The following is a 115,257-nucleotide window of genomic DNA, read 5'->3' on the forward strand; positions in this document are numbered from 1 at the left end:
GGATCTTTGCATATAAAGTACACGTCTCGATTCTCTCTTTGTTAATTAATGTGATTACATATATGTTTCGATTTTTTTCGTTACGCTTATTCGTGATCTTGTATGTTTATGTGTTCATATTCTAACAATTACATAACATGTACAATGCAAAATTAAGAACTAATGGGAATGTTAAATCTGCTATAAGTAAGCTACAAAAGGTGTAAAATGGTGCAAGAAGTACACTACAAGAATTGTAAAAAAAAAAACATGATGGAAATCCAATACAAACCGATATACGAAACCGATATATGAAACCGAAATTACTGGTACCGAAATATATAAATTTGGAACGGTATTGGTTTTGGGTTTGGGTTAGGTTTTGGTTTCGGTACCACTCAATTCGCTATTGGTTTGGTATAGCACAGAATACCATCCCTTAATATATACTCATAAATGATTAGTTTGAGTCAAAAATTTAAAAAGTGATTGGGTGAAATATGTGTAATTACATTACATGTACAATGCAAAATTAAGAACTCTAAACTAATCGTATCCTAATACCTTAACGAGCAATAATGTCATCACTACAATTTTATCTTTCAATCAATGCTTTTGGAGATTGACTAGGCAATCTCCTGTGACCCCTCGAACCCAATCATCAAATGCTTTGATCTCTTTATCTTCACCAATCATCTCAATAAAACAATCGTTACACGTGTCCACGTCGGTCGAGACCGCGCTGACATCGATATTCGCCTTAGGAATGTTCTTTTTGTCGATACTTTCAATGCTTGATTTGACACCATCAATGGCATCCTCAAAATTCTCTTGGCATTGACTAAGGCACTCCCGTATCGGTTCAGATGTTTTTGGGTCTGCTAATCGTTTCTTGAGGACGGCTTTGAACTCACTAATTTTATGTTCAACTGCTTGTAGTTGTTTGCTAGCAACTTTAGACCCTTCAGTCGCGGATGCGTCAACTTTCCTTTGTACACCGATTTCTGGCAATGCAAGTTCAAAAAGTTCCGAAAAAGACATAGGGAGATCACTATCACTATCGTCCGTTGTTGGCCCACCGGCAGGGGTCGGTGTCGATGTAGGAGTAGGGGTCGGTGCGGGCCGTGGGCGTGGGCGTGGGGGCGGGGGCCGGGGTGGGAGAAGGGGAAAGGAAAGGAGATTTGGAAGGAGACCGAGATGCTTCACTACATAATACAAAAAAGAAAAGGGAAATAAGAGTCAATGTTTGCCTTGTTAAGGCCATTGTCTCTAATGTTTATATTTAATTTGCGATTATAATAGAACCAATGTGGGTGAATGTGGAAGATTAATAAAGGTTTATATGAATCGGGTAGCTAGGTAGGAGGTTCTTTTAAAAGTGTTAAGGATTGGTAAATCTTATTTATAGAGAAAGTATCTATAAATGGAAATTTAATGGTTAATGATATGAGGTTGATGTTCTCCAAATTACATGCCAGTAAAAACAAAAACAAACTTATATTATGTTGTGCTCAATTTATTGAGTTTATGGTCAACATTAATGCAGCAATATTAACCTCTCATAGGTATCTCTTTGTGTATATGTGGTTTTAGACGGGTGTTATTGAGTTCAATGAGTGAGAATGCCAAGTTTTCTATTAGCAACAAAGCTACAAAACCAATATGTGTAACACATATTATATTTTTGAACAGATGTGTAACACATTATTATATATCTTCGTTTTCCATTTCATATTTTAAAGGATATATGCTACATTTCTAGTTTATAAACACAATAGTATTTTGACTTAAATTGGATGTTGATATGAATAATATTCAATCACAATGAAGAACTTGGAAATCACATTTTGGTGAAATGTGTTTCAATAGCAATCTAGCCGTCTCCTCTTGCCTCACCAACACTCCTTCCCCTTCCTTCTCCACCAACACCGCCGCTACTATCCTCTCATAACCACCACCACCTCCGGCCACCATATACCCCACCAACGCCGCCTGTAACGGCATCATACTCGGGTTATGCGCCGCAGACTCCATATACGAACCTTTATACACTCTCCCTTCACTATCCATCAATGCCACACCTGACGGACAACCACTGTACGGCGCGTGTGACTCACGCGCCGCCGCAAATGCCTCTTTTTTCAAAGACTCCTGGTTTTTAATAATCAACTCATAAACCCCATTTGATAAATCCGGTGTTTTTTCATTTTGGACGATAAAGTTTTGATCTTTAAGAAAAATTTGATTATCATGTTTTTCAAGAATTAATGGCGTTTCTTTATCTAACAAATCATAAGGACCAAATGGGTCAGGCAAAATGGATAAAATGGGCTTATAAACATGGTCTTCTTGATCTTTATCAGTGATTACAATCTGGGTTTCGGAGATTCCCCGGAGTTCTTGAAAAAATTGGCGGCAATGTCCACAAGGGGCGGCGGAGACAGCGACGTAAAGCAGCTTAGGGCCGCCGCCGTGTGCGGCGAGGTTGGTAATAAGAAACTGTTCGGCATGGATGGTATGGTGAAGTGGGAGACCATGGAATTCCATATTGGCGCCAAGAAAGATACGGCCGTCTGAGTCTAAGCCGACGGCGCCGACGGGGAATTTGGAAATGGATGGGACGGCGAGATTTTGGGCTGATTTGACAAGTGATGGTAGGAGCTGAGGGATGGTGAGGTTTTGTGATTCAGCCATTGATGTAGCTTCTATGGCGGAGATTATGTATTTTGATTGTGGCGGTGGTGGTTGAGTCATGGTGGTCCGGTGGTGGCAATGAAAGATTCAGAGAGTGTTCCTTGAGGAGTTGAGGTGGAGATGGACAACTAGGAAGGAGATTAGATTTATATATAGGGTGTAATTTGGCATTATTTTAGATCCTAAAAATCATGATTAACTATGATACTCTTTTTTTTCTTAAAAATAATTTTAACATCAAGGATTAGTTAATGATAACAAGTCCAAAATAATTTTTCTTTCGAAAGCTTAAGGTTAAGATCTCGTTTTAATACGATTTTACCATTACACAGTGAGGTTTCCCTCATGTCGGATCACAACTTATGGTTCGTAAAAAAGGTTAACAATATTTGAAGGATTTCAATCTTTGGATGGTAATTGAAGATCATGATTTAAGAATGATTTTAAAAAATTTTCAACTTATCCAGTGAAATTAGAGGAATTTAACGGAATTTTTATCCGTAGTATAAGATAACAAAATGTATTACGTACATGTAAAATGTAAACAAGGATTAAGATTTGTTTACATATAATACAGTTTGTATCATATACGAATCTTTGATTTTGTGGTAATGAAACTTTTAAATTTTTATTGATCACACTTTTATATCAATTATTGTAGTCTTTTTGTCATATGGATTTTATTTTATGATTTTGTAAAGAGCCTTTGAAAATCATATCACTAGTCGTTAGCTTATGGCAAGGATTTCAATCACTGTATGGTAATTAAAGATCATGATTTAAGGATGATTTTGGATAAGTTGAAGATGATTTTGAAAAGTTTTCAACTTATCCAGTGAAATTAGAAGAATTTAACAGAATTTTTATCCGTAATATAAGATAACAAAATGTATTAGGGTATATGTAAAGTGTAAACAAGGATTAAGATTTGTTTACATATAATACATTTTGTATCATATACAATTCTTTGATTTTGTGGTAATGAAACTTTTATATTTTTATTGATCACACTTTTATATCAATTATTATAGTCTTTTTGTCATATGGATTTTATATTATGATTTTGTAAAGAGCTTTTGAAAATCATATCACTAGCTAGTCGTTAGCTTATGGCATTACTCATATTTGTAAATTGTAATCAACTTATTAGTCCTAATCCACCGGATGTCAAAATCACATTTAGTTGTTACACATGATTTCGATGTTTGTCTATTTATATGCTAAGATTTATTATTTCAATCACGTATTGTTTAATCAATAACCAAAAGGATCCAAATTTGTTGCGTGTCGAGTTGACTTGGGACAACCTGGATCACACATAAGAACCAATTTCATCACGTACAAACTTTCATCGGGACAGTTTTGATAGCAACCTTAGCTACTATATCTTAGTTAAATATATTTCATTTCACTAATCTACTTGTCTTTACAGATGAGAAAAATAATATATTCAACTTGTATTGATTAATTCGATTAACGTTGTGTTAGAAATTAGAACGGACCCAAACAGCGGAATCGTATAAAATCCACACGGTCAGACGTTCACAATCACTAAAATATGATTGTGAACACTCGCAACAATAAACTAGAAAACTATAGTAAATAAACATAGTAGGGCCATCCGGAGCAAGACGTTATTATTATTTATTTTTTTTTGTCAAGAAGCCTTATAAAGCCATGTACATTGCCCCAAGGGGCTTTATTGATTAAAAAAAAATACTCTAGGCGCGTTGTACAAGACGCTTAAAAAAAAGGAACGTTGTGCAAGATTCCAAACGGCTACATGCAAGATTCCAAAGTTTTGTTAAACAAAACATAAAACAAAAAAAATAATAAAAAATACATGTTTGGCCCACAAAAAGGGCATTATGAAGAAGTCTTGCTCCATGTGAATATGGGAGAAAGCCCCTTGATGACTGAATTGACACTTGTCAAAAGATGCGTCTAGGAGGGGCTTTATGAGGAAGTCTTGCTCCGCTTAGTCTAAAAGAGCAATACAACAAGAGAATTTAGAATAGAGTGGCTATTTTCAATCAATAAAAGTATAAAACCCAATGATAAAACCCAATTTCAGCTTAAGGTACGTTATAGGGAAGGATTATTTAATTTTTGTGTTTTTTTTATTATTATTTTGCTTTAGTAGTCATCTAGTTTATTGTTGATCGATTTGTTGATTTTGAATCAGTAGATGTATACCCATATTGTTTTATCCATGATTTTCTTATTTGGATTTTGCTTAATGAGTTGAGAATATTTCTAACAATTGGTCGTAGAGCTTCAAAAGTTTTGAAGTTGTGAACACAAACTGAAGAGTTAATGTTTTTTACGTTCTTTAAAAAATATATCAAATATAAATTAAACCAATAGCATCCATATGTGTGATCACCTAGCCATTCCCCGTCATAAGTATCAACCATATAGAAGGAATCATTTTCCACTACTAATCACCAATGTTTGAAATTAAAATAAATAAAGAAAATCACATAGTTGTGTTTGGTTACCTGTTTAAAAGATCAAAGTTCTTTCAACTATTGTATAGAGTATATAAAACTTTTATATATATATATATATATATATATATATAACGCATTCAGTCAAAAATAGACATATCTATATTGATGGTTTGTAAATTTGTTGAGTATTATTTATTACGAGTAATAATAGGTAGAGTCCTCTTAAAAAAAATACAAATTTCTTACAATACTACTGTGATTTACTTAAATTATTGTAAAACAAGTGGTTTACTTTAATTTTTGTAAAGAGCAACGCCTATTATCTCAAAGACAAGTGATTTACTTAAATTATTTTTTTAGCCTTTAATTTAAACATTTATCTTATATCTATAATATTTAATAAAATATTTTACAAATTACAACATAACTAACTTTAAAAATAACTACATTATCTTTTTTAACATAAATTATTTTCACATTTACCACCACATTATGGACTTATGACTTATAAAGACTATTAACTCACACTCTTTTGTATTAGTAGAATGAATCATTGTCAATGTTCATTTTAATGTTATTTTATTTTATATACTTACAAGTTTTAAAACTTTTTTCTTTATTGTAAATATAGTTATTTAATAATATATTACTCGTAATTTTTAAATAGTTATATGAATTAGGATGGGATTCCATCAAGTTTTTAATAACTTAAGAAATAAGATTGACAAAAACTTGGTCATTGCATTATAATTAATGGTCAAAATCAATTCAAGTTATAAGCGGGTAAGCAATTGCTTTAGGACCCCAAAACTTCAAGGTCTCAATCTTTTGAAAATAATAAGCTTATTACTTTGTATTTGCATTACAATAATATTCTTGTTGGGTTTTGCATCAACCTCAACATAATTTTTTTACTATTAATTAAATAGCATGAACATGGTATCCGGGCAATGCAGCGGTCTAGTGGTGTTGGTAATGGTACTATTCGCGGTGGTGGCGGTGTCAAGTGGTGTAGGTTGATGTAATTGTGATAGTGGATTTTTTGAAAGATAGGGACTTAAAGTGTTAATTATTAAAATAAAGCTTTATAATGTAAATTAATTCATTTAAGGCTAGATATAAAAAGTCAATGATAATTTTGATAATTTAAAAGTAGAATTACCTAAAATAAATAGATATTTTTTTTATTAGGTTGTATAGATAGTATAGATAAATTTAGCTATTAGTTTTTTCTTTCTATCTTTCTTTACTTTAAATGAAATAACCCTTCAAATTTGATATCGTTTGAGCCCATCAAAAACCGTTGTAACTCTTCTTTCGTCGAACTACAATAATATGATCAAAATAATCAACCTTGTTCAACTGCCAAGCAAACAGTTACTCGGCAACCTCAAAAAAAAAAAAAAAACTGTTTTTAAAGTGAAACGAATTACAGCGTGCTATTATTTCCGACCGACCACCCTCTTTAAAGTTCATTCATACACTGGTGGAATGGAATCATGGATTCCATTAGTGAACATTTTCATGAACTCACCTTCCCCTGAAACAACACCAGCAGCATTACGCTTCCTTCTTCAATCTCCAAACATTTCCACTTCCTCTTTCCTCTCTCTCCTCATCAAACCCACCAATTCTTCCAGGTATCATTTAAATTAATTATGCAAGCATTATATATATATATATATATATATTGTTTTTTTTAAAAGAAAAGTTTATATATTTTTTAATTGTCAGGTTTATATGGCTGCAAACATTACCCAATGTAGTTCAAGCTAGAATTCTATCATTTCTTGTTTACCATCATGACAAATTCAATAAACAAGATTTATCTAAACTTGCAACACATTTGTTGTCTGACGATAATAATAACAAAGTAAAGATTGATTTTTGGGTCAAGAAAGCCGCCCGCCAACTGTTTGATCTTGTGTCTGACTCAAATTACAAATGGGTTTCTTGTTTTAATCTTGATTCTCAAGAAGATAATGTTGATAATGGTAAGTTTGATGAGGATATTATTGGTGGGGTTTTACCTGACTGGCTTAAGAATGCTGCTGCTAGTAATGAAAATGATTCCGTTTTTCCTTGGACTCCGGTTTCTGTTGATGACGTGTTGAATACGAGAATGCCGGATGTTTTGTTTGAAGAAGATGATGATGGTGGTGATGATGATGATGAATTGATGGTGGAAGTTGAAGACGGTGAAGAAGACGGGAACCGTGAATTGGCTGGCGTTGATGTTGAAATGGTTCATTTAGACCGTGAAACAGAGGAAAAGGCCGAGTTTTTGAAGATGAAGATACTGAACTTGGGGTCGAATTTAAAAGCTGCAGAGTTAGTGGATGATATTCGGAAACTATGTGTTGAAGAAAAGGGAAATTCTTTGAAAGTATTGGGATTGATTGAAATATGGAATGCAGATGATGAAATCGTTCCAATTATGCTGTCTGGTCTTTCGGATGGAAACGAAGAAGACTTTGTGTTGGCAAGTGATGTCGTATGCTCGGTTGTGCTTCCAAAGTTTTTGAATCTTGAAAAATCAGCTTCTCGTGTGCTAGTATCTGCAACGATCGACTACTGTAGGGTGCATCATAAGGCTGCTGTGTATGCACTTTTATTTCCGCTAATCCTTCACAAAGATGGCATCAACAGCTCCATATGTGATGTGATCACAAGGATTGTTAAAGAATGTTTGCACCCTGCTCACGTTTCTGCCTTCTGTCAAAAGCTACTTTGTGAAGAAAAAGTATATGGAAAAGGATATATATGCCTGCCGTGCCATCAGCATTTGGTTTCAAAAGAACTGGTATGGACTGAATCGTTGTTTAATATGTTCCAGAATATCTTGAATCATAATGTTCATTTGACTCAAGATTCTGTTGATCGGCTTGTTTTCCATATACAAGAATCTGCTACGATGTTTTCAAAGTCTTTGAAGTTTGCAAATTTCTTGTTATGTTTCATTACCAAGTGTGCTCCTTTGTTAAAGATTCATAAGGTGGAACTGTCTGAAGCTGTGGGGAACACAACCAGTTTTTTGACAAAATCGATATTATCAAAACTGGCTAGTATTTAAAGCTTATTTCAGTTATGAATATGTTTGGTGATCCTTCTCTGTTATCTACTGACTTGGTATGACCTATTGAGGCTAGAAGTTCAACAAATGTAATGGGTATGATTTCTGTGAATTTCAACAAAGAATTCTTTAAATGCCCTGTGAGGTTCTGCATATTAAAATTGATAACATTTTTGTGATAAATCTGTTAGTGGGAAAAAGACATGCCACCTTTTGTGATATAAGTCTCAGTCCCAGCTATGAGTTACTGATTATATCCACCTTGGTTTGAAGTTAATATGCCATTTATTTGGTAAGCTGTGTTACTTTGATAAATAAAGACTTGGTCGATGTTCTGAGAGGCGTGTTATGAGAGGCTCAGACCAATGACCTGTTGTCCTCCTTTTGTGTAAATTTGGGTTGTAGTTTATAGCTAACGGGTCAAGTTATAAATTTAGCTAAGGGGAACGGGTCAAACAGGTTTAAAGCCACCCAAATTGTATTTTTATGCCGCTAGTTCATTAAATTTGGGTCGTGTTCTTGTCCAATGTAGACGCATTGTAATTGTGTGTGTATGTTTGTGACTAAAAAAGATGGTAGATTCTTTTAAAAAGATACTTAGCATTACTTTACTATTAGTACAAAAATAGAGAAAAGTTTTCTTTATTAAACGAATAAAACAGAAAAACTTCTCACTTGCAACCTGACCCATTCTGAATGGTGCCAGAAATGACCAGTCTTGATCCGTTACCTTTGCCAACTCTACTTTTCAAGTTGATTGTTACAGGGCTAATTTGTTATGTTAGGGTTGGGGGATATAAACGGACTTGATTATGATTTGCTGTATACTTGCACCAGAAGTAAATAGGGCTGGGAGGAGAAGATAACATCATAACATACATAAACAAAGTTACTTTCCACAGTCAACTTCGCTGATTATGACAAAATGTGACAGTATATATATATAAGAAAACATGTGATGCTTAATAGAAACAGAACTGGAAAAACAAAAGAAGCAAGTAGCACACACTGGTTGAGACCATTGGCTCTTATGTAGAAAGATTTCACATATCTAGTGACCATTAACCATCTTCTTCATCGATTCGAATCTTGGGCCTTTATCTTCAAACTTTGTAGACGAATAAAGTTTTAGATAGTCTTGAAAAGAATACCGATTCGGGTATGACAATTTAGGAGCTGGAGAAATGACAGCGTCTCCTGCAGGATTATAAAAGGTAGCAATTGACAGCCGACTTCCGTCTTTGTCAGTCATAACTCGGTGAACTGTACTCTTATAGTTACCGTTACTCAAGACTTCCACTTGATCACCCGTGTTAACGAAAATAGTATTATTCTTAGACGGCGGTATGTTTACCCATTTGCCATCTTTGAAGAATTCAAGACCCGGCACCTGGTCATCTTGGAGCAAAAGAATGATCCCACCTGCATCTGTGTGCTCACGAAGGCCTCTAACAAGTTCAGGATGAGGGCATTTCGGGTATTTTGCCACTTTTGTCCCTACAGAAGGGCCTTTGCTTCCTAAAAAAGCCTGCTTGATATATTCCTTTTCTAGACCAAGATTTTCACACATGAGCTCCGAGAGCTTTTCAGCTACCTTTATAAGTTGATTGATATACTCATCCACTGTTTTGCTGCAAGTTTTTGTAAATTAGTAGGATTCTTATTTGAAATTCTGTTACTTTTTCTTGATCTTGGAGCCTACTTAAACCGACCCATACCAATATTACCCGTTTCGACTCGTTACCCAATCCAGCCGTCCTGCTGATTCTACCTCATTCAGTTATATGTAGTTATATAACTATTATTTTTACTCTAGTTAGTGTACTCATAAACTTACCGTAGCTCCTCAGAAAGGTTAGTGTACTCATTGATCTTATTATTTGGACGATGCCATAGGAAGAAAGTGCTTTCCCAGTTGACATCAGTGGTCTTATTATTATCTTCGACACTCTTAACTATTTCTGAGCTGTAGAAACTCTTCTTCATGTTGTCCTCATAATGCTGATTCACTAGTTTCTTAACCTTGTCCATCAGCTGCTTATCAACTCCATGGTTTTCAATCTGCATTTCATAACAATATAAAGTTTAATAACTAGATATGATATCCCAAAGGTGTTAAAAAAATATAATTCTTAGCGCGTTATGATTTCTTTACCTGAAAGAAGCCCCATTGCTCACAAGCATGGTGAAGAAGTGCCATTGTTTCGCTTCTATCTTCACCCTCTAACTTGCTAAAATCTATCATAGGGATCTCCATCTTTTTTGTTTCTGTTGTGTTCAAGTATCTTGGTTTGTTTTTGATGATGATTTTATGTTTGATCTGGTAAGGTATATATAGGCATCCACAAGAACAAGTAAACTTTGGATAAGTGGTCACATCTTGCCTCCAGAGACCGAAGTCATGGGTCTGATCCTTGGTCCTTGCAAAATCAGAGGTCTTCGGAACATGAAAGCAGACTTTCTACCTTACATGATGATAAGGTTGTCTACATCACAACTTCCTTCCTATATCGTTTGGACCCATAACCCATAGATTGGGTGTTGTTTACTCTTTTTTATATTATTTATTTATTTATATAAGTGCCCACAAGAGGGAATGGTGTTACTTTCACCAATAGAAGTGAAATCTGCAAGGAAAGGTAGTTGCAATGTACCATGGCCTAAATTTCAGCTAAGAATTCCATGTGTAGTCAGTTCATAATCTTCATTACTCCAATTCGTATACATTTGACTTTTCTAGTCAAACACATAGTGTTACGATCCAGATATGATACTACCATGGACTTAGTATCTATCTATACTACTTTATAAAAATTATCACATCCTTCATTTTTAGAAATAGTTACACGATAATTACATACTAAATTACTAAACACCCACTATGGAAAAAGTTTTTATAAAATACCAAATTTGTCTTTAATGAATTAATCTACACTCTAAACCTTTATTTTAATAATTAACACTTTAAGCACTTATCTTATAAAAAGTTTATAATATCACAATTACATCAACATACACCACCTGACATCATTACCACCACCAATAGTACCATCACTGACATCACTAGACCGTCTTTCCCACCACCACCGCCGCATTACGCGGGTACCATGCTCGTACTCCTTTATAAAAATTATCACACCCCTATTTTTAGAATTATTTACACTATAGTTACATACGGAATTACTAAATTACCTTTAATAAACACCCACTATGAAAATTTTTTTTATAAAATATCAAATTGTCCTTAATGAATTAATTTACACTCTAAATCTTTATTTTAATAATTAACACTTTAAGCCCATATCTTCTAAAAATTTCCACTATCACAATTATATCAACATACACCACTTGACACCGTCACCACTACCAATAGTACCATCATCAACACCACTAAACCACTTTACTCATTATTGTTGCCGTATTGTGCGGATATCATGCTCGTTTTAAGTAAACGAAAACATGGTTTTTGTTTCCCATATGGGTTGGTTCAATTGTGCTTCGGAAATATAAAAAAAATCTGTCAATGATTTCATATACCTATTTATGGTATCTATCTATCAATATAATATAAGTGTACGTCAATTCACAGAATACAAGATGTTCAATATTTTGTCTATATGGGTCTTTAAGTATCAAGATCTCCCTTGCATCTTCAATATTTTGTCTATAATATAAAAGAGAGAGGGGGATGGTTATAAACCCTAAATTTTTCCAAATTTTCACATCAATCACTCTTTAATAAAATCTTACAACTCAACTTTTCTCACGCTTTATCAAATTTTTGGTGCCACTTTTACAAAACTTCATCAAACCTTTTCAAATCTCCACCTCCTTAATTTTTTTTCCTTTATTTTTAATACTATATAATTTCAAAAACTGAAATATGGTAGATTATATCCTTAGTTTTGTTAAATTGTATTATAAGTTTAGAATGCACCACCGGTTTGTGTTAATGCCTCAACGAACCATGAATGTTATTTGAGCTTTGATTTCGTATCAACTTTGCGAAAAAAGAAATTAAGATTTTTGATATATATAAAACTGATATAAATATATAAGTTAGTCAAAATCAACTGTCACGTCAGCAAAACTGATGACGTGGCACTAATGGGGTTGTTTGTCAAAAACTAACGACATATCCTTTATTGAGAAATTTTTAGAAATTGGTCTTTTAAATAGACGAAAACTAAATAGGTTCTCTTTAACAAGAAATTTGTGTAAAAATGTTACTTTTTATGAATTTTTCCCTTAATTCAAATATATATATATATATATATATTGAAATGTGTAGATAATTTGTTCGCAACAGGAGATTTAGCTTATGTTGTCTAACCCTCAATACCTAGTCAGAAGAGAAATCCCCAAACCGTCCGAAGGCACAAATTTAATTAGGATAAAACATTGCCCCTATTGCATGACTCAAACATGTTTTACTAGAAGACTTTGTTTGTGAAATTTCTTGAATTATTATTCTCATGTCTCGAACTCGAGACCTCTGTTCAACCACTTACGTATAATATAAAGTACTTATAATTCGAATATCTATATGATCATATCTAAACCATTTTCTTAGTCACGCAAAAATGTTTACTTAAAAAGGTTAAACCTATAACCACTTGTTAGAATACATTTATTATTATTATTATTATTATTATTATTATTATTATTATTATTATTATTATTATTATGGAAAAGTGAGTATGAGGCTGTAATGCATTCAATTTGGGTGAAAAACTCTCACATACTAATTTTTTAATATTTTGAATAAATGTTTGGGCTCCCATATCTTTTATGGTTTTAAAAAAGGTATGTGAGGGTTTTTTCAACCAACTTAAGTGCCTAACAGCCTTATATTCTTTCTCCCCTTATTATTATTATTATTATTATTATTTTCTTCCTTTTTATAAAAATTACTTTCACTATAAATTCGTAGGGTTTACAAGAAATTTATTATTATTATTATTATTATTATTATTATTATTATGATTATGATGATGATGATAAAATAATATCAAAGTATTGGTGGTTAAAATAAAGGTACCATGCATATGTGTAAAGTTACATTTACAAGATTAGATTTAAAGATTAAAGATCATATAAGATATTATTATAGATGGAGTAACTCTTATCCTTTGTCCTTTCATTATATATATCTTGTAAATTTAATTTATATGTCTAAAAATTAATCTAAAATTTTAAAAATTTGATATATAGATTCCACTAATTCTTTTTCCTAATTGTGCCCCTGATTTCTTCATATGTCATCATCTTACTATTAGACATATTTTTAGGGCACACAAATTAAATTGATTTATCATTCTCCATCTAATCTAATAAATAACTAAACATTGCGGACGATACTTTGAATCTTCGATTTTATTATCATTTTTCCTATTGCTGACGTCTCTTGCATGTGACTAATTTATTATTATATAACTTGGTCTTCCAAATATTATTTTTGAAAAGAAATGATATGTTTATCACAGTTTTAATCCATATGATATACCACAGTTGTACACTATTACCTTATATAATCTGTTTTCAATATTATAAGTTATAGTATTAAATTAATTAAAAATCGTAAGTAGAATACTTCCCTTATATTATACGCCCACCATGCATGGTTTTGAATTATATATATTTCATACTATTTGTTTATGTGGGAGATGTACTCATCATTGATTGATTGTTTTCTTGAATTCCAATTCATCAGTTTTGCAGCAAAACTGTGTGCGGTTTTGACCATAAATCTATCTACTATTCTATTATAGTTCTCAAACCACAAATTGGATATAGATTTCCAATGGGCTGTTTAGATTTGTAGTGTCACATATTAAAGTTATAGTATCACTTTCACTCATTTGTGTTTTTGTGCAATCTAGAATAGATATTGCATTTGCATAGGTTTTACACTTGATTAATCTGTCTCTAACAGATTAATAAAGGGAAAATTACATATATATATAGTTTAAATTTGAGGTATATTTTAAAGGGATAATGACATACGAATGTAACCACCTATGACAAAATGGTTATGTAATGTAGTGATCTACTCGGGTGACTATGTAAGGTATCCACCTATGTTTTTTTTTGCTATACTATGTAAAATATGTACAGACCTTACATAGTATAGCCAAAAAAATACATAGGCTTTACATTGATTGACCCAAATAAAAAGGTCCTTACATAGTATAGCCAAAAAACATAGATGTATACATTACATAGCCACCTAAATAAGTTACTACATTACATAATCATTTTATCATAGGTAGCTACATTCGTATGTCATTATCCCTATTTTAAAATATGAACATCTACAAAATTATTTTCCCATTTATTCATACATTTTTTTTACCTACCGCAATTAGTAAGGAATACAAGTAACCAATAAAATCAAGACATTTAACATATGAAGATAGGATATACAAATAATTATTCTCATATCTATATCTATACTATATTATAAAACAAATAGTTCATTTCTAAATTTTTAAGTTTCTAATATTTACTTATTCAAAATGTCTTTTTTATCTATTCAATATTTACTTAAAATAACTATAATATTATTTCTCTCTCATCAAATCTCAACCAATCATTTTTTCTCTCTTCTTCATAAACCATTTTATTTTTCTAATTCATTTAAAATTTGTTATCTCAAAAACCATACATCGATAAATTATAAAATTTATACGGGCGTTCTTAAAATTTCATGCTCTTTCATTAGAGAGGTCATTTGATATACTTTCGACGAATTTTTAAATCTGAGGATGAGGCCCGTTTGGCTAAGGTCAGAGCCCGTTAGGTAGATCACCCCATCACCGCCACTGCCATTAATTTAGACTAAAAAGTCAATATGATCAAATTAAACCTTAATTCTTAATTTTTCAACAAAATTAAAGTTTTAGCTGGATATATAAGTACGTGGTAATAGATCCAGCTGGTTGAGGTGGATATATATTTTCCGGCAAGTGAGTGTGAGACTGTGAGAGTGGCATCCGGATGGGCATAATAAAAATCCTAGTCATTTAAGCCCATTAAGGTCAAGAGCACTGGCGACTTATAGGCCCAAAAAGAGACAATAGGCATGTCATACATGATATTCACAATTTCACATATTGTATGACTTGAATGAATTTGCATTTTGTAGTTTTCCTTCCTGCTTTGCAATATCAATATGATCTTGCATTTACATTTTTTCCTTAAGATTTATGGTCATATATACTCACACTTTGTTTTATGACATTCACTATGTATATACCGCATAGATTGCATTACATGATCTTATCTTATTAAAGTGAAACTTTTTCAAAATTATTGTTATGAACTCATCGTATATTACAACATTATTTATATAACTTGCAAAAAATGTTATGGTCAAGGAAGGGGCCAAAGCATTCCAACAATCCAACACATATATCTACCATTACTTTTGTCGAATCTGTTTAAATATAACCTAATAATATATACATAGACTTGTAACATAGAAATAGCATGAAAAACAAAAAATATTATTCAAAAGGAAAGTTGTAATCAGCAATTCGGCATGGATGTATCGGCATTGGACATTGGAAAATATTGACTTGCGGCATTATTGCCCCACACATTTCAGCAAGAATCGACACGCAACATGGAGGAGTCAAATCGGCATTGTGATACCGATGCAAGTGAGGTTTGGGCATCTATGGCCACTCTTTTTTCTTTCTTTATCTTTATATGTATATGTCGATGTCGACCACCACTTACAATTTGGCACGGATTGGCAAAGCCATATGGCAAGTAATCATTGTTTATGACCGTGATAATATTTAACAAATCGATAAAAACACTTTTCACCTTAAAAGTAACTGTGTATCACACATGCACCTATGGTAAAAAAAATTATAAGTACTATGTTACCCATTAATTTTATCATTTTTATATTCGTACTTTATATGTGAATTGATTTACACAAAAATTATTAAGTTTTCTAAATATATCTACCTTCACGCATTATACGCTTATAGTGTCATTTAATTAGCATGATGAAATATTAATTTGTATTAAACTTTCAAATGATTTACTATTGCATAAATTAAAGGGATTGGTACCTTACAATCTAATTGTCATAATGTGTATGAAACTTTAATCATGTGCATTATATATAACTAGAAGGGTACTTACGCGTTGTAGCGACATCTCTTAAAAGCAGCAGTTAAATGACGGTGTTTTTTGAGTGAGCGTGTGATGTTTGTATTTTTTGTTGTGTGTGAGATGATGTTAGGTTAGGGGATAAGGGAGGTAAGGGTATTTTGGGACATTCAATGGATTAATAAATAGTAATGGTTATTAAAGTAAGGGCATATTTGGTAATTCAAATGCTAAAAAGTTTAATGCAAAAAAATAGGTATTCGAGTAGATAGAGATAAACTTTCATATCTTGTGCATTGCATGTATCAAAGTATATGTGACAACCATAATAAACTGTCACATATAAGTTTTTGATTGGTCGATACATATAATGCACAAGATTCGAAGATTGAATTACAATATAAACCATGACAATTCTTATAAAAGTGTTTACATTATGAATTACTAATGGGAAGTGATAATCATACCACATATATTGATATATATTTACCAGTTTTATAACATACTGTATAAGTATATAATACACAATAATGGTAAATTTATTAAATTGTGTGGTACGAATATCACTTCCCCTAAATCAAATTAAACTAAATATACACAATAAATTGAAACTAAGAGGAATTTTTGGATTTGAGAGATCAAAATAAAAGTTGAAGTAGAGAGTAAAATCCCAAAAAACCTTTAAACCTAGAATAAGGGCCAAGCCAATCTGAGCCCCTTTGCGTTAATTTCAGAACACACACTGTATTCTTTTCGTTTTTATATTTCTTTTTTTTTTTCTTTTTTTTTTCTGTTGCCATAAAATACACTCCACCACCGCCACCACCACCACCACCCGATCTTTCCCACGGCAGCAGCTGCACAAACTAACCACTCATCTCCGCCGCTGCCGTCCACTATTTCCGACGACTAACACAATGTCTCGAAAATCAACACTTAGTTTCATCGTTATTATCGATCTTCTTCTTCTTTGCTTACTTTCAGTAGCAGCAGCAGCAGCAGCAGCAAGAGCTGATGAAGATACAATTAGTGCCTTTAATTTTAACAATGAAGACAAAGACGACGTCGTTTCAACCCTCAATCTAACTACTACTAGTACTACATCTTCAAATAGATCCAAAGAAGATAGCTTCGCTGGAATGCTTGATCGTGCTCTCGAAAAAGAATTCCCCGAAAATGACGAACAATCCGACGGTTATTTACTTACTCTCTCACACACACTCATATATATATATATATATACACATTGACTGTTATACTATTTGTATCGCCTTTACTTCATTCTACTATATGATTTAGTTTGATATTGTAGACTCTAAACACCCACACACCCACACACATATTAAATATAGAATTAATTATGCTATGTGTGCTAGGTTTAGTATTACCGATTTAGTTCGATGTTATAAATTAGAGATTTAGATAAATACTTATAGTTTTGGAGCTAATTAGGGCACGAAATTTGCTACATTTTGATACTATGTGTTGTTATATTTATTCACAACATGATAAACGTGTGTGTGTTAGGGTTTACTTGATCGTGGCGACTGATTTAGCTTGATACTTTATATAAAAGAATGAGACAAATTTTCGGTTATTTTGAGATAATTAGGGTAGTAAATTAGGTAAATTTCGAAATCATGTATTTTAGTATACTCAAACTAGAGATTACGTTTGTGAAAACATTTGAAGTCAAAAGTTTTGTTATGATTGAAAATTTGTTTTATGCATTAATGAAAACGTAAGTTATTTTATCTCTTTATATTTTAGGTGCTGATGATCCTGGGAGCTTCAATAATAGTGTTGCAGGACAACAGGTATGTAGTTTACCCAACATTTGGTGCTTTGATATGGAAGTTTTAACTTTGTTATATAAAAAACTAAATACATTGCGTGAGATCCCATTGGTTGTTCTCTTTGAACATCAATATATCATCTCTTGGTTAGTTAGGCCTATGATAGTTTTACCTTGGTGTTTTTTTTTTAACAATCTTGGTGTCAGGGACATGGTTTAAAAAGTGATCACTGTTACTATTTACGAATACTAAACTGCCTGTTACCTTAAGCTTTTGCCTGTTTTTGGGACCCCTAGAGTTTTCAATTATCATTGAATGTTCCATATGCTAATGCATTAACATCCAATTGTGATCTCATTGTTAAGTTCGGCTTAAACAATTCAAAAAAAGTATAACCTTAGTTGAGCTTTCTAATGGGAGTTTCCCCGATCTTTTCTTGCTCTTCCATGATCTTGTATTTTCTTAGTTTGTTTAGTGTGTCTGTGATTTACCTAACTAGCTGAGCTGTTGTTTATTCATTCTACAAAAGGGGTACTTGTGAAATCCAAAGTTGTAGTCATCTACCCAATTCATTTCTTCCATACATCAATTAAACTATATGAAAAGCTGATGTAACTGCAATTAGGGGATTGGTGTCGAGAAAGTATTAACATATTACATGTGTGTCTTCTGCTTGGAATACACTTGGTTTTGCACTATCACTTAAGATACAGAGTCAGTAGTGGTTTTGACATTATTTGCTGATCGTTTTACTTGTCAGGCAGTTCTGGAAACTGTTGCTAGAGTCAAGTCGAAGAGAAATGAAACCAAAGAGGAGAAGTATGTATTGCTTTTTGTATTAGCTTTTCTTTTTGCATACAACTATACAAGTTGCCACTAGTGTGATACGCGTAGCTATTGATGAGAACAATTTTGAGATGTTGCTTATGTCTCTCGCTTCTTAGTTTTACAAAACTCAACGTTCCAATATACCTGATGTTTATGTTACTTGTATTTTAGGTCATTTCAACTTCATGATGTTTTTAACCTGGATAATGAGAACCGTCCTGAAGATACGCCAAGGCTCATAGATAGCAAGGTAATATTTATCCTTCCAAGTTCACTTGGTGTTAAATGTTCTTGTTCAGTTATTTCTTTGTTTGTGCATATGTGGGTGTTAGCTTCAAATTTAATATCAAGAAGCTTATTTTTATTGGCAAATCTTTGCTCAGGATAATGTCTTTATCATGTCCAATCCCAAGTCTAAGTATCCGGTGCTACAGTTAGACCTAAGGTATGTCTTTCACCACCACACCCCACAAAACACCTACCTCATCTCTATTCTTGCCTTCATACCTCGAGTTTATATTTTTCTTCTTTTCCTTCTAATGTTTGGTTGCTAATGCTTATTGCTGTTACTTTTTGACAGATTGATATCTGATTTGGTGGTTGTCATTGTTTCTGCAACTTGCGGTGGCATAGCATTTGCTTGTGCTGGGCAGCCGGTCTGGTCATTATTAATGCCTTATTTTTCTACTCAGCATTTTTATCCTTCTCGAAATAAAAATCTGAAATTTCGAGGATTTATAATGGGGTTATTCTATTTTAGAAGACAAAAGAAACGTCTTCTTCATCATTTTAACATATGTACGTGCATAAAAACCATGCAGGTTATTACAGGATATTTGCTAGCAGGATCTTTGATTGGACCTGGTGGACTTAGCTTTGTTAGTGAACTGGTTCAGGTACTCCAGGATTGTTATAAATTATTATGAGAATTCCATCGTTATCTCATGGGAATTTCAATGTTAGTTTACTCTTTTCTTTATGATCCTAATTTCTTGTAGAATACTCATGCAGGTTGAAACTTTTGCTCAGTTTGGCGTCATTTTTCTTCTTTTTGCGTTGGGGTTGGAGTTCTCAGCAGCAAAGGTTTAACAACTCGCTTTTAATCCCAACCCTCCATTTGTACACATGCATGGAGAAGAGAGTTCCTACTGTTTGTTATAATGAAGTTCTTTTCTTATTGCAGCTTCGTGTTGTCAGAGCTGTTGCTATCTTAGGAGGTCTCCTCCAGATATTTCTTTTTATGTGCTTGTCTGGAGTAATTGCCGTGGTATGTATCACTTTTATCAGATTTCTCTCTGTTCTTAGTTCTTAATTTGTTATTACAAGTTTTTAGAGTTTTTTTTTTCTTCTGATGCATAATTGGTAAGTTTGTCAGTACAGTTAGTCCTATTTCTGTAAAATTCTCAAAACCTTGTAAAGTTTTTTGCTGATGGGCATGCAAAGTTATCATTTTTCTTCTTTCGTCACGCATCATGAATGGAACTTTAGTTACAAAGCATAAATGAAAAATCCTTGATATCACCTTCATCTTATTTGATCCGTGGACTTGATCTCTCTTGCAGTTATGTGGTGGTGAAGCTTCTGAAGGTGTATTTGTTGGTGCCTTCCTTTCCATGTCATCAACTGCAGTGGTAGTTTAGCATAAGTGAACTATTCAAGTCATTTATTGATTTCATCTGGCAGCATCATTTATATTAGTAACAACTTGTGAGATCCTTTTTATGGAGTTATATCAGGGGCACAATACTTGAAACTTGTTCCTTGTATTCTAATTACGTCTCCTGCAAGTGAATTTTTGAGTTTATAGAACCCTAACTATCAGCTGAAGTATTTATACAATCCTAACTACCAGCTGAAGTATAATTCTTGCTCAATTTGGTACAAGTAAAAACTTAAACTGGTTAGTTGATTAAATTGGCTGACTATATATTAGATCTTATATTATTGCACTATGATACTAGTTGCTAGTCTCCAAGTGTGTCCTATCCAATTTATGATGCCGAGCTTCGAGTTAGTTTTAAGACACTTCCGTTTTACCAAGATTATCTCTCATCAGTCTTTATTAAGTGAGGCAAACCGTAGGATTAGTAATTACAAATTGCCTGTGTTACTTGATTTCTGTTTCTTAATAGGTGAATTTTTTAGATCATTTGAAAGAAATCAGGGACTTTAAAAAAGTTAATGAGCATCCTTTTGCATGATGCTGAGACGCTGTCATCTTGATATGCCACAGGTTCTGAAGTTTTTGATGGAGAAAAATACTCTTAGCACTCTTTATGGGCAAGTAACTGTTGGTACCCTTATATTACAGGTAATTTTTTTTCCCTTTTAGTAGTAAAAGACAACTGAAAATTACATCTTTCATAAGGTAATTAGAAAAAATCTAGTACACATTGTTGCTCTGCTGATTTCATTTCCACCGAGGCTATTTGACACTTGGTGTTAATGCATTTTTGTGTCCCAGGATTGTGCGGTGGGTTTATTATTTGCATTGCTTCCAATCCTGGGTGGTACATCTGGGATTTTTGAAGGAATGTTATCTATGACTAAGACGTAAGTAAAAGAATGCAAACCTTAAGGACCATGTGTGCTGTGTTGAATTTCTTTGGTGCAAAACATGTGCACTTTATCTGGTACTTCTCTGTGAGTGTACATCTCTTAACGATTTGTGTTCTCAGGTTGGTGACTTTAGTTACGTTCTTGGCTGTTTTGTCTGTATTCTCCCGCACTTGTATACCATGGTTTTTTAATCTTATGATAAGCCTATCATCCCAGGTATTTAATGACCCTTTCTGATTGACTAAATTTCTTGTTCTGATCTCTAAAATGGTCTAATTTGGCCTTATTTTGATTCATATGGTTGATATCTTTATTTTTATTGACAATTTGCAGACCAATGAACTTTATCAATTGGCATCCGTGGCTTTTTGCTTGATAGTTGCATCGGTTAGCTTCATTACTCTACAATAGCTATTTTGCATCTTATCTAGCATAATATGCATACCTAGACCTAGCAATTTCAAGTCATTTATCTATAAGTTTGTCTCGGTTGAGTTCTATCTCAAATAAGTCAACTGAACTTTTTAGCCGAAAAGGGAATAGGCCAAAAGGGTTGAACAATTTGAAAGTCTCCCAAAGTATACAGTATACTTTTGATGCATAACCCCCGAAATTATTTTATTCAAAGGCTGCAATTATTGTTGTTATAATATTGTCTTGTAAACATTATTCAGTGTTGCGCATTAGGTATTTAGAATTTTAGTAAAATGCTCGTGAGTCAACCCAACCCAACCTGACCTATTTTGACCCGTTACCAACTTGTATGACAAGTGATTTCCCACTACTTATTATGGTATAATAGTTGTTTGAAATTTGCAACTATCTAAAGATTCACTATGGAAAATAATTATAAAAATGCCCTATGCTTATCTTGGTAGATAATTCTATATTGCAGTGTAGTGACAAGTTGGGTCTAAGTCTTGAACTGGGTAGCTTTGCTGCTGGAGTGATGATTTCAACTACTGATCTTGCTCAGCATACTCTTGAACAAGTAAGATTAACTTATAGATGGGCCTAACAGTTATTATATTCATTTTCCTTTTCACAATTGTTTATGATATCCTTATTAAATTCTTCAAGAACAAACCTCGGTTAGAATAATAATGTCATGAATAGCTGACAATTAAGTTGACCATGTAGTACATTGTTGTGTCTGGATATACGTAAGGGAGTTTCTCCAAAAACTTAGCATACACTTTTTGTTTTTTGCTTACCGTGGAGCTGATTTTGTTTCAGGTTGAACCCATTCGCAATTTCTTTGCTGCTCTTTTCCTTGCCAGCATTGGGATGCTAATTCATGTTCAGTTTCTGTGGAACCACATTGACATCTTACTAGCAGCTGTTATACTGGTGGTTGTAATAAAGACATTTATTGTTGCCACTGTAGTCAAAGGATTTAGATACAATAACAAGACCGCTCTTCTTGTAAGGGTTTATCCTACTCTGTTTATACTTTCTATTGGAGGTGAAATAATGGTCAGATTGCGTAACGTGTCAAAACTGATACTTTCTGCAAGGGTTGAAAGTGGTTGGGTAGGGCTGGGTTGACCTAAAACACCGTCCAATAAGTTTGGTATTTCAATAAACAATAAGTGTGTCAAATATGATCTACCAAAGTTGTATTTCTCATAGTAACCTAATAAACGGTTATGAGGTTGCATGCATTAAAGTTACACTTCGATCGAATTTTAACACATTTACTTTTTAATTAAGTTATATTCCCATTTGACCCGTTAAGAGATTAAATATATCTAATCTGATCCATTCATAAATATATAGGTAGAAATTGCCACCTCTGCTTATGTTAACCCATGTTTGTAATATATAGGTGAATTTAAGTGTTCTCATTTGTTCTCATTTTAAGTTGGTTCTCATTTGATTGTCACCCTATATATATATATATATGTTGACCTTTGTTGACAAATGAGCCTTGGTTAAAAAATTGATGTAGGTCGGAATGTCCCTTGCTCAGATCGGCGAGTTTGCTTTTGTCCTTCTTAGCCGTGCCTCTAATCTTCATCTAATAGAGGTAGTATTCGAATTCAACTGCCAAAAATGAGGATTGTTTTTTGGTTAACATATTATTGGAAAGAAATGCATATTAGCATGCATCCTTGATTCTTTTCATTGCAATTCCAATGAGACTATTACATGCTGTTCTGCAGGGAAAGTTGTATTTGCTGCTTCTTGGCACAACGGCTCTAAGTCTGGTACGTAAATTTTTATTAGATCCTCAGGGACCTCCTCCTTTCTATAGATACATAAGATGAAGGGAGAAGTGCGGCTTGACTCATAGAGTCAATTAATAATTTCATATAGTTGGAGTATATTGGAATATTATAATTTATACAGTTCAGATTGTCTAGGGACTAGGGTGTCTGGGTTTGCGTTCTAAAATTTGTTCCCTAATAACTTGATGATTCTGACATCAGTTCAAATGTTTGGATAAACAAATTTTACTTCTGCTTATTAAAGTTTCGGTTTAATTCGACTTGCTACAAAACTGATTATTAAAGGAAAAATAATAAATTCACCTGTTAAGTCTCCCTTATTCCTAATTTAGAGACTTTGTTATCCATTCCACAATAAGTCTCATTTTCTCACCGAAGTGACATTGTCAATCATTTCATCTTTTGTTTATTTTAATAAATTTGCCCCAATTAATAGTTTGCTTATTACAATTCAATATATTAGAAGTGCCTCCATATAGCATCTCTAACATTTTATAACTGCTAATTTATTAGATGATTACTTTCAAAATGCATAACTGAAACCCCCATGGGGAGGCTTGGTGATGACATTTGGGGAACCAATAGAGCAAATTAAAAACACCGCTGAATAAGAGCTTTTTGTTATGCAGGTGACGACACCATTTCTTTTTAAACTGATCCCTGCTGTTGTACATCTTGGAGTATTATTGCGTTGGTTCACTCCAGATATCCCCACGGAGGTGATAATCTTTTCCCAAAGCAGTTTTACCAGGAAAATTCGATAGGTTGTACACCATACCTTCATAATATGCATTGCACACCATAACCATCAATGCTTTGTTATAGATTGATAGTGTGGTTGTGGAACTCTGTCTGATGGAATCAGAGAAGGGATGGAATGGTCTGTTCTGCCGGAATGAAAAAATCTGTTTGTTTTGTCTGATGGAATGGACTATTCCTGAAATGAGATACCTTCATTTTTTCTGATTTTCATTACATGCCACCATTCTGTCTTGGAATGAAATGAAGAGTAGCATTTCTGAAGGAATGCAATCTCTCCTTTCTCTGATTATCATCCGTAGCCTGGGGTGGTTTTTTCCGTTCCACTTTGAAATGAAATGGGAACTTACAAATTACTCACTTGTATTAATGGAACCTTTAATAGCATATATCTTTCAATTTTATAGCTCACAACATAGCTTAGTTACATACTTGCTTATTCCACTACCATATCCATTTCCAATCCGGCCAACTAAACTCACCTAATGATATATACATATTTTGTGGTACCATAACATTTGGAAATTGCATGCATATATTTATCACTTGTATATCTTTGACGAATTATGACTCGATTTATTTAATTATTATTATCTCAGATGCTATTTAAAGGAGAGCTGATGCGTTCAGACACTGCCAGACGGATTAGTTTAATGGTAGATGTCTCTCATGATTTATAGTGTAGCTATAAATATGCATTATGAAAAAGTCATCACTCAAAACCTCAGGCTGTACCCGATCAACATCTGATACTTCTTGGGAAAGGTGCAGAAAGAGTTGACTTGAGCTTAAAGTCAATCCCGAAGGAACGAGTTTGATACCCCATGCCCTACCGAGTAAGAAAGGTAGCCTTATACGTCTCACACACTAATTGAGACTGCATCACTATGTACATATATAGATATACCCCTCAGTTTTTTCTGATTTGAGTTTGTTACTTGGTAGAAATTATTGGTTTTGTAAGTAGTTTGAATGGTTTCTTCTTATGTTGTGCAACACTGAGGACTCTAACGAGTCTAACTACGATACGTAGATTTTGAATTTGGTCCATTTCAGTTGTGGTTAATGATGATGGTTTAGAAATGTCATATAGTGTAACATGTAATGATTCATATGTAACTTGATCGATTTCTGAGGTGACAATAATGACTTAGTATGAAACTTTAAGGAAATCATCCACTAGCGGTAGGAATTAAGCTGCTGCAAGGAACCCACATAAGTGGTTATTGGGGGCAAACCGCAAAAGTGAACCTTTTCTTTTTCTTTTCATTTCCACTATGCGGTAGATAAGTTCCTGGTGGCTGGCGGCAACTTGAAGCCATGCATTTTGACTAGTACTCGTATATTACAAATATGATAATTGAATAAATGCTCAAGGATAGAGATATCATATGTACATAAACTAAACTTTTATTAATTATCTTTTCCTCAAATTTTGTGTTTCCGTGTATTGAACAATAATTTTTGAAGGCGGAGTATTATTAATTAATACAATTGTTATTTAAGATATCGAAACTTTGGATGTATCTACTTTTTTTGTTTATTTATTTATTTATTTTATTTATTATGATCATTAAATCTCGGATATTGCATTTTTTCTTGGTCACGCTCTTGTTGCTTAGAAAGCCGAAGCAAATTGATGAGCGTTACTCAACATGAACCTTTTTTCTCTATTGTCATATTAGTGTCACATCATCTTTTTACGTGTTACTTTAAAAAAATATCACTACCAACCACATATCTTTTTCACTTATTTCTTAAATATTTTATTATTTTTTAGGGGAAAAAAACATAAATATGTTTTCCTTTTAATTTACAGTATTTATTAAGATACAAGGTCCAAGAGATGTATAACGTAATGGTATTTGAACCGCGATTTACCACTATCTATAGCATCAAAAACTACTCATTAGATACAACGCACTTAGCTTCGTGTATCCACTACTATGGATACAATTTCCAAAATAGAATGTGCATAACATTTTGTTTGAAGTTGTTTTAAACTTCACCAACTGGCCAACTTCTGACTTATTTTGCGATATAATTGCAAAATCAGGGGTCTTATGCTTTTCTAGGAACCAATGATCACTCACACTACTATTGAGCATCATTGTGACGTACGTTCATGCATATAATGCATTAACTTATAAGGAGTATAAAAAACCGATAAACACATCTCAACTTTAGTTCCAAAAATGAGATCAAGGCAACCAATTTGCTTTGCTTTTCTCTTTTCTAGTCTTCTATTCTTTCCTAGTGTTGCCACCGTCTCTTCTACTTATGGTGGAAATGAGAGCGATCATCTGGCGTTGGTTTCATTCAAGTCGATGATTACCCTCGATCCATACGGATCATTAAGCTCTTGGAACACTTCCCTTCAATTTTGTGAGTGGAGTGGTGTATTATGTGGAAAGCGGCATAGAAGAGTGATTGGTGTACAACTGAACTCAAAAGGCCTAAAAGGCGTTTTATCTCCTCAACTAGGGAACCTTAGTTTCCTTCGTGAGTTTTCGATTAGGGACAACAACTTTCAAGGAACCATCCCTTCTGAACTAGGCCGTCTTTCCAGGCTACGTTTCCTTGGTCTTGACCGAAATAAATTTGATGGGGTCATTCCAACTAACCTATCCAGTTGTTCTAATCTTGAAATTCTTTGGCTTGGTTTCAATAAGATAGTTGGAAGCATACCTAAGGAGATTACTTCCCTCCCAAAACTTACGTTTGTAGTAGCTGATATGAATAACTTAACCGGCGGAATCCCATCTTTCTTAGGAAATATGACATCCATGGAAGTATTCTCTGTTTCCGGAAATCCATTGGGTGGAAGCATTCCTGACACCTTAGGCCAATTGAAAAGCTTAAGAGAGATCTTTTTGTCAGCCGCTGTATGTTATATGGAACTATTCCTCATTCCTTTTATAACCTCTCACTGCTTGCAAATCTATCTTTGGCTGAAAATCGTCTTAGTGGGAGTCTTCCTACAGACATAGGTGCACTGCTCCCTCATCTTGTCGTCCTCCAGTTAAGGGATAACCAACTGACAGGACCTCTTCCATCCTCCATATCTAATTGTTCGAAATTAAAATTTCTTGAAATGAGTGACAACTACTTTAATGGCAAGTTGACAATAGACTTTGCAAAGCTAAGAGATATCAATGAAGTGTTTATAGGTAACAACCTCTATGGACGAGGAGAAGATGACGATATGAAGTTCATTGATTCCTTGATGAACTGCAGCAAATTGGAGATGTTGTATCTTTATAAGTGCAATTTTCAAGGAACGCTACCCGCATCAATCGGTAATCTTTCTCATAACCTCGAGACTCTAGAACTTGGAGGAAATAAGTTATATGGAAACCTCCCTTCAAGTATAGGTAATCTAGTTGGCTTGACCACTCTAAACGTAGGAGATAACCGATTTACAGGGAAAATCCCTTCAACCATAGGAATGCTTCAAAAGCTACAGGTTGCCAGTCTATCTGAAAACCAATTTGCAGGGCTGATTCCAGATGCTATTGGGAATTTATCATTGTTGATTAAACTTTTTTTAAACTCCAATAGATTAGAGGGCAATATTCCATTAAGGTTAGGGAATTGTCATAATCTATCAGAGTTGTACCTTGATGACAATAAACTTGACGGCAAAATACCTAAACAAATTCTTCAACTTTCATCTCTGTCCATAACCTTAAATCTTTCTCAAAACAACCTAATTGGTTCACTTCCACCGGAGATTGGAGACCTCAAGATGTTGAGTTATCTTGATTTGTCTCATAACAATTTATCAGGAAACATTCCTAGTAGCATTAGTGGTTGCTCTAGCCTTTCGGAGTTATACCTCAAAGGAAACTTGTTTCAAGGCATAATACCACCATCATTCAGTTCCTTAAGAGGATTGGTGGAACTCGATCTTTCTCATAATAATCTATCGGGCCAAATTCCTAGGTTCTTAGAAAAGTTCCCGTTAGTACATATAGACCTATCCTTTAATGATTTAGAGGGTGAAGTGCCGATGAAAGGAGTGTTCGCCAATGCAAGTGCATTTTCAGTGTTGGCAAATAGTAGGCTTTGTGGTGGCCTGGTTGACCTTGGGTTACCCAAATGCAAGGATATTCAGAAACATAAGAGAAGGTTTCCTATGTTTGTACTGATCATCTTGATTGCATCTACATTTTCCACCATTGTATGTTATATATATTTTTGGCGTAAGAAGAAAAATAAAGATCAACCTGATCGATCATCAATGAATAAAGGCTTCTTGAAAGTTTCTTATGGTCAACTTCTCAAGGCAACTGATGGGTTCTCCGAAGCCAATTTGATTGGCAAGGGTGGGTTCAGCTCTGTTTACAAAGGAATCCTTGACCATGAAGATAGATCTGTAGTTGCAGTTAAAGTTTTGCATCTTCATAATCGAGGAGCTCACAAAAGCTTTATAACCGAATGTAATGCATGGAGAAACATTAGACACCGAAATTTGTTGAAGATAATAACCATATGTTCAAGTGTCAACTTCCAAGGCAATGATTTCAAAGCTTTGGTTTATGAGTTCATGCCCAATGGGAGCTTAGACGAGTGGTTACATCCAAGTGCAAGTATATATAGACCGAACCTTCATCAAAGAATAAACATTCTCATTGATGTCGCATCTGCACTCAACTATCTTCACAATCAGTGCCTGAAAACAATTGTTCATGGAGACCTGAAGCCTAGCAACATTCTACTTGATGATGATATGGTGGCCCATGTTGGAGACTTTGGTTTAGTTCGATTCCTTGGACCAGATTCACACACAAATAGTTCAACCGGGATTAGAGGAACAATTGGGTATGTACCTCCAGGTATAATTCTTATCCATCTATTTCTAAACAAATACCTACATATACTAAAAAAATTACACTTTCTTATAGTAATTGCCAATAAGTTGCAGAGTATGGTCTTGGAGGAGAGATGGCAAGTAGTGGAGATGTCTATAGTTTTGGAATTTTGTTACTGGAAGTGATGACAGGGAAAAGACCAACGGATAACATTTTTAACGGAGGGCTCAGCCTACATAACTTTGCTTCCATGGCCTTCCCGGACCATGTATCTGATGTTATTGACTGTGAGCTTCTAGACTATCATCAAGAGGCTGATGCAACTTATACGCAAAGGGTGGAAGCAAATGCAAAGACTATAGAGGAATGTTTGGCTTCAATAGTGGCGATTGGAGTATCATGCTCAGTGGATTCTCCATCGCAACGAATGAATATTGAAACTGCTGCCCATGAGTTGAAACATATTCTGGATATGCTTCAGGCTAAGTCATAGTCAGACTCTTTCTTATTTGCAAAAAGCAGTATCGTGTGGTTGATTTTCTTGGTGACTAAAGTGTATGTATGTTGTGCTATAATAACTCATGGAAATTTAGTATTCTTGGACATACATTACTCTACACTCTGCAGTAACAGTTTCGAGAATTCGAGTATTCTGTCTTTGGTAGACAAACAATAAACATATGGAAATATAAAAACCACTTCAAGCGGTGAAAATGATTCTACGATTTGAAAGAGAAACACTGAAATATGTGACTTGAACTCCAAATCTCTAGATTAACTTATCAAATGAAATACTTGACCATCTGAATTTCTTTCTCTTTAAATCCACATTTCTCATAAAAAGCCTTATTATCAGAACTGCAGTCAAGAATTACCTTATAACAACCCATTGACTGAGCATGATCTGCAAGAAACCCGACTACTTTCTTCCCTAATTGCATTCCTCTGGTACTTGTATCAACCACAACATCTTCAATATGTCCAACTTTCCCACAATTCCTTATAAATTTCTTCTCGATAAACACACTTCCAGTTGCAACGATCTTAGATGAACTGATGTCTTCAATAACACATATTAAATGTTCATCACCATACAATCTGAGCTCTTCGAATCGTTTTTGAAATTCATCGTCTGATACAGAATCGCATACTGTAAGTTGCTGCAGCAGTTCCGTGAAACCCTTGTTCTTGTCTGCTATCTCCAAGTTTCTAACTCGATAGTTTTCTTCGCCAGTCGTATTTCTGTTGCTTTGCATCTTTCTCAGTTGCAGTTACTATAATAAGATATAAGAAACAAATTAATTATCTCTCTTTCATCAATATTTCAACAAGCTCGTAAATTCTTGACCTAACAGACCTATCTAAATACTTGATGAATGGCATGAGTAATTACTACTACGTTAGATTTGTGATACGGATCAAGAGGCCAATTGGGTTGGGCCAGGAAGGGCGCATATTATTATTATTATTATAATTAATTAAGTATCTTGTGCACCAAGTTAGGGTAATTCCTGAGCATGGTTAAATAAGGCCATTAGGCCACCGTTTTGTGGTGTGGAGAATTATATCATCATTGTTCTTAGGAACTAGGGCCGCTGGGGCATTAATCCAGAATCGGGTTACTGGAGCCTATCCAGACTATCTATCAATCATAACAGCTGTCTTCTGTTGGCTGTGTTCGTGTTTAGTGCTCGTATCTGTCGTGTGTTTGCTGTTTGTCTATCTGATACACATCAATTTGATCACAAAAACCATCACTGAAATAACGATCCAAACGTTTTGATCAAATAAAGGTGTAACGATTCGAGAATGCATAGGCTGGCTATCAAAGAGTTAGAGGCGTATCAATTTTAGTTACATATAAACTTTTTAACTCAGCCCGACAAGTTATCAGTAATATCCCCGTCACATGTGTCAGGTATACACCGGAAATGTCTTTCATATGTCAAGCAAGCATGATAACAACAACCGACTGACTTATCACATAATAATACAGACCAGAACAGAAACACGATGCTACTTTCAGATTGGCACGAGGCTAACGACGAACCTAGAATCCTATCACACGGACCAGAATGACATCTGCAAAAGCTAGTACGATTTTGAGGCCGGATAAATATGCCATATCTAAAGTAAGACTTAATCTAAAAAACCCGACCGACATTATGTGTTTGCAGAAAATTATAATTGGTTTCGGTGTTCGAATTGGCATTTCGTAATTGCATTTTGAGGATCAAATTATGAGTAAACTATTTCAGTATTTATGCAGGGTCATTTTACATGAAAAATTCAATCAAGATCATAACCTAAATGGAAATGAATTTATTATTTATTATTTTAGAGATGGTGGATTAATGTTACAAATAGAGCAGCAGCAAATTATTAATACATAATAATAAAAAGTGAAGCTGGAAACATAAAAAAGAAATAAAAACCCTAATTTCATATGCTAACAAAATCTAAGACAAATTTATCTTTATTATTATTAAATTAAATATGAAGAAGAAGAAAAATCACAAACCTTTTTGACAGCTCAAATTTGTTTTCGTTTTTGAAGATGTGATCTCTCACGGTGTGTGGGTGAGTGTGTCTGAGTTACAGCTTTCAGAACCGGTTACAAAAATCGGTTTCAAAAACCGGTTATTAAGAACTGTTGTATAGATCCGTTAATATAGCCGTTTCTTACCGTTTTCTTTTTCTTTTTATGTTTCTAGCTGTTTTTTTAATATTCAACCACCATTTTATAATCCAGTATAAATAAGTAGCTACGGTTACTTTGGTTTATTTACAACACTCGTCTCCTGTTAAAACACACTAAAAACCAGTAAAAAAATTTATAAAGGCTCAAAAGATGGTTACTAAGTCCGCTTCGACCAGTGTTGGTTCCGCGAGAACACCAGCGATTGTGGCAGGAGCGGTGTCATGAAGGATTTGCTAAACTTGTGATTCAAAAGGCTTGGCCGTTCAACCACTTCGACAACCCGCAATGGACTAAAGTCGTTCAAAACACTCTTCAACCTTGCTATGAACGTGTAAGTGGTTCTACTCTTAAACGTATTGCCATGTGAAGAAAAATATGGATAGATATGTAGAATAGACACTCTTGAACACAACTCATAACAAACGAACAGATTAACATTAAACAAGGTTTTGATTACAGACAGAAACAGAGAAAATAATAAACGATTACATCGAAAATAGATATAGGGTTTTCAAACGGTAAAGAAAGCTGCAACAAGAGGTAACTGCTACAGTGGTAAGGGTCTGTTTATATACACGAACCCTATGAAAATTTACATATTCAGTCCCTCTAAAAACTTCTTTTTCATTCTGGTTCTTTCTTCAATCTTCATCCATTTGTACAGCTTCAGTCCCTCTTGTATCTTGATATATCACCATAAGTCCTAACCCTACAAAACAAAAGAACTTAACCAACAATTAGTTTGATAATTTTAACACCCCCCCACAAACTAATTGTGGAAGATATCAATTAGTCCAATTCCTTTTGAATGTTTTTCATGAAGAACAAAATTCATTCCTTTAGTGAAAATATCTGCAAGATTTTTCTCAGAAACAATTTTAACAGTCTCTATCACACCTAGCTCAATTTTTTCCCTTACAAAGTATAAATCAACTTCAAAATGTTTGGTTTTTTCATGAAAAACTGGGTTGGCACTGATTTGTATGGCAACTTTGCTATCACAAAAGATGGGAACAGGTCCATCTTGCCTAATTCCAAATTCATTTAGAACCTTAAGTACCCAGATTACTTCACAGGTGATAGCTGCCAAGGCTCTAAATTCTGCTTCTGCAGATGATCTAGAGATGGTGGACTGTTTCTTACTTTTCCAAGCAATGGGTGAACCACCAAGGAATAAAGTGTATCCAGTGATACTCTTCCTGATAGTCACCTTCTTGGCCCAATCTGAATCAACATATGCAGATAAGGAGAGAGTAGAATTACCTTTAATATGTATGCCTTTACCTGGTGAGCCCTTTAAGTATCTCAATACTCTAAGAGCAAGCTTGAAATGGGAAAGATAGGGTTTATGCATAAACTAGCTTAGCACATGAACAGAGTAAGAAATATCAGGTCTGGTAAGAGTCAAGTAAATTAATTTACCCACAAGCTTCTGATATTCAGTAATATTCTCTAAAGGTGTGTCATTTGGGTCAGTACAGGAAGGATTTAGATTAGAATCAATAGGTGTTTGACAAGGTTTGCATCCAAGTAATCCATATTCTGTAATAATATCAAGGCAATACTTTCTTTGGGTCATACAAACCCCATCATCAGTGTCATAAATTTCTATACCTAAGAAGTATCTAAGTTTCCCAAGGTCTTTTATAGAAAACTTTGATTGTAAAAACTCTTTACAGTTGTTAATCTCACTAACAGAATTTCCAGTTATAACCATATCATCCACATAGACAAGAAGAGCCACAAATATACCATTTGAAGACTTTATAAAAAGAGAATAGTCACTTTTGCTTTGGCAAAAGCCAAAGTCAATAAGAGCAGAAGACAACTTTTCATACCACTTTCTAGGTGCCTGCTTAAGGCCATAAAGAGATTTCACAAGCTTACAAACCCTAGTTTCATTAGGAGAGAAATATCCAGGTGGAGGTGTGATATAAAAATCTTCTACAATTTCACCATACAGATAGGCATTATTAATATCAAGTTGAAAGATAGGCCAATTATTATTTACAGCTATGGTGATTAAACATCTAATGGTCACAATCTTAACCACAGGAGAGAAAGTCTCTTCATAGTCAATGCCATCCCTTTGACTGCAGCCCTTGGCCACAAGTCTGGCTTTATACCTATCAATGTCCCCATTAGACTTGTATTTGATCTTGTAAACCCATTTAGAACCAATGGGTTTCCTATTAGGGGGAAGATCAGTCAAAATCCAAGTTCCATTTTTATTCAAGGCCTCCATTTCAGCATTCATAGCATCCACCCATAGAGGATCTTTACAAGCATCAAAGAAACAAGTAGGTTCACATTGTTTATTCAAGTTAGACACAAAACACATGCTATCAGAATTCAACTTGCAGTAATTCACATAATTTGAGATATTGTGTTTAGTTTTATTGTTTAAGATAAAATCTGCATACTTTCTAGGAGTTTTGACAACCCTACTTGACCTTCTAGGGTTGTCAGGATTGTCTGCCAATTGAACAGTTTGATCTAAAACAGAATTGCCCTCAGAAACATTTATGTTATCATCAAGTGTGGCATTTGTAACATTCTCATTAGTTGTCCTAGAAGGACTGCCAATAGGAGATGAAACCCTCTGCTCACCAGTAGCCAAAGGATAGCTGCCAGGGTGATGGGGTGATCCACCAACAGTGGTAAACCATAGGCTGCCAGACTGGGCAAATCCATTGCCAACACTAGGATTATGGTCTCTCCATTCATCATTGGACACAGATGCATTTGGATGCTCATTATTATCATAAAGCAGATTATCAAAGAAGTTAAGATGAGTAACTTCATTTTCAGAAAAATGATTATTGTTCTGCTGATTATTTTTAAAAGGAAAGATATTCTCATAAAAGATTACATCCCTTGAGTAAAGGATAGTTTTATTCTCAAGATTAAACAACTTGTATCCCTTTTTGGCATCAGCATAGCCAATAAGGATACATTTAGTAGATCTGCTACTAAACTTATCTAGGTTATTCAAAACAGTTGCAAAACACAAACATTCAAATGCTCTCAAGTGAGACAAGTTAGGAGAGTTTTTAAAAATTTGTTCAAAAGGAGACTTTCCACAGAGGACAGAAGTAGGTAACCTGTTAATCAAATAGACAGCAGTTAAAATACACTCATTCCACATATTAAGGGGTATCCCCCCTTGAAACATAAGGGCTCTTGCAACATTAAGCAAGTGCCTATGTTTCCTCTCAACAATACCATTCTGCTGTGGTGTGTAGACACAAGAAGTTTGGTGTATTATTCCATTTTGTTTCATGAAATTATTCATTTTATGGTTTACAAACTCACTTCCATTATCACTTCTGAAAATCTTAATTTTCTTGTTAAATTGATTGTGCACAAAACTGTGAAAATTGATAATATTTTCAAAACACTTCTTTGTTTTTTAAAAGATATACCCACACAGCTCTAGAGTAATCATCAACAATAGTAAGGAAGTATCTAAAACCTTCCTTACTTTGAACCTTATAAGGGCCCCAAAGATCCAAGTGAACCAAATCACCAAGGTTGGTGGATTTATGATCACTCAAAGGGAAGGGTTCCCTAGTCTGCTTGGCCTTATGACAAACTTCACAATAAGAACTGTGAGTGATAATATCAAGTTTAAGTTTGTCTTTCAAAACAGTAAGGACTTGGTCAGCAGGGTGACCAAGTCTGCAATGCCAAGTAAACTTAGATATGTTACAAATAAAAGAAGAGTTTAAGCATGTCATATTACTCTTACCACACTGAAATTCATCAAACAAGTAAAGTCCATCATATTCATTACCAATCCCCACAGTTATCTTGGTTCCCAAGTCCTGAACATAGCAATGATACTCATCAAATCCTATAAAAAGTTTGCTATCTCTAGCCAAATTGTGCACAGAAAGAAGATTAACACAGTATTCTGGAACAACAAGAACTCTAAATAAAACAATGTATTCAGTCAATTTTAAATCTCCAATTTTAACAACTTTGGCTTTAGTGCCATTAGGATGACCAACAGTAAGACCAAGACTGGAAACATCAACAACATTGAACATGTTATTATCAGAGTTGGTCATGTGCTGATTAGCACCAGAGTCAGAGATCCAGCCTTTGGCTGGTTTTTGTGAAGCATTAACATGATTAGAGCAGAAAAATTGTTTAAATTTAGAGTTAAAAAGGGCATTTGAGTTGAAGAAAGTAAAGCAACTTGACATATTAGCCTGGGCAGAATTATGCAAAGTATTTTCATTAATCATTTTTATCAACTGATTAATCTAATCAGGAGTGAAAGTAGAGGGTAAAGGGCTGGCTGAAACAGAACTGGAGGATGAAGGATAAGCTGCAGTGTTTTGAATCTCTGCAGCATGATTACTAGCAAGATTTTTCACAAAAGGAGAGAAAGAATTTCTCTTAACAACACTACCATTAGGTCTAAAAGTATTGCCACCATAACCAGGAGGATAACCAACCACTTCATAACATCTTTCAATAGTATGCCCAATTCTGTGACACTTAGAACATTTCAGGTTAGAATTTGGTCCCCTTCTAGTGTCAAAGTTTTTGTTGTCAAAAGTTCTTCTTCTAGTTTCAAAAGATTTAGCAATGAAAGCAGAATTTTGAGGTTTAGGATGAACCTCAACATGTGAAGACCTATGAGATTTCTCCCTAGATATAATTGCAAAAGTTGTTTTGACACTAGGAAGAGGATCTCTAGTCAAAATATTACTTCTAATAGGCAAATAGATTTCATCTAAGCCCATTAGAAACTGCATAAGTTTAATTAACTAGTGATGTTCCTGAATAGCTTTAGCAGCATTGCAAGTACAAACAGGTAACTGAATTAAAGAATCAAATTGTCTCCACAAAGCATTCAACTTATGATAATAATCAGCAAGTGTGCTACCATTTTGAGTAAGAGAGTTGATTTTATGATGAAGATTAAATGTTATAGAGCCATCAACTTTATCATATGTTTCTTTAAGTTCTTCCCAAACCACAAAAGCTTCTTTAGAAAAGACTTGACCCAAGTAAACATCATCAGACAGAGAACCAAGAATCCATGAAAGCACAACAGAATTACACCTATACCATTGTTTAGCAAGAATATCATTATCAACAGGTTTTTCACAACTTCCATCAATAAAACCAAGTTTGTTTTTAGTTTCCAAAGCAAGTTGCATAGCACAAGCCCAAATTTTATAATTTTCAGTGCCTTTTAATTTTAAACTAATTAAAGGAACACCAGATGTGTCACTAGCATGCAAATATAAAGGATCACCAAAATCAAGACTGCTAATACGTGTACCAAGAACATTGGTACCATTCTCAGGTTCAGTATCAAGAGGTCTGAGATTGTTATCCACATTTACATCCATTATAACAACCAAACAGAGAACACAACAGCAAGTAGATGAAAAATAAAGAACCAAGATGCAGAAAGAAGAGCAGGAACACCAACAAAACCTAAAGGATTGCAAGAACAGAGGCCAGATTCAAGAACACTCAAGTGTCTTGACAGGTATGCTCAAGAACCCTCTCTTCTACCAAGAGAAAGTTAGATAAATATATATATTAATCAAAAATCACATAGAACTCAACTTCAACACAAACAGATTCAATAACACCCTCACACTGAAAAGAAATACTCATTTTGCAAACAAATAACACAGACAAAAAAGGAGACATCAATAAGAGATCCCAACTGATAGGCCAAGCCTTTCTCACTCAGAGCACTCCAAGTGAGAAACGGTTTGCTACTAGAAGGGTAGGAGAGAAGGCTTACAGCGGGGTCGCCAACAGTAATTCCAATAATCACAAGAGGGACATAAAAAAAATGTACTCCAATGATATCAAGTATCCATCTAGCAAGAATGGATATAAGATGTAGGAGAGGTATGTCAAACAAACAAACCCTAATCTAAATAGATTAGATCTGTTTTTGACAAAGGACAACAACTAGTGTCAAGATCCAAGATCTACAAAGATCTGAACTTGGCTTTGATACCATGAAGAAAAATATGGATAGATATGTAGAATAGACACTCTTGAACACAGCTCATAACGAACGAACAGATTAACATTAAACAAGGTTTTGATTACAGACAGAAACAGAGAAAATAATAAACGATTACATCGAAAATAGATATAGGGTTTTCAAACGGTAAAGAAAGCTGCAACAAGAGGTAACTGCTACAGTGGTGAGGGTCTGTTTATACACACGAACCATATGAAAATTTACATATTCAGTCCCTCTAAAAACTTCTTTTTCATTCTGGTTCTTTCTTCAAACTTCATCCATTTGTACAGCTTCAGTCCCTCTTGTATGTTGATATATCACCATAAGTCCTAACCCTACAAAACAAAAGAACTTAACCAACAATTAGTTTGATAATTTTAACACCATGAAATTATGGAAAACGGCTAAACAAGATCTTGTAACATTATTTGAAAACTTAAATACTAGTGTCAGCTTAACAATGGATGTTTGGTCGGCTCCTCATGGTTTTCCCGGTTTTTACCTATGCGTTACGGCACATTGGATTCAACCCGAAACGTGGCAAATGATGAAACGTACAATTGCTTTTGAAAACATTGCCTATCCACACACGGGTCAAGATCTATTTTATATGTTACGAAATGTAATGCGTTATTATAAAGTTGAACAAAAAGTTTTTTCAATATCATTTGATAATGCAACTAATAATACTAATGTAGTTGAAAAATTAAAACTAATATATAATCCATGCATGGATGGCAAATTTTATCATAGTCGATGTGTTGCACACATAATAAATTTGGTTGTGCAAGATGCTTTAGCCGTTCAAGGAATAAATAATATTAAAACCCTTTTTAAAAAGATGTTACAAGAAGTATTTTGTGGGGGTAAAGCTAGATATATGGATTATATTAAATCGTGTAAAGAAGCCAATTCGCCTTTTTTAATTCCTTCTTGGGAAATTCCTACAAGATGGATAGGAACTCAACTTATGAAATGTTTCGATGTGCTTTACACCAAAAAAGTTGTTTGAAACGTTTTCATGATAAACTATTTTGCACGTGTCGGGTAACTAGCCAATTTACGGATGAAAGTTGGGCTACTATTGAAAAATTGTGTGACTTAGTTGAAGTCTTTAAAGATGCTACAACTTTATTATCAGGTATTTATTATCCCACTAGTCATTTGGTAATTTATCAAATTTGGTTGATATGTCAAAAATTGGCTGAATTTCAAGGTGATATTTTTGATACAATGGTTATAGACATAAAATCGAAACTAAAAACGTATTTTAAAGATATGTCACCGGTTTTAACTTGTGCCACTGCATTGAGTCCATGTTTGAATGTTAGTGGGGTGGAATTACTTATCCAAAAAATAAGCATTGATTTGGGGTTGTATTTGGATGACGAATTTTTTGCGATGAATGCAAAAGATACTTTCAACCAACAATTTAAAGCGTTGTTTCAAGTTTATTTTGAAAAATATGGTTCAACAAATGCATCTTCAAGTTTGAGGTCGTTTTTTCCTATTACTCAACATAGTCGGGCTTCGCAAGTAAAGTTATATAATTTGGTAAGAGAAGCAAACATTAAACGGGCTAAGGGTGCGAGTTCAAGTGCTAATACTAGCGAATTTGAGTGGTATACGGAAACAAACTTTTTGGCCACAATAGGATACGAAGAATTCAACCATTTTGATATCTTGGCTGGGTGGAAAGCAAGGGAGTCTCAATTTCCCGTGCTAGCCGTTATGGCCCGAGATTTACTAAGTGTCCAAGCTTCTACGGTAGCTTTGGAATCCGCCTTTTCTTCTAGTGGCAGGGTCTTGTCTATACGAAGAACAAGACTCACCCCGGCATCCCTAGAGATGTGTATTTGTTTGAAAGATCACTTAGACGCACAAGAACGTGTTCAAGACACATCAAATCTTGAAGATACTTTAGACTTTGACCAAGATGTACACAATGAAGAAGTGGAAGAGGATGAATTAATCTCACTTTCCGACGAAGAAATCGATCTCGATGAAGCAATGCGGGCTAACTCCGAAGAAGATCAAGACTGAAGATGCTTTAAGATGTTTGAAGAAATTGAAAGACAATATTATTTGCTTGAAGAAATTGAATACAAATTGAAGACCAATGAAGATGTTTAATTTTATTTGTTTGAAGATAATTGATTTTGTTGAAGACTATTTTATTTGAAGATGTATTTCTGTTTAAAGACTACTTCGTTGAAGACTATTAATTTGCTTGAAGATGCTTAGAGTCTTAGACTTTAGAGACTATTTCGTTTGAATGTATTAATAAAAGTTCAAATCTGGCTCTTGAAATATTATATTCTGGATTTCTGGGGTGTATAAGTCGTGGGCTGCATTTAAAATCGTTTCGGTTGGACTTCTTCACTTTTATCAGTTTATGGTGTGTTCGGTAGATAGCTATGAGAATGATGTAAGAGTGTTTGGTAGATTGCCTTGAAATATAAATTAAATATCAAACTACATGCATAAAAATAGTGATATTATAAGCTCACCAAAATGTTGGGTTTCAAAATCCATTATCATTTCCTCTTTAAACCCAAATCCATTGCAATTCCAGATTAAAAACTAATTAAAAACTCACTTTTTCATAAATGAAGTGAAATTGCAGATCATCTCCATATTCATGATCAACATACAATTGTCAGCAGAATTTTACGGTTATACCAGCAATATATGAGTGTAGTTTATGCATATCTTGCATACCAAATTTATAGTTTAATATTACTACTAACTATTGATGTACAATAAGATTTACTGAAGGAATTCGACTAGGCTTCAACCGGATCTATAAGCTGAAGCAAAGTCTTGTTAAGTTCTTCTCCATCATTCCATTCATGAATTTTCGGTTTGACAGGAGTTGCAGATTTCAAGATGAGACGATGCAAAGGGAAGTTTTTTCTGGGCAAGACATGGTCGTCTTCCCCAAGCTTCAAAGTTGGGCAGTAATCGCCTCCCCCATCTCCTATGTAGATTATTACTTGTTTCTGGACATCTTTAAGGTTCAACTCTTGAAATTGATTCAACACGAAACCCTGTTTTATATGTGAAGACATAAGTTGAAATCATACATCTTCAGATAAGTCAAGCTCAGGAACGTATCACCAAGTTTCAGACTCCCGGATCTTTTTACGAAGAAAAACAAGTTTTACGAGATTTAATACCAGAAGAAAAAAGCCATTAACATTTTAACTCAAACCATCATGACAAGCACCAAAATATATCCGTTTGGACTTGAACTTCATGTTTGGTCCGCCGAGATTGCCACCACAACTCAGATTTTTTTTTGACAAAAATGGCCTATGTGATTACACAACACATATATCTACTAAAGGGAGTTACATGTTTATGTACCAACAAAGAGTCAAAAGAATAGTGTTTCTTAGGTTCTCTGTCATTGGGCAGACAAACTCCTACAAATAGTATTATCACCCTATTATCCGATTGTCTCAAGTAAACTGTAAAAGATAAATTACATTTTAATCATAGTCGAAACTCGAAAGCGATTTTGAGTGCATCTGAGATTTCAAGTTCAACCATTATAAAACATGGTTATTATCATAGATAGTCACAATGACAATACTGACATCTAGTTATAGCTTTAAACATTCATTTAATATAATGATTGATAGTATAAGGAGTGTTTTATCTTAAAAGACTCTCCAATGATAAATACTAGGAGGGTGAGGGGTATTAATCAGCTATAAGTTTTCAACCTAAAGTAATATGGAACCATGATCACCGTCACAAATAAGTCTCCAGAAAAGAAAACGTCGCAGCTAATATAGTATTTTCGCACAATAAAGTTGATTAACAGCTTCCCACATATAAAGGGTCTGATCGTGAAAGTTGAGACATAATAATATGATCCTAAAAAATGTTTACTTAGAAAGCTCAAGGGCTAATTGATAAAGACAGAATAGGAGTACTCAAAACACGAACTTAAAAAAAAAAAGTAGTACATAATAGATATAGTAATCTGGGTACCTTGCACAAATTGGGAGGACAAAGATCGCACCCATGTGGTAGCACGGCTGAGCCATGATACGGAAAGATCCTAAGCCTGCCTTCTTTATCAACAAAAGTCGGGTTTGTAATAATATCCGAAAAGCAATCATAAATTCCATGGTTTTTCAATATTGTTTCAATGAAAAACTGATTGGCATCACTAAGTACCTTCAAATCACATCTGGAACAGTCATAACAACATGCTAATAGTGATCAGCATAAGACCTTAATCACACATATGCAAAATATCAACCTTTGTGACATGATTGATCAAAAAACAAATACACACCCTCTAGCATGAGCGGATTTAATTGCTGAAACGACATGCGGATGCAACGGAACACGATTCAAACAGCTTACGATATCGTCTATTGTTTTCCCTAGAGAATGTACTTCCTCCATCATTCTATCCTAAATTCAATAACACAATGTATGTCATATAAGTTCATATATATAAGTAATTCATCATTAAACCGAATTACTGTACATACTTATATATCTAACTCTAATCACCTAGACCATATTCTTTAAAATTTACAATAAACACTTAAAAGGGGTTAACTTATATGTATTGTAAATGACAATATATACAGATGTTAAGTCAACAAATATATCACATTATACACAATATTTACAAGTCAAAATAAAAGTACCACCATTTTTTTAGACGTATCCAACTAAACATGTTTGACTTTATTATACAACACACACACCACCTTAAACATGTTTGGTGGTGTACCACTAAAATATATCCGTGTACAGAACATCACCCCAAATTAAAACAGCAACAACTATCAGAACAAAGGATTTAAACTATACTCAAGTGAAGGATAATAAAAAATATTTATAAAAAGATGATTGAGTAAAGAAAGAAACCATAAGACAGTTCCAAGGTAATGATTGGCGAAGGTGATTAAATAATTGGGTCAAGCCCATTTCGACAACAACCCATCGGTCACTATCCTCATCCATGATCGTCCGATCAAAATCCCATATTATCAACATTCCCCCGCCGTTGACCTTAGAGGTTTGACTCGCCGGCGCCATTAGGAGAGCTGAGAGCGGCGGCGCCGCCGGTGATTGTTATACCGAACTTTGATTGGGGTAAGAGAGAGATGTGTTATAATACTCCACTTTATAATGAGGACGATTCTGACTCGTGGGTGGATGTAAATAATCCGCACAGTTTTAAAATGCTTTATTATTATTACTCGTTTTAATTTGGTTTGATGAAAGTTTTACATGTGGCATATGTGAGTATGTGACTACTTTGTTGTATTTACTAGTTTTTAAAATAAGTGGTTTTAGAACACGTATGTTAATTTGTTATTTTAGAAAGGGATTAATCACGGGAAGAACAATGTATTTTCTCATTTGTACACTGTTGTCCATTATACTTTTTTATTGATGAAGTTTACACACATACTTTTTTTTTTTGTACACAGTTGACCGGTTTACCTCTTGACCAATATTACCGACTATCACAGGTAAACCGGTCAACTTTGGGTCAACCATATACAAAAAAAAGTATGTGGGTAAACCTCATCAATAAAAAGTATGATGGGCAACCGTGTACAAATGAAAAAGTACGTTGATCTTTTTGTGATTAATCAAAAAAAATTAGTGATGTATGGCTAAAAAAAATATCTTATGGATGATCCCGGCATACTTAATACATGCGAATCTTTCTTACTAAAAAATGAATAACAACCAAATATTTCATACGAAACCTAAAATACAAAAATTTTGAACATTTTGACGTTTTGGATGTTGCATATCATTGCAACCCAATAATAATGAATGTTGGTGCCCGACCTCAAAACTTGTTTTTTCTTTATAACGAGGTCTTAAAACCCGTGCGTTGTACGTCCGAGATGAATTATATTATTTTCAATTTTAACGTGTGGTTTAAAAATGATCTATATTAGAACGATGTTGAGTTGTGTGTAAGAGTATAGTCATAATATGAACATAATTATGAAGATAGAATGTAAGGAAACAATTGACAACATAATATGTAGTTGTGTTGATTAAAAAGTACATGTTTACGAACGTTGATTAAAATTGGATTAATCACGAGAAGACCGACGTACTTTCCCATTTGTACACGGTTGCCCATTATATTTTTTTATTGATAAGGTTTACCCACATACTTTTTTTTTGTACACGGTTGACCCAAAGTTGACCGGTTTACCTGTGATAGTCGGTAATATTGGTCAACTGTGTACAAAAAAGAAAAGTATGTGGGTAAACCTCATCAATAAAAAAGTATAATGGAAAACCGTGTACAAATGAGAAAGTACGTTGGTCTTCCCGTGATTAATCCCTTTTAAAAAAGTAATAAGAAACGTAAATGGTGAAAATAATGACATGTATGAAATACGAGAAAAGTGAATATGTGGTTGTTATGCATCTAATTTGGGTGAGCAATTTCTCACATACCAATATTTTAATATTTTAATAAATGTTTGGCTCCCCATGATTTCTATGATTTAAAAAAAGGTGTGTGAGGAGTTTTTCACCCAACTTAAGTACCTAACGGCCTTATATTCTCTTCCCCATGAAATATTTATTTTTAATGTTATAAAATAAAGATAGTAATAGAGTAATAATGTTTTTTTTTAACTGCCAACAATAGAGTAATAATGTAAATGCTAAAGAAAGTAAAAAAATAAATCAATAAATAAACAAATAATGTTAATAAAGAAGAATGGGCGGAAAACTAAGGGATTCTCCTATCTCCAGACTCCAAGCGCTTTTTCAAATATTCTTTTTTGGGAAAAGTACAAATTTCGTCCCTGTGGTTTTTCAGGAAAACACGTTTTATCCCGCCGTTAAAAATCAGTTTTTTTCATCCCTGTAGTTTTTATTCCATTAAAGGACTTCGTCCCTGCCGTTATGTCCCCCCCCCCCCCCAACATGCTAGTCACGTGAGGGCGTTTTCGTCAGTTTGCACCAAATATTAACAAAAAAAAAAAAAAAACGTTACTACCTATTAATATAAGACCCAACCCTTTATTTTGACCCACCCACCCATTTCTTAAACCTAATTTCTCCCCCAAATTCGATCCAATCAATTGAACTTCAATCAAATCGATGGTTACTTATTGTTTGTGTGGGAAGCATTCGATGGAGAAAACATCATGGACTCCAATGAATCCAGGTCGTCGTTTTTATTGTTGTTCACGAAATTTAAGTATTCCTCAACCCTAATTCTAATTAACTTTCGTTTCTTTCTTTTAATTGGGAAATGAAAGTTGGTTTCTTTGTTACCAGGAATCAAGAATTGTGGTTTTCTTGGATGGGTTGATCCCCCAATGTGTAAAAGATCCACCGAAATTATTCTTTGATTGTTAAGAGCTAAGAACAATTTGGAAAAAATGTTGAAGGAAAAGAATGCTCAAGTTGGTAGATTGAAGAAGTGGTTGATTCTTAGCTGGGTTTTTTTTCATAATTGTGTGGCTATGTTGGTCTTAGTTGGGTTGAATAATGTAATTTTGTGCTTCAAGTTTGTTTTTGTTCGTGAAATATCATGTAATTCTACTATAATGCTAATAATATTGGCAAATTTTCAGTATATAACTTGTGGAAAATTGAGTGTTGGTTTAATAACATGTATATATGTTTGTTATATATATATATATATATATTTGGTTTAATATAATAAATATAGCAGAAGTGGTGATATATATATATATATATATATAGCAGAATTGGTAACACAGTCAAAAGTGCAGAATGGGTAGTTATATAACAAATTTGGTAATTGAATTGGTAATTATATAGCAGAATTGGTAATTGACAATCAAAAGTACAGAATTGATAATTATATAGCAGAATTGCAACTAAAACATGGTAAAATGGTCTTACAATCCAAATCCAACTTAAACATCTAGATCAAACATAGAGTTTAGTAAAATAAACAGTTTAGCAAAAAATTAAACATAAACAACTTGATAACAAAAATAGCAATCTAAATTCATTCACATCCCAATGGTTGACTTGCACTTGCACCTTGAGTACCAGATTGACTTGCAGCTTGACTTCTATTCTGTTTTGCAACTTTCTTTTTCTTCGATGGTTGACTTCCAACTTGACTTGCAGCCTTCTTTCTCTTCAAACCTTGACTTGGACCAGCTTGACTTCCACCTTGACCCTTGCAAGTTTTTGAATTATGACCCATATTCCCACACTTTCCACAAGTAACAATTTTTCCAGCCCTGCTAACCTTTCCATTCTCAACCATCTTTGCAGCTTCAATCTCCATTGCACTACCTGTCTGACTTTCTTTTGCCTACCAATCTGAGTCTTATGATAAGGAGGGAGCAGCCTAGTTGGGCACTCACTCTTTGGCCATGACGTATCTCTAGTCACTGGTTCCATTTTAAACCCATAAACCTCTTTCCATGTATCCAATCTATAACATTCATGAACCCAATCCTCAACTATCCCCTTATTACCAGTTTCATTATAATGTGCACAGAGACCACAAACTGCATGTTTGCAGGGCATCCCAGTCAAGTCCCACCTTCTACAAGTACAAGTTCTCTCCTTAATATCAACTACACATTGCTCCATATAAGAATCCTTTAACTTGAAATCTATAAGACCCGTTCCATATGGCAGTACACTAATTTGCAGCATTTTTAATTACATCAAATAAAATGGTAGTTGTAGGTGTTAATGGGCATTTTTCATTAACAATAACCTTTTGAACTGTCACAATCCTTTTCATGAGGTATTCCCTAATGTACTCTAAACAACTAATGATTGGTTTCTCTCTTCCTTCAACTAGTCTACTATTAAAACTCCCACAAATGTTGTTTAAGAGAATATCACAATAAGACCTTCTAATATTACATTGCATTAAAATAAGAGTTAACCAATCTAATCTAGCAAACAAAATAGGCTAACCTTTAAAAGAATAATTGCATACGAGAAAAATGGGCTCTGCTCCAATGTTGGGGAATTACCTTCAGATACTCTCTTCTGCAAGCTTTATATTCTTCTTTTAAAGGCCCCAAGCATATGTAAATCCTCTTAAACACTCTAGGATCTGAGTTTGGGTTAGGTTCAGGTTGAACCTCAATCTTCACTGTAGTGCCTGGGTTTCTTCTATGAAGCTCCAAACAGTAGTCTCTCAGCCTTTCATATTGTTGGTTATGGTCTCTAGCCAGTTGTTTCTTAGCTTTTGCCTTTGCCCTTTGAGCTGTCATCCTTTTAATTCCCAATTCAAATCTGTTCACAAATCTAAACAGTTAATTAATTGAAACAGAATATATATTAATGTTCAATCAGTTAATTAATTGAAAACAAAATAAATATTAGTACGTTTTTGAAACAATATCTTGAATTCATGCCCCTTTGATTTTTGGATCTGTCTCAACTGTATCCAAGATTTGTTTAGATATGAATGTAGAAGAACACTGCCTAAGCTGCCTAAGTTAAAGACATTTTTGGTCTTCAATTAATGTTTTCACCATTCATCTATGTTCACATTTACCTTTGGACACATGTAAAGTCCATGGGCAAATGGGTTTTTTTATAACTTTTTTTTTGTCTAAGACAGAATCTTCAATTTCCCTCATAACCCCCTTTCCTTTATCATTTTTATTCTTCACACCCTCTGCATTTTCATCTTTATTCCTCACACCCTCTTCAAATGCTAATTTACTTGGTATCTCCTTAATCAAAGACTTTGTCATCACTGGCCTAGGTACAGGAACACTACCAAAACATCTTGCCCTCACCCTATATTTATCATCTTTGACAAATTTGATGTCTCTCCTAGTATCAATTACATGATTTTTCACCATTTCTTTCACAATTTGTTTAGAAGCAAATCCTTGAGTCAAAAAAATTTTGCTCTTAACTACTTGTTCTGGATGATGTGCCTTTTGCCACCTCAAGTATTTCAACCTCTTCCTCCTCTCACCTTCAATTGTATCATCATCATGCCCACTATCAAATTCATCAAAGTCTATAGCTATTACTTCTTCATTCACTGCCAACTCTCTAATTTGTCGTGTAAACTCATGCAATTTTATACCTTTTGACTCAAACTGAAATCCTCTCATGTCAACTTCATAATCCCCATCTACTTCCTTTTCAAGTGCTTGACTGCCATCTATTTCTTCTCCGTCATCATCTATTTCTTTTTGAGGTTCAAAATCCTCATCCTCATTGTCACTCTCATTCTGTTCATCATTCTCATTATCTTCACCCTCACTCTGTTCATCATTCTCATTATCTTCACCCTCACTTTGTTCTTCCATTTCATTATGTTCTCCCTCATTCTCATTGTCTAGACAAACAAAATCCCCATTCTGTTAAATGGGATCACTCTGTTCCACTACAACATCATTCACCAATGGTTTTCTAGACTTAAGTTTCTTAAAGTCAAAGAGATTTAGCTGAGAATCAATTTCCTCAATTAAGTCCCCTGTTTTTGTTAATTGTATTCTCATCCCCTATTTTACCTACATACACATCAATTTCTCTAAACTTAGAGCGAATCTTAACATCTTTTTGATATCCTTAACAAATTGTAATGTTCTAAGTTCATTACCTAAGTCACTTCCAGGTTTCATGAAATAACATTCCTCTATACGATCAGACCACTTTACTTCTTTAAGTTAAGCATACACTTCTAGCATGTTCATCTGCTGATATTCAATAAAGTTAAAAGTAATTACCTTTCCACCAAGATATGATCTTTTAGGGTTTGTAACGAATTTACCATCATGATGAAGATGAATGGTGAAAACATCCACCACTTTCCTTCTTGTATTAAAAAAAAAGGTAAAACAATTGATAAAAAAAAATGAAAAAAACACATAAACCAAAATAAGAAAAAGAAAACCCTAAATCATTGTTTACAAATAAAATACGAACCTAAATAAAAAAAATGAAAAAAACACATAAACCAAAATAAGAAAAAGAAAACCCTAAATCATTGTTTACAAATAAAATACGAACCTAAATAAACTTCTTCAGGCTCGACTGCTTATTTTTTGATTCTCCATCGAATATCCTAATCAATATCAATATCAGCCATGGCGATAGATTGGAGGGAAATGTTTGGTAGGTTTCTGGGTATTATGGTTTTTGATCGCTTTTTTTTTGTTTTACTTAAACCACAAGGATGAAAATGAAAAAGAAAAGGAGAAAAAAGAATATAAAAAGGCAAAAAGACGAAAAAGGGCCATAATATTTGGCGCAAACTGACGAAAAGGCTCTCACGTGACTAGCACCGGGGGGGGGGGGCATAACGGCAGGGATGAAGTCTTTTAACAGAATAAAAACCACAGGGACAAAAGCTCATTTTTAACAGTAGGGATGAAATTTGTTTTCCTGACCACATGATGAGATTTGTACCTTTCCCTTCTTTTTTTTTTAAGTATAGATTGAGATGTTTGAGGATTTTTAACACATCGAACATGGTTGATGTGTCATTTGTTTGTGTAATATATAATACTATTGATGAGGAGGTGTGAGATCATAAAATACATATAATAAGTATTTTTACTCATATAAGCTTTTTATGATTTAATTCTACTAAGTTTTTTTTTATTATTACATCAACGGTACAAAAAATAATAAATAATATTATCAATATTTTAATGAAAAACCAAATAGACTTATTGTAATAAGCTTATCACATAAGTTTAAATCTAGTTAATTTCATAACAAAGAAGAACTTAAACTTCGTTTAGATGTTATACTATTCATAACTTCAAATTGGATTATGCAAATGTTAATTTTTGGATGATAGTATCATACTTCATGAAAAAGTAGATGTTTATTCGCATCCAATTCTCAATATTTATGAGTTCGGTTATATTATATCCACCAGAGATGAACCGGGTGAGACGGATATCCATCAAGTCGGATATGTATTGGAATTCTCTCTTACCATGAGATACACCATCAATTATAGAGTAATAATAATGTTTCATCTCTAGATCAAATTTAAAACATGGTATCCTATCATCATGCCGATCAAACACATTTGACTCGGTCCCATGCCTTAATTTATACTATCACAGTTATACTACCATTCCTACACCAAGAAATAATAATTTTCAATTAATTCAAATAATAATAAAGAAAACGACTGTCAATGGCCTTCTAACGAACAAAATAACTTCACATGCAAACACCATTGTGTTCTCTAAGTGTCTCCCTAATATGACTCTTTCAATTAATTATCATAAGATGGCCATGGCTTCTTCGCAATTGTTTACCATATAAACAGCCATACATTCTATCGATCTATATATCCGTCAATGGCTCGTGTTTTCAGCTCGTTCGTGCTTCTAGCTTTCGTTTTCTCCGTGGCATTTGCGTCCGACAATAGCCCTCTTCAAGATTTTTGTGTCGCGGATTTGAATGGTCAAGGTACGTGAATTGATTTATTATTTGATTAATTAACGTACATTTTCCCCCTTTTTTTTTCTTTTGTATAAATGTGATTTATTGTCGTTCTGCGTTTACCTTCTAAATTTTCATGCAAAATTTCTATGACTTGTACATTATCATTTTTTTTTTAATCGTACACTATCATATATGCTTTAAAATGTTATACAATACAGACTATATTATGCATGTTTAATGTTATACAGCTAAAAGTAGTGGTGTGAAGATCACCAGCATTTACTCAACCGTGTTAGATTTTCCGAATCCACCTTTTTACACAGTATTTTAAAGCAACTGTGTCAAAAATTCTGTGTTTTTCTTATTTTACACAGTTTTGTTGCTAACCGTGTAAAATAAACATAGGCTAATACCCTTTTTGTAGTAGTGTACACTAATACTAAAATTTTTCTAAATTTGATTGTTTGTCTTACAACGTACAGTTTTGATGAATGGATTCGCTTGCAAAAAACCGAGCTGCGTTGAAGCCAATGACTTTTATTTTAGTGGGCTACACATGATGGGAAACACCTCAAATGCACAAGGGTTCAAAGTGACCCCGGTTTTCGTGACCCAGTTACCAGGGCTAAACACTCTAGGGATCTCATTGGCCCGGGTGGATTATGCACCATTTGGGATCAACCCGCCTCACACCCATCCACGTGCCTCCGAAATTATGACTGTCTTGGAAGGCAGTCTTGAGGTTGGATTTGTCACATCCAACCCAGAAAATCGTCATATTTCCAAAGTTTTATGCAAAGGTGACGTTTTTGTTTTTCCCGCGAACCTCGTACATTACCAAAGAAACACGGGGAACACGAATGCAATCGCGATTGCGGCTTTGAATAGTCAGAACCCAGGAGTGATGCCGATTGCAAGTGCGGTTTTTGGTGCCAAACCGGATATACCTTCCGATATTCTTGCCAAGTCCTTCCAAGTTAGTGATGACACTATTAGTAACATTCAAAACAAGTTTTAGGTCTGGTTAATGGGATCAAAAGGATTAGAGATATCATATGTATGTTGCATTTAATCTATTCTATTCGATCTTTTCCAATAGTGTTCGTACGTGTTTGCAATTAATATATAGTATTTTTTTAATCTCTATGTGACAAAGTAACCACCTCCAATTAAGATCTCAATTCAAGTTTAAATCTCATTATATATATATAAACGTTGAAGGTAACGAGCTGAGAACAAAGATTCAATAACGTTGATAGGATATCTAGCTTGTTTAGGCTGCATACATTCAAGTAAAAAGAAGACTCGCCTTATAGCCCGGATAACCTAACACAGGGAAGATATCATCCGTTTACAATGTACATGAAACAAGGTAAATAGGTGGGAACCCTCTGGTCTCATGTACCGTCTTTATACTCTAAGTAAACATCACATATAACTAATTAATGCCCGATAATTAAGTCACCATATTCACACATAGATAACAAGATATAGTTTTTGTATTTACTTTTATAAGTTTGTACTTTTATCTATGAGTTTATGTGGTCACATGATGATTGGCCGTTCTATCTAAATATGTCAAAATGGAATGTTGATTTGAACTGGAAGTTAGATGATGATGATTGGTTTTGAGTAGTTAAAGTTAATGATTAGCAAATATAGCATGGTACCTGCGTAATGCGCCGATGATGGTTACAGTGGTCTGGTGGTGTCGGCAACAAGTGGTGATGGCGCGACTATTGGTGGTGGTGGTGGTGGCGGTGGCGGTGTCGAGTGGTGTAGGTTGATATAAATGTAATTGATGTAGAGATAATTGATCTAATGAGGTAATGAGATATTTTAAAAGATAAGAGACCAATGGTGTAAGTTAATTCATTAAGGGTATAATGGTCATTTTGCATCTCTCCTTTTTCTAACTTTTCAACAAAGGTGTATAATCTTTATATGATTAGCAAAGATATTGAGTTCCATATAAGAACAGATATTTTTCCGGAACTATTAAATGTAATTTTCACTAACATTATAAAGTCATGTGGTCAACGAATGAATTTGTAAAGTTTATACACACAACATGTTTGGTAAAACTAGCTGGTAGCTGGTGGTTGAAAACTAGTAACTGGTAGCTGTAGCTGAAAGCTGGATACTGAAGCTTTTTAGATATATTTAAGTGTTTGACAGAGTAATGTAACTTTTAATATTATATGTAAAAGGACAATAATAGAAAAAAAAAATAGTTGAAACTAAATACAACAACAACAATATTAATAACAACAATAATAATAATGATATAGTTTTTAACGTAATTAAATAGAACATGTTCATTCTAAAGTAAATACAGTATACAATAGTTATTAAAGTTAAAATTACTTGTGATATATTAATTAAAAAGTAGACATAAAGCAAAAATCATTCTTGTATCGCATATCAATCTAATGTCTACTATAACAAAATAGCATGAGTTAAATTATAATAATAATATTTATATATAAGAGGATAACTGTAGCAAGTCAAGATTCAAGATTTCTAACAAATAGTTGTGTACTCTACATTGGTTCTTATATATGGAAGGGTAATAAACTAATTTCATATCCAAAAGCTGCAGCTTCGCGTTTAGTAAATGAGCTTTTTCTCAAATTTTAAAAGCTTCAAACTCTTTTAACCAAACAAAGTTTTTTATTAGATATGAGCTTATTCATAAAAGCTTCTAAAAGCTAGTTGCTAAACATACCCAAAATTGCCAAGCTCGTGCGAATGTGAAACCTCGGATTTGGCAAAACTAACTTTTATCGTATGTGCCCGAAGGCTTGCAAACTCGGGTGTAGTTTTCACTAACATTTATCGGTGATTCATGAGGAATGGATCGTACATTATAATATCAATACACAAAAATGGGTGTGTATTCTCTCACGATCCGTCTCAATCTCAGTTCCATATAGGTGGAGCTTTTCATTGGTGCCTATTACTATAATATTAGTAACAAGTGGTCATGCTTTCAAAAGATGATTGCGCTCATCACATGGGGCCTTTCTTTTTATTTTTTATTAATAAATACTCGTAATAGTGAATGAACCCAACATTTAGATCACCCATATGGGTGTGGCTTAGGCATAGAGCCAAGCGGTTAACCGTTTAGGGTTTGATAAATTAGGGCCGAAAACTAAAAATTTATGTACTTATAGAAATCATATCTTATATGTTACAGTATATAGTTTTAAGATATGTTCTTTTAGTCTATCAACTTGCAATGTTATTGTTATTTAATTTTTTGAACAATAAATTTCTTTTGTTATGTCAGATTGATATAATATTTATCACGTTTTCTAAAGAAATAGTTCATAATTGTTGCCTTTTGCAACTATCTCTAGGCCCATAATTAAATCGTGAGGTCCGATCCATGGAAAATTTCACAAATATATGTATTTGATAAATTCATGTTGTTTCCAAGCCATTTGGTAGCTCATATACAACAATATATATATGACAAAAACCTTCGTCTTCTTTGTGTGAATGCCGTCTTCTCATTCATGTGTGACTGTTTTAATTATATATATACATGCAGGACGGCATACAACATAACATAATGAAGCTTTCAACTATTTAAGTAACTTAACCTTGCATTCTCAATCATTGCATCCACAACTTAAATCCACCAATGGCTCGTATTTTCAGCTCATTCGCGCTCCTAGCTCTCGCTTTCTCTCTAGCCATAGCATCAGACCATAGCCCTCTTCAAGATTTTTGTGTGGCTGACACAAACAATCAAGGTATATGTACAAAAAGTTTTGCCTTTTACATACTAAGTTTTTCTTGGCTGGGACGGAGGTAGCGTGGGGACAGTGTAGGACGCTGCCCCTTTCCCAATTTTAGTACAGTACAATGTAACTTTTTATTTATTTATTTAAGAGTATATTTGAAAATTTGCACCTAAAAAATTAAATATAGCTAGTAAATACATAACGTTTTAAATCTTCCCCCTTGACATTAATTTACTGACTCCGTCCCTATTTCTTGCTATGTTTGTCGATCTGGATTTTGATAGTAATTTTCTTACAGTTGTGGTGAATGGAATGACATGTAAAAACGCAAGTTTGGTTCAAGCGAGTGACTTTTATTTTAGTGGGCTACATAACAAGGGAAACACCTCAAATGCACTTGGGTTCAGGGTGACCCCAGTTTCCGTGACACAGTTACCAGGGCTCAACACTTTAGGAATCTCATTAGCTCGTATTGATTACGCACCATTTGGGATTAACCCACCTCACACGCATCCTCGTGCCTCTGAAATCTTGACCGTCGTGAAAGGCAGTCTAGAGGTTGGATTTGTAACATCAAACCCTGAAAACCGTCATATTTCTAAGATACTGAAAAGAGGTGATGTTTTTGTTTTCCCCGTAAATCTTGTACATTACCAAAGAAATGTTGGAAAGGTGAATGCAATTGCGATTGTGGGGTTGAGTAGCCAGAACCCAGGGGTGATCCCAATTGGAAATGTGGTTTTTGGTTCGAAACCAGATATATCTACTGATATTCTTGCCAAGGCTTTCCAAACTAGTGACGACGTTATCAGTAACCTTCAGGTCAAGTTTTAAACTCAATGAGTTTGAAAAGTTACAAAAAGAAAACCTGAAAAAAACAGAAATGGTATTATTTTTTTATTTTATTTTTTGAATGGCAACAGAAATGGTATATTGTATGTCCATGTTGTTCTTTATCCAAAGATTGAATTTATTTAAGTTTGTTTTTCGATTGTATGCATGTTTGAATTTGTAAAGAAAGATCAGCTTTGTTGTTAAATGGTGGAAGATATCAACTAATGGTGATTAAAATTAGATTATATATGATTATTGAATTTTCATTATCGGTTTTGTTTTTGTCATTCTTGTTTCTAAGGTTGGCTAATTCAAAGTTATTACTGTATTATTATACGAGGATTTGTTGGGACTTATCTGTCAATCAATTGCTCAATTGTCTTTATCTATCTTAGCCTAATTAGAAAGTAAAAAGATTAGATAAATACATTTATAGTCAATATAAGAGATCACAGTTAAAATGATATATAGAGTAGTGTACGAAATCCCTCCCGTGGCCTTATAACGCCGAGTGACGGGTATCACAAAGAGAGAAATGGTGGAGTGATTGATGTGATAGGTGTGTGATACATGCTGTGTGTCTAGTGTAATTTTATTATTTTTCTTCTTCTGATGACCCGGGCGTGATCCTTCATCCACTCTGTATGTCATTACTCTGGATTCCATTTACATGCTCACATGATCAAGGACAAACACAAAATTTTGAGCTACAAAGTACTGTTTACATTAGATGCCAATGTAATGACTCTTTCAATAATCACATAAGACTGTTTCTCTACTTGATTGCCTATGCAATATGACTTTCTCTATTTTGGATACCTATGCCATTTGACTGTTTCTATGTTTTAGTTCATTATATATAAGCATAAGCAGCCCTACATTCACATCCATTTTGTACTCAACTCACCCTGTCAATGGCTCGTGTTTACATCTCCTCCTTGCTATTGACTCTCATGTTTCACATAGTTATAGTAGCAGGGCAAGGCCCGCTTCAAGATTTCTGTGTCGCAGATACAAAAAGCCAAGGTACTGCAGTGTTTCATTCGCCTGTCAGCTTTTTGTTAACTACGAAATGGGGGTGATTTGATATGTTTATATTCTGTAATGTATTAAATGGGTTAAGCTTAAAGTATTAAAAGTCATCAATCATGTATTTAAGTACATAAAAACAACTTAAATCGTTATATGGAGTATACTTCATGTTTTTATATGATATATAAGGTTCTGTAGTCATATCTAGTCGACTAGTCATTTAGCACATTTTTATATAAATATTGTGCTTGCCGTTGGCCCATCCTGTTTAACAAGTACTTATAAATTTGCCCATTCTTATCAGTTGCCCAACCCGTCATTTTGCCATTTCTAATCTAATTGTAATAATCATGTTTTTATGGCAGTTATGGTAAATGGATTCGCATGCAAAAACCCAAGTTCTGTTGAAGCCAGTGACTTCTTCTTTAGTGGGCTACACATGAAGGGGAACACATCTAATCCAGTTGGGTCCAAGGTGACCCTTGTGACCGTAAAAGAGTTACCAGGGCTCAACACCCTTGGAATCGCAATGGCTCGTGTGGACTACGAACCATGGGGTCTCAACCCACCTCATTTTCATCCTCGTGCCACTGAGCTTTTGACCCTCTTGGAAGGCACTCTAGAGGTCGGATTTGTCACATCAAACCCTGAAAACCGTTTTATCACTAAAGTATTGCACAAAGGTGATGTGTTTGTTTTCCCAATGAAACTCATACATTTCCAACGGAACATTGGAAACACAAAAGCACTAGCGATTTCAGCATTAAGTAGCCAAAATCCTGGCATTGTCACAATTGCAAATGCGGTTCTTGGTTCAAAACCTGATATATCAATTGACATTCTTGCAAAGGCCTTCCAAACTAGTGAGGAAGTTATCAACAATATGCAGTTAAAATTTTAGATCTTATTGGATCATTAAGCTACCAAAACGCATTTTGAAAATTAGAAATGTACTGGATAGTACTCGTATAAGCTAAGCTTTTGTTGAGTTTTTATTATGTATTTACTGTTTTGTACATTTAATTGTCATTGAGCCCACTTCATCACTACTTTTTATCAAGGTAATTAAACCTTTGATTACTTAGAAATTTTAGTACTATGTGTGTCATATGATATAAAAAGGCAGTAATTTGATTTAGGTTTGCAAGAGATCAGATCAGATCAGATCATCAAAACGTAATTCAAGGTTGTTCTTGATATCACCAGTTTTGTTAATTAACAAAGAAGAACAGTATGTAATGTACAATGTGTAAATGACTAAATGTATCAAAAGCAGTAATCAATAAAGTGCATGTTTAAATCATATGACCAAAAAAAAAAAAGAAGAAAATACTACTACAGTATTCATCTAAACATAGTTTCAAAAACACACAATACATACTTCTAAAGGTAATCATTAACGGATGCGGAGCAAAGGTTTTTTTGTTTTGGCCAATATGAATGCTCTACGTTGCTTCCTGGGTTGTGCTTTCTGGCAGCTATCAGGGATGGAATCCAGAGCCCAAGATTGACAAAGGCTGGTTAACAATTTGGGATTCTTAAGATAAGGCTTGTTGTAGATATTAGGAATCCTATCAGCAAACTGCCCAATATGCATGTCAACAATTAGATGATTTTGCTATTGTTGACATGCATCTGGGGCAGTTTGCTAATAAGATTCCTGAAATCTACGACTGGCATTATCTTAAGAATTTGAAACTGTAAATCAGTGTACATCAAACTTGGACTCTGGATGGAATCCTTGATAGCTGCCAAAAAAGCACAACCCAGAATAGATCATTCAAATTTGCCAAAAGAAAAAAACTTTTGCTCCGCATCCGTTAATGATGAACTTGAGATGTCTGATTGTTCTTCTAATAACGGTTTTAATCTAGCATGAAACTACAGTATGTGTTTTGGAAGTATGTTTGTTTTTGAAACTATGTATAGATACATACTGTAGTAGTATATTTTATCCTGGTCCTGTGGTAAATAAATTATACATGTCACTCTATTTTATTTTTTTTTTACATTTACACTATGTTTATGCGATTTTGTTTTTTTGAGATACAAACAAGACCACTGGACTGCCTCTATATCTTTTGCAACTTGTGTCAAAAACCACTAACAGAATCTCAATCCTGAGGCTTTTTTCAATGCTTAGGACGCCCTTAGGCGTCTTTGAGCTACCACATCGTACCCTTACAAATCCTTATACATCCTTAAAATCTTTTAGTTTTACCTCCAACCACCTCCATTGGAGATAGTCCGAGTCTTTTGAAACATAGCAGCTACATATATAATGCATTCTAGAAATGCATAAGAGCTATGTTTCGTATGTTAATTACTGAGAACTTTGAATAATGTATTCTGCAGTACTACAGATGTATAAAAACTTTGTTGTGCAACTTTATTCTTAGATCTGACAACACTAATCAACATTCCATCTCTGCAGCGAAGCGCAGGGGTACCCCCCATCCTTCTTCTCTCTCTCTCCCTCTACTTGGGTATTATGTGTCATCAGTTATTTATGATATTTGATTTTTCATCAGCATGTTCCTCTTTGTATTTGAAAGAAATGAGAAATTGTATATCACCTTGAAGGTGACTAAGCAAAATGAAAACAGGAATTTCATGTCCTGAATATGATATGATATACCGTATCATATTAGTATAGTATATACCCTAATTATTCAGGAATTTCATATCATATTCAGGACACAGTAATTTTTTTTTCCAGGAACAATTAATAGCTAGGGTGATCTACCATAATTTTTTCTTTTCAGAAATGAAAACGGATTCGCATGCAAAAACCCAAGTTATGTTCAAGCCAGTGACTTCTTCTTTAGTGGGCTACAAATGAAGGGGAACACGTCTAATCCAGTTGGGTCCAAGGTGACCCTACCCTTGGAATCACAATGGCTCAAGTGGGTTATGAACCATGGGGTCTCAACCCACCTCATTTTCATCCCCGTGCAGTTGAGCTCTGGACCCTCTTGGAAGGCACTCTTGAGGTTGGATTTGTCACATCAAACCGTGAAAACTGTTTTATCTCTAAAGTAATGCACAAGGGTGATGTGTTTGTTTTCGACTTTTCCCAATGAAATTCACACATTTCCAACAAAACATTGGAAACACAAATGCACGAGCGATTTCAACATTAAGTAGCAAAATCCTGGCGTTCTTGCAATTGCAAATGCGGTTCTTGGTTCAAAACCTGATATATCAACCAATATACTTGGAAAGGCCTTCCAAACAAGTGACGAAGTTATCAACAACATGCAGTTAAAGTTTTAGATCTTATGGGATCACCAAGCTACCAAAATACATTCTGAACATTAGAAATGTATAAACTAAGCTTTTGTTGATTGTTTTGTATATCTGGTTGTATAATGTCTCCATTAAACCTTATTGAGATAATAATGAGGCTAATTCTGCAGTTAACTTAAATATGGTTTATTCGAGTTATGTTGTTGCCTTCAACTGGTTCTACAGGTAAAACTTAATAAACTTGACTAAAGCGGAAGGGTCAGATGGGACCCAATACACCTATTTAATTTTTTGTTTTGTCGAAATAATGTTATCATTATATTAATATACGGTAATCATGTTTACTGCATTAATATTTATAAGTTCAAAAATAGTGAAAAACATTATTTGTGACTGAACCAACCCAACCCATATTGAAATTAGTTAATTTTGACCAGAATCCACTTTGAACTATTACCCAACCCACCCGACCTGCCCATTTTTCCAAATCATGAGACAATACACGTTTAATGAGCCAAAATAAATTATGGTCAAATGTCCAATGCTTGAATGCTCACAAATCGGAAAGAGAACATTGTGAACCAAAAAATTAACATCAACGTACTGTAACAATTGGAATTGGAAGGCATGGCTTTTTTTTCATCTGTATGGAGTACAGAGTTTCAGATTCATGAAAGACTACAAATGAGTGTTAATTCTAATCATTCATCGCATACATATCCACTCCTCTGTATCTACATGTATATATCTACCTTTCCAAGAAAATATTCCCCATATCTATATGTGTTTCTACATCTGTGAATTTTGTATTTTTTTTTTTAAGTTGGACGAAAGTAAGAAAGTATTATCTGGATACCCGTGTTTTTATTGGTCTAAGCTTCACACCCATGCTTTGAGGGTAGAGAAGCTTGGGATCAATGCCGCAAGGGCTGAGAGGGCTCTTTGGGCTACCACTAAACCGGCATGGTCTGTAGAATCCATACCCCATCAAGAAACATTCAAGGGGGATCAGCATTGCATGGGGTTGTTCTTCTGTCACCATTGATCCACATGCATGTACCTTCACCACCATAATGTGTAATGATTGAGGCTATGGAGATTTACATTGTCTATTCTATGAAAATTTTCAAGACTGAAACACCCATGACAGGGTGTGTGATGGATTTAGGACACACTGTTGGCCTAAGACAGTTTTTAAACCCATCAATGTGAATAGATGTGTCAATTTGGATTATGTTATTATAATCAACGTGTATATAGAAAAGCTTAATCAAGAACCAGTTTGGCATAAGGGTCTGCCTTTTTTTTTCATTTTTGAAGACCACATCAGTTTGTTTTTGCTTTATGATATTTATCATATTGTGGGACTATGTATATGGTGAAGAAAGAAATGAGTCTGTAATTACTAATTACAGACCTCCTTTATAAATTTTGGAAGAAATATAGAAACCCAAGTTAAAGTGAGCAAGCATACCTCAACTAAAGCAGAACACTTACTACCCAACTGTTTGGCCATGTGGAGGGCTTCGTCATGAAACGGAGAGCTGTCCCCAACGAAAATAATTGCTTTACATTCTAGATTCTCTAACTTTTCTGAGATGTCAGCTCTCCTACTCATTCCAACAAAAGATTAAGAAATTTAGAAAATTAACGTTTCCAAATATATACTCCAAAGAGTTTTAAAGAGGTGGCAAAATAGGTTAGCCAGATGGGGGTACTCACATGTCAAAATTTGTTTATTGGGTCGGATTGATCCAAAACACTTTTTGTCCAATTCTTTAATACAAATTTGTTTGTTGCATGTGATTAAAAGAACTTTTATCACAATCATAATCTACTTTATAAATAAAGCGATAGGCTTTGTGGATTAAAAGTACACTTTGGCAAACCATTGTCCCATTTAACATGTTTATATTGTACTTGGCATTTCATTTTTCCCATTTGACCCATTAAATATACATAACCCAAATCAACCCATAGTAAATGGGTCAAAATTGCCACTACTAGTTATATATATTGGTGAACTCGTGTGTATTACCTATCAATTGCTTGAAGATACCTCCACACGTTAAGGCTGTCTCTCTCTTCCAATAACTGTTGGAAGAAAAACAAAGCACGTTACTCATTTTGGGTACATTTTTAACTGTTAGGGCCCCTTGTAATCAAGGAAAATGAAGATATTATAGTGAGTCCAGTACTCCAGTTTTTCTTGATGTGTAGAAAACTGTCATCTACTACTACCTTCAACTCATGAAAATCAAGACAGTTCATTTTGGAAATTACCCATTTAACCAATCCTATAAAAACTAAGTATCGGAGGGTGTTTAAAGTATTTTACAACTAACCTTCCTGCATGCGGTGACCATAGCTGATTCTGGGAATTCTAGATTACCGCAGACTTCCTGAGTTATTAAATAAAATTTCGTGATCGAAATCAAATGTAATAAAAGAAAATATTATTAGAGTGAAAAATTCATAAAGTCAGGAAGTTGAAATTTACCTTACTGAAGTATCTGTGAATCAATAACTCTTTTAACAAGTCACATAAACCATGGTAATAGAGCAGTTTCGACATGAACTGCAAACAACAACTTTGGTTAAGCATGGTTTATTCACAAAGTTGATTAACTACAGGCACACAAATTTCACCAGGGGCTCTCTGAGAGTAACTTCAGCATTTTCACACGAACTCAAACCAGGTAAAACTTGCCCAAAACAGAATGGGAATGGCCACACAAGGGTTAGCTGCAGTTGCCATGTTTTGAACCTTGGACCTCCCATTCCCCAATCTTTGTTTTCATGTGACTACCCATAAGTTTCTGTTTATAAAGTTTTATGTACTTTAAGGCCAAAGTAACACATCGACCCAATAACCTTATAATATGGTAGGAAGTGATTAGGGGGTGTTTGGATGTGCGTCTAAAGTAATTATATTTATAGTCACTTGAAGTCCTGGGTCTGAGTGTTTCTATAGGCCTCTTAGACAACTAAAGGCCAACGGTTGGAGCTATATGCAGGGTGTACAATGCTTGGTGACGAATAGACACCTGGGGTCAAGGGTTTCCCGCCAATCTACACCTTCTGGAAATTAAAGGCCACTACTCCAGAGAAGATATATAGAAGTTCTCCATATAGAAAAGGGCTACGATAATGATATTGTTGTTACTTAGGCATTAGGAAGTTGATTATTTGGATAAATATGAAGTTAACTATCTCTAACTTTAACTAGCTTGTTTTGTTATTCTTATTCCGAGTCTTCAAGTTGCAATACTCACTTTAAAACACATATTTAGAGGTGTCAAATTGTCCGGGTTGGGCAACTAGTCAAAATACGTTCGGGTCAAACTAGGTAATTACATCATATAGAAGATTATTCTAATTAACTAATAAAAAGACTGATTTCGGTCTTTTTCCAAGTCAGTTTTATCAGGCAGTTCAAAGACCACTTTCTGTCCAAGAATTACCCATCTCTAGTTGACAACTATGATGCAAACAAGAGACAAAAGAATTAACCTTATTGTAAAGCCACTCGTTCCAAGTAGGTGCTCGGCATAGAGGGGAAATAAGCATCAAACCGGTAACTCTTTCACTATACTTAATCTACAATACAGAAAATATAATTGGTCATCTACGATAAAGAAAATCAATGTATGGCTTGTAACACAGGTGGGGCGATGTTTCAAGATGCATACATTGTGTACAACTTGGGGCATGACGTCCGGACGTGAGGTTGGGTTGATCCTAAAAACTAAGTTACTATAAATAACTACTACCATTTTTTTATTACAAAAGCTGTATTATGTCAATGATAATCCAATTGTTTGTATAGCAGAGTTTAGGAAGTTTGTGCATTATATATACGCCTTATGTACTTTCTAGCTATATGATTTATTTTCTTTTAGGGTTTTTTCAATAAATATTTAACCCATTGCTTTAAAGTATTTTTCATACATTTCACCCAAAAGATCTCATGTTATCCCTTTGAGCTACTTTTTACCCATTTGACCCAGTATGTTTGAAGTTTCTATCTAGTCATCATTCGCTCAGTGACCCACTAACCAAAAGGTAGAAATTTACACCTAGTAGTGACAGCTTCATATAGTAATCATACCGCAAACAGTGTAAGAATGTAGGCACCCGCCATCGCTCCCATACACATTACTGAACCAAGCCTGGAAAAGTCAATAGTTACACCCTCACATAAGTAAATACTAAAATTATGACCCTCGGGTAATTTAACTGAATTTATCTTCTTGGGTACCCGAATTAAGAGTATATGTTCAAACAAGAGATGAAAATGCAACTTCGAGCGGGTCAGGTAGTGGTCAAAACGAGTAATTTGTGTACTGATCATAAATGGTCAAATTGACCAAAATACTTTTCGTTGTATCTCTTATAAAACTAGTGTGTCAAATATGACTGAAAGAATTATTGTTTTTGAATTGTATCTATTTTAATACAATAAAGTTGGAGGTCTGCAGAACGAAAATGCACTCTGTATGACTTAGAACCCATTTAACCCATTTACTTTTAAGAGTCTTTTTACATGTTTGACTCATTAGAGATCAGACATAACCATAATCAACTCATTCATAAGTAAATGAGTCGATATTGCAACCTGCATTTCAAATCACCATGTTAGCGGCTGCTAGTTCAAGACACTCAATTAGTACTAATCAAAGTTAAGCCACTTGAATACAAGATACAAGCACCAAGATTTAGCATACTGAATACCTAAAATGATTGAGGACCACAAGTATTTGATCACAAAGATCCTCAACAGAAAGCACGGGATCATCCTTAGGAATCGATGCAGCTCCTAACTGAAACAAAAATTGCACAAGTCCCATAAGAGAACTTATCTTAAAAATGTATATAAGCATCATCTCAAACACAAAGTCAAGAAATTAATGAACCTCGTGACCAGGAGGGCTGACGTGATAAATGCAGAAGTTGTGGAGTAGCAAGGAAACCGCTTCAGGAGAGATAAAGAGTCCTTGGAAACATGACATATCTGCCCACCGCATTTGCACAAACAACAAAGAAGTATAACATAAATTGAAACAAGAAAAAACATGGGTCTTTAAAAGAGAAGACAAAAAGTTACTTACGGTTTAGAGCTAAATCGGGATAAGTAATCAATGGTGGCTTTTCTTGGTCTCCATACACAGTAACAGACACAGAACCGCAGCCAGTCTGAATGGTATGTTCCTGCATTAAAATTCCACATCACACAGGGAACGCATTAATTCAGGTGATGAAATGAGATTCAATAACTTTAATATAATGTTGAAAAAGTGCTGAAACTAAGATTAGAAACAAACTGGAATTCAAGGAATGTGAGGCATTATTGCATTATTAGAATTTGTACAATAACATCTCTATTTCAAATGTGTATAATTAAATAGTAGCATACTATGCATAACTGGAAGCCTGTAATAGAACACACAGAAAACCATAAATAGAATTTGCAATGAAATGTTCCAAAAAACAAATTGAAGTGAATTTATAGGGGTGTTGGATGTTCTCTGCAAAATGTGACTATTCGGGTTTGAAGTCAATAAACACCTCCCCGAGTATATACAATTGTCCCAAGGAGTACTTAAACCCAACAACATTATGATTATTAAGTCACCTTCATACCGCTAACCCAAAAGCTCTTCGGCATTATTAATTCCTAACTATGTGGGACCGAAAAATCAAATTTCGAGCAAATGAGGAGTTGCCCCGAGATAACTAAATTATGTCATGCAAGTCTACATAGCTATATATCTCTAACTTGTCTTAAATCATTGTTTGATTCTCAAATTTCGGGTCTTGAAGTCACAATAATCAATTCACAAAACCCACATCCAAAACCCCTCATAATATAGCTTGAATTTTATCCAAATGTAGTTTTGTTTAACATTAAGGGTATTTAAATTAGACATCCATGACATTTCTAACAATTAATCCAAACATTTCAAAGCGAAATGAGTTCAAATCCAAATGGATATGAATTTTATGCAACAATTTATCAATGTAAATGGCATCTAAGAAAATCAACTATTTGATACGTGCACAACAACTTTATTATGGAAATGTATAATGTGAGTTCATCTTCTTTAAATATGGGTACAATATTATGAATCCTAAAATCGAAATTAGAAAGACAAATTAATTCATAACATAGAGACCTTTCCGCCAAGATGAAGAGTTGGCAAAGCCGCGGAAATGGAATGACTGGAAACTGCCATGGCCAGGCGGCCTCTGTGTCCGACGGAAGCCCTTCCTCTCCTTTTTTTTTTCCTCTCTACTTTCGTCCTTGTTTGTTTTGTTGGGGTTGTTATTTTCTCTCTCTAAAACTCACTACATTCTTATAAATAGCAACCATTTGTGGCTTATATACCAACCGATTATTTCTCCACTTCCCCTTCTTTCTCACCATAAATTTCTTGTATTATTTTGACTTGTGATTAAAGAAAATAAGTACTTGTATTACAGACCAAAATATCATTATCTGTAACAATCAATCTCTGATGAGAAGTCACACGGCAAACATTTCTTACATATTATGACCACAAAAGTGTGCACACAGACATACATATTAGGCTTCACCCTCTACCCGTTAATTGAAGGCAAAAAAATCGTATTATGAACTGATACATCAGATCATTTAGAACCATCAACGACTGTATTACTAAAAAGCCACAAAATCATTAATAAAGGGGGACAATTTTGATACAAAATTTGATGCATAAACTAGGATTATTAAGGCCCCAGATTCCCTCTGATTTACCCTAAAAAATAATCAGCCTAACCTCAACACAAATGAGCAATTTTCTTTTACATCACGTTGGAAGTCCCCAACCGCTTCAACGCATTTTATATTGTTGAGTTCTTGAGACATTGCAACGACGGCCATTTAATGAGTACTTGACAGTGATGTCAACGTCACGGGGGTTTTTCTTGTTTTGTTCCACGGTCATAATTCCAACGACAAACTCTCCTTGGCATATAGTCAGCACATCTTCAAGATACAGCACCGTTTGTTTCCAATGTGTATACTTTGACCTTGGCCCTGAAATACAAATTAAGATCAAAAAGTAAGTTGATTGATTGAAACCATATCTCTATAGGTGGTAATTTTAACCTATCCACTAATGAATGAATCAAATAATATTGCATCTTATCTGCAACAAGTCAAATATATCTTTTAAGGAACTGGTTCGAAAGTCACCCAAATTCTTTTGTAACTGAATAGAACCTCCAGAATCATTTTAATCTGCCATAGATTTGATACCCAATTATTAGTGAAAACACTTGTTAACACTTAATACCCACCCCCACCCTTACCCATGAGATTCTGCTATGTCTTAGTCCCAGATTGGCGGATCATCCAAAGACACCAAATAGTGTGGTCAGGTAACAAATTCAAAACTCCTATGGGACTCGTGGTTACTAACCTACATCAAGTATTCAAGTTAACAAAAACAGGCAAATCACATACTGAATAAGAACAACACTATGGGCAAGCCGGACACAAACCACCTTAAATTGTCATCATCTTTTTGTCCAGCTTTTCTTTAACCCTTAACTAGTGTACTATCACATCATAAATTTAATTTGTTCAAAGATATGGTCGTAGAAGATTAAAAACATTTAAAATCAATTTTGGCGACTTTCAACCTATTTGACCTGCTAGACTCCATTTAACTTGTTAACTCTTGAAAAAGAAAATAAAGCACCTGTAGAGAACCCAGTCATTTTGTGGCACACGCTGAAAGAGACGTCAAAGTATGCAACAAAAGCATGAATATAATCATCACGTTCAGCTACAAGTTTAAAAGGGGCTGTAAAAGAGGCATCCCCTGACATCATCTTGGAGATATTCATGGTCTGCACAAAATCGCATTATTGTTAGGCAAGGACGTGTGGTTAGAGTTACCAACAAAAATAGTAAACAGCATGACATCAAAAGAAACAGGGAGTGACAAAGGCATGTATGTCAACTACCTTAAGTAACTGGCAGTTTGTAACAATCTGATTCTGGTTAACTGTGTCAACAAGAGGTTCCATCATTGACTGCTTCCTGATGCAGCTCATGTCAAAGCCGTATACATTGTTCCAAACTGTGACAATAACAAACAAAATCAGTAAAGTTGAAGAGCATTTATATAGTGATTAAGAAAACGGAAGTAGAGTTGACAATTCCACATAATTAACATATGAACGGGTTAAATCATGCTAATGTTTTATATGTAAAATATACAGCTCAAACTGTTGAACAAAAACTACAGCAGTACAGCTTAAAAGACCGCAAAATAAATGGGTTCAAAAATGATTGAAGAATGAAGAGTATATTAATGTATTTATATTAAAAATGACATCATTTGTTCAACAAGTCAGATTATTGAAAATGACAGGCTAAATATTCATACAAAACCAGATACTTCAGAAATATGGAGAACAGAATTACTGTTTACATTTTGTTTCATTGCCCAATCCACTTGACCAGCACATTTTTACTACCTCCGAACACATGAAGGTGGTATGTATGGCACACAACTTACTTTGCACACAACATGGTCAAACATCAAAAGCAGGCGTTACAACACATAGCAGTGTTTGTGATTCTTTAACTTGTGTGGTATGAAATTTGCCTCCCTTAAACAAGGATATCAGAGACAGTAGCTTACACTCAATCTTGTTCTCCTTGTACTGAGAATCCTCTATTGCCGTCAGATGAAGAGTCGCATTGTCAGGGAGAACAATTCCATCGTCAACCTGTGAAGAAGAGACAAAACAGATTCTGCATCATGTTTAGAGGTACTAGATGACTCGCATATTCTTTCTTAAAGAAAGAGTATCTAAACAGGAAAAAAAATATAAAAAGCATAAAATGTGAAGAAATATCATAAATAAGAAGAGGTGAACAAATGATAACAAAATTTAGAAGCGTATTCATAGCCCCTGAAAGTCCCTATCGCCACCAGATTTATGAGATTAGAAAACAAACTATTGAGTGCAAAAACTCTCGATAGCTAGCAATCAACAATGCAATAAACACGAACAATATATAAATAATCAGAGCCATGTCTTACTTCAATAATAACGATTACAAGTAAGGCACAAGCTCTTGTTAACTAGAAAACACGAAAACAAAGACTAGAGAGATTTACCTTAAGCATAAGGTTTAATCTCCTATTTATACTAAACATATTGGTCGAACTCAACCTAGCATGGTCGAACTCGACCACCCATGGTCAAACTCGACCTGGATGATTTCGACCTGGTCAACCCTATAGTTGACTTGGTCGTATTTGACCTTATTTCATACAAAAACATATCGTTTATAAATTAATACACCAATGACTCAAGATGACATTTCTGTTGGAACATAGCCTAGTGACAACAGGCCCCCTCAATATCTCATGGAGGGGTTAACAGATAAATAGAAAATGCATCGTAGAAAAGACTAGGGAAAGACTCACAGGAGGTGCCAACGTAAAAATAACATGATTGGACATGTGCGAAATTACAAAACTAAAAATTTAGACAGTAACCATAAGTCAAAGAGAGGTAAAACCTACCAGCCACTTATCACGAGCATACAAAACTGTATTTAACATGTTCTCATACAAAAGAAAATATCCCATCCATTCTGATACAATAATATCTACTTGAGGAACTGGAAGGTTAATTTCTTCAACTTTTCCCTTTAAAACAGTTATAACTGCCAATGTGGAAAAACGAATATCAGATTTACAAGTCAATCTACCACTATTAATATATATACAACCTTGACTTAAAAGATACTATTACCATTTGAAAAATTATTGGCTTTAACAATCTCTTGTGCCATATCAGCCATCTGTGAGCACTCGATCTGCAAACATATATATTATACACATATCTGTGATTACTATATCAATCAATTAACAAACCATGTCCTATTGAACAAAACACTGGTAGGTTATATGAACCATATGACAGAGAGATAATACACACAGCATAGACGTGCTTTGCCCCTGCTTTTGCACAGAAGAGAGATAGTATTCCTGTCCCAGCACCAACATCAAGAACAATCTTGTCCTGGAATAAATGTTTGTTCTTATATATAACATCTTGGTAGGTCTTGGTTCTCACCACGTCCTTCAGCATTTCCTGCACATGATGAAAATAAAATAAAACTTTTGCTTTCTTAAACACGATAGCAAGAAGACTCTTCCACTTAGCATAGTGTTTGGACTATACATGTATGACTTAAGTCAAACTTCAACGCACTTACTGTCTCTAGTTAACATTGTTTATGTATAAAATGAGGTAAAATTCACAAAGGTTTTTAATAAGTAGGATGGTAATATTGGTGCCAGCTATTGTATCTAATTAGCATTTTTCTGTATCGATACCTGTTATTTAACCAATTTAAATGAGAGGAAACAAGCGATGGTTGAAGTAATCATTTATGTATAGTATCAGATTATCAATAGAAAGCCAAGGTTATAAGAGGTAGCTTGTAGTCATGTCGGCATGTCGCTCTGTTAGATGCTGAAGATATTAGGCTTACCTCGTGAATACCTGCATCATGAAAACAGAGAAAGAAAAGTGTCAGCATCGAAGTTGATAGATGGAAGCGTGATTAAGATGTTACATAAGACTACTGGCTGACGTGATCAAGCTAATTTGGAATATCAATTTATAGTAAGTATTTTTACAAAATCGATGGGAAACTAAAAAGCATGAACTACAAGTTGTTCACTAAGAATCAAGTCATTGTTAACACTTAACACACGGTCCTGTGCATACTACATAAGATAAAAACTTTGGTTTTAGTAGACAAGCAGTTTAGTTACAATATGTTAGTCCTTAATAAAAGACTACTTGACTACTAATATTTTTCGTAACAAAAGGCGTATAAACATTTCAAAACATTAAAGTACAATATCCAAGATTCCAACTTGATTCATTGGTCCATTTCAATCTACAAAACCGAACCTGAATCCATATAACAGCCTTATCAACCAGACTCAAACAAACAATCAAGACATCAAATTTAACATCATCAAACATATTTAAAAGAGCTACATTTCTCAAACCATCACATTCTTTTCCTTTTTTTGAAAAAAGAAAGCATCTTTAAATGTATAAACTTGGTGGATTGACCAAACAGGTCAAATGAAACTAATTTGAAGTAAACAAACAATAATTAATGGTAAAAAGGAGTATTACCAAAATGAGAATAAGAGTCAAAGTAATAGTCAGCGCTGGTGTGATGGTCTTGTTGTTGGGCAGAAACTTGGACATCAACATTGGAAGCTTCTGTCATTGGTGATGTTGATGATGATGAGTTGTTTTGGTCCATAACACCAAATTAAACCCCCCTTTGAAATTATGTATATATATATGTGTGTGTGTTGTATATATATTTATGGAGCTCCTTGGATGTTTTTCCTTTTGATTTATTTATTAAAGGGTTTTAGAAAGAGGGGGCTATTGAATTGGCTGTTTTAGGTTTTTAAGTTAGGGTTTAAGGATTTTGAGGACCTTTACCTCTCACAAGCTTTTTCCAGCACTCTCTTTTTTACATTCTTTGACCGTAAAAATGATTTTTATTTTTGATATTTAATAATTTCTGTGTCTAAGCTAATACTCCTTTTATCTTTTTTGGAATTAACTAATACAGTTTTATTGTGTTTCAAAATTTAATACTTTTATTTCTGTTTTTTTAAGTTTAGTTACCTAATTTTTTTTTAAACGGCATTCTATCCTACTTCTACTCTTAAATTATACGTATGCCTGAAAAAACATAATTCTCGAAAAAAACCCTATAAATCCACCTCACAAATATGAAAAGTGAGACTCGAACCAGGTACATCTTCCCAAACCCCATTGACTTAGTTACTTATCTTTTATCACATTTTTTATTACTTTTAATTTCTGTTTTCTTAAGTTTATTTACAAATGTGAAAAGTGAGACTCGAACCCAGGTACATCCTACCCCTATTCTGTTTTTTATTACATTCTTTATTTACTTATTTTGGTCTTATTTATTTACCTATATTGATAAACATTGTTTGTTTGTTCTTTTAAAGGTGGATTTTGCTGGAAAATTCGTGTTGCGATTCGACAGCGAGAGGCCTAGCATACGTTTTCTTAAGCGGGTTGGCGCTAGAGACCTCCCTCGAAGTAGAAATGTCTATTTCAAATACCCGATGAGAGAAAACCTTCTATTAATCTGCCCAAAGACACGACGTTAATATGGATAAACTCACTCTCCCAGACTTAAACCTGGGTATATCCAAGTCAAACCCTTATAAAGGGACTTAATACCTATATCATCTCCAAAGCTTGAACACAAAACCTCATGTAAGAGGCAATGGTCATTCAACCATTGAGCTAAAGCTCAAACACAAACACTGTTTGTTTGTAAGTATTTATTTTACCAGCGTTTTGTTTTTTTTTCTTTGAGAAGATGTTTGGATCAGTGGATCAGTGGACTTTAAAATTTAGACTCATTGCACATGACTTTTTTTTTTGAAAATACGGGAAATACCAGAATGATAATACCAAAATGTACCAGGAATACCGGAAATACCGGCTGGTATTGAATATTGAAAATACCAGAAATATACCGGGCTAAAAATACCGGAGTACCATCCGGTACCGATAATACCGATCTGTATTTGCCGGTATTTAAAACATTGATATGTAGCAACCATATAAGCTGTAACTTACTAGCTTTTGATTAGTCGGGTACATCTAATAACCGGGATGTGAAAGTTCATTACATGACATCGATATTATACGAAACTTTTAATAACACAAATATTTAGTCATGTAATAATCTCTTTTATAATAATAATAACCAAAAACACTTACAAGTGTCATATGGTTGCCACATATACCCAGGTACACTTATTAAATGAAGTATGAAAGTTCATTATATGATATTGACATATACGAGATCTTTAAATAACATAGACATTTAGTCATCGTTAGTTACATGTACAAGTGATAATTTTTTTTAAAAAAAGTATGAAAAAGAAAAAGAAAAAAAAGAAGACAAAGAAGTAATTTGCATAAAACGTCCATGTGTTTTGCACACCAAGTTGCATAAAACGTCCATGTGAGGAAGAAAAAGACAAAAAAGCCCTCACGTGTGGGCCACGTGCAGCTTGTTAACGACAAGAAAGTAACGACGTTTAGTAAAAGGACGTAATTTGCTAATAATCCTTGCAATAGGGATGAAAAACACTAAAAAAAACCTAGAGAGATGTAAACCACAAATTTATGTAAACCACAAGGACGTTTTATGCAATTAACTCTATTATATATAAGCAAATATAATATTATTACTTTTCAACACCTTTTATTATTTATAATTTGTAAATATACGATATTATGAAACATTGATATATTATTAGTTATATATATATATATATATATATATTCGCGTAGATATAATCTAGTTATACTATTATTAATGGTAAAAGTGAAGGTGTGAAACAACCCCACTCAAATTGGGTGAAAAATTTTTCACATATTAATTTTCTAATATTTTTTTGTATAATTAGTAAATGATGGGGCCTTTATGAATTTTATGTAACGAGAGCAAGTACCCGCGCGTTGCGGCAGTGAGATGGTGGGGGTGATAGGTCATAGAGTGTGATAGCCAAATGCCTTAACTGTACGGGCTCCGCCCTCGGATTTAAAAATTCGTCGAAAGTATATTGAATGACATCTCTAATGAAAGAACATTAAATTTTAAGAACACCCATATAATTTTTATAATTTATCGATGTACGGTTTTGAGATAAAAGATTTTGAATGAATTAAAAGAAGAAATGATTTATGAAGGAGAGAGAAAAAAATGATTGGTTGAGATTTGAGGAGAGAGAAAGGGTGTTAGGTAAATATAGAATTAATATATGGGCATTTTGAAAAAGTAAATGTTGAAACTTAAAATGTAAACATAGAAGATCTGCTTTATAATATAAAAAAATATAGATATAAATAAAAAACAAAATGTGAGGAGTTTTTCACACCTTTCCTTTCCCTATTACTGTATTAATTAGATTAAAACAATAACGGTAGATGTTCAAGAGAAATTAGGTACACTTGTGACGTGTGACTTGTGACTGTGTGAGTGACGAGATGCTACGTGAATGATGCATGTTTTTTTGTTTTTTTGAACAGCAAAGATGAGATATTATTATAACACACTAGCAAGAAGCTAGTATTACAAAGTACACTGCAATTTACAAACAACAAAATCTAAGAGACACTAGATCTATAACACCAGCTATCCCAATCACAACCCACCTTGTTGACTCTATTTGAGATCCACAAGTACCCCAAAGATCGAATTTCTTCAAAAATCATTTTTGAAGATAAGGAAATCCTGTTGTGAGTCACTTTATTTCGCGCTAACTCCAAATTGTAACGCGGATAATGGCATCAAGTCATCAACCATCTTCCTGCACCTTTTATCTCATGGTAAGTAATAGTGCAAGTTAAGTAAGTCACCTTTTATCTACACGTGAATGATGCATGTGACATCAAATTTTAAAGCAGAAACGACAAAGTAAACCACAGCAGTTTTTACCCAAAAACACGCGGTAAGAAAATTCACAATCCAAAAAGTTACCGTGAAAGCATAGTTGCTTAAACTTATTTCCACACCACCAAACACACACTCTCTCCTATCTCACGAGTCCAAATCAGATTCATTCTCAATTCAGGTTTATTTCTCCCCCTTCTTTTCTTCTTCATCTTATTCATTTCACTGTAGTAATTTCTTTGATTCTCATTATTTTTGTCCAAATTTGCTTTTAATTGTTCATGTTATTTATTATATTGACTTTTTGATGCTTAAAGTTTCTTCCTTTTTCATTTGTTCTGCTGTTAGGGTTTTTTTTTTTTTTTTTTCCAATTAAATTTAAAGTTTGGATATTTATTTATTTATATTGAATGTTAATGAAATTTGTGTGATGGGTTTTGGCTAATTTTTGTTTTTTCTAGTGTACATCATGCTCTGTCATATATTTTTAATTATGATCTGTAATCTAACACTCACCCCCCATAAAATGAACATTGGAACATTATAAGTACCTTGTTTCTAATAATTATTGCTATGCTTTTAGTAATTGTAAACGAAACACATTTTCATCACTCACCTTGAACTGCTCGGGTTTCAACACGTATTATGTTTAACTTGAGCTCGTTTTAACATCCATCGTATTTCGTATATTTAAGGTCAAAGGTGGGGGGGGGGGGGTTGTTTTGTACTGACTAATCCTTGTGATTAGGGAAGCGATCTGTACACCACTAATTTTTGGCGATATACCACTAACTGTGCTTTACAGTGTTGTACTGTACAACACAATAATACATATTTGGTGGTGTATCGTTAAAAGCCGGTGGTGTACAGATCACCTCCCTTGTGATTAACACCACTCATGTGTTGGGCCTAGGGTGGTCTGGTGCAGGCACGTCATTGTTTTTGGAAATAAACTTTTTGCACTTTACAAAAATAAATGTAGAATCTTTCGAACATAATATCGTGACCTTGTGGACTAGTGTTTTAGAAAACGGATGTGAGGCCGTTGGTTGTGATGATAGAGAGAATGTATCACTTTTGTTGTTACCGTTTCATTGTTTTCCAAATTTAAAAAAAAAAGGAACCTTGTGTTTGTTGGATGCGTAGAAAAAGGAAATATCTTCCAGTTGAGAAATTAAGTTCTTGGCAATCCTATCTCTAGTATGAGCTTTTTGCACAGGAGGAGGATATGCATGGTTCATTAGGTGTGAACATGCATACCCTGATAAATTTTTAGGAGGGTTAAATACGTTGAAAAAAGTTTAAAATAATGACAACTTTCAGGTGAAATGTATCTTGTTACGATAATCCGTAACCTGGTTGTAGATTACGATTTTACTAGTATTGTGATTTTGAATGCAAACGGAGGACATTATGCGTGCACCATGTTACTGTATTTATATATCACCATCTAAATAACAGAATAATCTATTGGGGATTGATCTTTGATGGCAGTGTAAGTATATTTACTTGATCATGATAGTCTCAATTCATGATTTCAATGGTCCATATGTCTTCTAAGTATGTACCCTTTTTTGGGGTGCATCTGATGGTTGCAACCTTCATTCATAATTTTAGAGGTGGATACATGTCAAAAGTGGGCAATCTTTATTACGGTGCAAAATGAGATGGGCTGCCTGATACACATCTTTGTTTACTATATTTTGATATTGTTTATGAATTATTATTGCGAAATATAAGATGACAAAAAGTTTAATATTACAATGTCAATGTTTTTTTTAATAAATAGTGTGACGTAGGCCAGAGCTTGGAGAGGTTTGAGAATGCCCTTTGTGTAACTTTTATCTTGTTTGACCCATTTCACACTTGCTCTTTTGCTAACTTGATCCATTAATATAAAACTTTAACCTAGATTGAACTGTTCATTGGTAATGTGTTAAAATTGTCACATGTGATTAATCATTGTGTTGAAGGTTTATATTAGTATGATTGTTATGTGTTTGGATCCTCAAGTCATGATAAACTCCAATTGCAGGTAGAATGGCAACACAACTAAAGCAATTGCAAACTAAGGCATCCTTTGCTTCACAGTTCTTGTCCAAGCATGGAACTACTTATTACAAGCAATTGATGGAGCAGAACAAACAATATATTCAGGAGCCAGCCACTGTTGAGAAATGCAGTGAATTGTCCAAACAGTTGTTCTATACTCGTCTTGCCAGGTTAACTATCTTGAGCTCCCAATAGTCTGTCTTGTTTAAAGTGATTTCTTTTTTACTTGAAGGTCATTTAGCCTTTGTAACCGTTGTTTTTCTTTTTGGCCTTATGCCATATTATCTTATTTTGACATATGGGATTATTTACGTTCACGGGTTGGAAAGCTTAAAAGTGTAAGTTTCTACGACGGGTTGGGGCAGAGTGAGTTAACCCACTACTCGGCCAGCACTTTCTGTCGTTTCTTTGTTTTATAAGATGATTTAACTATGATTAAAACTATTTGTCAAATTAATGATCTAGTTTTTAGTTTTATTGAAGGAATCACTTCGGGAGATCATTACACTTTAGTATACTTTGAGCGACTTTAACTTTCAACTTGTTTTCTTATTAACTAAATTTTGCTATGTCTATCTGTTCAAACTGTTGATAGTATCATATAAAGTGAGCCTGTTTTCAAAGCAAGTTCTTTAAAATGCTTTCATAAGTTTTATAGTTTGTTTTTGTTGTAATATGTTCTCATTCTGATGCCACGATATACGACAGTATGAATGTGTACATAAATTGTATAAGGCCTTTCCCATGAACTCTTCACTTTCATTGTCAGTTGTGCCAGCTTAGCACCCCATTAGCACTTTTGGACTGACACTGTGACACACTTCTTTGTCACTTATTTGTATTATTTTTTACAGCTAAACACAACAATTAAAAAGCACATAGTTAATAAATAAAAACTTTACATTAATAAAACATAATAATAAACTACTCCTTGTCTTTGTCTCTGTAAAGGTTTCTGTTGTGAAGATTGTGCTTTTGGATTATTTGTTATTCTCTGTGTGGAGGAATGATTATATATGTCAGCATCTTGTTGAATTGTTATTTATATAATAATTATATAAGTTGGGGATATATGTAAATCTTCCCTTATTGAAGACTACAGTTCTTGACTAGCCTAGCTGGGGGATTAGTGGGTACCAAATGGTACATGGGATCAGGGGGTTCCCATCCAATTATCCCCCCACCCCCAAGTTCTTGACATGCAATTACTAGATATGTATGAAAACTTCTGGGAGTACGAGCTGTCTTGACCCAAACCTTGTTGTGCATTTGATCAAAACTACTCGAACTGTTAACTCCACCCATCTAGTGTTCCTGGTATTTGTCAATATAGTGATTTGCGTTTAAAACATTTGGTGTCACATGTGCAAGCATACGAGACTCTGCATAAAAAACAAGTTGGCCATCCTCTAATTCATTTCTTCGGTGTTTTGCAGTCTTCCTACCCGTAACGAGGCATTCTGGAAGGAATTTGCGCATGTGAAAGAATTATGGAAAAATAAGAAAGATTTGAACGTTGAACAGGTAGGGGTCGCAACTTTGTTTGGGCTTGAATGCTTTGCATGGTTTTGTGCTGGTGAGATTGTAGGAAGAGGTTTCACATTTACCGGTTATTATGTTTGAGTTTGGACCAATCTGGTTCATACAAGCTTGTTACAAATGAGAAAGATGCAAGGCCTTTCTCTGTTGTTTTTCGTATGATTATGATTGCTAATATCTATAATGCTGTCATCTTTTTGTTTTTGGGAAATTTTGAGGCCGAGAAAAGCAGTTGAAAGTTGGGATCAATAATCTGCTACATATTTGGAAAACTTGATCACATAATGTGTAATGACTATTTAGACCTATAAGTTTTGACTGTTTTGATCTGCCCATTGGTTTCAAAATATTCCAAGGATGTTAACAAATGTTCTATTTTGTTATCTTAATGTCATTTCAGTATTATTTTGTAGTTGGCTAATAATTGCTACAAGTTAATCATCTTATTTTTAAAGCCTGACTCTCGTAAGTTGCCAGTAGAGATTCCCACAGGATTATGGGTAACTGATTGCACCTTTTAAAAAGAAGCAACTCATGCATGAGAACTACTATGAACTATGGCAGTCATATAGATCACTCACACAGTAGCACATTAGTGACCACTGACGAATAAAATGTTAGTGATTGATTTTCCACTAACCCATCTTCTCTTTTAAATCTTTTTCGTTCTTGGTGTACTCTTCTAGTGTGCGGGACTCGCAAAGTTTTTTCCACCATCTATAAAAATGCCCCCATTTCCCTTCCCCTGTAATCGATGGCATGCTAAATTTGTCTATGTTCCTCCATATGTGCACTCTACACAGTAAATGGTATGCTTCCGGCATAACGGTTTTGCATGCTTTCATTAATGCCAGATCCCTGTCCGTGTGTACCACGCGCACAACAAACCCTTCACCTAACGTCGACTTCAAACACTCCAACACCCATCTATAATTATGCTCCTGTTCGCTTATGATAAACGCATATGATATGCTAAATTGTTGGAGTGACACCGACGATCTCGACCTACGACATGTTGTACAAATTGGTTTTGTACGTGGCGTCTATTTGGATAACATAAGGAAATGCACGCCACAACTTAAATGATGTCGGATGTATAAAATACAGATTCTCCAACCGACCAGATACACTGTTTGTTGTATGATAATACAAGTAATTATGCTCCTTAAGCAAACTGAACATAACTTGTGTCGGTTGAACAATATGGCGTACGTATGTCGTTTCAGATACTCTATCATAGTAAATAAATAAAAAGATATGTAAATTTGATATAATAAACCTGCATTAGAGTGTTCTCATGTTTTTCGGCCGCCTTCTTCCGCATAGCTTTTTGGAAATTGTAAATGTCTTCGCTGCGGGTCAAATTTCCTGGAAATCTTTCTTTCAATAGTTTTAACATCTTACGGGGCGTAGTACCGCGATGATATTCATCTTCCAGAAATGATCTCTCATCTTGAGTCAACCTTCTTGCATACGCGTAACCCTCCAGATTCTCAGCTGGATAGTGATTATGTGTGTCGTCTATAACAGTTACCCTCCAACCATCATCAGTCAAACGATCGATTATCTAAAGAGGCACTGACATTTAAGTGTCTTTTTAACGAGCCCTTTTTATCCTATCATCCATTTTTTTCAGAAAGATTACAGACTATCGTTACTTTGTTTTTTACCCCAGCTAAGTTGGAATTTGTTCGTCGTTTAATTAACACATAACCAAGCTGCAATGCTGTACTTTTGGCCCAGTTGAACAATTCTTCGTGTGAATCGAACACCTAAATTAGTTTTTTTTTTAAATTATCATTAAATTGTATACTTATAAATATCTAACATTTTAAATATGCAATAAATTTAACAACGAAACACAAATTAAATAGTACTAAAATATAAATTGTTTAATGATATTTTGTATAAAAAGTAATTGATTTTTTTTAATGCAAGTATTCTTTATATTAAGCGGAAAAGTAAGTGATTTTAAAAGTTAACAACGATACCTGATCGGTGTGGAAAACCATAGCGTCGTAGTCAAAATGAGGGGACGCCTCTGGTATCTCAAATTCTTCATCAAGTTCTTCTAAGTGAAGCTCAAAACCTTCCGCACCCATTTCGCCCCATATACTTTCAAAATTCATCTGAAATATATATACATATACATAAACAGTATGAAAAATTCAATGCTTAAATTTTTATAAAGATTACAAACGAACCTTTATCACTAGTATATATATACTTACTATATTTAAACATATATATATATATATACTTGAAAAACATACATATATACACCTACTATATATATTGAAAATCTAATAAACATGAACATATCTATATAAATATTAAAACAGTAGTAATCCGAATGATTTTAGAGCCTCTAAAAACTCAAACCTATTTTATAATATTGCCACATAATATTATAGCCTATGTGGCATCTCCATATTTTTTTTTTGACAATTAAGTAAAAACTATATATTACAAAATTATTATACCAAAAAATCATTTACTTCAAGGCAGTTAATTTTAGGAAAAGATACAATGAGATAATTGAAAAAAAAACTTTTGAATATTAGGCAAATTAACTTTCAAAACCTTACGTAAATTTCTTTTAAGGCAAAATTTTTAACATTAATATAAAAAGAATTTATGAAATTTAGGTATAGACACTAAGGTAGTTTTTTCATTCTTTAGTTTCAATTGCCAATCTGAAAATATAATATTTATGTTATTTGTATACCATTTCACTTAATATTTCTTGAAGTATGAGTGGCGATTCATAATTACTTTTTTTTAAATAAAAAAATTCTAAGTCCCTGGAAACTTAAAATATAATACTTTTTTTTTTTTTTTACTATAAAGAGTATTTCACAAAGCGTTCCATCATATTTCGTGTTTCCTATTTTCTTTAATTTTTACGTTAGATTGTATTCTTAATTCTGACATGGTTTATTTGTATTTATTTAATCCTTTTCCCTCTAATTTTTATTATAAATTATAAGTTATTTGGTGAGTTAAATAAAATGCATTCCTTTAGTGAAACGTAAAAGTAATAATTATAAAAACAGTTAACTATACATATTTTTTATTGACATTTAATTATCATCAACATATTAACAGCCACGTAGAGAGTACTTAACCATTTTCAAAATTAAGCCTATGTTAAAAATTTGCCACATCAAATTTATTCTATATGACATCTCCATACATATTTTATTAATTTTTTTAATATTTTTAGTTATATTTATAGAAAATTCGGGAAAAAAAAAAATAATCTTCCATCAATATTAGCAAATCTTATATATATAATCACAATTACAATTATACAATTCAATATTAAATATAATATTATTAATACTATTATAATTATTTATTGCGAAAAGTATTATTATCGATAATTTTATTAATGTGATTAAATATTATCACATTTTCACATTGTTTTATCTTTATTCTTATATTTACAAAATAAAGAATATTAGTTAAAACTTTGTTAAGTGATTGTTTTAAATAACCGCACATCGTGCGGGTAAAAACCTAATATATCTATATATCTATATATACCTATAAACATGAACATATATATTGAAATTCTAAACAAAAGTCTATAGAAAACATAAACATGAATATATATATATATATATCTATAAACATACCTTATTGGTCTTACGAATGTGTGAAATGAAAGCGAAATTATATGAAAATGACGCTACGCGAGTTTACATATATAGAAATATCCGTACACTGTGGACTTGATGGTCCACAGTGTACGGGTATGTACGAAGGAGTTTTTGCAGCGAGGGTTGCTGCAATAAGTCTGGTCAGATTACCAGAATAGTGGTTGGGTCACCAGGCGTCATAATTTTATGTAATAAAAAAAATAAAATGTGTGGAGTTTTTCACACCTTCACTTTCCTTATTACTGTATTAATTAGATTAAAACAATAACGGTAGATGTTCAAGCCCTATTACTGTATTAATTAGATTAAAACAATAACGGTAGATGTTCAAGAAAATTAGGTACACTTGTGACGTGTGACTTGTGACTGTGTCAGTGACGAGATGCAACGTCAATTATGCATGTGACATCAAATTTTAAAGCAGAAACGACAAAGTAAACCACAGCAGTTTTTACCCAAAAACACGCGGTAAGAAAATTCACAATCCAAAAAGTTACCGTGAAAGCATAGTTGCTTAAACTTATTTCCACACCACCAAACACACACTCTCTCCTATCTCACGAGTCCAAATCAGATTCATTCTCAATTCAGGTTTATTTCTCCCCCTTCTTTTCTTCTTCATCTTATTCATTTCACTGTAGTAATTTCTTTGATTCTCATTATTTTTGTCCAAATTTGCTTTTAATTGTTCATGTTATTTATTATATTGACTTTTTGATGCTTAAAGTTTCTTCCTTTTTCATTTGTTCTGCTGTTAGGGTTTTTTTTTTTTTTTTTTTTCCAATTAAATTTAAAGTTTGGATATTTATTTATTTATATTGAATGTTAATGAAATTTGTGTGATGGGTTTTGGCTAATTTTTGTTTTTTCTAGTGTACATCATGCTCTGTCATATATTTTTAATTATGATCTGTAATCTAACACTCACCCCCCATAAAATGAACATTGGAACATTATAAGTACCTTGTTTCTAATAATTATTGCTATGCTTTTAGTAATTGTAAACGAAACACATTTTCATCACTCACCTTGAACTGCTCGGGTTTCAACACGTATTATGTTTAACTTGAGCTCGTTTTAACATCCATCGTATTTCGTATATTTAAGGTCAAAGGTGGGGGGGGGGGTGTTTTGTACTGACTAATCCTTGTGATTAGGGAAGCGATCTGTACACCACTAATTTTTGGCGATATACCACTAACTGTGCTTTACAGTGTTGTACTGTACAACACAATAATACATATTTGGTGGTGTATCGTTAAAAGCCGGTGGTGTACAGATCACCTCCCTTGTGATTAACACCACTCATGTGTTGGGCCTAGGGTGGTCTGGTGCAGGCACGTCATTGTTTTTGGAAATAAACTTTTTGCACTTTACAAAAATAAATGTAGAATCTTTCGAACATAATATCGTGACCTTGTGGACTAGTGTTTTAGAAAACGGATGTGAGGCCGTTGGTTGTGATGATAGAGAGAATGTATCACTTTTGTTGTTACCGTTTCATTGTTTTCCAAATTAAAAAAAAAAGGAACCTTGTGTTTGTTGGATGCGTAGAAAAAGGAAATATCTTCCAGTTGAGAAATTAAGTTCTTGGCAATCCTATCTCTAGTATGAGCTTTTTGCACAGGAGGAGGATATGCATGGTTCATTAGGTGTGAACATGCATACCCTGATAAATTTTTAGGAGGGTTAAATACGTTGAAAAAAGTTTAAAATAATGACAACTTTCAGGTGAAATGTATCTTGTTACGATAATCCGTAACCTGGTTGTAGATTACGATTTTACTAGTATTGTGATTTTGAATGCAAACGGAGGACATTATGCGTGCACCATGTTACTGTATTTATATATCACCATCTAAATAACAGAATAATCTATTTGGGGATTGATCTTTGATGGCAGTGTAAGTATATTTACTTGATCATGATAGTCTCAATTCATGATTTCAATGGTCCATATGTCTTCTAAGTATGTACCCTTTTTTGGGGTGCATCTGATGGTTGCAACCTTCATTCATAATTTTAGAGGTGGATACATGTCAAAAGTGGGCAATCTTTATTACGGTGCAAAATGAGATGGGCTGCCTGATACACATCTTTGTTTACTATATTTTGATATTGTTTATGAATTATTATTGCGAAATATAAGATGACAAAAAGTTTAATATTACAATGTCAATGTTTTTTTTAATAAATAGTGTGACGTAGGCCAGAGCTTGGAGAGGTTTGAGAATGCCCTTTGTGTAACTTTTATCTTGTTTGACCCATTTCACACTTGCTCTTTTGCTAACTTGATCCATTAATATAAAACTTTAACCTAGATTGAACTGTTCATTGGTAATGTGTTAAAATTGTCACATGTGATTAATCATTGTGTTGAAGGTTTATATTAGTATGATTGTTATGTGTTTGGATCCTCAAGTCATGATAAACTCCAATTGCAGGTAGAATGGCAACACAACTAAAGCAATTGCAAACTAAGGCATCCTTTGCTTCACAGTTCTTGTCCAAGCATGGAACTACTTATTACAAGCAATTGATGGAGCAGAACAAACAATATATTCAGGAGCCAGCCACTGTTGAGAAATGCAGTGAATTGTCCAAACAGTTGTTCTATACTCGTCTTGCCAGGTTAACTATCTTGAGCTCCCAATAGTCTGTCTTGTTTAAAGTGATTTCTTTTTTACTTGAAGGTCATTTAGCCTTTGTAACCGTTGTTTTTCTTTTTGGCCTTATGCCATATTATCTTATTTTGACATATGGGATTATTTACGTTCACGGGTTGGAAAAGCTTAAAAGTGTAAGTTTCTACGACGGGTTGGGGCAGAGTGAGTTTACCCACTACTCGGCCAGCACTTTCTGTCGTTTCTTTGTTTTATAAGATGATTTAACTATGATTAAAACTATTTGTCAAATTAATGATCTAGTTTTTAGTTTTATTGAAGGAATCACTTCGGGAGATCATTACACTTTAGTATACTTTGAGCGACTTTAACTTTCAACTTGTTTTCTTATTAACTAAATTTTACGATGTCTATCTGTTCAAACTGTTGGTAGTATCATATAAAGTGAGCCTGTTTTCAAAGCAAGTTCTTTAAAATGCTTTCATAAGTTTTATAGTTTGTTTTTGTTGTAATATGTTCTCATTCTGATGCCACGATATACGGCAGTATGAATGTGTACATAAATTGTATAAGGCCTTTCCCATGAACTCTTCACTTTCATTGTCAGTTGTGCCAGCTTAGCACCCCATTAGCACTTTTGGACTGACACTGTGACACACTGCTGCCAACAACACTTCCTCACTTCCTTTGTCACTTATTTGTATTATTTTTTACAGCTAAACACAACAATTAAAAAGCACACAGTTAATAAATAAAAACTTTACATTAATAAAACATAATAATAAACTACTCCTTGTCTTTGTCTCTGTAAAGTTTGTATATAAAAAGTATTGTTTTTGTAGTGAAAATGTGATAAAAACGGAAATATGGATGTGTGTATTTATGGTGGTAAAAAGGTTTTTCATTTAAAAAAGGTAAATTTACCTTTAAAAGTACTTTTTTAAATGGGTGTGACAGTCAAATGGACCCAACGATCTCTTCCACTCTAACCGAAGAGTTCTTCGGTTTCAACTGAAGGGGCCATTGGCTCCGGCCTAAGAGGTTCTTTGTTAGTTTATGATCACATTACCTTAATGTCTCAAAATAAAACTTCGTAACTAAGGTTTCTGTTCTGAAGATTGTGCTTTTGGATTATTTGTTATTCTCTGTGTGGAGGAATGAATATATATGTCAGCATCTTGTTGAATTGTTATTTATATACGAGTAATAATTACATAAGTTGGGGATATATGTAAATCTTCCCGTATTGAAGACTACAGTTCTTGACTAGCCTAATTATTCCCCCCCACACCCCCCCACCCCAAGTTCTTGACATGCAATTACTAGATATGTGTGAAAACTTCTGGGAGTACAAGCTGTCTTGACCCAAACCTTGTTGTGCATTTGATCAAAACTACCCGAACTGTTAACTCCACCCATCCAGTGTTCCTGGTATTTGTCAATATAGTGATTTGCGTTTAAAACATTTGGTGTCACATGTGCAAGCATATGAGACTCTGCATAAAAAACAAGTTGGCCATCCTCTAATTCATTTCTACGGTGTTTTCCAGTCTTCCTACCCGTAACGAGGCATTCTGGAAGGAATTTGCGCATGTGAAAGAATTATGGAAAAATAAGAAAGATTTGAACGTTGAACAGGTAGGGGTCGCAACTTTGTTTGGGCTTGAATGCTTTGCATGGTTTTGTGCTGGTGAGATTGTAGGAAGAGGTTTCACATTTACCGGTTATTATGTTTGAGTTTGGACCAATCTTGTTCATACAAGCTTGTTACCAATGAGAAAGATGCAAGGCCTTTCTCTGTTGTTTTTCGTATGATTATGATTGCTAATATCTATAATGCTGTCATCTTTTTGTTTTTGGGAAATTTTGAGGCCGAGAAAAGCAGTTGAAAGTTGGGATCAATAATCTGCTACATATTTGGAAAACTTGATCACATAATGTGTAACGACTTTTTAGACCTATAAGCTTTGACTGTTTTGATCTGCCCATTGGTTTCAAAATATTCCAAGGATGTTAACAAATGTTCTATTTTGTTATCTTAATGTCATTTCAGTATTATTTGTAGTTGGCTAATAATTGCTACAAGTTAATCATCTTATTTTTAAAGCCCGACCCTCGTAAGTTGCCAGTAGAGATTCCCACAGGATTATGGGTAACTGATTGCACCCTTTAAAAAGAAGCAACTCATGCATGAGAACTACTATGAACTATGGCAGTCATATAGATCACTCACACAGTAGTACATTAGTGACCACTGACGAATAAAAAGTTAGTGATTGATTTTCCACCAGCATAATAGCTTTAGCCAAAGTATGTTGCTAAATCTTCACTCAATTAGATGATGTGACAATTTGCAAAATGATAGAAGGCTCATGCAAGTATTGACTCCCTTAGCTGCCAGGCTTATAAGATTGAAGTGTTGGGAGCTGGTTTGTCATTCACAAATGTTCACTCTTTTTTGTGGCACCCAATGCTTATATGACAGTTTCAGGTAATATTATAAGCTGCTTTATATTGAGCTTAACATCCGGTGATCCTCCTCTGAAATAGGAACGTTTAAGCCTATTAGATCCGTCATCCTTGAATATATCTTATCTAGTGATCCGCTTCTTGAATATATCTTATCCGCCATCTGTTCTTAACCAAAAAGTTGCTTGGTTCAACATACCACTTATCTTACTCTTAAAACCTATACACAAACATAGATTTTTTTTTTCTCTCGTCTCTTTGACTTAACAGATTACCACACCACTATGAACACAACCTTCTGCCAAATGTACTACAACCCCAAATCTTTGTAACTTTCATTGTCGTATTGTGCAGAAAAACTGCTAGTATAATCAAGTTGAAATGATTTGTCAAGAAACCAATTATGTGATTATAAGCTCGTTGTGCCTGAATGTTTGTCATTAGTTTTTTAGAGATGGCTATCCTTTATCTTGTATGTATAATATATGTGAGAAGATATTAGACATAATTTTTACAATTGTGGCTCGCCAAATCTTATGTTTGTATAGGAGTGAAATGTTCATTTACAAACTATTTTTCATTTCATTTTATTTTATTTTATTTTTTGTGAAAATTAGAAAATAAATCATATCCATTCATGTTATTGATCTAAATGTTAGGATTAAATACACTCTCTCCTCCATCTTCTCCGGCCAGTCGGCCACCACGACCATCATCTCTGACCACCACCACCACAACCATCATCTCTGATCCAAATTTGTCTCTCTCTTCTCTTCTATTCATGGCGCCAACGCCGACAACAGCAAGGGCGGAGCCCGTATCGTATCCAACCACCACCATCTCTTGGATCGCTGCCCATCAAATCCATACGATTTTCATATGCGTCCGGTGACAATCTATTTAGAACGGATAAAGGTAATTCCAAACCGAATCCATCAAAAAACGAAACTGATGTTCACACAAATTATTTATCTATAATGGTTTACACAAGTCAACTTTTGATTTTCTTTTACATTTCAATTTAAAAATCTGATCATTATATAATTCATACTGTAACGGTGTACACAAATCAATAGTTTTTTTTTTCCACTAAAAACTGTATTTATTTCGAATGTATGATGATTAACGAATGAAAAGTTGGTAATGTTTAGATCTAAGATTTATTTGAAATTATCAAAGCTTAGAAGTCTTGGAACTTCACATTATTATTATTTGAGAAAAGGTGTCAAATTTCATTAGACATATATGGGGGGCCATTAGCCGAAAAAAAGTAGATGCCCACATGTCTTATATTCTTAACCTATGGTCCCATGAGTCGGTTCCTAGTTAGTCAACTCAGCCAAGCAAACCAAGCACGAAATTAGACCTTCATTTTACATCTCAAAACTCAACTAGTTGACGTTGACTAAACAAACCTATGTATATTGTATTAGTATGGCGTTCGCTTGTTCTTTTGTTTTGGTGGAAATTAGGATGAAAGAAATGGTTGTCAACTTGTCAATAAAAACTTGTTAATATTCTTTCAACTGATATATTTTATGAATAAAAAATTAATGTTAAAACAGAGAGGAAAAAGAAAAAAAAGTTGCATTACTATCATACTAATTGAAAAACTTATGTTGCTATGGCTAAAGTCCTGTGACTTGGATTAGCGGTAACTAGTCTAGTATTTGGATGAAACAGATATCATAAGTTCGATTTTTATCCCATATAAAATTTTATTCTACCATTTTAGTAGAACTGAAAGTTAGTTCTCTACTTAAACGGAGGTAAATGTTATTTATATCTTAACACGTGAGATAGGCCCAAAATCCAAAATGGGAAGTTACTTTACATTGCTATGGCCAATTAAAAGCAATTAAAAAATAGAGTAAAATGGATCACTTTTGAAAGCCGCAGTTTTTGTTGGAAAGAAATAAACTTTCCAGAAAAGGATTGACGTCAAGTAACTACGAAACACGTAAGCATCCAATCCAGCCACCATCATATCAACATGCTTTGGGCTGGTTTGACTTTTATTGTTGGTCAAATCTATATTCCTTCAAAAAAAGAGTTACCAACTTCCATTTCAAAATCATTCAATCAATTCAGTATTATTAGTTAATGATATTCTTTAATTTTCCTTTCATTTTCAATCCATAATAATAATAAAAATTTCATTCATTTCATTTTCATAATTCCATACGTTACAATTTCCAAAAGTAAATACTAAATTCTATATGTATATATCCCAAAACTCATCATCATTGTAATCAACTAATCATCATCATCTTAATCAAATAGTAGCTGATTACATTTACAAAATGCTTAATAAGAGATTCAAAATCGCTAAATGGTACTTCACTTGCTTACTTTATTTTTTGTGATATAGATATAGATATATGATGTTATATAATTGTTGGTTGACTTTGAGCTGTTTGATTGATTTTATTGTATTTGTATTAATAATATGTATATACAGTAAGACGTCGTTAAAATTAGCGACGTCACGGATAAAGTTGATGAGGAATAAGAAAGGAGTACAGATAATTCAAATGAAGAAAGAATTAGCTCAATTGTTAGAATCGGGTCAAGATCGAACTGCCAGAATTCGAGTATGTTTTTTTTTCTTTTTTATAATTTAATTTCTCTACATTTATTATTATGTTAATTTGTGTTTTTGATGACTTGCACTTATGTTTACATGGAATTGTTTGCAGAAATTACAGTTTTTCTAAGAGGATTTTTTATCTTGATTTTTTTTTATAAATGTGCTGACTATAAACAAAAATTAGTTTCTTATTACCTAGAAGGGAAAATTCTTGATAATTATAAAGGCGGTTTTTAAATAAATAGTTATAAACTTTTCTTTAAATGAATGTTCCCCTTAAAAACTCAAGTTTGACCATGTATTCATTAGTATATGTTTAGTACATCTAAAAGATAAACAATTATATTTAGTCAGTATCGGATTAGAAAGTAATGGTTTTATTGGATTTCTTAACCCTTATTTCATACTTGTTTTTCTTTAATTTGTTTCGAAAGAGATTAACATCTTTGTCACCTTGTTCGGCAATATTTGTATGGAGCTTCCTTTTCTATTTTATACTTAATTCAGTAACACTGTATCAGGTTGAACATGTAATTAGGGAAGAGAAGCTGGTTGCGGCATATGATTTGATTGAAATATATTGTGAACTTATTGTAGCACGCTTGCCTATTATCGAATCCCAAAAGTAAGCTAGCTTATCTACTTTTCTAATGATGTTATTCACTTATTTTTCACTTTAGTAATGTAGTTAAACTTGCAAACTAATAATCTGTTGGTGAAATTTTGTTATAGAACTTGCCCTATTGATCTTAAGGAAGCAGTCACGAGTGTGATATTTGCAGCTCCTAGATGTTCAGATATAACAGAGCTTGTAGATGTTCGGAAGAATTTTACAGCAAAATATGGAAAAGATTTTGTTTCTGCAGCTCTTGAGCTGCGCCCTGACTGTGGTGTTAACCGCATGGTATGTTTTCTTAAAAGGTTATAGCAATACAGCAGAATTAAATTTCCTAATACAAAAATATCAACGCTATCGTCATATTCTAATAATTATATATGATATATGCAGCTAGTTGAAAAATTATCTGCAGTTGCACCAGACCTGCAAGCGAAAATGAAAGTGTTAAGTGCTGTGGCAAAAGAACACAACATCAGTTGGAATCCAACTTCATTTGAAGAGAAAGAATCAAAGCCTCCTGGTGACTTGTTGGTTTGTTGAAATTGTTTTTGTTTTCCGTTTCTAATTATCTTATTCTTCTTATGGCTATAGATAGTAAAATTAAGAATTTGAAAGTGTATTCTTTTATTGACTTGATTTTTTTGAGCAGAATGGACCCACGAACCTTGAGAAGGAGAATGCGATGTATGTCGATCCGAAGATCCAAACTCCGGATTTCCAGAATGTCCACAGCCATGAAGGAATTCCAAATGTACCTCTTGACTTCTCTCAGCAAAATAGAAGATTCACACTAGATGCTCAAAATGAAACTACTGCGGATAGTAATGGCATTCAGTTGTCTGCTTCTGCTAATCATGATGACATAAGGCCTACAGGTATAACTCTATGGTATTTACTTATAACATATATCTCCAATCTTCATCGACAAATTTCTGGAGTAATGGCTATTGACTTTAGGCCACCAGTTGGTTGGAAAAATGTCACTTAGACCGGTTAACTATAAAAAGTTAAAAACTAGGTCACCAGATAAAGTATTTCATTAGGTTCTACACTTCTACTACACCAAATCCCGACAAAATAGCTAACTGATGAAATACCCTGATTTATATCTGTTTAGCAATAAAAACTATGAACGTCAAGTCCTTGACATCTAAATTTTTGAGGTCATAGGAAAAGCTAGAGTTCAAAAGGTATAAAACCCTTTCAGTCGGGGAAGGGTTCGGGTTGGGTGCAGTGATGGGGGATTGGTGAAGCTTTACAGTACACATATAAAGCTTACTGTATTAAATTGTGCATAGTATTCTTTATTTTGAAAAACATAAAAAGTTCAATTGAAGTGCATATTAGCTTAGTGGTCCTGTATCAGTTTGTCACAATTTATTCCCAGAATTGTTGTAAATAAGCCCTATTGAATAGTTGGGTGTTATCTGAACTTCAGACACTTGTGTAGTTCATAGGCATTACCCTTATATGGCTATAGTGTTACCAATCATGGATAATAATTTTCATGATATTTCTTATCTATCAGGAATGACCTTTGGGATGATGAACATGAAGCAACCCTTCAATAGCAACAGTGATGATTCTTGGAATATGGAGTTCAAGGATGCTACTTCTGCAGCACAGGCAGCTGCCGAGTCTGCAGAACGGGCTAGTATCGCTGCTAGAGCAGCTGCACAACTCTCAAGCCAAGGGAAAATTACCCGACAATATTCAACTGAATCACAGAAGTCGCATATTAGAGAAGAACAGCCTCAAGTTTCTATTACTTCAGAATATCCCGGTCAGGGTCAGTTTAAATATGCATATAATGCCTCTTTCAACAATAGAAAGCCGATGATACATAATGAACATATGGATCCAAGCGCAAAGAGTACTTCACCAAAAGCCACCAAAGGATCAAGCAGTTTGAGATCCAGAAACGGTTCAGTTGACAAGAGTTCGGTGAATCACATCCATCAGGCAGATGGGTACTTTGAAACAAATGAAGACCAAACTCATTCTTCTCCTGAAATTAGTTTAAAAACTGAATCTAGAGATCGGTTTACAAGTGGTAACAAGGAAGGCTTTACATTTCCTCCATCTCGTTCACATTCTAGCAGGGCTGGGGATGAAAGTGACCTGTTGACTTCCGACTCACAAAACGTCGGTAAAAGAACTGTTCTTGATCAAGGAAACCTGTCTGGAATCAAAAAGGGGAGCCCTTATGGGGATGCTAATAGAGATGATGAAACAGACTCTGATGATGATGATCCTGGACGTCTTAGGTTTGATATGGGATTTGAGTATGATGAAGGCGAGGCGAAGTTGTTTTTTCCATCTCCAGACAGGGAAACTATACATCCTCTAGAAAATTCGCAAATTTCAAGCCCGAAACGGAATTCTTCAAAATCTGTGGATCTTTCCAATGGACCAGATTCTGAAAGTGAAAGTGAGACAGAAAAGTCACGTTTTAGTGGGAGAAAAAAGTTTACTTCTCCGCGTAAACACGGTCTTTTGTCTACACATCCAGAGCCAGTATATGTAGAACCCTCACCAAATGTTAATTCTAGAAAATCTCGAATTGAGTTGAATGATTTGGTTGAAAGTGAAAGTGAGATGGGAAAACCAAGTCTTAGTGAAACAAAGAAGTTCACTTCTTTGGGTAAACACAATCTTTTCTCTAAGCATCAAGTTTCGTCTGACGTAGAATCATCTCCAAAAGTTAATTCTAGTCAATCTCAAATTGAGTTGGATGATTTGGTCAAAAAGGATAGCGACTTTCTAAATCAATCTGATGATTTAGATACTGGGGAAGAGTTAAAATTCGAAACATTGACAGGTGACCTTCGAAAAAATGGTAGAAAGTACCCACCTTACACAGAGAGCGCCTCACCTTCATCCAAGAAGTCCGTTGAAGAAAGTACGATAAAAGGCAACTCAACTTCTAAACATTCTATCAATTTGAGAGCTGGCAAATTGGTCAACAAAAAAATGAATGTATCTACTTTAAGTTCTGAATCTGATTCAGATGAATTTTCAGTACAACCCTTGAAAAGTAAATCACAGTTTGCGCCTCCTGATGCCTTTTTCAATAGGGATGAAATTGATTTAGAGGAAGACATTCCAAAACGTATGTCCAGTGGTAAAGTTCATTTGGGTTCCGGGCTATCTCGCAGAACAAAGGGTCAGGCTGAGCCCAAGGCTAATACAATCACTTTCAATCAATCTCCAGCAAAGGGTCGGTCCTACACTGAAAACTTCAGGAAAAACTCAGACAGTAGTACTGAATCAAAAACGAGTAGCATTTCAGCAGAACGAAAATCCAGCACACCTTTTAAACAAGAAGCGTTTAGAACAATGCCAGAGCCCAAGATTTATGAAACACCACCGAGTCCTCCAAAAATGATGGCAGAGTCTGGTAAGACAGAGGAACCAAAAACAACGAATCTGACTTCCAACAGTTTACCTGGAGAAACAAATAATATAAAGAAACCCAGTCATGTTCATCCAAAGCTCCCTGATTATGACTCTCTAGCTGCTCGTATCCAGGCTCTACAGAAAACAAATCGTCAATGAGTGCCTGAAGTTTTATTTGCATATACTTGGGATGAAATTTTACACATATATCGAGTTTTCAACTGCATAAAAACCCTATTCAGTTTCAAGTGTTTTTTTCACACACACACACACACACACGCACACACACACGTATTCAAACAGTTCGTGCATATGTGTTTTGTTTGTTTTTCGAACAGCAGATGATCATTTTTACATATACAGCAGGTTGGAAATGAGAGTTTGTCGGTACCAGTAAACTTCATTTGATGTCCTTATAGTTTATACATGAACTCAAGAACATGGTATTTTATAAAATTTCTTTGATTCTTTGAATGTTATTTGTTGTTTGCTCAACATAAACTTTTCACCTTTCACTTTGTTACGGATATCATACAAACAGAAGGGAAAATTTGGTTTGTAAAAGGAAGATGGTAAACCAGAGCTGTATACTGAGCCCGAAGGCAATGGCAAAAGCTTTGATTCCTTGGCCGGTGCTTGAATTAATTCGGGGAATGCTTTGATAGCTTCATAGTGCTACATATCCTTGTAAGTTTATATAGGGTAGCTAACTAGCCAAACCGAAGTCGAGCTTCATTTGATACATGGCTTGAAAAGCTCAATAAGGATTCAGGTTATATTATAATAAAGTCGAAGAAGCCAAGTTTTGCTCCCAAATCACGATTTTTGTTGAAGGACAAACACCCTCGAGAAATACGAAGTCATGTTCGTCCAAAGTTTGCAGATTATGATTTTCTAGCAGCTCGTATCTAAAAATCTACAATTTTTTTTATAAAGTTTTATAGTTAGATAAATATTTTAGCATATCAGGTATTCTCTACGGGTCATAACAGATTGGATTTCCTATTTGATGTCATCATCTCCCAATCGCACCTATGGGTTACTAGCAGATGCAGATGAATGGTTTCAAAATCCACATATGTTTTTGCATTGATTGGTTCTCGAGTCTGGCATACTCGTCGTGGTTGGTTTGCTTGCTTCTTTGTTTTTCGTTTATTCCCCTGAGACTTGTATTGATTTGCATCAAAAACATCTCATGGTGAAAACCGGTGGCTCAGCCCCTGTTGGTGAGGGTTTTTCTGGTATCTTGTCTTTGTAATCGGCATCAGTTTTTGACCATTTTTGTATTTTTCGCAGTTGAAGTCTCAAGATGCAGTCAAGATATTTTAGTTTTGTCGTATATCCTTGATATTGTAATTGTAATTGTACTATTGTTCATGGTATTTAATGTTTTGTTGGATATGGTATGTCTATCTATACTTCATTATTAAAAAAACTACCATTCCCCTCTTTTTAACTTTTTATCTTTAAAATACTCAAAATACCCTTAACTTTAAACATATTCTCAACTCACACATTAAATCTACTCAAAATATCCCTAAAATATTTTCAAAATACCCTTAAGTTTATTCATTAATTTAAATATTTTTACCTAATTTCTCTATAGTACTCTTAATGAAATTATTTACAATAGCTACATTCCTTAATCATAAAATAACTACACTACCATATACATCAATTACTTTTAGATTAATAACCACATTGTTACCACCACCGCCGCCACCACCACCCGTTACCGTCATCGCCGTCACATCGTGCGGATACCCATTTCATTTTATAATATATTGCGGTTTAAAAAAAAACGACCTAAAATGGAAATCACAAATATGGCAAAAATGAGTAGTAGAAATTTATGGAAACTATTATACCTATCAATTTCTATTTTTTTTTAATATTTTTTTAAAGCTTACAATTGTTTTGACCTTGTGAATTTTATCATCTTTCTTTCTTGAATATTGTAATATTCGAACCAGATTTCAAGATTGTTGTCCTGTCGCTTTTCATATTTTCTTAATCTAAGATATACATATAATCCTAAACCTTTTCATTATATAAGATACAATAAAAAAAATTAAAATTAATGTTTGTTTAAAATAAAAATATAAAGGGATACAAGATACAATTAAAAAAATTTTTAAAAAAACTATTCAGTTAACATTTTTTTTTGCAATTTTGAAACAATAAGATACAATTAGAAAGATAACTTCAAAATTTTCAACAATTCAATCCAGTCAAATTTTTAAAAACATAATTTTGTTTAAAAATATAGTTAATTGAATTGTAATTTTTGAACAATAAAATACAGTTAGCAAAGAAAAATTAAATACATGAATTACCACCAAATATAATACACGGTAAATAGTGAATAAGCGTAGGATTGAAAGGATCTGTAATGAGAAAGGTGAGATATTTGAGGGAGATGAGGTTGCAGGTCAGTTTGTTGAGCATTTCTAGAAGTTTTTCGGTCATTCGAAAGATGTAGATAGTATTAAAAACCCAAAGGGTTTATTGAAGAAGAAAGTTAGTAAGAATGATTGGGAGGTGGATGATAAGAGATATTAGTGAGAATGAGATCAAGGATGCTCTAGATGATATTGATGATAATAAGTCCCCTGGCCCAGATGGATACACATCGAAGTTTTTCAAAGCTTCTTGGAAAATTATCAAAAATGATGTGTGCAATGCCGTGAAAAGTTTTTTTTGACGGGAATGCAAGATTAGGAGGGATTAATGCAACTACAATAGCCCTGGTGCCTAAGTTGGATACTCCACAAAAAGTCTCAGGTTTTAGACCTATTACATGTTGCAATGTAGTGTATAAAATCATAAGCAAAATTCTCACAAATAGAATAAAGCATGTGCTGGGGTATCTAGTGGACATGAACCAGAGTGCTTTTATACCTGGTAGGAGAATCACTGACAACATTTTACTGACTCAAGAGTTATTAAGGGCTTATATTTGGAAGAGCGGTACTCCTAAATGTGCAATGAAAATAGACTTACAGAAAGCCTATGATACCATCAATTGGGATTTCTTGAGGCTATTTTAAAACATTTTGGATTTCCACAGAAGATGGTCACTTGGATAATGCAGTGTGTTACTACGTCTAAGTTCTCAATCTGCTTTAATGGGGAAATGAAAGGTTTTTTTTAAGGGACAAGGGGACTTAGGCAGGGTGACCCAATTTCACCATATCTTTTTACTCTAGTAATGGAAGTTCTGAACCTAATTTTACAAAGGAATATTAGAGATAATTGGAATTTTAAATATCACTAGGGATGTGCCAACTAGAAGATCACTCATGTATGCTTCGCAGATGATCTATTGGCAGTTTGTTATGGAAACCTCAACTCTGTGCAAGTGATAAATGAGGCAATCAATGAGTACAACTATTATTCAGGTTTGGTACCTAATTTAGGGAAAAGCTCAATTTATTTTGGCAATGTTAAAATAGAGGTTAAAGGTCAAATTCTAGGACTTGTACAATTCAAAGAAAGGGACTGCCAGTGAGGTACTTGGGAGTACCATTAATAGCTAAAAGCTTGGGGGTAAAGGATTGTAAGGAACTTGTCGACAAAATAAAAAGTAGAGTGTTGAACTGGAAGAATAAGTCTCTATCTTATGCAGGAAGGTCACAACTTATTGCATCTGTATTCTCAACAATGCATATATATTGGGTTGCTATTTTCCTAATCCCTAAAACAGTGCTTCAAGAGATTGAGACAATACTTAAGGGATTCTTATGGAATGGAGGTATAAAGGCAAGGCAAAGGTGGCATGGAAGGATGTATGCAAGCCTAAAGATTGTGGTGGCCTCGGGATAAAGAACTTACAAAAATGGAATGAAGTGCTCCTAACTAAATATGTATGGAACATCTGCAACAAACAAGACTCCTTATGGGTAAAGTGGATACATTCTGAGAGAGTAAAAGGAGATTCAATTTGGGCATATAAAGATAATGCCCAATCATCATGGAGTTGGCGAGGAATTCTGAAACAACGGGATATTATCAGACCTAATTGCATTAGGAAGATTGGTAATGGTAAAGCAACTCACTTTCTTCATGATTTGTGGTGTCCAATGAGTCCATTAAGTGAGTATATTACAGATGTGATACTTAGTGAGGCAGCCATTAAGGGAAATGTGACTGTGGAGGAGATGATTCACTATGGAGGATGGAACTGGCCCATTGACTGGGTTACTAGAGTGCCTGAGCTTAATAGTCTGTAGGTGCCTAATTTGCAAGATAATATTGAGAATAAAATGGTCTGGGTAAATAGTGCAGGGTATGAGAAGAAATTTACTGTGGGGAATGTTTGGATTTATATTAGGGAAAATGATGTTAAAGTGCCATGAAGGAATATTATTTGGTTTAGTCAATGTACCCTAGTCATGCTTTCATTATGTGGTTGGCTATGAGAGATAAACTACAAACCCAAGAAAGACTGAAGAAGTGGTACCCTACAATTGCATACTCCTGCACATTATGTGGTAAAAACATTAAAAACTGGTTTTGCAATAAGAAGCATAACAACTATCCCTGATAATTGGCAAGACATTAAGAACTGGTTTTGCAATAAGAAGCATAACAACTCTGTGAGGAGTGTTGTTCAAAGAATTGTGTTTGTTGCTTGCGTGTACATTATTTGGAAAGAACGAAACTCTATGGTATTCAAGAGACCCATAATACCAAAGGAAAAACTGAAGGAGCAGGTTGTGGGCATTGTTAGACATAGGTTAATGAGTTTGAAGTTTAAAGATGGGAAAGCATATAGTTAATTAAAAGAGAAATGGGATCTGTGCTAGTGGTGATGATGAACTGTAGCTGTAGAGGATGACTTAGAATGGAGAAGCAAAGCAATGATACTTTAGAGGAGTAGAATATGAAAGGAAATAGATATTTACATGTATAGATAGGTTTATTGTTTCATTTAGTTCTTTGATAGGTCATGAATTGTAATCTGGTTTTTTGATATAATAAAAGATAAATAAAGATAAAAAAAAAACTATCATTTTCACTAAACAAATTACAATAATAACAATAACAACAAATTAACAGTATTTAGAATCACGAGTGCAGGTTAATTTCTTACATGTACATTCATAAATCTTTCTGGCAAGTATCAATTTGCGGCGACATAAAACTTGATCTTTAAATGCATATTTGTATACATATTGTCATATGTGTATCTATACTTACTGAAAACGACCGCCACTATCCGCCACCTCCAGCCACCCCATGTGACAAACTTCGGCCGCCACTTTTAGATCTGAAAAACAACCTCCGCCACTTTCACCCACCTCCGACCACGTTCACCAACCACCCCGTAACCCCCACTTCCAGCCGATCTAAACTGCAACCACCACCGGCCACCCCGTAACCCCCACTTCCGGCCACGATCTAAACCGCAACCACCACCAGCCACCCCGTAACCCCCACTTCCGGCCACGATCTAAACCGCAACCATCACCAGCCACCCCGTAACCCCCACTTCCGACCACGATCTAAACCACAACCACCAACTCCGGATCTGAGAAGGATCTGAACCACAACCACCACATTAACCCCCACTTCTGACCACGATCTAAACCGCAACTGCCACCAACCGCCAAATCTAAGAAGAATCTAAACCGCAACCGCCACTTAACGAATCTAAACCGCACCACCACCAACCACTGGATCTGATAAGGGAGAGAAAACGAGGGTGAGACGTTTTTTGGGGGTGAGAGAGTGTGGTGGTCGGCGGCAGGTTGGAAGGGGGAGAGAAAAAGGTGGAGCTTTTTTGGGGGGAGAGAATGGGGAGAGGAGAGAATGGAGAGATAATGGAGAGAATGCATAAAGAGGAGGTCGACTCTTTTTTTTTTTGAGTGGGAAATGTTTTGTTTTAAAGGATATAAAGAAATTATATATGGGAGGGTTTCTAAGGGAATTTTTATAAAACTGATTTCTAGAAATTATTTTATGATCAATCTAATATTTTTTTTATTCTTATAAATAAGAAAATAATAGTTGTTGGAGTAATATTATTTTTTTAAAGGATATAAAGTAATAATATTTTTTAATTTGTATTCAAATAAATAGGTGTTCGAAAATCATCCAATGGAAGACAATAGATTTATTATGACTACACCAGAATTTTTCACTAACGAGGTATATATAATTATATATTATATTATGTAATTATTGAGTTTTTATTATTAAGTGCATTTCTTATATTTATATTTATATTTATATTTATATTTATATGTTTCTTATTGCGTTTTTATTATTAAGAGTACTTACTATAAATATATTTATATGTCTTAAATTTCATATTCTTTCAATAAAGTCTAACACGATATAAATTATCATAGGTGTTCAGCTCCCGGGAAGAATTGATGAATTGGGTAAAGGACGTGGCATACTCTGTTGGTGTTGTCGTTGTCACCAAAAGATCGAACAGTTATCTTAGTGGTTTCGTGTATAAAGTTGTACTCATGTGTGATCATGGCGGCAAATATAACAGATGGGATCAACTAGAGCTCGTCGCACAAGAAAACAGACTGTCCATTCGAATTGGAAGAAAAATATTCAAATGAATATAATTTTTGGACGCTAGCAGTCATATGTGATGAACATAACCATCGCCCTTTACAAGATATGGAGGGTCATCCATATGCACAACGGTTAACTCAAGATGAGTTTAGTTTGGTTGAAGAATTGACTGCGATGAATATGCCCCCACGTGATATTTTATCAATCATTAAGGAGAGGAATCTAAGTAATGTGTCTACAATTAGTACGAGCTACAACGCACGCACTAAAGTTTGCATGGCCGAGCAAGTAGGCAATTCTCCAATGCAGGTTCTCATGGCTCTTTTGCATTCTAATAATTATGTTTACGGATTTTCTACAACTGCTTCAAACGAGCTAGAAAATCTATTCTTTGTGCATCAAACATCATTTAGTATCTGGCGTGCATTTCCACACGTGTTAATCATCGATGCCACGTACAAGACCAACTATTACAATTTGCCTTTTGTGGAGATTTTTGTTGTAACGTCAACCAACAGGACATTTTCGATAGCTTTTGCATTTATACAAAATGAAAGGACAGCTAACTATACATGGGTCTTAAATTATCTTAAGTTGACATTAGACAATTGCATGCATCCACGTATTATAGTTACAAACAGGGAGTTGGCTCTAGTAAATGCACGCAAAGAAATTTACCCAGATGCAACTCAACTACTTAGTAGAATTCACATCATTCATAATTTTTCGACCACTATAGTCAAACTATCAAGTCAGCACGTGATTGGTGCAACTTTAATGCATTATGGAGTAAACTAGAGAAGTCTACAACCATGGATTCTTACATGAAAAATTACAATCAACTTCAGTCATTGTTGACAAAATATCCACGTATGTTTTCTATATTCACATTTAACATTTATTTTTATTTTTATTTTTATCTCCCAACGTATATTTTTTTTTCTTTTTATATTTTTCATACAACTTTACGTTACCATTCAGGTGTTCTTAAGTATTTGAATGAAACTTGGTTGGAAAAATATAAAGAAACGTTTGTGTCTGTGTCTGTGTGGATTGATCGACGTCTCAATTTTGAAAACAACAACACCAATAGAGTAGAAAGTCAACATGCAGTCCGAAAAAAATATTTGAAATCTAAAAAATGCACTTTGCATGAACTTGTGGGCTGTATTAATCATCTCGTACAGTCTCAACATAAGGCGATCAAAGCAAGCTTCGAAAAAAGCATAATTATCCGTTATCAGAAGCACAATCTACGATGTTTCAAACAGTTGCATGGTTTTGTTTCCAATGAAGCTCTCAATATAATTCTTATGAACTATCATCAAGTAGACCCTTCAAATTGTGATTGTCGACTTCGCAACAGTTGTGGGTTACCATGTTCTTGTGAACTTTCGAAGTATAGAAATTCAGGTAAGTATAATCTGGTAGATTTATTTTTATAACATTTCTTTAAAAATTGTATATACAATACTTACTTATTTTTTAATGCAGGTCAATGTATTTCATTGGATTCGATTGACATCTTTTGGAGAAAGTTAGATTTTTCACCGGCAACATCTCTGGAAGATGATGAGTGATTTCACCCGGCGAATTGACAAAGCAGAGCAGGATGAAGTAGCAAAGGGGAACTAAATAGCCTTACAGGGAATGGGTTAGAGAAGGCGGTGAAAGGCTAGAATGGGTCAGATACCGAATCGTATCTCTTGGAGAGAGGCCCAGAACCCTATACGGGGCAGTGAGAGGATTCTTCTCTTTATACTTGCCCATTTGTGGGAGTGTACTGGAACATTTTAAAGAAAACTACAACAAGCAGTCCAAAGTTGGAAGAAAGAGTTGGTTAAGAAAGTTGAAGAATATATTCAGTCTAAGTACAACCGACATTCGGGAACCACGAGTTCAAAAAAATACCCGTGGACGACCAAAGAAATCGCAACAAAAAAGACGTGTCGAATTTTCCTCAACAAGATATAGTTGTTCAACTATTCCCGATTTTGTTAATTCGGCTAATGAGCGGCCAGGCGTAGTTGTTTCGAATTTGACTTAAATGAGGTCCCAACTGATAGGTGTTTCGAATTTGACCTAAATGAGGTCCCAACTAATAACTGTTTCGAATTTGACGAAGGCTCACCCATGAGTGGTTCAAATTTAATGGATGATATTCCGGAAGTCTTTCATTCAAGCCAACCATACTTTCAAGATCCTTTTATGAGCCAAAATTCATACTACAACCGAAACCCACAATCCAAATCCATATATGTACCACAATCCATATCCATATATGTATACACCTGAAACCCATAATCCAGATCCAAGTATGAACAATGAAGATTATTTAACTAATCAGGGATTCAAAAATTTTCTTCCGTATATTACACAAGTTCAGAATGTACTAGGAGATGGAAATTGTGGGTTGAGAGCGACGGCTGTTTGCATTGATCGTCATCAAGATGATTGGCGTCAAATTCGTATGGATTTATTGGATGAGTTATCTGTGCATAATGCAAGATACACTGCAATTTTTAACAAAGAAGGCGTACAATCGCTTCAGTACATGTTAAATCACTTTAAAGGAGGATTTGCAGATCCATCATATTGGATGATTATGCCAGACAATTGGGTTACTCATTGCTTCAAGGTATAATGTGGTGGTTATTTTTTTGAGCAAAGAAGGAGATACAATGTGCTTACCGCTTTTTACTAGCCCACCAAGTTCACAACCACATGATATTTGTGTAATTGGATGCTTCAATGGTAATCATTTCGTGAGACCGGTATTACAAGGAGATTTTCCGGTACCTCCTATGCATCCACAATGGTCTAGTCATGCATTTGATTGGGCATGAGAAAATCCTTTTTTGCATAGACAAAATGTGTACAACCAGATTAAATTTCCTAAACATAATTCAGTAGGTGTGACAACTTGTATTAATATTGATTAAGAAAATGATATAAAATATTTTATTATCTATGAGTATTATTTATATTTTCTACTATTATGTATAATTATATAAGGTGCATGTTACAGATTTTATTAAATTTTTAGTCTTTCAATTGCAATAAAAAGTAAAATGTATGATGTTATAAAAATAAAAATAATTAAATACAATAAATATAATATATATATATAAAAAGAAAAAGGTAACAAGACAACATGATTACCATATCAAAAGTCAAATGAAAAAAGTAAATTAAAAAGAAAAAACACCATGATTAACATATTATTATATTAACATATTATTATATTGGTATGAATGATTGAAAATAATTCATGTGGGGATTCACTATTGCTACCAATTCTTTTCATTAAAGCTACCAATTTATTATAATTTAAATTTCTTTTAGTCAAGATATAATATCTGCAAAATAAAATGCTATAAAAGTAAGGATGGGAGTCCCATAGTGTTTCGTGCCTAGTGCTACAAAAACACATTAATTGATATTTTTTCTTTTAAAGTTAAATTATTAATAACCAAAAGCCTTTGACAATCTACTTTTTTTTAATACTAAAACAAATATCAAAAGAAGTACCCGATTTATTCACATTTCGAGTCAGATAATATTTTTCTTCGTATACAACATCATCATCATCAATTTCATTATTAATTTATTTAACCAAAGTAGAGCATGGTTTTCTTAGCCAATGCTTTATAAACATAATATCAACATTTTTTTATACACATATATTAAGAGCACTCCAAATGGATTCACCCAAATACATTATCAAATCAGCGCCACAACAACATATATTACCCAATAGGCCAATACAGCAATACCCCATACATCCATGGGAAAGGATCCCCTCTCAAGATGTTTATAACTTTGACCAGTTAAGTTATAAATATCTTGAACCTTGAATTAAAATTAAAGATTGAGATTCAAAGATGATATTTAAATCTTAACCTTTGATTTTAATTCAAAGGTCAAGATTTCCCTAACTTGATTAGTTATGTTAGGAAACTTGAGGAAATCCCCTTCCTACATCCATACACTCTAAATATATTTAATAAAAGGGAGGTGATCCCTACACAACACAATTTTGCCATACACAACAATATATGTATCAGACAGTTATACTGTACAACCTTTTAATGCATATATTGTTGTGTATGGTAAAATTGTGTTGTGTAGTGATCATTTCCCTTAATAAAATAAACACAAAAAAATATATTAAATTATAATTCCTAAAAATACCATTTTTATTTATATAAAAAAACATTACAACACATAATAAAAAATGTTAACAAGCTTGTTTAAGCATTATTAACAAAGTTTGTGTTACTGACTAATCTTTTCCTATACTCAACTCTTAAGCCATGACCAAGTAAGAACTCTCTCCGGTGACCATAGTGCACATTTTCATGTCACTCAAAAGCGTCTGACATTATTAAGTTTCATGTTCCACTTGTTCTAATACTATGGTTTTGGATCTGTCCGCTATAACTGAATCACCTTTTACAAATAATTATAGACCGATTAGTATCTTCCATCATAATATATTAGTCCTAGTGTATGATTATAAAGCGGTCATAAGAATTACACTAATATACCAAGATATAGAACCAATAATAATATAAAGAACTCATTAAGCATGGATTTACCAAATAGTTGTAACTAAGTCATAAATAAAACAATAGTAATATAAATACAATTAGAACTATTAATATCTATCTACATAACTAAGAGAGGATATTTTCATAATATCATAAAAGGGTATTTAACGGTGTTTATTTTCAAGTTGAAGTTTTCTAACTTTTCCCATCAAATTTTTGTTTTACTTACTTTTTACCACATAACTTTTATTTTTTAATATCGATGTATATATATACGTATTTAATGGAGTTTGCTATATTGCAATTGTTATTATATCAAGGTATATATATAAGTTTGTTTTTTTTTAAGTCTCCTTCAGAAAGTTTTTTTTTATTTGTTTTTTTATTGTATAACTTTTGTTACCAAAAATTTATTTTTTTTACTTTTGAGTTTTGACCATAACTTGGCGGTGTAACCGGTTGACGGTTTTGTTTTTTTCCTAGGGCAATATCTAGATAAAAATACTTGTTATTAGCAAGAACAAAACAACGAAATAATGAGTAAAACATATTTCCTGTCATAGCTTACAAAATATTGTGTACATTTTACTTATCTAATGTTTTCATAGTGTGTTTTAATATTGTACATGGAAGAAAAAAGGTTAACATAATCAATAGCTTCCTTTGTTTCTATTTTTAACCGTTACCGGATATAACAACGTTTAATCTACATTTATAAGTGTGACTTATTTGGAAAACCTTTAAAGAAAGTCAACACGGAAATTATCGTGGACCACATGTTTCATTCTGCTATATAAATCATTAAAATTTGTTCAAATGTTTTATGTTGGGAAAAATGTTAAAATTTAGTTTAAATTTATTAAAAAGTTAGTTACTTATTTTAATTAAATTCTAAGGGGAGGGAGTGGTCACCCTTTTTCCCCAACACTAACCAATCAATTTTTGACACCTCATTTTTCCTCAATCCCCCCAAATCATTGGCGTCATTTTCCCCCATCTTTCCCCAATCTCCACCTCATCATTTCTTTTTTATTTATTTTTAAAATCATTTTATTTCTTTTTCATTTATTTTTAATACATTAAGTCTAAAACTTATAAATAAAAATATACATACATATATAAATATTACTAATGATAATGATAAACAAAATAAAAGTATAAGGGCTGAAACATAAATACAAAACAAAGTTCCAAACTGTATATATAACAAACAACAGGGACTGAAATATAAATAATATAAAAAAGCATTTATATATATATATATATATATATCGCTCTTCTTCTTCAAGAATACATAGGTAGATATATATATATCTATATAATTTCCACCATTTTTATAATTAAAAAAAAAGTAACAACCAATCACACGCTCCCTCTCTCTTCCTCCTTTCTCTCTCTTCTCTTCCCCCCTTCGGGGTTCTTCCCCCAACTTCTTCTTCTCTCTCCTACGGTGAACCGCCAGCGGCGGTGTGTCCGCGCGGCCCCGCGTGCCTGCTCCTCTTTCCCCGCGACCACTCTCTCCCCCTAATAGTGTAAATGTACAGATAAGTTAAAGAGATAACATTAATTAAATTCAAATTAGAATAATAATTAGGGTGGGTTCACTACTCACACACGAAACACAAGGTACAATTGTGATTTACCTTTTAGTTTTTAGAAATCCAAGATTTAATTATAATAAATAAATGATAGTATTTGGTTGCTATAGCAGTATTTGTGTGATTCCTTCCAAAATACATATAATATCTTTAATCAATAATTTATAATACAAATCTCTTAACACATAAAATGTAACACCCCGCTAAAGCGGAATATACGGGATGCATAGATAAGCACAATTGCACACAGTACAAGTTCCAACACAACCATTACTATATTTAAAGAACAGAAGTGCGATTGTTATTACAGAACATAAATGAACTTAGAATAGTCAATATCTGAAAGACAGAACAATTGTCTTTTAAGAACAGCACTTGAACTGATGTAGCAAGGAAGATCTTCATAGCTCCTGAACTTGTACGCTCGAACAATCGCCAAAAGTATGAGCTTAGAAAGGAAGACTCCTATGCTAAAGAAATATGAACCTAGCCTGAAAAGCATGTAAGTTTAAAAGGTCAACTACAAAAGTAGTTGGTGAGATTCACATAATGTACTTTTAATTACATATACGTATATATGTATAATAAGAATAAGATCATAAGTTTTGTACGTCGAACCAATGTACTTTGTAATAATAAGGACTAGATCAAGATATGCACTTTGAACATAAGTACTTTATGATAGTAAGGACTAGGTCAAGAACTGCACTTTGAACACAAGCACTTTATAACAGTATGAACAGAACAAGAACATATAATAAACTTTAGTTATAATTTGTCACTGCTAAACCGATTGGCCAGAACTGAACCTTAATGTAATAGTATGCTCATATAGCTCAAGTACGTCAAGTAAGATCTATGTCAGAACAATGACATGAACAAGAACAAGTAATATGCATCCTCCTGAATTGTGGAGAATGAGGGTGGATCTACCCTAAACAGCGTTGTCCATAACTACCTACGGTTCATTCCCTGAACTGTGGGACATGAATTGATAGCAGTGAACAAATATTGATCAAGAACTAATATGAACTGGTACATTCATTCCCTGAACCGTAGGACATGAATTAATATAGATGAACAAGAACATGTACGAACTAGAACATAATAGAGATTAAGTACAGTAGTATAGATGTATTTAAGATCTTGCCCATTCAAGACTTAAATACTATTTTAAACAGTTTAAGAATCATATCATAAGTAGTCCAAGATCAAGCTCATAATATAGTACGTAAAATAGTTCAAGAACATATGTACACGTACGAAAATAGTTTTCATGCTTTTCAGTCCCCGATGAAGAACTTTGAACAAATGTACGAAAGGGGAATAAGTGAACTCACAGTGATCTGGTACAAGCACAGAGAACAAGTACAGAGATAGATAGTTATATCTATCACAATCCAAGCACGTCTTGATGAATGCCTAAGTACATATCATAGATCATATATAAGTACGTATATTAGTTCATGTGATTATTCAATCACTGAAATGTCCTTGATGAACTGATGATTTGGTCCTTTGAAGATCTTTGAACGTTTTGACTCAAAATAGTTTTAAATGAACTTTAAGTACATGAACTGGACTCGAACTGAACGTCTTTGATCTCACACATAAGTACTTATCGTGTTAATGAGTTGAACGTGTCTTTATTAATGAACTTTTAGCCTCTAGAACTTGATTTAGTTGTTCATAGAACTTGTACTTTGATAATCAAGATAGAACACGTCTTAAATGTACTTAATTAGGGTTTGCACTTTGTACGTTGTCTTAGATCGAACCTTGATCTAGCTTAGATGTTAATGATCAGCCTTTGACGTGTTTAATCAAGTGATAATGTTGTTAAGAACTTGTTTTGGTGTTAATGGATCAAGTGTGGTATGATATAGAACAAATACGTGTTGTTATAGAAGTGAACAAAGTCGTCTAGGGTTTTGGATGTCAAGGTCGTCCCACTGGCTAGCCAAGATCGTTCCACTGGCTAGCCAAGACCGTCCTGATTGCACTTCCAAATCGTCCTAGGTTCTCCTAGGGTCAAGATCGTATTAGTTCTTAAGCACAAGATCGTCTTTCATGTTGCAAAATTAAAGTCGTTTCACAAGTATATATTCAAGATCGTTTTGAGGAAACAAGGACTCAAGATCGTCTTGGTGGCTAAGGCTCAAGATCGTTTTGGGCACCAAGGATGAAGATCGTCCCATACTAAGGGCAAAAACAAGGCACAAGTTCGATTCAAGAACAAGTGTTTGAGCTAAACCAATCCAAAGGATCGGTTACCCATTAAACGTACCAACAACAACACACACCACACGAGATCGAACAAGCATGAACTATGAACCAAGGAGGCTGGCCAGGACGATCTTGGGCTCAAGATCGTCCCACCAAGGTCGTCATAGGTGCCAAACACGGCTGAAACAAGAACAAGGTCATTGCACAAAGATCTAGATCGAATCCAGGACAAGTTAGAACATAAAACTTGTACATATATGCACATAACACTAACCATTAATACTTTTAACGATTTCAAGACCATCTATGACATGAATAAGGTGTGACACATCAAGAACAAGTTTCCTTTCATTTTCACAAATGAGTTTTGTAAATTAAAGCATGTTATGACCCAAATTTGTTCACATAAATGATATTAGACACCTTTAGACATAAACCCATCAATCATTAACACGATTTTATATCAAAATTGGACCAAATCATCAAGAACATAAAGTATAAAAAGTTCACTTTTAATTTGATCAAAAACTCATAATTTGTTGTTGTTACCTGAGATTTGATTCCAGAAACACGTTTTGATTATCACAAGGATGCTAAAAGTACAAGTGATTTTGATTTAACAATCCAAAATCAAAGGATGAATTTTGTGTGTGAAAATTTGGCTGCACTATGTGTTTTAGTGTGAGAAAGTAGAGAGAATAAGAGAATAAATAGTGTTGTGACTTCTCTCTCTTGGTTTCCATCTTTTTCTATATATACGTTTCCATATTTAATGAACCCAATAAATGCAATGACCATTTGCAAACATTTTGAACTAGAACTTTAATGAACATGAACGTTTATGAACCGAACTTTAATATTTCATTGTACATAATTATGAACTCGTCATATCAATCTAGATTTAAGGTCAAATTGACGTTCATATGGCACATAATTGAGGTCTAAAGCACGTCAAGAACTTAATCAAATTGAACTGTCTGGCCGTTCTAGTGGCGAAAGTACGTTTCAAGAACTCAATTAGAACATTTCTAAGACGGTTGTTACATAAAATAAATACACTATGCTCTTTTATATTAAAAATTTTTACTATCACTTATCACCCGGTCGACTTTTTCTGCCATATGCAAACTATGTCGCTCTATTTTCTCTCTCAAATAGGTTTTACTACCTGACACGCAAAATATAGGAAAAAATAGGTATTGTTATGTCCAAAATACTGTTGAGATTGATATATAAAAATTATATGTGATTTATGTCGGACTTATATATACAAACATTTAAAAGGAAAAGTATAGAATAATAGGAGCTACATCTCATGCAAAGGTTGGAGGGCCTTTTCTATCATTTAGGTAGAAACTGGAAGCAACCAATCTATTTAGGTAGAGGTAAGGTCTGCCTACATCTTAACCTTCCCCATACACCGTCGAGGTATTGGGGCTCAAAATCCGCGAAAGACGGAACTGAACAGTTACTTACGTACTTACTTACACTTACTAATAGGAGCTAACAATATATTTGAGTGGATCCAGTACTAGAATTAATATTATTTATTAATAAAGCTAGTAAGTTAATTTATAAGTAAAATCATACTAATTATATACAGTAAAGCTAAAAAAAATGAACAGGTTCAGGTACACATCTGGATCCAGGGACGACTTTATAATGGGAGCAGTGTGGGCAACTGCCTCCATTTCAATTTTGGTATAATGTAATTTTTTAGAGATATGTTTGTAGTTTTGTTCCTAAATAATAATAATAAACAGAAAATACATTATACATACAAATGTCACCATCGTTGTCATAAGTCTCTTCTTTGAAAGTATGTTACTTATGTTGGAAGCATTAGTTTTGAGATAAATTCTTCTATTGGTAAAGTAAAAATCTCCAGATATTTTGATACGAAGTTGAAAAAGAGAAGTTGAAGAAAGTGTTTTATTTGTTTGGGTAATTATATCATACATTGATAAATAGTATAGTTGTATGTGAAAATGTTATTCGTATTTTATTTTCAAGTTAATATATAATATTAATCATAATAGTCGGGTCAAAATTTATGTAGAGGCTAAATTGTAAATCATTGATTTTGATGTACTTATTTATGTTGTTTAATATAACGTAACTCCTCTGTTATCACATGCTCTAAAATTGCAAAGACCAATAGTAAGTTAAAGATAGATGTTCTCATAACTGGCACCTAGACGAAATTATTTTAAGGGTTCATTTTTTCTGATTCTCCGGTGAGAGTTAATTTTTGTTTAAAAAAATGTTTCCCTTCAAAGATGACTCTAATAAATATAACAAGAGACTTTTATATTTGTCCCTTCACAAAAAAAGTTCTGACTCCGTCCCTGTCTGGATCTAAAGTATTGTCTACAAACTCTCAAAATTACGTCTCAACTATAAGTTTTTTGACACGTTAGTTTTGTTAATGAGAAATGATATGATGTTCAATCAAAAGGTAAAGATTTCATTTTTTTCTTTTAAAACAACAAAATATTACTCGTCAAAATACAGAATGAACAAAATACAGAACTTACAAAAAGTTAAGAGAATCTTGAAACTAGTCATTTCTCAATAAAACTTAAAAAGGGAAAAAGGGTACAGATTTCACGGAATAATAAATCAAATTACATCTTTTGTCAATCATAAAGATGCATAATTTAAAACTCTTCCTTATAAGACTATACCGTCATTAAAAGTTGAAGCCAAAGTTTCTATAACATGACTCCATGAGCAATTTCTCCATGCGTTTTTATCTCTTTTTCTAGATTTTTAAACTTGTATAATTTTGTCATATGAAATGAATTATTTTTCTAATAATAATGATTACAAAAAAAAGTGACAGATTTTTGTATCAATTTCCTTTACCGACTAGGCGTCGACATCAAGTAGACGTACATGGTCCAGGCCAGTGTCAGTGTCAGTGTCTCATCGATTTCCATTTAACTACAACCAACCATTCATATGGAAAGAATACTGCTATAGCAACCAAATACTATTATTTATTTATTATAATTAAATCTTGGATTTCTAAAAACTAAAAGGTAAATCATAATTGTACCTTGTGTTTCACGTGTGTACCTTGTGTTTCGCGTGTGAGTTGTGACCCCACCCTAATTATTATTCTAATTTGAATTTAATTAATGTTATTTCTTTAACTTATCTGTACATTTACACTATTAGGGGGAGGGAGTGGTCACGGGGAAAGAGGAGCGGGCATGCAGGGTCGCGCAGGCACACCGCCGCCGGCAGTTCACCGCAGGAGAGAGAAGAAGAAATTGGGGGAAGAACCCCGAAAAGGGAGAGAAGAAGAAATTTAAGATTTGTGTTTTATTCCTAACTGTTTAATTACTTTACTATCTTCGAGTATAAGCTCTCCGTGTAGTTACTTCGTAAAATGTTGAGCCATACGAAAGGACACATAATCACATATAAATTATACTTTAGTGAGTAATTTGTTAATTAATAGGGACAATGATATGATGTGTGCTACTAGTAACACTTACTTAACGTTAATATAAATAAAAACTTATATGTCTATATACTTAAAATAGTTTAAGGATCGAAAAATTAAATTATGTTTCAGTTATTGACTTGTAAGTACTCATCTTAACCTACCTATATTGTCAACGTTGGTCTGAGGAACTCCCGGTTTTACTACAGATTTTGAATTCGATCTTTATAGATGACGAGCTTTAGGTTTTTTCCCCTTCGATTATCCGAATACTTGTAACGACACATAGTCAACATCTTGTTCTCTAGGGTATGTACAAGGCTTCACCATTATATGGTGAGGTGTCCCTGATGTCGTATCCCAACGAAAAGTTTGAGAAAAACCTACCTATATTAGTTACTATTGCAAAACATTTCAAGCTAAGACGAATACTCCCCGAATACTCGTTATAAGATAGGGCGTTGACCGATTACTATGAGTCTTTTCCGCCTTGTCCACTTTGACCACCTGAGTACTCCCCGCACTGACCCGAGTACTCCCAACTCTCTAGTCGACCAACCTACGAGCCTCTATCAAGTTCCACAATTTAGATATATATATATATATATATATATATGGGGGGGAATATGAGATTGTTAGACATTCAAGTTGGGTGAAAAACCCCTCATATACCATTTTTTAAAACATTAAAAACATAGGGGCCCAAACATTTATTGAAAATATTAAAACATTAGTATGTGAGGGGTTTTTTCCCTATATATATGTGATTGAGAATATGTGGATATTAAATACCTAATGCAACACCCGTCATTTTAAAAGCTGGATTTCAAAAACTTTTGTCTAACGACGTTTAAAATTGAAGAAAACAGAATCATTAGAACATAATTATCCGTTAAACGGATAGTTAGTTTATAAAAGTGGTGTTACAACATACATATCATCAAAATAGTATAAGATAATCCAGATTTGACACCAACATAAATGTCAATATAAACAATAAATAAGTCTTTAAAAGTAGCCAATCATCATTAAGGCTAACATAAATGACTAAGCGGGGAAACTACATTTCTTCTTCATAGCAACTACCCGCCGCACCAAGCTAAGTTTTTCACTAGCTCAACCTGCTTAACATGAGGGAAAAACGTTTTTCAAAAGAGCAATTTTTAGCTTTAAAAGTTAAGTAAGATAACATGAGTTTATGGAAACATTGCCAATTCATTATATATTAACAAAAACATTTCATATTGTTAATATCACATATTCGTTATAGCACATTAAGATCACCACATTACTATGGTGTCCATCACATCATACTCATATCATCAACATTTAAGCAACATACATCAGTTAACACATTAGGAATTCATCGTAGTCCTAAATGTGTCTATCATCATAAAGCTTTACTTTCCATCTTTCTTTACATTCTTTATTTCTTATCTTTCTTTACTTTATTTTCTTTTGCCTAGACGTAGGCTATGTGACATAAGCCACACATACTTAGGGATGTGGGGTTGTGTGTAGGCGGCCATAGACCTTACATGGGATCCTCACACCTGACTTGATGGGTAGACCTTACGGTGGTTTATCGTCGTCGTTAAGGAAAGACAAAGTCGATCCAACTTAGTATACCGTTTGAACTTTGCGCATGTAGTGGTTAGTTATTCCACTCGGTTACACTCTAACATAACTATGCCACGGGAGGTATCTAGATTCCCACTCCACATGACCACATACACACTAGCTCTGAAGAACTAGCATGGGTTAAGCTTAACACAAATTTACTTATGCTCGAGATTTCTTTATTATATTAGCTTAGGCTACACTTTTACCTAAACTAATCACTTTCAGCTTTCTTTAATTTATAATAGCTTAGGCTACACTTTCACCTAAACTAATCACATACATCTTTCTTTACTTTAGGGCCCTTACTCGTGCACGTGTCATGGCAAACCTATAGAAGTCTAGTAACGAGGTGATCAAGCCATGCAATTAATCATATGACATATATACATCAACATATCGTCATCACATAATAACATCACTTCATCATATCATAATAGATCCTTATCAATGTATCATTCATGACATCATATCATTGTATTATAATAACATCATATCATCATGTCATATTGGCATCATTTCATCTTAACATGTGTGCAACACATTGTCATATCATTTCATAACCATATTGTCCTAACATTGCATTATAGCATCATACGTCCATATCATCATGGCATCTTATCGTATTATCATCATATTGTTTTATCTTTACATCATGTACATACAAGCTTATCGTTTACTTTATTTCATCATGACATCATTTCATAACATAACCATATTATCATTTCATCATAGCATGCATAAGCTTACCATTCATCATCAATGGTCATCATAATCAATCCCATAATAACCTCCCATACATTCCCGAATACATATAAACATACAAGCATTCATTTGGGGGAAGTTAACTTATGAAAACTATGTTTTGTTGTCCCTCATGTGATAAAAGATGTTATCTTACCTCAATGGAGTGCACAAGAATCATTAATAAGTCTATCGTACTTGATAAGCATTCCCAACAACCTATGGTACAAGAATGATTGAAACATAAGTCAACTAGACACTTAATCACACCTTGGAACTCTCTGACGTGTGATATCGCCGAGACCATTAGTGGTCTTGTCGATATCGAGCTCTAGAACACACCAACCAAAAGATCATACAGTGGTCACGAAGGTACCTTGGTGTGGTCTCGGCGGTATCGTGGACCAGAACCAAAACACCAAACAATGGTCACGAAGTTACCTTGGTGTGGTCTTAGCGGTATCGTGGTGCATTTCAGATTTAACCCTTTTTGTACTCCTATTCGAATCCTATACATCCTTAACACCTTAAATCGACCTGGAGACATAAAATTAACATATTTTCTGGTACAATTGATGACTTTATTCAATCAATTGATTCCTTAACAAATCCTAAACATTACACACTCAATTGATCACCCGAATGACTCGAAATCGGTAACGAATTGTAATTATCCCGTTCCAAACCCTAAGACCAGGAATATAATTGTTTCATATGATCAAAAATCAAAGGAATATCATCTATATTACCTGTAGATGATCACAAGGATGATAGATCTTGCTCAAACTTCAATCAAACACCAAGATTCGGATAGATTTGGATGGAGAATTGCTTTGAGATGGAAGAGGGGGCGCCTTGGGGGTTTCTCACGTACCAAAACTCTGTATAATGATAATCAGGGAAACCTAATTGCCATTTAAACCCTGACCAACACTTTCATATTTTCATCTTAAGTCCCCCGACTCTATCAACGTTACGTTCAAGGCTTTTCTTTCTATCGGGAATACTTTATGACTTAACAAACACTCAACTTTCATAACTTTACTTTCAATTACATTCATTTAACTCATATTAGTTATAACAAATTAAACACATAAGCATTTAATCACATAATCCAATTAAGGCACGTAAACTTGACAGAACTTAACGTTAACAGATAGACAAGTCAACAAGTCAAACATGAAAAGTTTAAGATGTTACACATAAACTTGAGAGTCCAACCATATGTCCATTATAAAATCAATAATATTAAAAAAATAGTATGTAAGAGGATCTATATCCAAGCTTAGATATCTAACATCTACATATACAATGATAAATCAACCTAATTTATATGCCTAAATATATATATACACACACTATAAATGTCATTCAAAAATCGACATTCCGGGTTTCCAGCACAGTACTCTTGCATGTTAGAGGTTCAAGAGCTATTATTGATATTCAGGGAAAAATCCATAGATTGGTCACTTCTCCCATGGCTTAGACATAGGCCGAGGTGGACGATCGGCTGGGGCCCGATTTATTTGGTGGCCCGGTTTTTTAATTTTTTTTATGTATATATATATATAATATATATGTTTTTAACTAAGCATGTTACAAATCTTAACAATTATCCAAAAATTATATAATGATACTTAATCTAAAAAAAATCCACTTACATATCTTTTATGGTTATAATATATATATGTATATGTATATATATATGTCTCTTAAAAAAAAACTAAATC

At 33.9% G+C, this 115,257-nt stretch overlaps 16 protein-coding genes across 18 annotated transcripts; 9 read left to right on the forward strand and 7 right to left on the reverse strand.

Moving 5' to 3' along the window:
• Positions 1–585: 585 nt before the first annotated feature.
• LOC122599413 lies at positions 586–1,542 on the reverse strand. The gene is made up of 2 exons (XM_043771918.1): positions 1,536–1,542; positions 586–1,184 (listed from the first exon to the last, which is right to left on the reverse strand). Exons 1-2 carry the CDS (start codon positions 1,540–1,542, stop codon positions 586–588), a joined length of 606 nt encoding a protein of 201 aa, XP_043627853.1.
• Positions 1,543–1,708: 166 nt separating this feature from the next.
• On the reverse strand, positions 1,709–2,773 carry LOC122602135 (cytidine deaminase 1-like). The gene has a single exon (XM_043774861.1). The coding sequence runs from the start codon at positions 2,731–2,733 to the stop codon at positions 1,795–1,797; it is 939 nt and encodes a 312-aa protein (XP_043630796.1). The 5' UTR covers positions 2,734–2,773; the 3' UTR covers positions 1,709–1,794.
• A 3,734-nt stretch (positions 2,774–6,507) lies between these two features.
• LOC122601927 lies at positions 6,508–8,364 on the forward strand. The gene is made up of 2 exons (XM_043774657.1): positions 6,508–6,766; positions 6,861–8,364. Exons 1-2 carry the CDS (start codon positions 6,618–6,620, stop codon positions 8,197–8,199), a joined length of 1,488 nt encoding a protein of 495 aa, XP_043630592.1. The 5' UTR covers positions 6,508–6,617; the 3' UTR covers positions 8,200–8,364.
• Positions 8,365–9,134: 770 nt separating this feature from the next.
• Positions 9,135–10,648, reverse strand: LOC122602130 (1-aminocyclopropane-1-carboxylate oxidase 1). The gene is made up of 3 exons (XM_043774856.1): positions 10,355–10,648; positions 10,037–10,260; positions 9,135–9,830 (listed from the first exon to the last, which is right to left on the reverse strand). The coding sequence occupies exons 1-3, from the start codon at positions 10,454–10,456 to the stop codon at positions 9,251–9,253; spliced, it is 906 nt and encodes a 301-aa protein (XP_043630791.1). The 5' UTR covers positions 10,457–10,648; the 3' UTR covers positions 9,135–9,250.
• Positions 10,649–17,130: 6,482 nt separating this feature from the next.
• Positions 17,131–25,582, forward strand: LOC122600642 (K(+) efflux antiporter 4-like). Of its 2 annotated transcripts, XM_043773391.1 has the most exons (21): positions 17,131–17,520; positions 18,097–18,143; positions 18,883–18,941; positions 19,122–19,200; positions 19,334–19,395; positions 19,531–19,606; positions 19,772–19,846; positions 19,962–20,033; positions 20,134–20,217; positions 20,513–20,581; positions 21,184–21,261; positions 21,415–21,503; positions 21,629–21,725; positions 21,843–21,896; positions 22,405–22,500; positions 22,746–22,934; positions 23,461–23,538; positions 23,675–23,719; positions 24,370–24,459; positions 25,099–25,155; positions 25,228–25,582. In XM_043773391.1, exons 1-21 carry the CDS (start codon positions 17,244–17,246, stop codon positions 25,315–25,317), a joined length of 1,863 nt encoding a protein of 620 aa, XP_043629326.1. In that variant the 5' UTR covers positions 17,131–17,243; the 3' UTR covers positions 25,318–25,582. The 2 variants fall into 2 exon arrangements, with proteins under 2 accessions (XP_043629326.1, XP_043629327.1); XM_043773392.1 differs by lacking the exon at positions 25,228–25,582 and having other exon boundaries at positions 24,370–24,504; positions 25,099–25,185.
• A 1,112-nt stretch (positions 25,583–26,694) lies between these two features.
• Positions 26,695–29,806, forward strand: LOC122599416 (receptor kinase-like protein Xa21). Its single transcript, XM_043771921.1, has 3 exons — positions 26,695–27,384; positions 27,522–29,337; positions 29,427–29,806. The coding sequence occupies exons 1-3, from the start codon at positions 26,695–26,697 to the stop codon at positions 29,804–29,806; spliced, it is 2,886 nt and encodes a 961-aa protein (XP_043627856.1).
• Positions 29,807–30,015: 209 nt separating this feature from the next.
• LOC122602371 (glucosamine 6-phosphate N-acetyltransferase) lies at positions 30,016–31,973 on the reverse strand. Its single transcript, XM_043775064.1, has 2 exons — positions 31,835–31,973; positions 30,016–30,587 (listed from the first exon to the last, which is right to left on the reverse strand). The coding sequence occupies exon 2, from the start codon at positions 30,567–30,569 to the stop codon at positions 30,096–30,098; it is 474 nt and encodes a 157-aa protein (XP_043630999.1). The 5' UTR covers positions 30,570–30,587; positions 31,835–31,973; the 3' UTR covers positions 30,016–30,095.
• An 8,638-nt stretch (positions 31,974–40,611) lies between these two features.
• On the reverse strand, positions 40,612–43,220 carry LOC122599589 (thiamine phosphate phosphatase-like protein). The gene is made up of 4 exons (XM_043772117.1): positions 42,927–43,220; positions 42,340–42,461; positions 42,030–42,231; positions 40,612–41,077 (listed from the first exon to the last, which is right to left on the reverse strand). Exons 1-4 carry the CDS (start codon positions 43,095–43,097, stop codon positions 40,814–40,816), a joined length of 759 nt encoding a protein of 252 aa, XP_043628052.1. The 5' UTR covers positions 43,098–43,220; the 3' UTR covers positions 40,612–40,813.
• A 7,098-nt stretch (positions 43,221–50,318) lies between these two features.
• LOC122601925 (putative germin-like protein 2-1) lies at positions 50,319–51,485 on the forward strand. Its single transcript, XM_043774656.1, has 2 exons — positions 50,319–50,450; positions 50,909–51,485. Exons 1-2 carry the CDS (start codon positions 50,339–50,341, stop codon positions 51,442–51,444), a joined length of 648 nt encoding a protein of 215 aa, XP_043630591.1. The 5' UTR covers positions 50,319–50,338; the 3' UTR covers positions 51,445–51,485.
• Positions 51,486–54,078: 2,593 nt separating this feature from the next.
• Positions 54,079–55,015, forward strand: LOC122600950 (putative germin-like protein 2-1). Its single transcript, XM_043773729.1, has 2 exons — positions 54,079–54,190; positions 54,480–55,015. Exons 1-2 carry the CDS (start codon positions 54,079–54,081, stop codon positions 55,013–55,015), a joined length of 648 nt encoding a protein of 215 aa, XP_043629664.1.
• Positions 55,016–55,929: 914 nt separating this feature from the next.
• LOC122599421 (putative germin-like protein 2-1) lies at positions 55,930–57,086 on the forward strand. Its single transcript, XM_043771929.1, has 2 exons — positions 55,930–56,041; positions 56,413–57,086. The coding sequence occupies exons 1-2, from the start codon at positions 55,930–55,932 to the stop codon at positions 56,946–56,948; spliced, it is 648 nt and encodes a 215-aa protein (XP_043627864.1). The 3' UTR covers positions 56,949–57,086.
• A 2,845-nt stretch (positions 57,087–59,931) lies between these two features.
• On the reverse strand, positions 59,932–65,748 carry LOC122602094 (pollen-specific protein SF21-like). The gene is made up of 11 exons (XM_043774825.1): positions 65,473–65,748; positions 64,408–64,507; positions 64,213–64,310; positions 64,031–64,119; positions 63,408–63,468; positions 62,810–62,896; positions 61,797–61,874; positions 61,642–61,698; positions 61,335–61,390; positions 60,771–60,906; positions 59,932–60,356 (listed from the first exon to the last, which is right to left on the reverse strand). The coding sequence occupies exons 1-11, from the start codon at positions 65,530–65,532 to the stop codon at positions 60,141–60,143; spliced, it is 1,038 nt and encodes a 345-aa protein (XP_043630760.1). The 5' UTR covers positions 65,533–65,748; the 3' UTR covers positions 59,932–60,140.
• A 269-nt stretch (positions 65,749–66,017) lies between these two features.
• Positions 66,018–70,805, reverse strand: LOC122602093 (probable protein arginine N-methyltransferase 1). Of its 2 annotated transcripts, XM_043774823.1 has the most exons (9): positions 70,508–70,805; positions 69,846–69,856; positions 69,287–69,442; positions 69,101–69,164; positions 68,869–69,011; positions 67,975–68,062; positions 67,292–67,407; positions 67,024–67,174; positions 66,018–66,356 (listed from the first exon to the last, which is right to left on the reverse strand). In XM_043774823.1, the coding sequence occupies exons 1-9, from the start codon at positions 70,638–70,640 to the stop codon at positions 66,151–66,153; spliced, it is 1,068 nt and encodes a 355-aa protein (XP_043630758.1). In that variant the 5' UTR covers positions 70,641–70,805; the 3' UTR covers positions 66,018–66,150. The 2 variants fall into 2 exon arrangements, with proteins under 2 accessions (XP_043630758.1, XP_043630759.1); XM_043774824.1 differs by lacking the exons at positions 69,846–69,856; positions 70,508–70,805 and adding an exon at positions 69,688–69,764.
• A 3,107-nt stretch (positions 70,806–73,912) lies between these two features.
• LOC122598846 lies at positions 73,913–77,837 on the forward strand. The gene is made up of 3 exons (XM_043771326.1): positions 73,913–74,019; positions 75,874–76,060; positions 77,327–77,837. Exons 2-3 carry the CDS (start codon positions 75,879–75,881, stop codon positions 77,511–77,513), a joined length of 369 nt encoding a protein of 122 aa, XP_043627261.1. The 5' UTR covers positions 73,913–74,019; positions 75,874–75,878; the 3' UTR covers positions 77,514–77,837.
• A 3,742-nt stretch (positions 77,838–81,579) lies between these two features.
• Positions 81,580–85,739, forward strand: LOC122602336. The gene is made up of 3 exons (XM_043775032.1): positions 81,580–81,685; positions 83,539–83,725; positions 85,269–85,739. The coding sequence occupies exons 2-3, from the start codon at positions 83,544–83,546 to the stop codon at positions 85,453–85,455; spliced, it is 369 nt and encodes a 122-aa protein (XP_043630967.1). The 5' UTR covers positions 81,580–81,685; positions 83,539–83,543; the 3' UTR covers positions 85,456–85,739.
• Positions 85,740–88,423: 2,684 nt separating this feature from the next.
• Positions 88,424–93,269, forward strand: LOC122598815. Its single transcript, XM_043771302.1, has 7 exons — positions 88,424–88,522; positions 88,649–88,781; positions 89,299–89,402; positions 89,510–89,681; positions 89,787–89,927; positions 90,046–90,271; positions 90,925–93,269. Exons 1-7 carry the CDS (start codon positions 88,491–88,493, stop codon positions 92,952–92,954), a joined length of 2,838 nt encoding a protein of 945 aa, XP_043627237.1. The 5' UTR covers positions 88,424–88,490; the 3' UTR covers positions 92,955–93,269.
• Positions 93,270–115,257: the final 21,988 nt, after the last annotated feature.

This window comes from Erigeron canadensis, chromosome 5, assembly GCF_010389155.1.
Source record: "Erigeron canadensis isolate Cc75 chromosome 5, C_canadensis_v1, whole genome shotgun sequence".
Taxonomy (NCBI): Eukaryota; Viridiplantae; Streptophyta; class Magnoliopsida; order Asterales; family Asteraceae; genus Erigeron; species Erigeron canadensis.

What these genes read in the sequence shown, in the direction of transcription:
- LOC122602130 (XM_043774856.1), bottom strand. Translation starts at nt 10,456, where the DNA reads ATGGAGATCCCTATGATAGATTTTAGCAAGTTAGAGGGTGAAGATAGA. An exon ending in AGCAATGGGGCTTCTTTCAG is followed by an intron (nt 10,261 to 10,354) that starts GTAAAGAAATCA and finishes TATGAAATGCAG; the next exon opens with ATTGAAAACCATGGAGTTGA. An exon ending in AACCTTTCTGAGGAGCTACG is followed by an intron (nt 9,831 to 10,036) that starts GTAAGTTTATGA and finishes AAAAACTTGCAG; the next exon opens with CAAAACAGTGGATGAGTATA.
- LOC122599421 (XM_043771929.1), top strand. Translation starts at nt 55,930, where the DNA reads ATGGCTCGTGTTTACATCTCCTCCTTGCTATTGACTCTCATGTTTCAC. An exon ending in CGCAGATACAAAAAGCCAAG is followed by an intron (nt 56,042 to 56,412) that starts GTACTGCAGTGT and finishes TTTTTATGGCAG; the next exon opens with TTATGGTAAATGGATTCGCA.
- LOC122599589 (XM_043772117.1), bottom strand. Translation starts at nt 43,097, where the DNA reads ATGGCGCCGGCGAGTCAAACCTCTAAGGTCAACGGCGGGGGAATGTTG. An exon ending in TACCTTGGAACTGTCTTATG is followed by an intron (nt 42,462 to 42,926) that starts GTTTCTTTCTTT and finishes TATTGAATTTAG; the next exon opens with GATAGAATGATGGAGGAAGT. An exon ending in GTCCTCCCAATTTGTGCAAG is followed by an intron (nt 41,078 to 42,029) that starts GTACCCAGATTA and finishes CATATAAAACAG; the next exon opens with GGTTTCGTGTTGAATCAATT.
- LOC122602135 (XM_043774861.1), bottom strand. Translation starts at nt 2,733, where the DNA reads ATGACTCAACCACCACCGCCACAATCAAAATACATAATCTCCGCCATA.
- LOC122602094 (XM_043774825.1), bottom strand. Translation starts at nt 65,532, where the DNA reads ATGGCAGTTTCCAGTCATTCCATTTCCGCGGCTTTGCCAACTCTTCAT. An exon ending in TGGTCACCGCATGCAGGAAG is followed by an intron (nt 61,391 to 61,641) that starts GTTAGTTGTAAA and finishes TTCTTCCAACAG; the next exon opens with TTATTGGAAGAGAGAGACAG. An exon ending in AGTGTTCTGCTTTAGTTGAG is followed by an intron (nt 60,357 to 60,770) that starts GTATGCTTGCTC and finishes ATGGTGGTGAAG; the next exon opens with GTACATGCATGTGGATCAAT.
- LOC122599416 (XM_043771921.1), top strand. Translation starts at nt 26,695, where the DNA reads ATGAGATCAAGGCAACCAATTTGCTTTGCTTTTCTCTTTTCTAGTCTT. An exon ending in AGATCTTTTTGTCAGCCGCT is followed by an intron (nt 27,385 to 27,521) that starts GTATGTTATATG and finishes GTCGTCCTCCAG; the next exon opens with TTAAGGGATAACCAACTGAC. An exon ending in AATTGGGTATGTACCTCCAG is followed by an intron (nt 29,338 to 29,426) that starts GTATAATTCTTA and finishes AATAAGTTGCAG; the next exon opens with AGTATGGTCTTGGAGGAGAG.
- LOC122601927 (XM_043774657.1), top strand. Translation starts at nt 6,618, where the DNA reads ATGGAATCATGGATTCCATTAGTGAACATTTTCATGAACTCACCTTCC. An exon ending in AAACCCACCAATTCTTCCAG is followed by an intron (nt 6,767 to 6,860) that starts GTATCATTTAAA and finishes TTTAATTGTCAG; the next exon opens with GTTTATATGGCTGCAAACAT.
- LOC122600950 (XM_043773729.1), top strand. Translation starts at nt 54,079, where the DNA reads ATGGCTCGTATTTTCAGCTCATTCGCGCTCCTAGCTCTCGCTTTCTCT. An exon ending in GGCTGACACAAACAATCAAG is followed by an intron (nt 54,191 to 54,479) that starts GTATATGTACAA and finishes ATTTTCTTACAG; the next exon opens with TTGTGGTGAATGGAATGACA.
- LOC122602371 (XM_043775064.1), bottom strand. Translation starts at nt 30,569, where the DNA reads ATGCAAAGCAACAGAAATACGACTGGCGAAGAAAACTATCGAGTTAGA.
- LOC122602336 (XM_043775032.1), top strand. Translation starts at nt 83,544, where the DNA reads ATGGCAACACAACTAAAGCAATTGCAAACTAAGGCATCCTTTGCTTCA. An exon ending in TTCTATACTCGTCTTGCCAG is followed by an intron (nt 83,726 to 85,268) that starts GTTAACTATCTT and finishes GGTGTTTTCCAG; the next exon opens with TCTTCCTACCCGTAACGAGG.
- LOC122598815 (XM_043771302.1), top strand. Translation starts at nt 88,491, where the DNA reads ATGCTTAATAAGAGATTCAAAATCGCTAAATG. An exon ending in ACTGTGGTGTTAACCGCATG is followed by an intron (nt 89,682 to 89,786) that starts GTATGTTTTCTT and finishes TGATATATGCAG; the next exon opens with CTAGTTGAAAAATTATCTGC. An exon ending in AGCCTCCTGGTGACTTGTTG is followed by an intron (nt 89,928 to 90,045) that starts GTTTGTTGAAAT and finishes TTTTTTGAGCAG; the next exon opens with AATGGACCCACGAACCTTGA.
- LOC122601925 (XM_043774656.1), top strand. Translation starts at nt 50,339, where the DNA reads ATGGCTCGTGTTTTCAGCTCGTTCGTGCTTCTAGCTTTCGTTTTCTCC. An exon ending in CGCGGATTTGAATGGTCAAG is followed by an intron (nt 50,451 to 50,908) that starts GTACGTGAATTG and finishes TACAACGTACAG; the next exon opens with TTTTGATGAATGGATTCGCT.
- LOC122600642 (XM_043773391.1), top strand. Translation starts at nt 17,244, where the DNA reads ATGTCTCGAAAATCAACACTTAGTTTCATCGTTATTATCGATCTTCTT. An exon ending in TGGAGTTCTCAGCAGCAAAG is followed by an intron (nt 20,034 to 20,133) that starts GTTTAACAACTC and finishes TTCTTATTGCAG; the next exon opens with CTTCGTGTTGTCAGAGCTGT. An exon ending in CCAGACGGATTAGTTTAATG is followed by an intron (nt 25,156 to 25,227) that starts GTAGATGTCTCT and finishes TCAAAACCTCAG; the next exon opens with GCTGTACCCGATCAACATCT.
- LOC122602093 (XM_043774823.1), bottom strand. Translation starts at nt 70,640, where the DNA reads ATGGACCAAAACAACTCATCATCATCAACATCACCAATGACAGAAGCT. An exon ending in AGCCAATAATTTTTCAAATG is followed by an intron (nt 69,012 to 69,100) that starts GTAATAGTATCT and finishes CCACATTGGCAG; the next exon opens with TTATAACTGTTTTAAAGGGA. An exon ending in CAAGGAGAACAAGATTGAGT is followed by an intron (nt 67,408 to 67,974) that starts GTAAGCTACTGT and finishes TTATTGTCACAG; the next exon opens with TTTGGAACAATGTATACGGC.
- LOC122598846 (XM_043771326.1), top strand. Translation starts at nt 75,879, where the DNA reads ATGGCAACACAACTAAAGCAATTGCAAACTAAGGCATCCTTTGCTTCA. An exon ending in TTCTATACTCGTCTTGCCAG is followed by an intron (nt 76,061 to 77,326) that starts GTTAACTATCTT and finishes GGTGTTTTGCAG; the next exon opens with TCTTCCTACCCGTAACGAGG.